Here is a 117524-nt window from a genome sequence, read left to right on the forward strand (position 1 = left end):
AGAGGAAAAAAGAAAAAAAATTGTATATGTACACTTGTTCTATTAAAAAAAAATCTTGAAATCGCGTTTCTTAACGATTGATCAAATCATTAATCACAATTTTGCATAGAAATCTAGGGACCGTATTCAATAACATCAAGTCTTTTCGATTTGTTCGACTCTAACCACATGGGTAGTGTCACAAAACCATTAAAAAAATGACACATGTGAATTTTTCATTGCATGGAGTAAACACGTGTCCACTTTTCAATGGTTTGGGATACTATCCATATGGATCGAGTCGAACAAACCAGTTTCTTCGATATGCAAACTGTGACGGGTCAATTCAGGCTAGCCCTTTAGTTTGCGACTCTCCGACCGTGATTCAAAAAGATCCATGTGCACTTCAGCAGAGATGGCGTATATGATCAGCAATCGGGTCTATCCATAGAGAAGAAAGCCTGGGTTCCAACGGCGTGAATTGCATTGATTGCATCCGATTCACGCAATTCACCTAACCCATTCATAATGTATTGCATGCAAAACTCCTTTCTTGACAGCTACCGGTTCGACTATGCAATTTTAGCAGAACTTGGTTGATAGTAATGTAATTAGTGACGGTTCGTATTCTATGATAAATAAATACAACAGTTACTTAAATGAAGATTGACGCATAAATGAGCAATTAATGGTACGTGTTAGCTTTCTCAAACATAACTCGATAGATGGCATTATATCGATATTGTACCAATAATGTAAAAAAATTTCGTTATAGTATGCTGAAATGTTTGATATGAAATTTTTATCACACCAAAATTTCGATATACCATTATTTTACTATATTGAAATTTTCGATATAATATCGATATAATACCATATATCGAGTTATATTTGAGAAAAATGACAGACACCGTTATATCAAAAATTTTATACAATATACACTATTAACGAAAATATTTGGTATATCTCTAACATTTGTAGGATTCACAAATTATAAATTATTAGTTGTAAGATCGTTGAATAGCAACAATTGTATCTACAACATAAACATTAATATTTGAGATGTACTTCAAATAGATCTTTTGCTAAAATGTAAAGTGTTTGGTTCTATTTTTCCGATGTGTATATCTCGGAAAATATTATTTGATTTATAAATAACAAGAAAACAATATCATAATAATTAATTTGTTATGGGGAAAAAAAAAACATCACCGGTATGTTATGGTCAAAAAGAGACTCTAGGACAACAATTTATTTACTTTTGTGTACTAGTAAGAGAAGGACAAAATCAGGGTCACTATGATGACACGTGTACAAAGGCGAATTTTATATTTTATGTCAGATAAAAGATTACCAGTGACTTGAATTATTTCTAAATTTTGATAAATCTATAAATTATTTTCGTTTGAAGGGGAAAAAACATGCCATCTTTATGCGTAAAAAACTATGAAATAAAATTTTATTTATATATAACTGATATATGTGTGTGTGTGTGTGTGTGTGTTTCACTGGAATATTGTTCTCCATAGTTAAGATAATAATTTTTCCATAATCTCCCAGAAATATTTGATTTATTTTTGTAGTATTCAATGAGTAATTGACCACTTTAAAAAATAGTAATATTGACTATAATTTTAGTATAAAACTGCCATGTGTTTGAATAATTGAATCCAAAGACACTGGGTGGAATTCAATGGTTCATGGTTGAATATTCATCAACATCGGAATATGTGATTTGTGAATGATTGAGACCCACGCCATTGGACACTTGGGTCTACACTCATGTATGAAAGTAACCTCTTGGACCATTATTAACAAATCTCCATTTTATTTTATTTTTTTATTTTGGAATTTGTAATTGTTTTCACACATATTACTCTATATTGCTTGATCTCATTGTCGTATTTTAAAAAAATCACCAAAAAATTATTTCCAAGAACCCATGTAGGAAAAATTATTACAAGTTGTAGCTTCTTGATCAAGAATTACTTTGCTCCAAGTTAGTAGTGTACAAGATTTGGTAAGAGGGGAGACCATTGTAGTTTACTGAAAACATAGTGAAATGAATCTTAAACGTGTATGGCTTTAAACATTTTGAGACATTAAACTAACATATTCATTAAAATCAATGGAAAAATCACTTTCCTACATGTACAACCCACAAAATGGAATCAAAAGCAATCCTACAACTCCAATAATCGACATAGAACATGTTATCTACATATTCGCGGAAACATCAAAACAAGGATACACATCAAGCAGAGTTGAGATTGAGAAGTCGGGAAAACTAGTCAAGATAAGACAAGGTGGCCGAGGTAAGACGGCGCGATCTAATGGACTTTACGCCAGAGAAGTGAAATAGAGGAAGGTGAGATTCGACGACTTCGTGCATTTTGAAGAGTCGAGATTTATAACTTCATGAACTTGTACGTAAAATTTCAAAAGAAATCCAACACAAATAGTCATCGACCCATTGTCCCTATCGCTATCCGCTGGATCCGCCCCTCCTATGCAATTTCTACCGCCCATCGGATGAAGTGAACGACTCAGCAAATCCCGCAGGCCTGGCAGGAATGCTCCCCTTGCTATCCTCAAGGTCCATATAACTAGAAAATTTCCCTTCTGCCTCTTGCCAATCTTTTACCATTTGGTTAAGTGGAAGGCTATAATCAATACCACAATATTCTACCGTATCATATTCTATTGGCTTCCATTTCTCGACCAGTGATGCCAAGACGTTGACAGAATGTCCCATATCAGGTCGTTGACCAGCCTCCCGTGCAGTGCAGTGTCCAGCAAGATCTGACACGATTAAGATGCTATCAAATATTTCATCTTTTAGGTCAAGTGTTTGATCAATGGCTGCCATTAACTTTTCTTTATTTGATTTGACTTGCCAGAACCATCCAACCAAGTATTGGGTTTCCTCAGGCCTTTCCTCGTCGATGGCCATCAATCCGGTTAATAGTTCCATTAACACAACACCAAAGCTGAATACATCAGCTTTTGTGGTGATTTTCCCTGTCACTGAATGAATAGGAAGAGTTAATGAATAAATTATCATGTTTGGAGTAAATGTTTAACAAATCAAACGTTGAGTTTAACAGAGAGCCCATAAAATCATTAACAATGCTTACCGGCATATTCAGGAGCCAGGTATCCAAAAGTTCCGGCTAGCCGCGTCACCACAGATTTTTCTCCATCAGGGGCAAGTTTGACCAGTCCAAAATCTGATACTTTAGCTCGGAAATTGTCACCAAGTAAGATATTCGAAGATTTGAGGTCGCGGTGTATGAAACTTTGGTGAGCGAAAGTATGAAGGTACTCCATTCCCCGAGCTACATCCAGGGCAATATTTAGCCTTCTCTTCCAAGAGAGAGGCTCTAATTGAAATTTCTTCCAGTGAAAAAGGTGCTTGCTGAGGGCGCCTTGATGCATGTACTCGTAAACAAGAATCCTTTCGTTTCCTTGGATTGAAAATCCCAAAAGAGATACTAAATGCCGGTGACGAACTTTGGAAAGAACAGCAATTTCAGATTGAAATTCGTCTAATGCCTTGCTGCTAATCACTGCACCTTCCATCCTTTTCACAGCTATTTTAGTCCCATCGTGCAGTTCTCCCTTATAAACTACACCAAAACCACCACGACCAAGTTCATTTTCGGGAGCGAAATTATTGGTCGCATTTCGCAGAACTTGAACTGATATGACGAGATTTCCGGCTTCAACCACATGGGACTCGCTACTATTTATGCTTGCCGAGCCACTTGTAGCTAAAGAAGACGTGCTTCTATTCGTGTTATCAGCAATGACAAATTTTACCGTGTTCTCTAAACCAGATAGGTCCCTTGGGTGAACCACAAAGGAGGAGCTTGGAGCAAGGTCCCTAGCTTTTTTGGTCTTACAAATATAAATTGACAATGGCACGACCAAGCAAACAAGAATCCCAAAACTTGCAACTGGTGCAACAATGGTGAATATCTTAGGATTCTTGGAACGGTTTCCTTCTGTATATGTTGAACTAGAAGAATTAGATATGGAACCAACTGTTGGTGAAAATGGGACAGGTGAGGGTCGTAAATTCGGAGAAACGGTGTTGTTACCTTGTGAAGGTGATTCAGAATTCGAGTTTAGTAGAGAGTTTCCACTTAGGAAAAGCTTTACATTGTCACTAAACTTAGGAACAGGAGGGGAGAGGTTGTTTTCACTCAAATTCAACAAAATTAAAGATTTCAAAGTAGTCCATTTTGTCGGGATTGGACCAGATAGATTGTTAGACTGCAGTAATAAACGGGTAAGCGAATCAAGCTCTGCAAGTGAAGGGGTTAAAGTACCACAAAGATTAAAGCTTGGCAAGTTTATGGTAGTCACATGTCTATTGACATCACAACTCACTCCGAACCAAGATGCACATGGATCATTACCAGACCACGATTCGACGAGCTTGGATGGGTAATTTACCCCATCAAGAAAATCTAAGAGCGCCGTAACTTCAGGTGCGCAGAGAGTTCCAGGATTTGGAAGACAAAATGGATTTGATGCATAAGTATAATTAACGGCATTGAACTTTGGTATAGGACCCATGAAATGATTATTGTTCAAATCTAGGCGGACTAATGTCATATTTGCTAATCCGTCGGGAATTAAACCGACCAGATCATTGCTATTGAGATTAAGATCTTGCAAAGATACTAAATCACCAATATTCTCAGGAATTTTACCTGAAAATTGGTTTCCATGGAGCCAGAGACTGGTGAGTGAAACCATGCTTGAAACAACATCAATTGGACCAGTCATACCATCTGTTTGCCCATTTAACCATAGAATTGTCAAAAGAGATCCCCGAAAACTCTCCGGGATGGTACCTGAAATTCGATTCAAAGACAGTTTCAAGACCTCTAAAGACGACATATTTCCCAAAAACTCAGGTAAAGGACCAGCCAAATTGCAGTTCATAAGAGTGAGATTCTTCAACTGAGCTGAATCTTGCAAGTCAGAAGGCAAAAACCAGCCAGTGGTGGCATTCAAAGGGATGTTATCCAATGCTAAAACCTCCAAATTCACAAGCCCTTTAAAGAAATCTGACGGGATTGTGTCAAAATTATTGTAATCCAAATAAGCATATCTCAATTCAGACAACCCACTGAAAGAGGGCAAACTCCCACTAAACTGGTTCTGTTGAAGGCCTAAATTCTGCAGCATAGACAACTGGTTGAAATTTTGAGGTAAAGGGCCTTTCAAACCCAACCCTCTGACCTGAATCTGCGTAACCCTGCCACCAGAACAAAATACATGACTCCAGCTCGGAGGACCACAAGGGTCGTCGCCATTGATAGGCCAGTTCAAAAGCTCTGCATTTTCCAAACCTTTTCTGTACTCATTCAAAACAACTAAATCATTAGGGTCGGTAATACCATAAACAAGCGAAAATACAAAGAGAAAAAGCACTGCAACGATCCTGATCTTGGCTTTAACCTCCATTACAGACACTTGAAGTAAAAGAGCTACAGTACAGGCATTGAGACTTCATGAAAAGGTTAATGGAAACATTATTCACAGTTGCTCAAGAACCTAATCCGAAATCTTGTGAGATGAAGAGTGGTGAAGAAAATGGGACATGGGAAACGAGTTTCAGATTTGAAAAATCCAAAAGCATTAGGAGGGATCATAGGAGTGAGAATGACGATGAACGCTTTGCAACGGGTGGCGTTGCCAATAATAATAGACAAAATGTATTTTAAACTAGGAATTTGGAAAGAGGGAAAATTAGTTCGTTAAGGCTTGGAGAGGAAGCGAATGCCGGAGTGGATCTTTGATTGGATTTGCTCAATTTCTACATGAAGAACTTAAAAAATGTAAATCAACGAAGAAAAAATATTAATGGATTTGTGTAATTGCAAATATTATTGGATCAAGTATTGGGGTACAATTTTTATTTCAAAAAACTATAAATTCATATTATTTGTTCTGAATCAGCTTTATATAGTAAAAAAATCTAGTATTAGCTTGGAATTATTATTGTTATTTTAAAAAAACAGGTTATATATGGGTATTTTCTAAAGATAAATTTACTTTAAATCCTCTAATCTCCGTCAGAAAATATGTGTTTGCATTCTCATATCTACAAACAAATGTTTATACACTCATTGGGCATATATGTCTTTTTTCAGAAAATTAGTACAAAATATTGAAAATATGATATTAATATATGATATTTGAGTACCAATTGTTTCATATTTGAAACAAAAGATAGGAATTTGAATATAAATTCGGAAAAACATTATTTATATAAATATTTGTTACACATACTTGAGCATTCAAATATCATATGTTAGTATGAGACATGAAACAGTTGAAACAAAAATATCATAAATTAGTATCTTATTTTCGATGTTTTGTAATGATTTTAATCCGTGGAGACATGGATGTGTCATTAATAACAATACATGTACTCAGAAATAATATATTAATATAATATATGAAATAGTTGGTGTTCAAATATCATATATCAGTACCATATTTTTAATATTTTGTATTGATTTTAATCTGAAAATACAAATGTGTCATTAATATCAATATTTTTTTACATCTTTGAGTACTAAAAAGTATCATATATTTGTATCAACTTTGAAATAATTGGTATTCAAATATCACATATCAATTTCACATTTTAATGTTTTGTAACGATTTTCATTCGGCAAAAAGACATGTGAACTCATGAAATACATAAATTATTTTTGTTTATAGATGATGAAGTGAAAACATTTATTTTCTCCGACAAAAACTAAATATAAACATAAGTTTGAATTTGGAGATTTAAAACAAATTAATCTATTTTCTATGTGCTATAAAAGGGTCATTTCGTCTTTTTATTATCATGGAACGTGATTGAGCGTGATAAACTTTATTATTAAAACAAAAACTTGTAAATTGCATTTATTATCAATGACTTTGCTGATCGAGGGCAATTGTTCAATCAATTTATGCCTTGTTTCCCTACGTACAGGGGTTATTTTATTTTCAAATAAATGTATGTTACCTAATTTTAGCAATTAGGGCTCATTCATTGAATGCGCATGTGGTGTGGATGTGTTTAGAATACAGGTAAATAAAATTAGGCCAGGTATTGCCACCAGCATGTTTATAAATAAATGGCCCATTTATGTCAAATAGTGATCGAATTGATTTAGCAAGTGGTAAAGAGTTTGATTCCTTCTACTAGTGCATTTTCGAAAATCTATCACACAGAGCTTGCCAAGCGTTGTCTATCTGGTTAACGTGATTTGCAGGCTATTATATTAACCCCGAGAATTGCACCATTATCACCAACTATAGTTTTTGGTAAAGTGGCAAACAAGCGTTTGATCTTACAATTGGTATCAGAATCAATGTTACATATTCGATTCTCATTTATTGCAATGAGTACAATTATTTGGAGGGAGATTGTTGGGTGTAATAATTATCAATGTTGGTAGAGCAATCGAAACCTAATGTTTGTAGTGCAATACATTTTAAAATATTTGACTTACAATGTCAGTACCACGTATAATTTTTTATAAAACGACAAAACGTTTAATTCTACAATTTTCATATGCAATAATAATTTTGGATCATTAAATGAAATATTAAGGTATTGTTCTTATGGTAGCATGGACTAATTCTAAATATTCAGAGGGGGTTACCAACCAATCATTATCCTCATGAGTACTTATAAAACAACGTGAATGAATCAGGACCAATTTTATAACGTTGTATGTGGAACGATGAAACATAATAACAAATACATTTTTTGTTGGGTAATTTTACTTGACAAAAATTTTTAAATCTCAAGTAATTAGTTTTTTTATTTATCGTGTTAGATTTTAAATTCATCCTAATATGAAATCATTTCAAATACTTTCGCAAATTAAAGCGCAAAATGAATTTGAATTCGTAACTTTTCCTTTAAAAATGTATTTAACTATAAAACGAGCATGCTTAAAATTATATCAAAATCAAAGCATACTATTTTATTAATTATCTAATAACTTGAATGAGATGAATGATACCAATAGTTAGTTTGATTTAAAATAAATGTTCATAATTTATTTCTACCCATAATTAGTTTCACTATCCATGTGACATAAAATTAGACAATCAATAGGGAGATGGAAGTGTTGGGCAACAATTCATGTAGTAGTGCGCCTCCGCATTAATTTTCAGGCAAAAACTTGTGTGAGACGGTCTCACGGGTCGTATTTTGTGAGACGGATCTCTTATTTGGATCATCCATGAAAAAATATTACATTTTATGCTAAGAGTATTACTTTTTATTGTGAATATCGGTAGGATTGACATGTCTCACAGATAAAGATAAGTGAAACCGTCTTACAAGAGACATCCTATAATTTTCATGTGATTTCCCATAATTGCCCATGTTTAAGACTTTGCTTCCCTACCTATATATTAATGATAAGTATCATTAAAATTACATAAAAAAATTATATATAAATAAAATTTTAAAAATTGGTGTTGACATACCAAAATGATTATTATATTTATATGCAATTTTGTATTAACCTGCTGAATTTGTCGTTTCTAAGTACCTTTATATCAATTAAATCCAATTTTTTTACTCACCAACACATGCTATTATAATTGCTTTTTTTTAAAAAAAAAAGTGAATACATTAGATCAATCATTCAGTCTGGTTCTTTATACTTTTTGAAGGGCCAATTCAAGATCTACCAGATCTAACTGTATTCGTGATTTTAATTTTTAATTTATTAAAAATTATGATAAAGTATTTTTCAAGGAATTAATGATACCGTAAGCTTTATTTTGGTTTGGAGTTGGCGGTGCAAAGGTGGCTTTTGGTTCGTGTAAGCAGCAGATCCTGTTGAAGTCAAATAATAAGAAAATGAGAGATTGTTATATCATGTGCTTATCATTGGACTAAATATTATAGTTTTTAGTTAAGGTGTAATTTTAATTTTTTTAATATTTGTGGCATTTCATAATGCACTTATTTGAATTATAATATGTCGGGCTGTTAGACTCGTGAGTTAGTAGAGATACGTGTATATCTGATAGTGTTATCTTATATTTTTAGAGACCGGTCATACATTTTCCCTGACATTTGGCCATGTCCATAGCAGAAACAATATTATCCATTAAGATATGACGTCATTTTTTTGCGGCATATCTTGCCAACCAGAACAAGCGACGTAATGTCAGCAACTTGACGCACTAAAACTTCCCAGGAGGTCATCTATTCAAATATTATTCTCACTGATGTTCAAATAAGTATATGTGAATATGCTTCTTGAGAGATTTGAACCAATGATCTCGCTCTGGTACCAATTATCATGATCAAACGCTTCACTAGGTAAAAAGCCATAGCTGTTAGTTAAGACGCGACTTTGTTTCTTTGTACTTGTGACAACATAGAATGAACATATTTGAATGCTAACAGGTATGACTGTTAGGCCCATGAATTCGGGAGATGCGTATCTATCTGCTGGTGTTGTCTCATATCCCTTAAAGATCATTTTATCATTTTCCTACCGTCGGCCATTTTCCAAGATGAAACAGTATTATCTGTTAATATATGATGTCATTATTTTACGACTCATAGTTTAACGCACTACAAGTAACGGATGGCCTTCTCAATGAAATTCAATTTTATTTGGGGACCATAATATTAGGCTTTCGATCAAAATTCTTTTGTCCAAGGTCTTTATTAATAGATCGTATCAAAATATGCTGCAAGAATCCGACGACGACAAGTATCATTATCTTCTCTCTCCTATCAAAAAATTTGAATATTTTTAGTTTATAAAAACTTGTGCGAGACGGTCTCAAAGGTCGTATTTTGTGAGACGGATCTCTTATTTGGGTCTTCCATGAAAAAGTATTATTTTTTATGCTAAGAGTATTACTTTTATAGTGAATATCGGTAGTGTTGACTCGTCTCACAGATAAAGACTCGTGAGACCGTCTCACAAGAGACCTACTCTTTTTAGTTTGATTATTTCGATTTTTAATAAATTTAGGTTTAATTAAAGTTTCAATTCGGTTAAAGAACATGTGCAACTTTTCCTCCAAATCGATGCAAGATATATTACTTCTTTGCATCAAATCCAACATAAATGACGTCTTTTTCTTTTGCTATTACATGAGATTTGACATTATAAACATACAACTCAAAAAAAAAAAAAAAAAAAAAAAAACTGCAAAAGCAACAGTTTTGTGACCATGTATTAGAAAATTATTAAAAAAGTAACGAGGCAATCAATTAATATTAGGTATCACTAATTCAGTCGCTGCTGACGTTGGATGAACATACTAAGTTGGACAAAATTGGCTACAAGGATCGTACCTTTAAGCTTTTTGTCTGGACCATGTAGGAAAAATTAACTCCAAATGGTCAAAAAAGTCGAGGGCCCTTTTGTTTGTTTGATAGAATTTCGTATTTTATATATATATATATATGTATATAATCGCCGCCACCATTGGAGTAGAATATATTTATTTAAGTTCTAAGGGCAAATTTCAAAAAAATACATCTGTACATCTTTGGTTTAAGATTCAGTACCTAGATGATTTTTTTTACAAATCAATACCTGACAACTCTACAAACTTAGTTTTAGCTCCCTACAAAGATAAATTTACATTTTGGCCATTTTATTATTTAAATATTTAAATAAATATATAATTTTATCCACCAAATTAATTGTGTGTTTTCCATCTACCAAAATATTAGTATCTATTATGGGGTTTCAGATACTTGATTTTATTATTTGAATACTCCAAATGTGTAAAAAAAAATTACTATATTTTCGAACAATAACAATAAATTCAGTCATTGTTTGTCTTTTCATGAAAGATGTATTTGGATGATATATTCATCTCATTTAACATTTTTTTGTAAAAAAAATTAAATTCTCAACTAAGCATGTACATTTTAAAATACTTAGTTTTACTTGAGAAATACATATTTTGAGTTTGCAAATACTTGCGTTTCGTAAATGAGATACTCACAATATGTATTAAAATATTGGATATTCGAATAGACAACATAAATTCACCAAGTATTGGTATTTCAATAGAAAATGCATTTGGATAACATATTCATTTCATTTAATATATTTTTTTGTAAAAAAAAAAAACAATTTCTCAAATAAGCATGAAAATTTTAAAGTACTTAATTTTACTTGAGAAGTGCCAAGTTTGAGTTGGCAAATACTTGATTTCGTAAATGAGATACTCACTGTATTAAAATATTATATATTTGAATAGGCAACGTAAGTTCTCCAAGTGTTGATATTTCTATGGAATATGCATTTGGATGAGAAGTACCTAATTTGAGTTTGTAAATATTTGATTTGATATAGGATATACTCATAGTATGTCATAGAATACTGGATATTCAAATATGCAACGTAAGTTCACCAAGTGTTGACTTTTCACGGAAGATGCATTTGGATGACATATTCATCTCATTTAATATTTTTGTAAAAAAAACAAATTCTAAAATAATCATGAACATTTTAAAGTACTTAGTTTTACTTGAGAAGTACCTAATTTGAGTTGGCAAATACTTAATTTCGTAAATGAGATACTCACAATATATAATAAAATACTGGATATTCGAATAGACAATGTAAATTTTCCAAGTGTTGGTATTTTCATGGAATATGCATTTGGATGAAAAGTACATAATTTGAGTTTACAAATACTCGATTTGGTACAAGAGATACTCATAATATGTAATAGATTACTGGATATTCGAATATCCAACGTAAGTTCACCAAGTGTTTGCTTTCCACGGAAGATTCGTTTGGATGACATATTTATCTTATTTAATATGTTTTTTTGTAAAAAACAAAATAAATTCTCAAATAAGCATGAAAATTTTAAAGTATTTAGTTTTACTTGAGAATTATATAATTTTATATTGAAAATACTTGATTTGGTACGTGAGATACTCATAATATGTAATAGAATACTGGATATTTGAATATGAAACGTAAGTTCACAAAGTGTTGGTCTTTCTATTAAATATGCATTTGGATGACATATTCATTTCATTTAATATTTTTTTGTAAAAAAAAATTTCTCAAATAAGCATGGATATTTAAAAGTACTTAATTTTACTTGAGAAGTACCTAATTCCATATTGCAAATACTTGATTTGGTACACGAGATACTCATAATATGTAAATAGACTACTTGATATTCGAATATGCAACGTAAATTCACCAAGTATTGGTCTTTCCATGAAAGATGCATTTGGATTACATATTCATATTATTTAATATTTTTTGGTAAAAAAAATTTAAAATAAGCATGAAAATTTTAAAGTACTTAGTTTTACTTGAGAAGTATCTAATTTGAGTTTGCAAATACTTGATTTCGTAAATGAGATACTCACAATATGCATTAAAAATACTGGATATTCGAATATGCAATATTCCCATGGAAAATTCATTAGGATACTTATTCATGTCATTAAAAAAATAAACATAGTTCATTATTCATCATGGATTAATTGGGAGATGCATTATGAACATAGTTTGTAAATGAGCTTGAAGTTTGCATTTTAAGCACATCTATCGATTTTTGGATTAATGATTTATAAAAGATTCATCAATATTGATTGACAATACTTTTGATATTCATTGAATGACTTATTTGACAATTATTCTTATTTGACATAATACTTATTAGTCTTTTTTTCTTTATACTTATGAGTGTTAATTTATAATATCATTAATATTCATTCACAATACTTATTGGTATTCATTAAATGACAAGGAAATACTTCATTTGATATCATCCTCATTAGTATTCATTCATAATATTTATTGGTAATCATTCATTATATGTATCAATATTCTTTCATTATACTTATTATCAAATTTGAGTTTTTAAATGATAAAATCAATTATCAGTTGAATCTAATTATGTAATATTTTTAACAATTTAGGTATCACATTTTTATTTCACGGATCTTATCATCAAAAGTCACTCAATATTGACTTCAAATTATATATTTTGACATCATCAAATAATCAAATTTGAGTATTTAAATGGTAAAATCAAGTATTTGTGGACTCGTATTAGGTATTATTTGTATTATTTTAGGTATCACATTTTTACTTCACGAATGTCATCATCAAAGACCACACAATATTAACTTCAAATTATATATTTTGACATCCCAAAATAGTTGGATATAAGTATTTAGAGAGTAAAATCAGGTATTCGCGAACTCGCATTAGATATTCTTTGTACCAACTTAGCTATCATATTTTAACTTCACCAATTTAGATACTCTTCGTATCAATGCATCTTCCATGGAAAGAACAACACTTGGTTAATTAACTTACGTTGCCTATTCGAATAGTCAGTATTTTAATACATATTGTGAGTATCTCATTCAAGATATCAATTATTTACAAACTCAAATTAGATATTTCTCAAGTAAAACTAAGTATTTTAAAATTTAAATACTTAGTTGGGAATTTGTTTTTTTTTTTTACAAAAAAAATATTAAATGAGATTAATATGTCATCTAAATGCATCTTCCAAGGAAAATAAACATTTGGTGAGCTTACGTTGCATATTCGAATATCCAGTATTCTATTACATATTATGAGTATCTCATGTACCAAATCAAATATTTGCAATATCAAATTAGGTACTTCTCAAATAAAATAAATACTTTAAAATTTACATGCTTAGTTGGAAATTTGTTTTTTCTTTTACAAAAAAAATATTAAATGAGATGAATATGTCATCCAAATGCTTATTCCATAGAAATATCAATACTTGATGAACTTACGTTGTCTATTCGAATATCCAGTATTTTAATATATATTGCGAGTATCTCATTTACGAAATCAAATATTTGCAAACTCAAATTAGGTACTTCTCAAGTAAAAATAAGTACTTTAAAATTTTCATATTTAGTTGAGAATTTGTTTTTTTTTTTAAAAAATATTAAATGAGATGAATATGTAATCCAAATGTATCTTCCATAAAAATACCAACACTTGGTGAACTTATGTTTCTTATTCGAATATCCAGTATTTTATTACATATTGTGAGTATCTCATTTACGAAATCAAATTAAGTAATACTCATTTATGGAGTAAAATTAAGTATTGATATATCGAATTAGATACTTTTTATACTAATTTAGGTATCATATTTTAACTTCACAAATGACACATCAAAAGTAATTCAATATTACTTGAAACTATATTTTTTTATATCCAAAAATAATCAAAATTGGGTCTTAAAAGAGTAATCAAGTATATGCGAAATCAAATTAGGTACTATTTGTATCAATTTAGGTATCACGTTTTTTATTCACAAATCTCATCATCAAATAACATTCAATATTATCTTCGAACTATATATTTTGACATACTCAATCGAATTTGAGTATTTAGAAGGTAAAATCAAGTATTTGTGGACTCGAATTATGTATTATTTGTATTAATTTAAGTATCACATTTTTACTTCATGAATTTCATCATCGATATCACTTAATATTAACTTCAAATTATATTTTGCCATCCTCAAATAATTGGATATGATTATTTACGAGGTAAAATAATTTATTTATAGATTCTAATTAGATACTCTTTGTACCAATTTAAGTATCACATTTTAAATTCACAAATGAAACAATCAAAAGTCACTTAATATTACTTGAAACTTAAGTATTTTCTTATACATTTGAAGTATTCAAATAGCCAAATCAAATATTTGGAACCCCAAAATAGGTATTTTATCGATCAAAATAAGTACTTTTTTCTAATTCAACAATGAGTGAGAAACTTGTGTTTTTTCAAAAATTAGATGACATGAATAAGTCATCTTAATGCATTTTCAATGAAAAGACCAACAATTATTGAATTTATTGTGATAGCTCGAAAATCCAGTATTTTCTTACACATTTGGAGTATTTATAGAGTCAAATCAAGCATTTGGAACTCCAAAATAGGTATTTTGTAGGTTAAAATAAATATTTCATCTTATTTCATGATGAATGATGACCTATGTTTTTTTTAAAAAATAAAATGACATTAATAAGTCATCCTAATGTATTTTTCATGAAAAGACCAACACTGAATGAATTTATGGTCAATGCTCGAAAATATTGTATTTTTTTTATATATTTGGAGTATTCAAAGAGCGAAATCAAGTATCTGAAATCCCATAATAGGTACTTTGTATGACAAAATAAGTATTTACTTTTATTGCATGATAATTGAGAAACAATATTTTTTTAAAATTGTATTTTAAATGGAGAAGACACATGTAATGTTTGTTAATAAAATAATATATATTTTTAAATAATAAAGGATAAAATTGTAAATTTTGCCTTATAAGGGTTAAAACTAAAAGTATATATTTTTCAGGTACTGATTCCTAATAAAATATGTCTATGTATTGAATCTCAATTGAAATGTTGACAGATGCATTTTTCTTAAATTTACCGAAGTTCTAGACCTAAGATAGTGTACGTACTACCACTGAAAATGGTCATGGGAACTTCTCTCTCATGTACATGTTTCTCATACTATATATTAAAATTAGACAAAACATAAACAAAAAACTGGTGTTTTTTTTTTACAATATTTTAAATACGAGATTCACTATTAGAATAGACATAAATTTGATTTAAATTTTTTAGATTTAATTTCTAAGTTTTTATATAAAAAAACAAGCTTATTACAAAAAAAAAAAACGATTGTATTAAACATCATATATCCAATAATATATATTTAATGTTAATTGTTCATCGAAGATCGTAATTTTCAACGAGGCCATCGCAACCAAGTTTTTGTTCGGATATTCCAAAGAATCCGACACCATTTGTTTGGTCCAAATCCTTATCGGGCTTCGATCGAAGTGACTTGTCTCAAACGCAGGCCACGAATGGTTACGATTATTATTTGTAATATAAAAGGGCTTGCAAGCACCAACTTCATTTTTATTTTGCTAATCTTTTTTGTCAAAAAGTCACTCGTGTTTGATTTATTTACGACTCGTTACCTCATTTCGACCAAAAAAAATATATGAAACTTTTAATAAGTTGAAATGATTTTACTGTGATAATCTCTCGAGGGATGTATATCAAATAAGATAATTTATCGAGTGAACGATATCACGGATCTTAATTCTTGAGACGGTCAACGGTCAACTTTGTCTATATTACAATAATAAGTAATAATTTTTACGAGTGACCCAAATAGAATATTAATCTCACAACATTGACTCATCCGTAAGACGGATCAATATTGCTTATATTTACAATAATAAGTAATATTTTTGACATAAAAAACAATATATTTTTTATGGATGACCCAGATAAGAATTGACTCGTGAAACTATCTCACAAATTTTTTTATTATATCAAATTTGTTATAATATGAAGTCATCACAAATCTTTCCTTCACTTAATTTCTCAAATCCAAAAACAACGAACGAAATTTCTACGTGGTTGATAGGATGAGGAGACAAGTTATTGTGGTGGGTTCACGCTTTTCATGTTCCACACACCAAGTAGCTATGGCGTGTTTTTTTTCCCCAAACTTCCCGAGGTGTCGATAGACTGGTATTTGTTCTCAATTTCAATTTTTTTTATAATAATATATTCACTCAAATATTTCTTATGACAATTTATTTTATTAAACTATTAAAGCGCTCTAACATATTAATTTTATAATAAAATATCGGAACCTAAATATATCGAAATATTCTGTAATCTATAAAAATTTGTAAGATGCTTACTTGTTTTGAAATTGACATCCCGTATCGGTTCCGTGATAAAACACTGGATGATTAAGACAAAAATTTGTGTGAGACAGTTTCACGGGTCGTATTTTGTGAGACAGATCTCTTATTTGGGTCATCCATGAAAAATATTAATTTTTATGCTAAGAGTATTACTTTTTATTGTGAATATCGGTAGAGTTGACCCATCTCATCAATAAAGATTCGTGAGACCGTCTCACAAGAGAATTTACTCAATGATTAATGAGTTTGGCATGCTTTCTTAAATAGAAAAATAGTCTTCAAACCTTAAAGTTATTACCTTGGATTAAAAATTTATCGGGACAAAAGAATTTAATAAGAACAAAAAATGTGTTAAAAAAAGATTGAGCTTTATGTAAACAATAATTTTAATATAAAAAATAATATTTTTTTAAATGAATGATTCAAATAAAATATTCATATAAAAAATTGACTCACGAGAAAACCTAAGGGGTTGGAAGTGCAAATGTATGCGATCACGTAGCATCGGAAGCAAGCTTTTGACAGGTGGTTTTGATTTTGATCACCAGAAAAGCAGATTCCTTGCTCTCCTCTCGAATATTCTGCCACGTTCACAAAATATCTATTTGACCTTTTATTAAAGACAAAAATTTAAATTAGAAATAAAATTAAAATGAGAGCGTCTTATGTGAGATCGTCTCACGGATCTTAATATGTGAGACGGGTCAACCCTATCTATATTCACAATAAAAAGTAATACTCTTAGCATAAAAAGTAATACCTTTTCATGGATGACTCAAATAAAAGAGCTGTCTCACAAATACGACCTGTGAGACCGTCTCACACAAGTTTTTGCCAATTAAAATTTTACAAAACGTAGATGTACACATATTTATTCTATTTTGTTTATTAAGTAAAAGTATATTCAAAAAGAAAATTCACTATCACCTTTCTTCGAAACTTCGCAAATACTGCTTATCTATACTATATCTATACTATATATTAAGGTTGGGCCTAACAGAGACAAAAATAGACACCAATTTTTTCTTCCAATTTTGTCCTGATGTGATACAAATATTACAATTTTGTTTTTGTTTTATTTCAACAAACACTTTATTTTTATTTTTTAAATTTAAGCACTTTAGTCCCTCGATAATTATAAAAAAGATTGTTCACAGACGCACCGCGTGTGCAGAGTAACTAGTATAAAGGATGAGCCTAATAAAGACAAAAATAGACACCAACTTTTTCTTCCAACTTTGCCCTTATGCGATACCAATATTACACTTTTGTTTTTTAATTTCAACAAACATTTTATTTTTATTTTTTTTAATTTTCAACCATTCAAGTAGCACTTTAGTCCCTCGATAATTTGTCAAATTTCACTTAAGTCTGTCGATAATTATAAAAAAAACTGTACACACACCGCGTGTGCAGAGTGATTAGTATATAATACTCTTTGGGCACATGATTGTGCAATTGTATAAATTATTTTTTTTAACAAAAACAAAAATGATTAAAAAATGTATGATAAAATGAAAAAAAGAAAAGAAAAATACCACCCCATCCGACCAAATGGTCAGTCTACCCTCCTTTTGTTTAATATATAATAGAGATATGTATGTTGATTACATATACTTTTCATGAGATCTATTATAATTACAAAAAATCTAACTAATTTTGAAAATTAAATGTATTTTATCTTATCAACCTTATATTCGCACCCGTTAACTTTAAAAAATTACATAGACATCCTCATAATTTTTTAAATTACAATAACCACTTTTGTTCGAGTATGTACATTTAAAAAATTAATTTAATAAAAATGTAAAAAAAAAAAAAGAAAAAGAAAAAGAAAAGTTACAATTTTTGTTCTGTATATTTATACTTTAAAATTTTGAATTTGATTTTATCTAAATGTGATTTTAATTTTATTTTTTTAATTTTTTTAACAATTTCAATCATATTTCTTTAAAATTATGATATAACATTACATGTGTGAGTTTCACGTTGATGTTACATTTAAAAAAATACTAATAAAATTGAAAAAATAAAGGATTAATCCTGAAGTCAATTAACGTAACAAAATTTGTAATTTTTCATGTAAAATAAAATAATTTAGAGAATGATTTTGTGAAGAAATCAGATAACGTAACAAAATGGTGATTTTTCATTTAAAATAAAATATTTTAGAGAATGATTTTATAAAAAAAAAAAGAAAAATAGCTGCCACGTTATCTCGCACGTCGCACTCCACGTCACCCTTAGAATCCAAATAACGAGGATGTCTGACGTGGCATCACATTTGTCTCTCCCTCTTTCTTCGAAATTAACAACCAAAATTCCCCTCTATTTTTTTTGCAAATTTTTAAATTTTAATAATATAATATATTCCATTGTTATTGAAGGAAACCAACGCAATATCTTAGCCGTTAAAATCCTAAAACAGAGCACCCTCACAAATTCACCCTTCGTAGGAAAACTCATTAGCACTGAAAGATCCAAAACAACGATGAATTTCAAGCCGCTGGAGCCGCGCTCAGCCTCATCGGCTGGAGCGTCATCCGGAACGAGAGGCTCGGTTGTGACGGCGGAGAAAGCTCTCTCCTTCATATCCAAGGGTTGGCGCGAGGTCCGCTCCTCAGCCGACGCCGACCTGCAGCTGATCAAGAACCGAGCCAATTCCTTCAAAAATATAGCCGACAGAGAATTCGAGAATTTTCTTAACTCGGCTTCGAAATCACAGTTTAGTGTTCCCACGATTACCGCGTCTGCTACCATGAGCCCCGCTCCGTATGGGGAAATGGACTTTGTGAAGAAGCTGCAGCCGAAGATTTCGGAAATAAGGCGGGCCTATTCGTCACCGGATTTCAAGTTTTATCCGCGGCCGCAGATTAAGCTTGATTTGCCTGCAATTAGGGACGCGATTGTTTCGGAGGTGGACGAGGAGGATGAGAGAGTTAGGTTCGGGAACTGGAGTAGGGTTAGGTTTAAGGACAGGGAAAGAGACGAGGGACAACATGGGGAATCATGGGAACCTATAAAGACCTTGCAGTCGAGGCTTAGAGAGTTGGAGCAAAAGAGTTCGAGTGAGATCATAGAGGGAATTAGGAACAGCGAGTTCGTGGAGAAATTAAAGTCAAGTTTGGTAAGTATTTTTTCGTTCTTTATTTATGTGTATTTTGTATGAGAATGTTTTTTTTATGGCTAGTTTGATCGAGTGATTGGATACTAAGGGTCAAGTAATGTAGAGTTTAGGCAGTCTTTTATTATGAAGCGGAGCTCTTGGTGCTTACTCTATAATCTTTCAAAAATGAATATAAGTAGAGGACTGAAATTGTTATTGGATGTGTAAATTGTTTCTCCGTGGACATGAGGATTCGGAGCCCCCTTTTCGTAAATAATCTTGCAATTACAACTGATGTGGTTTGAACCCAAAACTATACTGGGAGATCGATAGCTCTTCTACCGAGCTATATTCCGCGTCGTTTGCATCAAACCCGTTTTTCGTATTGCTTTAAACATTAAATATTAAAAATCTTGGAGCTTTGATTCTTAAAATAATATTTTGGTTTTCCTCCTACCATCTATATCTCTGTTAGATGGCTTTTATTCAGTTTGTTTCTTTTCTTACTCCGTGTGATAGTTAAACATGAATATTTCTTGTGTTCAGGCTTCGGCCACAATCTTATTTTCTGATTATCGTGGTCATTCCCTTCTGACAAGTTACTGCTTTTATATCATCTTCTAGTGCACCATTTTGTTGACTGCCTTTCTTGTTGTAACTTGAGTTGAACTGCTTCATTTGGTTTCATTTCGTTAGCTATTTTGACATTGGATTTCTTTGACCAAATTTTCTTTTTATTTTGCAGAAATCAATTTGCAAGGATGCAAATGAGTCAAAGGTTGGCACTTTCCTCAGAAATTATATGACATGAAATTCCTAGATATTTCTGTCATTCTGTATTTTGTAGATTTTTACTTCCAGTGTTTTTTATTGAAAGAGAAGAATAATGATGTTAACAAGGATAGATTAATAAAATCTGGAAATATCTGGAAGTATTTTTCGTTAAAAAATATAAGTGGTAATTTGACCACTTTCATTGAAATGCCATTAAATGTTATACTAGTAAATTCATCCATTATATACTCTCACATATTACGCCGCTTTACTTAATGGTTTCTCTTCTTTTTTCTTCTACCTGAATACCTGATCCAGGATGTTCCACCCCTGGACGTGCCAGAACTGCTAGCATGTTTAGTTAGGCAGTCTAGTCCCTTACTGGATCAACTCGGTATTAATAAAGGTATGTAGTTTTTTATGCGATAAGTTTTGTTCTATCTTATTGTTAGCTTGAAAGTTCGATTAATATCCCAAACATTTAGTTTTTAATTTTATCTAATTGATTAATTTTACTAGTCAAGTTTATTTTTGTTTCGTGTTTGCTGTTATAATATGTTTTTTGTTGATTTCTTCTGGGAGCCTAAAGTCTAGGAGCAAGCTTTTCTTGAATTCGGATGTATCTTTACTCGTATTCTCATTATCCCTGGAGATGATATGTCCTTACATGGTGTACAAATGAGGACAATTTTAATTAATTAGAACACGATTCTATTTACTCACTAACCTGGCTACAACCCTTCTTGCGTTTTGGCTCCCGAGTTGTGGTAACGTAATAAGCATTGAAATGTTTAAGCATCGGAATATTATAAAATTACCTATTGTATTGCAGCTACATCTTGATCAATATCTTGTGCAGGGAGCTGTCTTATTTAATTTTTTGCATTTTTTATGACTTGCATCTCATCCCTTATTGTCAAAGTTTTTTCCCAGGTTGTTTTATCTTTATAGAGTGACTTCCTTAGAAAAGTGTAGTTGTTCAAAAGCTGTTTTAGGAACCATTAAAATCTCTCTATTTTTATTCAATCAATCAAGGATGGTAAATTGTGTCGGGTTTTCTCAGGGTTTTCCAAGTTGGGTCTTTGCTTCAACAATGTTGCTGTGAATACCTTTATCTAGTTTCTAATTTCTAGACTCTTTATAGGATGCTTAATGCTGTTGTATTCGTGGCATTTTTATTTTGGTGGCAGGAATATCAGACAAGATAGTGGAAAACCTTTGCAGCAAACGCAAAAGTCAACTTGTTTTTCGTTCGATACCTTCTGGAGAGTCGTCTATTGTTGAAAGCGAGAACATCAGTGATGAGTTAGATCTAAGGATAGCTAGCGTTGTGCAAAGTACAGGGCATTGCTATGAAGGTGGCTTTTGGAGTGATGTAGGAAAAAATGATGTTTCTGATAAGAAGAGGCACGTGGCAATTGTCACCACTGCCAGTCTTCCTTGGATGACAGGAACAGCTGTAAATCCGCTCTTCCGAGCTGCATATTTAGCAAAATCAGAGGAGCAGAATGTTACACTCTTGGTTCCGTGGCTTTCTAGATCAGATCAAGAGCTTGTTTATCCCAATAATCTTACTTTTAGCTCCCCTGAGGAGCAGGAAAGTTATATATATCGTTGGCTTGAGGAAAGGGTTGGTTTTAAGGCTGACTTCAAGATATCATTTTACCCTGGAAAGGTAGTAGTTTCTGAAAGAAGTTATTTTTTCATGAGCTAGCATTCATTATGCAGAGCTAAAACAATTCATGTGGATGGATATGTTATAAAACTGTTTCTACATCAGCTAATTTAAAATACTAACTACAGTCAAACACCAGATTGTATGTCTATTGAGATTGAAGTATATTTATTCCTATGTTCAAAATTTTCCGATTAAATAACATGATTCAGTAAATTTTAATAATTTAGGACACATGCAAGTTTCAATAATCTCCGTGAACATGGTTGGGCTGTTTATACAATTCTCATATCTCATAAGCTCTTTGATTCGTGATTTACCTTTCTTGTTAATGTCCTTAGTTCTCAAAATCAAGGCGGAGTATTATACCAGCTGGAGATACATCTCAGTTTATATCGTCAAAAGAAGCTGACATTGCAATCCTTGAAGAACCAGAACATTTGAACTGGTATCATCATGGGAAACGGTGGACAGATAAATTCAACCATGTGGTTGGCATTGTTCACACAAATTATTTGGAATACATCAAAAGAGAGAGGAATGGTGCGCTCCAAGCATTTTTTGTCAAACACATAAACAATTGGGTTGTGAGAGCTTACTGTCACAAGGTACTGGCCTTAACTAAATTAGTTTTATCTGAGTTCTTGCTAATCCTTGTCTCACCACTATAATGTAGTCTAGTTTTTCAACAAATTAATTGGATACCTAAAAATGAGTTGTGCTTCTGGTTTATGGACCAATTTAAAGTTTGGTTCTGTTAATAATTATGGAGTTCATTGCTCTCTGTAGGTTCTCCGCCTTTCTGCTGCAACTCAGGATTTGCCTAAGTCTGTAATTTGCAATGTTCATGGTGTAAATCCCAAGTTCTTAAAGATTGGAGAGAAGGTAGCTGCTGAAAAGGAGTCTGGACAGCAGACCTTTTCAAAGGGAGCATATTTCTTAGGCAAGATGGTTTGGGCAAAAGGGTACAAGGAGCTTATAGATTTACTAGCAACACACAGAACAGATCTTGACAGCTTCAACTTGGATGTATATGGCAATGGAGAGGATGCTCATGAAGTCCAGAGCACTGCTAAAAAGTTTAATCTAAATGTCAACTTTATGAAAGGCATCGACCATGCAGATGATTCCCTTAATGGGTAAGTGTCCTTGAATAATCTTTTCTTTAGGTGTATGCACATCACTCGGATATAATTTCACTTGTGTTATTGGCAGTTCAAAATCATATTCAACTTTTGACGACATGTATTGATTTGTGTTCTCTCTTGTCACATGAAGGAATTATCTTCCAGTTTTCATTAGGAATTTTATGTTAGCCATTAAAAACTTTGAATCGTGATTCAGTTATGGGTTTCTGTAAGCTTATATAATCTATTTCTCGGCCAAAATCGGCTTTTTCAAATATCAAGATTGGTAAGTATACCATGCAGAACGCAGTACCCTGGGGGTTTGAAACATGAAGAATAGCTTCAAAATTGTCTAGGCTTAAATAAATGTGGTGGCGTGGCGTCGAATAATTGCTGATTAAGTACATTAGGACATGGTTACAATAATGCTGAGTATGGAACTAAATCACCTTTTGGAACCTTGTGATTTCTGTTTGAAGAAAAGCACAGACCAGGTTTCCCTGGTTCCTAAGCAAACTTATTTTAGTCAGCTTTCTCAACATTGCCAATTCGAATTCGTTCAGGCTATCACTTAGCTAGACATTTCATTAGTGAGACTTTTTTGAATCATTATTAACTCGTCTCATTAAGCTGTCAACTCGGTTTCTTGAGCAACAATAATATGCGAGCATTAATATTTTACCTAAAAAGACCGGTCCTAACTCTTCTGTGATTGTGTTATATTTTTAAATATTTGTTTCCATTTTACGAGTATTAGTTTTGCCTGCAGTTACAAGATCTTTATTAACCCAAGCATCAGTGACGTACTCTGCACCGCTACAGCTGAGGCTCTCGCCATGGGTAAATTTGTTGTTTGTGCCGACCACCCATCAAACGAGTTCTTCAGGTCATTCCCCAACTGTTTGACATACAAAACTCCGGAAGACTTTGTTGCGAAAGTGAAAGAAGCTATGGCCAACGAACCCCAGCCTCTCACCACCGAGCAAATCTACAACCTTTCATGGGAAGCCGCCACTCAGAGATTCATGGAATATTCAGAGCTCGACAATGTCTTGAACAACACACACAACACATATACCCAAGGAAATAACAATAGTGATATTAAAAAATCAACCTTATCGCCGAACGTGTCTGGAATGGTGGATGGATCATTGGCTTTTGCCCATCATTGTCTCACCGGAAACGAGTTTCTTAGGTTGTGTACGGGTGCGATCCCTGGTACGAGGGACTACAACAGGCAGCATTGCGAAGATCTTCATCTCTTGCCACCACAGGTAGAGAACCCGATTTATGGTTGGTAGATAGGAATTAACTTGATCGTGAACCACTTTACGTTTGATACATAAATGATGTTTTTAGGGTATTACATTAGCTTGGAGTTGATGTATTTCGGTTTTGTTTTATTCTTTTTTCCATTGTTTTGACTTCTGTAGTTATCAAAGGTAAGTTGCTGTGACAGACAGTGAAATGTAAATATAAGCTAAATTTGAAATACGTGAAGTGGCTGCCGGGTTTAATTTTTGATTAGTTAAATTCATAAATGTGTAATTTGTGGTTTCTTGTTTATTATCACACATTTCTGGGGCAAGGACTGCAGGAACAGGCTGTGGGAATTAACTATTTAACTCAACTTTTTCTGAAATACTGAAATCTCAACTATATAAAAATCGGAAATTATTAAAATGACCAGACTAGGTGAAATGATAGTAAAGAATGAAATTATTTTTCATACCTTGTGTTTGCTTTTGGTAAAATAGAACCAAATTGAAATATCCGATATTTTTAAAATTCTAATATTCATTTTTCGAAATAGCTGAATCCAATTTTCCAAATTAATCGGTCATATTAGACTGACTAAATTTAGTCAAATTAATAAAGTATTTATGTGATAATGTATAATGAGGAAATTAGATAGTATGATTCATGACAAAGATATTGTAACTCAGTTATACATCTCTACAATTTTTATTAATAAAAAAATTAATAATTTACTCGCATTTGTTTATTTCTTTGAAATATAAAAATTAGTCGGAAAATGAACATAGTCTTGTACATGCATCATCACATAAATTTTTCCCGGACATCCAAAAACTCGTATATTTACAATCTCCGTCCTAATAATTTCTTCGTTCACCACAAGACAACCATCGTGCATGGCATGCGATAGTGTATATATCGTTAACATGACTCATGAATGTCCCAAGATGTTTGTTTTTGGAAACCGGCTTTTTGGGAAAGTTCGTGGACAGATCCAGAGATTTCATCGACACGCTTAATGATGTCGATGAGCATGGAGGCAACCGCGAGTAGTTGCATCATTTCTTGGATATCTTGTTGAGGTTGCGAGATGTTTTTGAGGATGGATTCAAACTCATCGGCCGCGGATTTGGAATTTTGAACGTGGGTTTGGATAGCTGACGATGGAAATTTAAGGATTTTCATGGCGGAGGCTAAATCTTTCAGGACTTTGGCAGATTCTGAGCTCATAGTTGTGCATGGCTTTTGAAGTTTCTTGCAAATTTCTGATGCAGCCTGCATAAATTAATCAATACTCCATCGATCATCCTTTTTTAATGCTCTTTTACTATGTGTTAATCAAATCTTGAAAGACATTCTAAATATTAAATCATTAATTTTTGTGTGTGTGTGTCTATATATATACATATGATACCTTCAGTTTGGAGTTAACAGCGTATCCATCAAGAGCTTTGATATGACAGGCACACTCACTGGCAAAAGCTCCAATCTTCAAATATTGTTTCCATGGATGATTGAATCTAAAACCCCCATGCCCAGGCTCCCACCAAGCAAAATTTGCCTAAAACATATGAATTTCGCACGAAATAAATTATCTGTTATTGGACAAAAATATCGATGGAACTCTTATATGAAATAACTAAATATTCGTGTATGTATTTCCTTCAATAAAATGCTTAGAATTATATATTGTTACCAAAAAATTAATCGCACTCAACGACTCAAATGTTATATTTAGATCCCAAAAATTAATAGCTTTACCAAAGGATTTATAATGTGATTTGAATAACTAGAGATTTTCCACTTACCAGAGATTCCCTGTTAGTCTTGGAACCAAGTACGCTTTTATAGCCGTGGAGGAATGACTTGTCATTATTATCACCTGGAGAATAAAAATATTCGCCCCCAAAACCTGGAAAATTGATCAAGCAAGATTTGAGAGACCCGACCCGAGAACCCACAACAAAATTTCCCACACAAAAATGTGTCATACCATCCAAGTATGAAGCAAGCTTTTCAATATCTGTAGCAACCTGGTCATGCAAATCTTGACCCGCCCAAACGGGGCAAACGAATATGGATAATATCATGCAAGTTGCCCCGCCAATGAGAATTGTTGACAACCTTTGATGCGCCAATTGCAGGATTTCGACCACCCGGAAACCCGAGACCGCCACCAGGGCGAAGGTCAAGATAAATATAATTACTCCATAGTCGCATTTCCTCTTCACACTCGGGTAAAATCGCGTAAACGTAGCCGTTGTTGCTGCATTTGTGTTCGCAAAGGATTATAATCATTTATATATATATATATATATATATATATATATATACACACACACTATTATGAAATACAAATACAAACCCGAAAAAAAAATTACAGAGTAATTAATTTATAACATAAACATAATATATATTTAATTTCCAGAAAGCGAGATTATTAAAAAATATGGGGTTTTTTTTTTTTGGCAAAAAAGAAATATCGTAAAACGATAATGATTATTTATACATTGTACCTAGGACAAACACCGAAATTGCAAGCACGACAGGTTCTCCCCTCTTGCCACAGAGATTGGCTAAGTACTCGGCTCCAAGTCCTAATGCGCCAGCTACCATTGTTGCACAAGTTCTGTTCAAGCTTTTTGATAGTGTTCCACCTAACCAAAAACAAATGACAAAATAAATAATGGAAAATTTACATATTAATTACATATTTTTATTTTAGTATTCTAATAAGTCAAATTTTAGTGTGATTACAATAATTTTGTTTCTTTTACAATTTTAGTACATTTGACATCGTAATAATGATGTAGCACCGTTGATTATGGAAACTTAATTATACAACCATTTTTGCTATTTTTCCTTAAATGATATCATTAAGTACACCGTTATAATCAAATTATTCAAAGGCCTACACTTTTTATGTATATGAAATGAGAATGAAATCTAAACAATCGCGATAGGGTTTTGCATTCTGAATTTAAAAAATGTTAATAAAGTGACTTTCTAAGTATTGGGTATCTCCTAAATTAGTATGATATATATGAATCAAATCACAATTGTGAGTGGTAAATATTTGGATTACAAACACATATATATAGAGTTTTGGTATGTTACACAATAATTGTACTCACTTACGTGAACATCGTTGAGGTGACACTCACTTATTGTATGTAATGAAATATATCAAAATTATACATCTAATAGGTGAATGACATCTTATCGATGCTCACATAAGTATACAAGGTGAGTATCTAACATATCAAAACTTATATATATTTTTAACTTACCGACTGTGTATTCGAACACGACAACAACGGTTAGAATAGCCCACATCCCTGCCTCTCCAAATCCATCATATAGAGGCCTAAAGTAGTATAACAAGGATACTAATGTAAGAGCCAATCCAACTTTCATCGAGTGTACAATTCTTCTTGGATCATCTTCTCCGATTTTCTTTGTCGTTTTTGCAAACTCGACTAATCTCGACCTTAAAGTCGTGACCGCGCCTTTAAGATAGTCATGCGTGCATAATACAATTCCATGCTTAATATCTTGATTTGATGGGTTGATCGTCTCCATAGGCAGAAATTTTGGATAGAGCAACCAAGCCAAGGAAAGTTGTACGAGTGAATGGTGTGATGTCGTTAATGAACTAATGTGGAAGTATAATATTGATTTTGTGCGTGATATGGACATATTGGGAAATGTGCAACTTACGTCAAAAAGTGCAAAATTATAAAACAATAAATAATGTACGTAGGTTTATGTCTTAATTGTATGTTAGAACCAGAAAACCCTCATAATTAAGAGCTTAGTTGCACGAGCTCAAGTACTTGGGCCAATAATATCATTCAAACCGTTTGACAACACACGACAATATTTAATACTTTTATAAAATATTTTTTCAAATTCCTTCGTGATAAAGATTGATTCCATCATCCAACCAATTTTTTTTTTTTTGGCTAAAATCCAAAATTGAAGTCAATAATGAAGATAATTATGAAGCAAATTCATTTCATTTTATCCAAATTAAACCCTCCACCATCAATAATTTCACCGCCTTAGAGTTATCACACCCCTCTCTCTCGTCTCTCCGTCCCGCGGCCTCTTCTTCCTCGCCGCCGCATCCTTCGGTGACGATTGTGAATGAAATGGAAGGAGAGACCATAATATATTTTTTCCTACATTTTCTTTTTAAATATGATTTCATTCGTTTATTTCTCCAAATAATTTGTCCATAATTTTTGGGAGATTATGATTAATTTTAATTCTCTCAATATCAATTATCTTTATTGTGTGTGTATATCTATCTATTTTGGATTTTATGAAATTGTCAAAGTACAAATTTCGATAAGCTGACTTCTGAGTTTAAACGTACGGTTGGCTATTCAGCGACCACGTACGGAAGTGGGATTTATGGCGCTGCGAGTCTGAATGTCTGATGCCACCATATTTATGTAGTAAATCCAAAAGCAAAAGTATAGAGTTAAGATTTAGTAGTATTTAGTCAATAAGTCTTGCAGTTGGGATATCATACATTTATTACAACTTGATAAATTCTGCGTTTCTGTAAATTATTTATCTCAAAATAAATAATTTGAAAAATAATCAGAATGATCATATAAGTTTGCTATTTTACGTTTTGGTTCATGTAAATTATGTTATGTTTTGATTTTATTTTTGTTAGAATATAAATGTGATATCGAAAAATATCGATGTGTCTGACGTGATGTCATAAACTCCTTTAAAAATAGAGTAAAACCAAAACATAACATAATTTACAGGACCAACACCGAAAATTGAATACTTACAATACCAAAAAACAAAACGAGAAAACTGAAAGATATTAAACATTGGAAATTTTTGAGGTTATTTCTCGCATTATGTATTGCTCACTTAATTTATATTATAATAGACTATTATACCCTACTCATTTCAACACTATACCTCTAAATTCTAGTTTATAAATCTGAATGAATTACTATAAAACACCATGAATTTTAAAAACAACAAAATATATACTATTTAAATAATAATTCCAATTAATTATGAACAAATATTACAAAAAAACCATTTATAATATTCTTAATTTTGATATAATATCTATTTTTTTAAAAATATAAATTAAATACAAAACAAACCGTGAAAAAAATATATATACGCACACAGTGTATACAATATACACATTATGTGTATATTGTACACACACAGTAGGATCTTTTAGTCATTTTGGAATGTGAATATTATTTGGGCCGGGTAGTGTACCCAGCCCACAACCCATGTCCAGCTGCCCAGGTTAACAAAAGAAAAAAGCCCGACCCAAACCTTTGATTCCCCAACAGAAAACGAACACTGTCACCATAAATTCGAAGGAAACTAAGCGAGATCCAGATCGTGGTTGCCATTTCTTCCTATCCATTCATTACGTTGAGGGCGTGAGCCATACTTCGAACACTACAAGGTAAGGAGCGATTTGCATTGCTGGGTCTTTCTTTGGATTCACGTTGCTGAATGGTTGGTTAATCGAATTTCCTTGTTGAATTTTAAGTGATGATGCTAATATTGATGGAAAACCATGTGGATTAATAATGTGTGCTTTGCAAATAGGAGGCGGTTGCATCAGTGAATTAGTAATATTCTGGGCAAGTTATATAATTTTGTGTTAGCATAAAGCTAATTTCTTTATAGAGGTTGTGAGGTTTCGTTGTCGTGTCTGAAATTTTGGAGCTGCTTTTACATGTGGGAACAGATAAAACAGTTGAGATTGACACATTTATGACAATTTATGAAATAGTAGTGTTTTATTGATATGTATGGTGACTAATGTAAGTTTTTTTTTTTATCATTGACTCAAATGAACTATGAATTTACATTTTGATTTGTCGGAGTTAGATTCACACTGAAATATGATTTATTCATAATACGTATCTATGTTCCGGGAATCATTTTTCTTGGAAACTGAACTGTCATTGCTTTAGCCAAATACAAAATATGAGATTGCTTACCTTCGATGTTAGTGTATGAAATGTTGACTTTGAATTAGCATGTTAAGTGCTCGATAAAAAGATAATATGGAGAAATGAGTAAAAAATGCCTCAAGAAAGCGGAAGGTTATAATGTACATTGGTTTCATAGCGAATAACACTAATATATAATTTTATGAAAAGACAAAAATTAGTTATATTTCGGTGAAGCTTGAGTTACTAAAATGGATAATTAGATTAAATATTGAATGATTCATGATAACAAGTTGATAGGTAGTGTATTGTTTGATACTAGAGCTGGCATTCTTGCATCATGGTAGTCCAACCCCACCACCGTACATCAAAACATATGCATTTTACGATCGGGTGACATACAAAAACATCTAACGAAATTTGAATATATGGAATTGATTGATTTTTTCCATTGAAATAGATTGTTTGATCCAGTGTTTACTGATGTGTTGGAACTATGGATTTATTATGAGAATTGATTGTATACACACAAAATGCTGCATCATTTTATTTTGTTGTACGGTAATCCATATGGATCTTTATTTGTTTTTACCGATGCCATTAATTAATAGGAACTTATCTCCAAATATCACCAAATTTCTGGCTAAAGATTGATTATTTTTATGCTTACAATTTTCACTAAATCTGAGGACTGAATGCTACTTGTCTGAATTTGATCTTATTAATCTTCTTAATTTTAGTACTTATGGATGTTTCCCATGTGATTCATATCATTTTTTGCGTGCTTGTTATAATATAATGGCTTATATGAATTATGTAAATTTTAACTGCACTGGGCATATGTCTGGTGTATGCAGATAATTTGTTGCAATTTCTTTAAAGACAACCATGGAGACTTTTGTTGATGCTGCAAAAAAGGTAATTACGTTAGTCTTGCAACAAGATTTTCCTTGAAATATTGTTCTGAAGCATAGCTGTTTTTCCATCACAAGTTCACAACAGAATTATAGATGCAACCCCTTTTAGTTTTTCTCTTAAGATTTATATTGCTTGAATGATAATTTGTGAAGTTTTTGCTGAGAAAGGCCATTCTGACTCCTCCTCATTTTGCCTGATGTGAAAGTTCCGATAAAATTTTCCACTCTTTCTCTCAGTGTGCATGCTCAAGCACATACATGTTCATGTACACATTTATATGCACGCATATGTTTGTGCACTTGCATATTCACAAGTATATTGTTATAACATAATCTCATCTTCGTTTCACTTTAACGTTCATTATACATATTCAGATTGATGAATTATAAATAAAACTACAATGTTGTCTGCACGTGTCTGCAAAAACGTGATTTAGGTCTTTGTTCTATTTTTTCCCTGAACTTTTTCCCCTATTGAACAAAACAGAATAAGGGGAATTCAGTTCCATGTAAATGACCATTTCCAGTGCCAAATGGTTATGGGAGCCCGAAATCTTTGTAAATTGTATTGTTATGGCCCAGCTGCCCGAAATAACTTCGTGTTTGCTCTTAGTAGATGGAAATAAGATGTTTTTATGTAATCAAGAAACGTTCCCTTCCTTGGAGTGATTTTGCACCAATTTTCCTTCCTAAAGACCTCTTCTCTCTGTGGACAGAGTTCTAATGTATTAATATAATTGGTGCAGGATGCAAATGGAAGTGTACAAAACAAGAGTGTGACAGTTGTTTTTGTCCTGGGTGAGTTTTGGTTTTGATTATGTACTTATGTATGCCCACATTTTTTTTTGTGTATTCAAAATAACCAGTTGGAAAATCAACTCTTTTTTTTCTGCTTATCGAAACAAATTTGCATGGTGAAGATTGTAGTTCTCGAATAATCTGCATCTTCTCCTTTATAATTAAAGACCTACCCTTTTTCATTTTTGTTTCAAATCCTGATGTTATTCTGATACATTAATTTCTTTCTCTCTTCTAACTTGAGTAGGTGGCCCTGGAAGTGGGAAGGGCACTCAGTGTGCAAATATTGTCGAACATTTTGGATATACCCATCTTAGTGCGGGTGATCTTCTCCGAGCAGAGATAAAATCCGGTTCCAAAAATGGGTACGACCACATTGTAGCCATAACACCCAAGAATCAGCACTGGATTTCTTCAATATAAATAAATTCATTAAATTTTCTCCTCAAGTAATTAGGTTTTAAGTCAGCTTTACAACTTGAGCAAGGCCCTTTTTCCTAGTTTGTTATGACTTTCAAAAGTTATTTATATTTTCCACGATATTGTTGTTTTATATTGTGAACCACTAAGTTAATCTTATCAACTGTAAAAGGTTTATGGAATCGCTGACTTGCATGCCTAGTTGATTGGATGATAATATTGTTTTAGATAGTGATTGTTGCTTCATTTAAAAGATGTTGTTTTGTATCAAATGAAGTCTATTCACAAGTTAATGCTTCAACTTTTTAGATGCTCAGTCTGGATAAGCTATGATCCCTATTTTGCTTTAAAATAAAATAATTTTATGCAGTAGGATACCTTTTACTATTGCTTTCTGATTATTTGTCTCATGATATATAGAACTTTGATTGACAACATGATCAAGGAGGGAAAGATCGTACCTTCAGAGGTGACAATTAAGCTTCTTCAAAGAGCAATACAGGAAAATGGAAATCACAAGTTTCTTATTGATGGTTTCCCTCGGAATGAGGAGAATCGTGCGGCATTTGAGTCTGTTGTAAGTCTTCATTTTATACCTCCTCAAATCCCTTAAGGCAATCTACAAAATTTTATTTTATCATAGGGTCGTGTTTCAAAAGCTCGAGTAGGCTCTTTGCATTGAGGGCTCTGAAAAATAAAATTGATTATATAACTTTTATATCCTCACACTTCTGTTGGATTCTCTCCGGCTTTGTATGTCAGACAGGAATTGAGCCAGAATTTGTACTTTTCTTTGATTGCTCGGAAGAGGAAATGGAGAGGCGCCTGTTGAACAGGAACCAGGTTAGGCATAAATTTCATTGATTTTATAGTAAAATTGTTTACAATTCTCTTCAATTTTCATTGATTTTATAGCAACTGTTCTGTTCTTTTCTTGCTTGAAGGGTAGAGTAGACGATAACATTGAGACAATAAGGAAGAGGTTCAAGGTCTTCTTGGATTCTAGTCTCCCTGTCATTGAGTATTATAACGCAAAAGGAAAAGTTAGAAAGGTGATGTTCTCTTCCACCTTACCCTCTATCACATGTGCATATAGAATATAGCCTCCATGTATAAAGTATTTCATTTCAATAGAGAAAGTTAAGGAGGCAATATTCTTTTACACCCTGCTTTCTACTATAGGTGAGTATTAAGGAATGCAATTTGGGTGGGGGTTGGGGGGAGGGGTTTGATTGGAAGAGTGAAACTTGCGTTTTTATAGACCTACAATAATTTTTTTCGTCGATGAGAGGCTGCTGCACCTGTTCTCTCTCCTTTGAGTATGCTCTCTATTATCATCTAGGACGAAGATTTGGATGTTTTAACTTATGTTTCTTTTAATAAAGATTGACGCTGCAGAGCCAATTGAAGAAGTTTTCGAGTCAGTCAGATCAGTTTTCACTGTATCAGGCAACAAGGTAAAGCAGCATCATGCTTTCTGCAACTGCCTTTAATTTTCATGGAAAAGGAAATTTGTAAATTGGGCACAAAAGTGCTGTTGAATGAGGTTCATATAACCTAAAATGGTAATTTTATCTTTATTAAAGCAAATAAAAACGCTCTGTATGTCTGATATTGTATGTAGTTGAATGAATGTATATGATAATCTTCACCTTGTTTACCTAGTAGTATTTATAACATCTTCCAATAAATCTTGGCATCTTGCCATCAACAGTGTAAGACTGTCAAGTAATTTCAAGAAATACTGCCCCTTGCTGGTGGCAAATGCTTCATATTAAGATTTAAACAAATTGGAAATGAAACAGTAATCCGAGCATCTTTACAGTGGGAAATATGAATTTGGATGTTAAATCAAATGCTAACATTTGAATACAAAAGCGAACTGTTTTTATCTTCGAGTCAAATGCCAGCAACTAAACATAAAGTTGTTTTTTTTTCTTTTTTATCCTTTTATGAAGATGGTTTTAGATGTACCTGAGAATGTAATTGTAATTGTAATTGCATCAAGTAGTTAGGCAACACTGTATTTCGTCAGTCGATGGGTTTATCAGAATATTAGCCGTAACATGACTTGATGGGGTGAATAAAATATTTAGATGTAACATGACTTGCATCATTTACAAACATTTTATACTGCTAATAGATTGTTTTCTTATTGCCACAGGCTGCTGCATAAAGTTGTAATTTCACCCAAAATTTTGCAGCAGATTCTGGTCCAGGTACATTGCCAAAATTGCTTTGAGGTTCTTTCAATTTATTTCTTGGTTCAATTCTGCATATTCATTGACGAGTATGTAGTTCTTTGATTTTTGCTTTTACACTCACCCAGCGCTCACAGAGTACTGATATTCCTCTGCAGGTGATCTGATTTTGCATTACTTTCAGTACGTTGATGTCTCTTATCAGTTTTTGCAACTTGTTTATACAATGATGATGTGAACCAACGAGTTATAGTTTTGATGAGTTTTTACTTTTATTTATTACCATATTCGACTGAATAAATGTTTTTGGTATAAAAATTGGGGGTGCATCAAATTAAAGTATCTTTAGTGATTTACATTAGAGAGAATATTGATCGTTTTACTTTTTTCCTTGACTTAGGGTGATTTTAGTAACAAGATGTTAAAAATGATGACTATCAACACTAACACATCATCGACACAATTTATGACCCCAAAAGAAACTATACAGATGGTCTCTTTCATTAGCTTTGTCACATAAATATTTTTCCCTGGCTCTTATATATCCAAAAAATTAAATAACTTGCAATCCCTCTTTTAATAACGATTCTCGCTTATTCACCAACCATCATGTATATGTTTAACATGACTCGTTACCCCGATGCGTTTACTCCTGGAAACCTGCTCTCTTGGAAAGTTCGTGTACAGACTCAGAAATTCTTTCGACACATTTAATGATGTCGATGAGTATGGATGCAACGACGAGTGGCTGCATTATTTCTTGGAGATTTTGTTGAAGTGGCTGGATGTTTTTGAGGATGGATTTGAATTCATCGGCGGCGGATTTGGAATTCTTCACGTGGGTTTGGACAGCTGAGGATGGACATTTGAGGATTTTGATTGCGGAGGCCAAGTCTTGCAGGGCTTTGGTAGATTCTGAGCTCATAGTTGTGCATGACTTTTGGAGTTCCCTGAAAATTTCTGATGTAGCCTGCATAAATTAATCAATAAGCCATCAACCTTTTTTTAATGTTCAGTTATTACGATGAAATTGTTATATGTTAATCAAATCTTGAAATACATTCTAAAAATTAAATACATCGATCGTTTGGACATATCAATGTTCTAAAAGGTGTTGACATTTCTAACCAAATATTTTAGACAAAAGAGATTATTGAGAAAAAAAGTTATAGGAAAATAGTGAGTTGGTATTGGACAGCTTAATCGGGTTACTTTATACCCCATAAAAAATCTAATTTTCTACTTATTGATGAGCAAATTATTAAAAAAGATAGAAATTTAGGGGAAATGGGAAATCACCAAGTGCCACGATTTCGTTTCAACTCACGTATTTATCAAATGCGCAAATCTTATAATTTCATTATTAGATATGCTTTGTAAATTTTTAAGAAATGTTTCTTAGCTTAATTGTATTTTCACTATTTGGAAAAATAAGTTGTGCAAAGTCCACGGGTGAGGAAAAAGTACTGAATTTTCGGTATATCGAAGATTACGGTACGGTAACAATAGCGAATTTTTCGGTACGGTAACGGTATCCAATTTGAAAATTTCGATATATACGGAATACCGAAATACCCAAAAAAATATACAAAAATTTTAAAATATATAATATTTTAAAAAATAAATTTATAAAAATGTTAAAATGTAAGTTTTTTTTCGGTATATACTGATACCGTACCAAAATCTCAGTATACCATACAATTTTAGTATAATCGATATGCTAATTATATTTACCGAAATTTTCGGTACGGTATCGGTATGAATTTTCTTTTACCGTAATTTTCGGTACGGTACGGCATGGTTTACCGTCCCTAGACTGCAAACTATAATTTATTACACGTACACGAAAATTTCAAGTAGTGTTTAATAATTTTAATTGGATTTGCATTTCAATCTACTCGGTTGAAATTTTTTTTTTTAAAAAAATTACCCTATATATTAATTTGGGCATAATAGGGACAAATTAGTGTCATGGTGACTTTTTTCAATCCTCAAAATATTCATTTTTTGGCATGATAAACATAGACAAATTAGTGTTGAATTTTTTTAATCTCCAAAACACCCAATTTTTTGGCATGATAAAAAAATTTATGTGATAGCTTTTCTAAAAAAAACTTTTAAAAATAGAAAAATTTTAATTTGACAAATTTAATTCCTAATTTTTTAAATAATACTAGTCATACAAAAAATCGACTATACGGTGTGTAGAGAGACAATAATAATAATGATGAAGTGGAAATTTATTTGATTTTAATCTCTAATAATTTAGAAAAATATAGTTGAACCTACCCAAGCCAATTTGAGTTAGTGGTATCATACTCTCAAAAATGTGAAAAAAAAATTCACCATGACACTTTTTCTGTGTTTATCATGCCCAAAAAAGTATTTTGGGATTAAAAAAGAGTAAGTTTCTTGTGAGACGATCTCACAAATCTTTATCTGTGAGATGAGTCAACCCAACCGATATTCACAATAAAAAGCAATACTTTTTCATGGATGACCCAAATATACGACCCGTGAGACCGTCTCACACAAGTTTTTGCCTTAAAAAAATTCACCATGAGACTAATTTATTTCTGTTGAAAAATAGAGTTGTCTCAACGGTGTATTCAAGTTAGTGGAATATGTAAACGTTATATCAATAGTCAGGAGTTCGATTTCTTCTACCACCATTTTCTTGGGTGACCGTTTACCTCACTATCATGGTTTGCATGCTATTATATTAACTCGGAAGATTATCTGGTGTACATCGAAGCGACCATAGATTTCCAAGTCATCAAAAAAAAAAAAAAAAAGAAGAAGTGGACCTGAACAGAATTTAGCTTCAAACCAAGAATAAGAAGAAGTTAACATTCAGTCCAAGATCAGTTGAGAGGAGTCCGTAAAGTGGATTGGGCTCTGTCGTCTATGGTTTTCGATTAACGAGTCACTGTGCCCAAGCACTCATTTTCCGGCCTCTCCAGATTTTAATTCCACAATGGACATTAATTAAATTTTAAACGAGAACTTTCAAAATTTTTAGGGCAAATATATACTTATTAAATAAAATTAAACTAATTGGAACATTTTTATTAATATCGCGAGCATGCTCGATTCGAGTCCTGAAACTCAACCTTTTTAAAAACACAATAATTTAAAATTATCGACTAAATCACTATGATTTTTTTTAATTTAAAAAAAAAACAAATTGAGTAGTGCATTTATTTGATTATTTGAATTTAATCGTTTCTTTGTTAGCCAAAAGACTTTATTGGATCTTTAATTTGCCTATCCTTTCTGAAGCAAAAAATGTTCAAAAACCCTAAAAGCGTGAATTCCACAAAGGAGGATCAGCCGACTAATCATGATGATTAATATAATATAATAATAATCAATATAAAAGCAAGAAAATTGGGACTTTTAATTAATGCTTTACTTTTTCGGGGTTAATTTAAATGTGTGCTTTCACTTTTTGTAATGTTGGCATTCTATGAATCACACAATTTACACCGAATTTTGGTATTAAAATCCATAAGCTATGGTTTAAAAAACTAATAAATTAATTGACTCGAGCATTTTTACTAAGGTAAAGCCTGATCAGACTCAACAAAATTAAAAACATTTTGAAATTTTATCTTAAATTTTTGACAAAAAAAAAAAAAAGAAGAAGAAGAAGGCGGTCAAAATGATGCAATTTTCATGCATGCCATTTTTATTTTATTTTTTGAGAATCTGTGCCAAAAAAAATTTAATTTGTATCCTTTATTTAAACGAAAACATAAAGTTAGTGCTTGTGTCTGTTTTTTTTTTTTACGAGAGAATACAATGTAATCGAGTAGGCAACATGTAGGATAACAACTTTAAGGTCACCATCCATTTCTTTTAGGGATGGAATTGATAGTGCCCCTCTTCTTTAATTATTAGACGTCATACCATTTCCTCGTCCTTCTCTTAGAAAATGTAATATGATTTCTTAAAATATATATATATATATATATATATATATATATATATATATTAAATTATTCGCCCAAAAGGATCACTAAATATTTGCATTCGAGGAGTGTAAGATTATTAAAGTTCATGCAGGACCTCTCCTCTGATCTTTTTTAAGATAAAAATGAATAGTTCTTTTATGAGACAATCTCACGGATCTTTATTCGTGAGATCAGTCAACACTTTCTATATTTATATTTACAGTAAAAAATAATATTTTTGATATAAAAAGTAATATTTCTTCGTATAAGACTCAATTTTATGAGAGAGGGGAAAAAAGGCATTATGCGTTAAGTTAAGGTAGAATTGCATTTACGTAGGACCGAGTGATTATCGCTTTATCAAAAGCTATAGCTGATGGTAATGGTCGCACAACAGCTCAAGCACCACGGTTCGATCGCTCTACCAAGCAGAGACAATTATTGCACCAACAATCTCCTTCCCAATAATTGCACTCCTTGCAATCAATGGGAATCGAACACATGACCTTGGCTCTGATACCGATTGTAGGACCGAGTGCTTACCGTTTTACCAAAAGCTATAACTGGTGGTAATGGTGCAACTCAAATATTTTAAACCGCACAGCAGCTCAAATACCACGGTTCGATCGCTCTACCAAGCAGGGACAATTATTTGACCCAAAAATTTACTATCAAAAAATGATTGCTAATGAGTAGTACACACTTAAAATATCTAAACATATAGTTAATTAATTAAATTTGTAAAGTATTAAAGGTATTATGACATTTGGTATCAACGAGGTTTCCCACTTAGTGCAAAATTATAATATCAATTTTTGAGATACGTTTATTTTATTCGAGCTGAACCCAAAGAATTCTCCATTATCTACAGGAGAACGAAGCTCTTTTTACCTACTTGTCGTGCCAAACTTTGGCATTTCTAGGATGGAGAGAGGCCACGTTTCTACTTTTTAGATAGAGCACAAGATTTCAATACCTATCCCACACCACTTTGTTAATAAATCTTCGGGCTAGGTCGATGCTACATGTGAGGACACTGCCCCACATGATTTGAATGGACAAGATTCACACACATATGTGATTTAAAAAAATTAGTGAACCCCATGTATGTGTGGCTAAATTTGGACCCTTAATTCTATCATGGGGGTAGTGCCCCTACATGTAGGATGGAATGAACCTAAATCTTCTTACTTTTCTTTTGCTTGAACACAATAAAATCCCAAGTAAATATGAGCGTTTTTTTTTTCGATTTTATGTTAAAATTATGGATTTTTTCCCGCGTATAAATATTCAAGTATGATGAGGTAAAAAGTATCATTTTAGCCTTCAATAATATCAAAAGCATAAAAAACTTTACCGAAAAATATTGACTCGAGTATTGGAGTGTTTTTGTTAAGAAAATTTCCAATGTTCTTGCATCACTTATTTGTTTGTGGTTTTTAGGCCATCCCATCTCAGAAAATCCAATAGAGTGGAGAACACCCCCCCCCCCCCCGTCACCCGAAGATCATATCCATCCTTTATCCATATGCATTTCAATTTTATACCATTTAAAAACTTCAAATCAACATTCTCCTAATCAATTACGGTAAATTTCATAGCAACAATAGAAAGTAATATAATCTTTTAATTCGAGTATATTGAATTTGTCATATTCATGGACATTCTAGAATTCACCGCGATTGTCGATGTCTATGTTCAAATATTTAAAAATTAAGTCTCATGTGAGACGGTCTCGTGAATTTATATTCGTGTGATGAGTTATCTAGATCTATATTTACAAAGAAAAATAATATTTCTGTATAAATTTAATATTTTTTTGTGGATTGAGTCAAGTTGGAAATATGTCTCACAAAATTAGTATGTGTTATGAACTCATATGAGTTTTTGTGATATTTAAAATAACTTGTGTATGTATTTTATGAAATCCATACATTTATTCGACAAATTCAAGTGTATATTATATTGATGATCACCTTCGAAACACTACATTGATATGTCCACTTCAAAATTGCAAAATCACCGTTGATTTTATTTAGTTTATTAATTATTAATGTGATAACTTATCCAACAAAAACCAAAAATCTCAAAAAATCAAAAGATATTTTTCTAAGCAATATTTTAAATAACTATCTCGAATAATTTCTAAATTTTTTATTAATTTTTTTTATGTATAAAAAGAAGCCGAGAGCCCATGAGTACAAGAAACAATAAAAATACAAAAGAGAAAAAAAAATTTTCATAATCCAAATTTCACCTACTATAAAATGAGTAGATCTCTTGTGAGACAGTCTCACGAATCTTTATCTGTGAGACGGGTCAACTCTACCGATATTCATAATAAAAAGTAACACTCTTAGCATTAAAGTAATATTTTTTCGTAAATGAACTAAATAAGAGATCTGTCTGATAAAATATAATCTGTGAGACCGTCCTCTTACAAGTTTTTATCTTATAAAATATTATATAATCACGCAAGGAGTGCATGATATTAGTTAGTTTGTAATTAAAATTTCGTGAATTGTTTGGATATATCCCTATGCATAAACTCCTAATCACATCGTTGGAAAAACGTGAAACGTTTGAAAAATTAGGAGTCATTTGTGGGGTCCAAAGTTACATTTAACGCATCACATTTCACCGGTCAAAATTACCTGAAAGATGAGTGGAAAATAACTAATTAAAAATGTATAATTCATGCTCTTTTCACTCCCGACGTAGTTGTGAAATGATTTCATAATTTTTTATTTATGAAATGTATTTTTTTATTTAAATTTATATAAAAAATAATATTTTTAACATAAATAATCTAAATAAAATATTCGTTTCATAAAATTGATTCTTAAAACCATCTCATAAAATTTTATGCATGTAACACGCACGCGCGCGCACACATATATATATATATATATATATATATATATATAAGTAAACAAACACAATACAGACAAGACTTTAAATTATTATAATTTTTACATAGACCTACCTGTCTATAGACCTGTCTGTGACATAGACGGGATATTAGTGAGCTTTTGTCCTCTAGAAAACTCCTAGCGCAATTTAGTATATTTATTAAATACATTGTGTAATTTTATAAGCCTTCAAAGCATATAATAAATTTGACATTAAAAAAAGTAACTATAATTTTACATTATGAAAATCAGATTTTACAATTTCTTGTCAGTATGGATAAAGTTGAATTTTTAAAGCAATCACAAAGTCAAAATCAGATTAGAATTTTAGGAGAAGCAACATTACACCGATTTATTTCAATAGTCCGATAGAGTAACCTTTTTTTTCCTACCATAACTTAATTGAAGTATGCATGGTAGCAACTTAATTAAGATTCTAGTTTTTTTTATTGTATAGTTTTATAAATTTTCATCTTCATCTAATGTTTTACATATATATTATATATTATAACAAATATTTTCCACCAGATAAAAAATTGTTGGTTACATATTTGTTTAATATGATATTTAGTTCGAATTTTAGGGCAACCACATTGGGTATACCCTTTAACATCCACTCTCCAATGTGAGTGGGCGTTGTTATAACGCCCACTCACATGAGAGAAGGTTTGGGGCGTTCATCTGTATGAGATGAACGTCCCTGTGTCAGTTTATTTTTCTTAAAAAATTGCACACTTAGCGACGACTTTATAGAAACCGTCGTCGATTTGCTGACATGCGGGCCTCACGTGTTTTGAATTATTTATGAAAATTGGACATTTAGCGACGGCTTTGAAAAAACCGTCGCTATTTACTTCAAAACCGTCGCAAACCGTCGCTAAACGTTGTTATATATATATATTTAAATTATTATTAATATAAAATAATAATTTAAATTTCTTAAAAAATTTGAAATTAAATTTATTTAATGTAAAATAAGAATAAGATGAATTAGTGGACATCAGGACCTACAAATAATGAGTGTGAATATTAAAATGAATGTGGGAGAATATATGTGTTAATGTAATGTGTATGTGGCATGTGGACCCCACGTTTTTTGATGAGATGGTGGGTGCCCTTATATATAATTAGAGTCATATATCATTTTGTCATCCATATATATCGATTTATCATATAAAAAAATGGAGTAGGATTTTTGTGAGATGGTCTCAAGAATCTTTATCTGTGAGACGGGTCAACCATACCGATATTCACAATAAAAAAAAAATATTTTTTCATGAATGACCCAAATAAGATATTTGTCTCATAAAATACGACCTGTGAGATCGTCTCATATAAGTTTTTACCAAACAAATGATGTATTATTATATTAAAAATTGTGGTGATTAGCTGATAAGGCCATCTCCAACCCATAAATCTATTTTGGTGCAGAAAATAGTGCAATTTCTGTACCAAATATAACATTCATCTCCAACCCATATACTTCAAATCTTATACTAAAAAATATATTCCTAGTATATTCTCAAAATATTCTTTTTAATTTGATTTATTTAATTATTTTAAATATATTATTATTTAAAAATATCTAATTATTAAAATAATATGTTATTATTATATAAATAATATTTATAATTTTTAATATTAATATTTATATTTAAAAAAAAAAAAGAAATCTGCACCAAATTTGGCGCAGAGGAGAAATGGAGCTGCGGTATTTTCCGTTGGAGAGATGCCCTTGTACCAAAATCTTTGGTGCATGGGTTGGAGATACTCTAAGCAAAATAATTTTGGCTTTTTCAACAAAATAGCAACCTTTCCATATTTCTATTAATCTGAATTTTTTTTCAGCATGAAAATCAATCAATCATCTGGTCAACGACGTCGTTTCACCATTCGACACGTGTTTGCCGACAGCGACAGCCCAGCAAACAATAAATAAAAAAGCAGTTGCCAATGGTCACACGTCTATAATCCCATTGGCCATCCTCGTGACTTCCGTTTCCCCGTTTTCTTTGGGCATGGGCCCACAAATGGCCCAATGATTCATGATCGGTCCAAAAACGTGATTGGACGTGTAGGGCCCATTATTCAGGCAGGCGAATCTAATGTCTGTTTCCGGGCTGAAGGCGATGCAAAATTGACGCGTGTACAGTTCGTGAGACCCCACACAAAAGCTAAAGGGTCAATATTGATCTGAAATACTAAATAGGTGTCTGTTCTAAACGCGCCGCCGTGGGTGGTGGCCGCCGACCCCCTACTCCTGACCGGCCCTACTCCTGACCCGATAATGAGTGCTCCGTGGCTTTCGGCTTTTGCCTTGGAACTTTTGGATGCCATCCCGCCTCCGCAATTAGTCGGATTCGATTGGTTAAGTGGGATAAAAAAAATTTGTTATAATTTTTATTTCAATATGTACATCTACTTAGATTTATTTAGAGAAAATTGTTTTGTTTTTATATATTTAATTTTTTATAATTTTAATTTATCAAATTTTATTTGTAGTTTGTTATTTTTTAAATTTTCGTTGTTTTTCTAATTTGACGTTAATGTAGTATCAATACGAAGCTAATATGTGCAGTGTCTTATCAAAACTTTAATTTAAAAAAAACTAGAATAATCAAATATCAGAAAATACAAGAACAAGACTGAAATATGATAACAAAGAAAACCAAATTCGAAATCACAAATAACAAGACAAAAAATACAATTTTCACATTTATTTATTCAAATAAAGTTATAAACTTGTACATGGTGCTTTTAAGTAATTTCATTTTTATTATTAGTAGAAAAGAATCAATTAATGAGACTTACAATAGATTATGGTATATTATCAACCTCTAGTATTTGAAAGTCCCAACCCAGAGGGATTGGTGAAAATGTTCCGGTTAAATTGAGTGAATTGGGTGGACAATTAATCGAGTCAGATTATGTCCTTTTCTTGCGAATGTCGGTGACTAGACAAAAAGTGCTCCCAGACTGGTTGAAGAGCAAATAACGTAAGTGGGGTGTAAGATGAGTTTTTCTGTTTAACTACTCTGACGCTTAAGTCAGTCTAATATCCGTACAAAGGAAAGTAATGTATAGAGAGTATATTGTGGATGCTTGTAAAAATATTTAGTATCCATAATTATCGAGAAAACCTGAGTATTTATTAAAGAAAATGTAATGATGACCTTGTTTTCAGTGCTCGATTACTTTTCATGATTGTCAGCTACACAGGCCCTGCCCATTAACATTGTTACAATCGAAAAACTTATTGTTTATAGTCTTGTCACATCATCCCTATGTGCGTTGATTGATATAATAATGATTTTGAGGTTGATGATCCCTGTTTGTGGGCTCAAAGTCGATGCCTGTCTCGAGATGCTCGGACCGTGGTCGTGATATGAAGGCACATACAAGGTCAATGATCCATTATCTAAGCCTTCTTAAATAGCCCATATTAGGTTGAGAGCCTAGCCTTATATGAAGTATGTGCTAGTCTAATCAACTTCTGTAGTATTTCATGCCCAGAGATGATTTATATAAAAGTGCTTTTTGTACTCGGTGGGTCTCCTCCCTGTAGCCCTAGTCTCTCGATTTCTTACTCTACTCAACTCCGAGGATGACCACGGCTCTTTACGGGGCATCATCAATTGATATAAATAAATGGAATAAAACATAAATAGAATCAATCTTACAATAAAATGAAATGATATCTCTTTCATTCCAATAATTAGTGCCAAATAAATGTAATAAAAGTATTATTTTTAACAATCAAATATTTTTTAACTAAAAATTCAAAATATTAACTTACTTAATAAATATTATTATTATTATTATTATTATTATTATTATTATTGTTATTGTTATTGTTATTGTTAAAATAATAAAAATAGTAAATATTGATGTTTTATTAATTATTTTAAAATTAACATTATCATATAACTATATTATTATTTTATTTGATAAAATAATTAGCATTCAATAAAATATAATAATAATTATCATCAAATAAATATTAATTTTATGTTTTTTTATTTTTATTATATATTTATATTATTATCATGATTATTGACTTATTATTTCATTTATTTTAATTATTAATATTAACAGCGTTGTTAAATTATCATATTTTTTTATTACTAATATAGATATGTATTATTTTATTATTGCTTATAATTATTATTATATAATATTTTGTTTATTAAAATAATTATTATTAAAAAAGTCAAATTATATAATATAATACCGTACAATTATTTAATCCTATTAACATTTATACATTGTTTTACCAAGTTCTTGAAACAAAGGCATGATTCTTATTTAATTGAGATGAGACAGTGGCACAAATTTTGTTCTAATTAAGATGTGAAAGTGCCACTTGTACATGTGGCACTTGCATACATACGCACTGGAATAATTTACCCATCGCGACATGTCTCATGCTTAGCAGGAGATAGCTTGAAAAATTTCATGTTTATTATAATAAATTTTTAATCAATTAAATATGTTTAGATGAATAATACGTAAATTTTATTTATAAATAAATAACTTTTGGATTTAGTTGTGTGTTATTGGGCTTTTCACTTCATGTGAAAGAAAATCGAACAATAAAAAGAATAGAATGATGTATTTGTACCATGTAAGAAAATAAAATTGGTATGAATGAACTTATATTGAGTTATACTTTATGAAAATAAAATATTGACTAGTCAGGAGGCGCTCTATAATGCTCGTCTGTGCAAGGGATGCAAATCAAATTGCCCGATTTGCACTAGAAAGGTCTGACCTATGTGCAAGTCAATTTGGATGTGTCGAATGTCGGACCTTTCAAAGAAAAAAATTCCCCACTTTATGCTATTTATTTTATTTTTTACAATTCGTATGAGACCTATCATCTGGCTGTCTGTTGGTGCTTCAGATGACATCATCTGACTATCTGTTGGTGCTTCAGTTTGCCAACTTTTTGGCCTTTCGAATGTCGGACCTTTCAAAGAAAAAAATTCCCCACTTTATGCTATTTATTTTATTTTTTACAATTCGTATGAGACCTATTATTTGCTGTCACTCCTTCTCATTTTCTTCTCCTACCCTATAAATTTTAGGTACTTCTTCAGTTCGTCGATGTAATAACCTCCGTGATAAGTTAATGAAGGTTTGGTCGTTGTATCATGAGAAACAGTTGTCCGCGTTGATCATTCGAGTGCCACCGGAGATGACAAATTTGTTTTCAGAAAAAATGTATATGTTACATGCATCGGTTTAATATGCAGTTTTATTCCATTTTATCTACTCATGATTGATATATTATTTTTCTGTGATATTTTATCGTCCTGCATAATATTCCAAATTTTCTTGTTTGTTTACATATTGCTGACAAACATGTCATTAATGTGTGTGTCTATCTATATATATATATATATATATATATATATAATTGTTTAGAAATTATCATCTTCTTTAATTTAAGGGGACATGTCCATTTCGATTTGTCACCTTTATGGCTTTATTTGTCAGCACAAGATTAATGTTTCATAATGTCATTATCGATTTATCGCTAATAACTAAACACTAGTGTTACTTGACTGGTGTCCAATCAAAACAGTTTTTCTATGATTTATTTGAAATGTTTCTTTTCATATGATATGTGACCAAATCTTAGCATTTGGAGGCGGAAGTTTCATCAATACTATTATCAATATCTTCTTTCTGCACTTCTTAATTGTTATGCCCTAACGGTTTCCGGAGGCGGAAGCTGCCATTCTTGATGCCTTGCTTCTGGGTTTCTATCCATGTAATGGAATAGAGCACCATATCTTTCTCGAGAGCACTTAAACAAATGGAATTCATTCCTCGTATGATGCAAAACGAACATGACCATGCGAGAGTGTATTCCTTTGGCCAAATGGTAGAAAATGTGAGGGTTAACAATATTTTCTTTTGGTCAATTGTTGAATAGAATGAAACTCTAGCATTGGTTCTGGCGCATTAAAATTTACAGTTTTTGTTATAATTCAAACAAAATAAAAATTCAAACACAAAATTATAATTTCAAAAACTATTCCAACCTTATTATATTTAGCGTAGCAGCCCAAGGAGCTTAGGCGGTCGTCTAGATGACTTTTTTTTCCTAAATATCTAATTCTTCTTGTTTATCTCTATATTTATCTAATTATTCTTTTTATATCATATTTAAACTCAAAATCAATAAAAAATTTATCCTCTTTATTGGACACAAATTGATTGAAAAATATTTTGAGCAATATATTTTTTTAAAAAAAATAAAATTCTAAAAAATTATATATATTTTGAGCCGCCTAGACAATCGATTTTTTTAATAGCACTCGGAGGCATCAGCATTCTATAAATCGAGGCGATGAGCAACCTCCCAAAGTCTGAGAGGTGTGAATTAATAAGCTTAATTAATACGGGTTTATTACAAATTAGGTGGTGAAGTAGTTCTGCCCCACCAAGGACTTTCAGCAATATTATCAATTCAACGTACCCAATTAATTATCTATTAGTTTAATTAAATTAGGTTTTCAAAATATTCAAGATTTGACGCATGCCAGCTTGAAATTTGTGTCCAATTTACAGCTATATATATATATATATATATATATATAAGTTGGTGACACTAAAATTAATCCGTATCCGTGTAAATTGTAATTGTGAAAGAAAACAATAACGATAGTATTATTATATACAAAAATCATATAATTCTAAAATTATTTATTTGAGAGCACAAAGGTAAAAACTTATGTGAGACGATGTCACGAGTCGTATTTTGTGAGACAGATATCTTATTTGGGTCATCCATGAAAAGTATTACTTTTATGCTAAGAATACTATTTTTTATTATGAATATCGGTAGGGTTGACCCGTCTTACAGATAAAAATTCATCGTCTCACAAGAGACCTACTCCAGCATAAATTGATCATTTTTACTTACAAAGCCAAAGAACATGAATATAAAGAACGAGATCAAGAGGGAGGATCTAGATTCGGGAAGATCATGAAATTAGACGAAGAGCGCGATTTTATTATATTTTTGGAGGATGAAATTTTATTTTCTAATATTTTTTTTAAAAAAAATTTCTTGAGAATAACAAGTTTAGTTTACGAAGAATATCCCATGGGCTTGGCACATGACATTTAATTTATATCTTGGACATATTTATTATTTATATGCATAAAAACATGGAGATAAACATTGAATTATCTTTCTTTTTTATGCATTACGAGGTGTTACGGTAGTTGGTCCCGCCTTCCTTGCCATTTAAATTGCTTTATCTTCATACTATTCCATCCACCACAAATTATACCAAGATATAATACAAAAAATTTATAAAAATAAATTAAATTTCAAAAAAGAAGACAAAAAAGGATTCAATAATGAAGACGGGGACCCTTCCCCTACCTCCCCCAAACCCATTTAATTCAATACTTTTAAATAATATATATAATATAAAATTCAATTTTAATTTATCAAAAAAGTAATTAACCATAGGTCATGAACTAACATCACTTCTTTTTCATCCTATTCTATATTTATTTCACTTTTCAAATAAATTGAAAATATTGTAGGTGAAAAAAATTTAATAATTTACACACCAAACCATGACGTATCTATAATTTCAAGCAATCAGTTGAAAAAATATTTTAGGATTATGTCAAAATGTAAAAATATAACGTGCATACTGCATATGTTAATTAATTTTCGGCGTGTACTGAGTAAATAATCGAACTAACGTTGTAGTTTGCAAATCACGTTAGACATGCTGAATTGCATTGGATAGACTATGTGTGATAGATGGTTCATTGAAGAAATTGTTGGTGTAGCAGTGTTTCAACTAATTGATATATGAATAATGAAAATGTTTGAAAAGTGAATCTCTTAGCCTAATTATATTTAGGCTTTGTGTAAAATATTTGTTAAGTTTGTAGGAAGGGGACGTTACCTCGTTCTTCAGTTAATTTGTTTGGTTCTATGTATGTATACGTGTATCTATCCCTTCTGACACACTTTGATGATGGCATATTTTCATTTTCATACGTCGAACAAAACATACATCCCCTCTCTTTTTCACTCAGCAGACTTTAGTTTCCTTTCTTTGTATCTGATGATCATTTGAAAACGATCGGGTCAAATCACGGAACTTCCCTTTGTTCGATCCATTCGCAGGTATAATTCATTCATCAAGAACATGTAGGAAAACAGATCAATTCTCACATTATATATATATATATATATACTCCTTGAAGAACCCGTTATGTATTTTTTTTTCAGAAAAACTTGCGTGAGACGATCTCACGGATCGTATTTTGTGAGGCGGTTATCTTATTTGAGTCATCCATGAAAAAATATTACTTTTTATGCTAAGAGTAAAATTTTTTATTGTGAATATCGATAGGATTGACCCGTCTCACAGATAAAAATTCGTGAAACCGTCTCACAATATTACTACTCTTTTTTATTTAAATTTTTATTTCAAAAACAGAGTGATATTGATATATGTGTGGACATATATATATGAATGGTATCTTTTTCCCAGCTTTTTAAGCCTATCAACCTTCTCTCTCTCTCTCTCTTTCTCCCCTTCTTTCTTACTTTATGATGTACAGTACTGGAACTGAGAGAGTTTTGGAGACGATGAAGTAAAAGGCAGACGCGTAATTCAATTGAAGGGATCGGACTTCTGATCATCTATCATGTATGCATAGCTGATAGCTGGTAACTAGCTGATTTGCTTTATAGATCTCTAGCTAGCTAACTTCATGTGGTCTTTTTCTATAAAGTTACCCGCAGATATACGCTAGCTGTGCGAAAATGGGTTTTGTGAGCTGAATTTTTATGATTACTCTTTGCAGATGGTGATGACAGCACGTGTATAATCTGATTTTCATCATACCAGGCCAGACCAGGTACTAAATACTATATGCATATATATTTATATATACTCAATTGTCAAAACCTTTCTTCTTCTGCAAACCCACCAAGATTTGGTGATGTATATGTATTCAACGATCATTGATTACTATGGTACTTCTTCAAAAGGTATTTCCAGGAAGTTAGTGCGTGCAGAACAAGAATTAAGAGTCTTTTATGAAGAATTCTTGAGTTTTGTGTTTCCAGGGTTTCCGGGTGATGATAATTTATTAGTTAGTGGTTTTTTCCCGGAATTTTTCATCTGAAAAACGAATGATTATTAACATTTTCGAAATTTGAATTTGATTTACAGGGTTCTATGAGAGTTTGAGTGGGCGCTGCGACTTCCAAGATAGATATGGCTACGTACTTTCATGGTAACTCAGAAATCCAAGGAAGTGGCGATGGATTACAGACCCTGATTCTCATGAACCCTACTTACGTTGGATTCCCCGAGAATCAACCGCCACAGCCACCCGCCAGCAACAACTTCGTGTTTCTTGACTCCAACAACAATATCAACCTCTCCCACGCGCCGCCGCCTTCCCAAATTCAACATTTTGTCGGCATACCTCTCCAAGGGGCAAGCGCCACTGAAGCTGCCTCGTCGCAAGATCCCTACGGCCAGCATGACGTGTCGGCCCTCCACGGTTTTCTATCACGTAATCTTTACAACCAGCAAATAGGCATCGCGTCCGCGCGTCAGGTCACACGCTCTCATCAGGGGCTTTCTTTGAGCCTTTCGTCGCAGCAGCCGGCCAGCCACAGCTCTTTCAGGCTTGAAAGGGAGGTGCCCACTCAACCGCTTATGGCTGTGGCTCAGTCGCGTGAGGACAACGTTAGAGTTTCGGGTGGATCACCTTCATCGAATTCCGGAGTTTCCAACGGCGTTAACGGAGTACAAACTGTGATGTTTAATTCTAAATATTTGAAGGCAGCACAGGAGCTTCTTGATGAAGTTGTTAAGGTACAGAAGGGAACAAAGATTGTAGCTGAATTAGCAGAGGGATCCCAGAGAATCGGAGAGCCCTCAGGCGCCGCTGGCTCTGGCGGCGGAGGAAGAGAAGAAAGTAAAAAAGGTGGGGCTGAACTCACTGCAGCAGAGAGACAAGAAATTCAGATGAAGAAAGCAAAGCTTGTTAACATGCTCGATGAGGTAAGCAGCTTAAATGACACATTTGATGATGTATTGCTGCTGTAACAATCACCATACAGAAAATTACTGTGATTTATCACTGGAAACTTTTCAAAATCAAGGTAAAAAGTTTTTTTTTTTTTTTGAATTTCGGTTTCATAAAGATTGGAAAACGGGAAAAAAACGAATAAACACCAGGTGGCAAGTAGTATTTATGATTTAAAACGAACAAGAATAAAAATTAATGGGTTTTCCAATCGATTTATTTTCCTTGTTTCTTGAAAATCTATTTATTAATTTCTTGATTCGAAGGTGGAGCAAAGATACAGGCAATACCACCACCAGATGCAGATAGTAATCTCTTGGTTTGAACAAGCAGCAGGAGTTGGTTCTGCTAAAACTTATACTGCCCTGGCTTTGCAAACAATTTCGAAGCAATTCCGGTGCCTTAAAGACGCGATCTTGGGCCAAATCAGAGCAGCAACGAAAAGCTTAGGCGAAGAAGAAAGCTTCGGAGGAAAAACCGAAGGCTGGAAACTTAAATACGTCGATAATCAGATCCCACAGCAACGAGCCTTACAGCAATTGGGAATGATCCAGCACAATGCTTGGAGACCCCAGCGAGGTTTACCCGAACGATCTGTTTCTGTTCTTCGTGCCTGGCTCTTCGAGCACTTCCTCCACCCGTGAGTTGCTTGGCGATTGCGAAATCATGGTGTAAGATTTTTTGGTTGGATTTCAGATTAATTTTCGATGCTTACGAGTCTTGTTTTATTTTTATCCAAAATGAGCAGATATCCGAAGGATTCAGATAAGCTAATGCTTGCTAAACAGACGGGGCTAACCAGGAGCCAGGTAGTTGAGCTAGACATCTTGAATTCTCGATCAATTAACGTTCTGCTTGATTTTGGGTAAAAAAAATTAGTTGGTTTGCTTTGAATCAGGTGTCGAATTGGTTCATCAATGCTCGGGTTCGATTATGGAAGCCAATGGTAGAAGAAATGTACCTGGAAGAGACTAAAGAACAGGAAAAAACGGGATCAGAGAAAAAGTCTCAAGACGAAGATTCAATCTCAAAGAACACAGCTACACAAGCCAAGAATCCAATGTTTGAAAATCAGAACAGCAGCAGAAACGAATCTGCATCTGTATCAACTTCCACCGTTTTCACGTCCCCTAGCGGAGTAAAGAACAACTCAGATTTCCACCTCATGGGATCATCTGAAATGGTAAACTTTACTCAAAAAAGTCCCAAAAAATCGAGAATTCCATCAACGAATATGGACTCAAAGCCCACAATTCCTGCCAACGAGCATATGTCGTTGAAATTTGGTATCGAGAGGCAGAGTAGAGATGAGTTCACATTAATCAGTGCACCCACGAATTTTATCGGAGGGTTTGGCTCTTATCCGATGGGGGAACTCGGAAGGTTCGGAAACGAGCAATTTCAGGCACCCTATTCCGGCAACGGTGTATCTCTAACACTTGGTCTTCCACACCAAAACTTTATGCCGAATCAAGGCATTCAACTCGAAAGAGGCGGAGGCGACTCAAACGATTTTGGTGGCATGATAGTGTAGAGGATACATTACATATTTAGTATAAGTATATATAATTTACATATTAAATACATACATTTTTTAATAGAACCATTTCAGTTCTTGGGGACAGCTTAGGATTTTAGAGGATATATTATCGAGGTTTGTATATTACTTTTGTTGCTGCTGATATATAGATGATTGTGATAATCAATGTGTATAATAATAAAATAGTGATTTTGGGTGGTGTATGCAAGAATAAATCTTGATCATCGATCTTTCCGGAATTTATATATTTTGTATTTGAAATTCCCGTTGTTTTCAATAGAAATACAAGTGAAATGTCATATTATTTTCATGTATACAACTGAATTAAGTCTTTTAAATATCAATCAGAACATCATGTATTGATGCTGATTAAACTCAACTTGAATGACACAGAACTCTACATGGTTTGGTTTATATTTTACAAGATATTCACGCGAACATCTTAATCATGTCCATACAAATACCTTGTACAAATACATCGAGAGTAATAATATAACGTAAGATAAACACATCATTAATCTATTATTAGATCATTAATCTATTATACCAATAAATATTGCCAGTCTAAGACTTGACATCCCACTTACGAATTTCCCCATTATATATTATCATGTCTAGGTGAACAAAAATCTAGGAACAATAATTTATATTAAATAGAAATATAAGCATCATATCAAGAGTCATGTTATCCTCCACAGATGTAAAACATCGGGTGTAAAACTTCAGCTCGAACCCGATTAGTGCTCTCCATGAAGTCAATCTTGTCGAGCCTATAGCGCTCAGAATTTCTATTTAATATGATTTTGTTGTAGTCTCGTGTCGACTAAATTAACTTATTAAAAGTTTTATATGTGGACTTAAACAATTCTCTTTCTTTGAAATAAAGTTAAACCATGTCTATGATTTTAACACGGTATCATAGTCAGGATCCACCGTTATATGTAGGACTTGACTTGTGGATCACTGACTAATATCTTATAAACTCCATGTCCCAGTTGTTAATTCTTGGAAGTGAGAGGGATGTATTAGATTTCTCACATCCTCTAGTTTAAGTTCTTAAAAATTGTACACATGAACTTGGACAGTCATCCTCTTTGAGCTGGCTTTTAGGATGAAATTATGCTCAAATCTCACATCGACTTAATAAAAATTTTAAGAGTTGTATATATAGACTTCGGTAATCCTCCAGCTTGAGTTAATTTTTGAAGTTGAATTAGATTCAAGTCCGTGATCAAATTTTGACTACTAGATTTGTTTTTAAGTCAATATGTAATAACATGCCATCTGAACTCGATTGTGTTGCATCCCTATCCAACCTACGCAAGCTATGATGGTTGATGTTATGGACCTAGCAATTAAAAAAATAACGAAAAAGAGAAAACATTAGTAAAGCCGATCATCAATTGCATGTTATGGATCACTTCCGATGGCTAATTAAGACCCTTATCCTTGAATTTGTTATGGTTTTATACGTTCATGATGATGCAAGTGACAAGGACATTGTCCTATATTTTTTCTTGAAACAATTATTGCACTAATATACCACCAGCCATTAGTTCACATTTTCTGCTTCATGTATACTGTCAATTTTATATATTTTGAGAGTTGAATCTGATTCGGTCCAGTCTTCTACAGCTATTTATTGGCCTTAAATTGTTTCTTACATTATCTTTTACGACTATACTGTCTATACAAAGACCAATATATATTGTTGAAGCTTTGCATTGACTTGATTTGGTTGATAAATAAATCATAAATCAGAGATTAAAAAAACGATGGAAAATTAGAGCAACTGCGAAACTGGTGTCAATCTTACGTTAACATTCACAAGTAAAAAAATTAAATAAATATTACACAACTGAATAAAACGGACATGAAAAAGTATTCCTACAGCACAAAATTCTCAGTAACAGATATTGCTGGTATGCAACTCAAAATAATTACACGGAATGGCATGCCTATATAAGTTTTAACTAGTAATTCATATTTTCAGACTAAGCTTGATGCACGAATCTTGTGATGTACGTCGTCATTCCACATTCTAACCATAAGTTGGGACATGAAAATCTAACCGAAAAACGATTAAATAAAAGTGAAGAAATCATACTTGACTGGTACTTTGATGGCTTCCATCTAACAAAGCTAGTCTTCTCTTTGAAACTTTCGACCGGTAACACCACACTTCAAATGCCTCAGTCAAGTCTGGATACCGTATTTCCTTACTGTCTAACCATTCTCTCAAAATTTCAGCTTGGTCACCAGAGGGCAACGTTAAGATTATAGACACCAATGATGACTCCAAAGATTGCCAAAGCTCGCAGTCAAATTTCACCAACAAATTATTGTCTTCGTCAGAAGAAAAAGAATCGGTCAAAGGCTTCATCATCCTTATGTATGGAAGCCAGATTATAACCATTTGAAGGCGTTTTAGGGGAGGCAAAACTACGGTTCCATACGCTATTGCTTCCAACACTTTAGTAGTCACCTCAAGGGCTTTCACCTTTATTCCATTTAATTCATCTATGGGACATGATTGCTCTGAAATTTTCACTATATTTGCCGATGTATCCACCCATATGTGAATAAATTCTCTGGAAATTTCCAATTTTGCAGCTATTTGAGAAGCCCATAACAAATCGGTTAAATATGACAGGAATAATTCCATTTGTCTTGGTTCGGGAACTAATTCTTGCAAATCACATACCAAAGACTTGACAAGATCAACAAATCTTGATAAAAGTCTGTGGACACATTGGCTGGCTTCAAATTTAATCACGTCATCAGCTGTTAATAAAGGTGCATCATCGTCCTCAGTTAGCATGTATTCAAGCTGCTCCTGAGCTGAAGTTTTCAGATCATTCATCAAAGATGGGGGTGATGATGTGGCAAATCGAATGGCTGACAGAAAAATCTTCACCACAGCCAAAGGATTGACTGGCTGGAGACGAGCAAGTATTGGTTCAGCTTGTGATCCCATGCCTGGTATGATTTTTAGAATCTCTTCTTCCTCAGATTCCTCCCACGGAACAGCTTCCAAATAGCTCACACAGGTTGAAACAATTTGTGGGCAACCAAGCTCGACAGCCACGCGAAGCGTGCCAAGTGCATTTTTTACGCCACACAAGTCCGTTACCAACATATCTGAAGTGATATAGAAGAGTCGGAGAACAGTAATGTGATAATCGAAGTCACATTCTTCACAATTAACCTCAACACAATTACGTGAGTCAAGAATCTGGCATGTTGGCCAATCATCAGACAGCCGATCAGCAAAATACTTGCTTTTGCTAACGAGAATTTCTGAATGAGAGTAAATCCAATCATCACGTCCATCTTGTGTTCTTATCCTTACGACAACATCACTTGTGGATCTGTCACCAATCTTGATTGGAGTTTTCGATTCATTATCCAAAGATGATAAAAAAAATACCACGGAAATAGTGTCAATGATTTCCCAATGAATGCATGTTAAGGACAGGCATAAAACATAAAACAAGTCCACATATCTACTAATAAAAATGATAAAAAGCCTGTTGCTTTACCAACTAAATAGACTATTGTTAATCAAAGCAGCTCATTATTTTCAGTCATGTAAACCATATTGTTCATGGTGAAAAAAAAGGACAAAGAAAACTCACTGCTAGTTCCATCAACCACTTGTATAGTGATAGCTACTATAACTTTTTAGTATTGTATCACCTGATGAAAAAAGAGAGAATCAGCACAGAAAAATATCACCCATTGGTGCATAGGTATAAACAATGTACATTGCATAGTGTAGCTTAAGTGCAGGAATGGATCCTAAATGTTCTAAAACCAACATGTTCATATAAAAATAAGAAGTAATAATTCACTTTCGGTTCAACAAACAGGAAATTTCACCAAACGAATGACTCGTAGTCCAGAATTGTTGGCACCAACCAAAAGCATGCCAAATGAAAAGAAAAACAGATATCGGTCGATTTTTCAAGGATTGATTGACAATGGCCGGCTCAGATTCAGAGATACATATTCTTTCTTTCCACTTTCTCAGTCCATTGACTTTATTTCTAACCGAGGCATGTTGAGTTGATGTCACATGATAGACATATAATCTTTATAAGGTATGTGAGGTATTTCAAAATTTTCAAATGCACGGTGTGCTACATACATAATATAGGACTATGCTACATTGCACAACCCGATACTTCTCAAAATCCTGAACTAGCATGCACAAAAGAAAGAGAAGTGAAAATACTGTAAGAATGGTCGAAAAAGTCCATGGTTTGGGAAAAATATCAAATTTTTAGCAGCATACCACACCCAAAATCATGAGTCCAAGCTTAGTAAGAAAGATAAACGAGTCCCTTAAAAGTGCACCAGCTTGCTCGTGAGAAGTCAAGTGAATAAATACGTAGAATGAAGCAAAATACATTTAAACTTAAAAAGTTAAGTGGATAAATAATAAGAATGAAACAAAGTGCACTAAAACTTAACCAATTGATCCGAATGGCACAGGTGAAACTGAAACCCATATTCCGAACACGCTCCTGCATTTTCTGAAAAATCTATTTCCAAATCAGAGACGCCTAAAGAGTTGAAAAGTTCATACGTATGCGAACAGGAAATCATAAATTAAGGCACTGAAAATTCAACAGCCCGAGAAAGAAAAAAAAAAGCAAAAAACAGCTGAACCAAGATAAACAAGTAATTATAATGCCGAAATCGGAAAAAATAATTCCAAGTTTCAGCATTTATTTCAGAACGGAAAGCATGTAAGCAACTGATTCAACAACTATACCTCAACAAGAGATTATATATGATAGCCTAAAGTAGAAAACAATGATAGAGATTAAATTGGGGAGGCAAACCTCCAATTTTAATTTTCTCCGCAGAATTCCTTCTGATTACCATTCTTAGGTCACAAAGCTTCAGATTTCTCATGGTTGCCACAGTGCCCCGATTAAGTTTTTGGCCCAATAAAATTGCCCTATATTAAAGTTTTTGGGCCCAAAACAATAATGGCCTTATATATTCATTCATTCGATATTTTTTTTTTGATGATTTTCTTTTTATTTTGTTCGTAGATTGTTAGATTTGAGATGCTGAATTTCAAAATTCATTTATTTCAAATTATTTTTTGTTTTTTTGGATAAATAAAATTGAAGTGAATTTCAAATTTACTAATATATCAAATTATGCAATTTCAGTTGTATTGTTGTTGACTTTTAAATACATTTTAAAAAAATATCATTTGAAAATCACATGTCGCATCATTCTCAATTCCCAAATCAAACTAGCTTTCATCCAAATTAAATTCAGGGATTCAAACACAACCTTAAATTTATCTCAATATCCAAGCCTATTACTTATAAAATATAAAGGACCTGTAGAATCCAATGATTTGGAAGTAAGAACTTTTCTAGAACCGTACTTTCTTAATGTTGCCGTTTTCGACAGTGTAAGGGCGGGTGGCTTTAGGAAATTGGATGGCGGGACTCGATATATCTAGGAGAGAGGAGTCGATTATTTTAATTTTTTTACATACATTAAACTTAAATAAATAATGGTTTTGTAGTCACATAATTGAAAAGCCATAATTAAATATTTAAAAAATGCCCTAATTAAATATTTTAATTTCAATGAAATATTGGCATGCTCCAAGTCCATCGAGAAAACTATAAATAACAACCTCAGACTCAAGATTGTAGTTAAATGATTGTAATGTCCAACTGCAAACTCACTCGACTAATTTTATCAGAGAATTCCGAACATATGACTCAAAAGAAAAAAAAGGATAAAAAATGATTCCTTAAATTGAATGTATAATGGAGGGAAAAAATTACCTAGATTAAAAGAGTGTTTTGGAGAATTTCTAAAAAAATTTTATTGGTTTTTTGCTGGCGGAAAGCCTGTTTTTTATTTGTGAATATCAATTCTGCTTCAACTTATATAATTTTTAATCAAAAGCAGTAAACAAATTTGAGATACTTTTTTCTACTCCTGTTTTTTGTCAATAGTTTAAAATTATTTGATATTTATATCTTTAAAAAAAATTTCAAATTCAACGGTTACTCTCAATTTTTATAAATATTTTTGGATATTGTTTAAAATGTTAAATTTTATGTATTAATTTTTAAGATTTTCAAATGAAATTCACAATATTCCAATCATATTTTTTTACAAACATTAATATTTAAAAAATATATAACGACTTCTTATATAGTTTTCATTTTCATAATTTATTTTATATATTTTGGACATTTATACAAATTTTTTTTACATTTTTTTAATTTATATAATCTTATATAAATTTTCATATATTCATGTTACACAAAAATAAATTTTAATACAAAATATTCAAAATGTAATAATAATTATATAAATACATGATCGATGATATGAGTACAAAAATTTAGATAATTAAAAATAAATAAATGTTATATACATTAAATATATTATTATCATTTTATTAAAAATTAAATTTATAAATAATTTTTTTGTATTAGTTTCAAATTTTTATTTTCAAATACTTTCGTACTTTTGCTTCTTAATCACTTCAAAATAATCTCTAAAAAAATCACTTTAGAATAAACGAATCTTCCAAACACTCCGAAATACTTCCCGTGACTTTGTCTTGTAAATTAAGTGTACGTACAAAGCTCGAAGTTCCATACCTACAACACCATTGTCATTGTGATTATCCTATGCTAGTAATCAGAAGTGAAAGGACGACAGAAAAATCAATTCACCTGTACCGCACATTTTGACTATGTAATAACTCGACTACAGCCGCAACTACGCCCTTTCCCTCGACTACAATGTCAAAGCCAGGCTCCTCGATCTTCCTTCTTAGAAGTTTGTCGAGCTCCCCACGCAGTTTCTGCAATTTCAAAACCATGTAAACAACTCATCAGCTTTTTCGTCCCACTAATTTATTTTCAAAAGCGATTCTACAAGTTTGGTTTCAGTTGCATTGAATGCGGAACAAACACAAAGTGAGGATAGTTTGCAAAAAAAAAAATGTACCCGTATCAAGTCTAATACAGTCTCCGATGCAGAAAACTGAAGATATCCGCCAAGCATTTCAATGCCATCTCCGCTATTGCTCGGAATGAGGTTCCCACCGAACATCAGCAGAGCATAATCAGATATGTTAGTGCAGTCTCTAATATATATACTGCTGGTTTTAACCCTTTCGCTGTAAACCATGTATGGAAGAGGGAAAAGGTGAACGCCAGCATTGACCGAACCTGGATGAATGTCAACTTTCCCAACTTCTTTTGTGTACAATGCTGTTCGCTTTCCTCTTCGTTTGCACTGCACCACATTTGGGTAGAGTCCAGCACATAGCATCGCACATACCATCTCCATGTCGTCACCGTATTGGTTATATGCCTGCAGAACCAGATAAGAGTCAAGAATTCACACAAACAAATGCGTGGAAAATATAAATTTCCAATGGAATATTTCAAGAACGTTTTTGTTTATATTATCCACAATTTGGTTCGATTGAGTGAATTTCTAAATGCGAACGACAAATTTTAAAGTTAATATACTTCGGCACCACGGGATTTATCGACAAAACCAATGCCAGAGAGTAAATCCAGAAACTGATTTCTCATATCCTCCACCATTTGCATGGTTATTGGTGATATAAAATTATCCCAACAAAATGATTTTTCCATCCTGTTGCTTTTAGCATCTTTCCATCCTTCAAATGCCTTCAGAAGTGCAATGTGATCACTGTTAAAAGACAAGAACATTTCCACGCAAGTGGAGGATTATTATCAATAACGTGAATGCATTTCTTCAAAGTAGGTACCAAGAACAACGTTTTTGGCATGCCATCAGATGAACATAGACAGTGAAAGTCTATTGGCCTAACCTACAAGAATCACCAGCAAAGGATCTCTTTGCATCAGTGGCTTCCTCTTTCCTATTTATTGGAAAGACAAATGGGCTGCGATCCGAAAGAGCAGCAGCTATTGTTAATGCAGGATCGAGGCACTGAAAGATGGATCCCATAAGAAGCATTTTTCCAATATTTGGGTCCAGAGGCAAAGTGCTGAGAAGCCGTCCTGTTAAGTGATAATTGTATTTACTAACTTCGTAGAATAAATTTTAATCCACATTCTTAAGGTCAAAATATGAACTGAACCATCGCTCACCGAGTGGTGTAAGCTCTTCTCTATCATTTAGGGCCCCAATTGTTTTGAGAAGTTCAATGGCATTTTCCACGGAGAGAGCATCAGGTGGCTGAAGTGCCTTGGACAAAAAAGTACTAATTGCTCCAAGCTGCAATCTCTTGATATGTAGGCATAACTCTTGCAGAGGTGTTCGAAGCATTTCAGGCAGTTGATACTGGAGCATAGCATCGTGGATTATTTTAGGATATAACCTATAGCAAACTCCAGGTTTCACACGACCCGCACGGCCACGTCTCTTCAATTACCCAGAATAAGACATAATACCAAATAAATAATCAGATAACCAACCACAATTCTTGTAATAAAGACTAGTCACCTGGCCACATAAAAATGCACAAGCATATTAAATAGGCCTTGTATAGATTAATTTACCTGGTGCGCTGACGCCTTAGATATCCATGAAGGAAAAAGACAAGCCAACTTATTAAGAGCATCGTAGCTAGTCTCTTTTGCCTTTCCACAGTCAACAACGTACACAACATCATCTATGGTTATACTACTCTCAGCAATGTTGGTAGATAAAATTATCTTTCTGCAAAATATAAGCAAAGGAATCTGAATCAAAATATTGCATTTTAAAGATGGATGTGACTTAAAGTGAAAAGAAAATGCTGATCACAGATGCATGGATGTGACTTAAAGTAAAAAGAAAATGCAGATTACAGATGCATGGGTGAGCTAAAAAAATATAGACATGGATTCAACTATTCGGAAGAATCAACGTAGCTAAAGCTGCAAGGTCATACTAAAGTACAGACATGGTTTCGACTATTCGGAAATGTTATTTTCTGGGATGAACTAATACTATATAGACCATTACGAAGACCAACAATCAATTAAAAAAAAGGAGGCATATTTACCAAGTAATCAATTGTAATAAGGCGTATTAATGATGACAAGAAAAATAGGAGGATGGAAAAATTGAAACATTGGCAGATAATAATTTCATATCAATTTCTCGACCCATTTAGATATGTTTCCACCAGAAATTTAAAAAGAAAAACAAGAAGATGGAGCACTGCATATAGATGAAAACGAGACTTGTCATTTAGCTGAAAAGAAATCAGACAACTTATTTTGTTAACCATGCAGTAGGAAATGAAGAGTTGAATTTGCCATTTACAGATCTTTCTGAATAACAAATAGAAAATAAGAACATATGGAATATACAGAATGCACATTTTCTCACCTAACATTAGGCGGGGGGTTATCAAAAATTTCACGCTGATTGACAGTAGGCATTGAACCATGAAGAGGAAGTACCAAAAACTTATTTCGATCTCCAAGAAAGTTGCTTGCTTTGACTTTATCAAGGAGATTTGAAATTTCGTCCCAACCACTAAGGAAAACAAGAATTGCTCCATTACCTTCATTGCAACAAATGTGTTCAATAGTCGCTTTAACCTAAAAATTTAGACAAAATAAGTTTTCTGAGAGCCTGTTTGACATGAAATGTAATTTAAAAAACATTTACCAAACAATGTTTTTCAGGAAACTACCAAGCGCCCAGCAAATTCAGAAAAAAAACTTCCAAATTGATGCATTATGAACCAAACATCAATAATCCAAAAGAATAGAGAGAATGACAACAATGGGATTACAACAAAAACTAGGTCACACATCACAAAATAGACAATAATATGACAATAAATTCAGAGTCGATCCAACAAAAGCATTATGAGTGGTACATGGTCAAATGAATTATTTTATGGAGGCCAAATTTGAAAGTGAAATTCGAAAGTGAATGCAAATGCATAAATGGGCCAAATAAATATGAAAAAGACACACAAGCTACAGCATTGAAAATTTTTAATCAGGCCAAGAGATTGATTTCACAGAAGACAAATATCTGGGTACCTCGCATTCTATGGGGTGAGTTATATAAGGGCAATGATGCATTATTGAAAAAGAAGGGAGTATTGTTACCTATGTCAAAACCAAAACGTTGAGATATTTTAGGAGATTCTGTCCATAATTTCGAAAAATATTTGTCTTGAACAAGGGATATGTGTTGCTAAACAAGAATTATGTCAAAACCAGTATTATATGAAAAACGGAACGTGGTGATACTTTAAAGAGGTTTCATAATTTTTGAAATACTTTTTTCTTGGATTCTGAAATATTGCCTGGAACAGTGATCAGAACAATTCTCCTGCATTATTTATTAACTGAAACAAAGTGCAAAATCATAAAAAAGAATAATCTTAAAAATACAAACAGCCTGAATTGAATCTATTCTAGTGCTGCCTTTATTTGTAACCATCAAACTGAAAGGACACATACGAGATCTAAATCCAGCTGAGAACCAGACCAAGCTGCAAGAGATTGCCTGGTGCTTGCTTTGTATCGTTCGTAGTAGGAATTGATGTCCACATCCTGAAGAGAGACAATGGGATGAGTACGAGCCATGAGGTAGGATTTAAAAACTTCACGTTGCATTGCAACGTGACGCAATCATGGAAGGCTATACAGTCACATGCAATGTTACAGGGAATGTACACATTTTCAGCATTGGACACATAAATCCAAGTTCCATAATAGGAAAGTGTAAAAAGTACTCGGATAGACCAATCAAAACCACATTTTTACTGAATCCAAGGATATGTCAAATAAAATCAATAATGGAACAATAATTAATACGCAGCATATCAAGTTATACACAAAAAACTACTCTTCTCATTATTCCTCGAATGCCATCCTTTACTCTTGTAGCTTTAGCTTCCAGAGATGAAGGATGAAGATTCATTCTATTAATTGCATGTAAGAAAAGATCACCAAATGGTTGAAAGTGATTTCTCAAGGCTTGACCAAGAATAATAATAATCAAACAAGACCATATGAGAGTAGTCACACAACAAACACATCAGGAAAATAATTAAACAAGACTAAGCATGATAAAGCAAACCTCAAATAATTCTGTCAAAGGATCCTTTTTAGAGCCTTGTGATTGCCGATTTCTTCTTGAATTTCCTGGAAAATTGTCGAGCTCTGTTTTAAGACAGTAGCATGTTTTCTCCAACACATCTTCTAAATAAAATTCTTTCACGGGAAAGGTCAATCCCTTCAAAAGAAACATTCATGGAAACTGTATAAGAGACAAAACATCCTCAAGAAAACATCGAAGATGAATGCCAAGAGGAATTAGATTTGTGCCATACAGGGATATGGATAGCGGGTGCATTTCCAAAATATCGGGAAAATAAGTCAGCATTGATAGTGGCACTCATCAAGATAACACGAAGGTCAGAACGACGAGGTAGAACATCACGCAATATTATTAACAAAAAATCCTCGTTCATGCCTCTTTCATGAATTTCGTCCACCAGCAAATGAGTAATTCCTGTTAAATTAGGGTCCTCGACCTGTTGTCCAGAAGGAAGACGAAATCATAGTCCTTATTTTCTCGAGAAAAATAAAATAACTGGTTTAGCTTGCCCGAAACATTTTCTAATCTTGACTAGAAAAAACACGAAAAATGAAAATTAGTCATTTTGCAAGGCATCAGAATTCAACTAACTGAGATGCCAAAATATGAAATTGCATTTATTGTTAAAACGGAACCCAATGTTTGAATGATTCTTTCCGACATTTTCGTAAACAAACTAGAAGCATCAACAAGAAACACCAATGAAGATCACAATACCAGCTGCCGAAGTAATACTCCAGTGGTGCAAAATAGCAATCTTGTTTCATCAGAACGCTTTGATTCAAGACGAATTTGATAACCTACAATTTCACCAAGCTTTTCTCCCCTTTCAGATGATACTCGAGCTGCAACTGATATCGCAGATATTCTACGAGGTTGAGTGCATATTATGCGACAATTACCACCGCGTAGAGATGATATTTCCTCTTCCAGGATAAACTGAGGAAGCTGGGTGGTTTTCCCACAACCAGTCTCTCCTGAAACTACCAGCACCTATGTACAAAATGAAACAAATGAAATTGGCTGTTTGTTGCATTATTTTTAAAATTTGAACCACCAGAGTCTACTAATAAAATTGCCATTATAAACAACAAAAAAAGGCATTTGTTAATGCTGTTGATGAGGTAGGTCCAGATCAGAAACCGTCCATCAACATCTAAAAACCCAAATTTAAGAGTATTATAATCACCATAACAAAAAAAATAAAAATAGTCTGCTTGAGTAATCCACAAAAGAAATTTCTCTAGAAGAAGAAGAGGAGGTGGGAAGCAAGAAAATTTCACTCTGGCACGCTTGCTCCTGACTACATGTTGGACCCTTTGCCCACTTAGAAGTAGATTCAAAAACCACTCCAAGAAAGTCCTTCAATAAGTTCAATCCTAAAGATTGAAGATAGAAGCTTGCTCGGCATTCTTATCGGAAGTTCTTTATTAACTTGACTCTTGGAATTTAAACTCAGGCAAAAATACTAAGAATACATATTAATCTGTTATCTACAAGGTAGCTCTTGGCATTGTAACCCCTTACGCCAAATAATAGAGGATTGAGATTTCGAAATTAATTTTCAATCACAGCCCAAATCATTCTACATCCATAGATTTGACATTTCTGACCCCTAAAAATGAGCTATTCATCAATCCCTCTTCAACAAGTTTTGACTTTCAAGTTGCACCAACATTTGATATATTCAGTTCTACTACTACTATTTGCATTGCTCAATCCCTCTTAACCAATTTTTGACTTTCAAGTTTCACCAACATTAGATATATTGAGTCCTACCACTATTTGAAAAATTTCACAAAAAAAAACTTCATTTCCCATCTATCCAGCTACTATTTGCATAATTCACCCAGAAAAACTCTCCCCTCTCCCGCCTAGTCCAAGCAATTTTTAAATAATATTAAAACAAGTAAGTCGTAAAGGTATTATCTTCACACTAATTGACCCTAGAAATTACAATCACAGAATATCTACAAATGCTGCAATCTCATGCAGCTAAGTGCAAAAAACCTCTTCAACCAGCAATCATTTTCGAAAACACCACCACCATCATAATACACTCCTTGCCGTCATCTAACTGTATGGTTTCACTTATATATAATTACTCACCCCCTTCCCGAGAAATACTATGCTAAGAAGATATGAAGGATAATGGCAAAAAAAATTGTACCTGTTCTGCCGCAACAGCTTTCAAGAATTCTGATTTCATTTTGAATGTCGGTAGCTTTTCTCTAAATGACAACATTGCCTTCACACTATCACTTTCCTGAAAGTCAATCAATCAGCATTCAGGATTCACAAATTATATTAAGAAGGCAAACTTATAAAATTCGATCCATCATGTGCATACCCTCATCTTTTCCTGTTTCTGTTTTAGTTCTATATTGAGTTCATTAAAGCCAGTCTCAATCTCCAACATTGGTGCTTGTTTCCCAATTTCAACTGTTTTGGATAGTTTATTGACAGTATCAGCACATGTAGAAGAATTAAATCCCGTAGATGTAGTCCCCTTGGAAGTATTCAATAAATTTCCAACCCTTGTCCTCAGTCTCCATGGACATACTGATCTGAAATGATAGATTCCATAAGTAACACAATGAAACTACAAGCTGAAATTGTTTCCTCCAATGGCAACACACACCTCTTTCTTGTTGGAGCCATGCCGTTCATCAAGATCTGCACGATAATTTGGCAATGGTACTTTGCTCGCAACAAGTGCCTTCCCTTTACCATACACACAACTTCCTTTCCACAAAATAAGACCATAGTGTTACGCAGAGTTAAATAACACTATTTTCTAACAAATCAAAACGAAAAAAATCCTCAAAGAACGAAAGCACATGAATGAGGGAAAAATTATAACACTGTTGATGATTTTCTAGTAACAGAACATTTGCATGAACTTATCATGATGTAGACAGAATTTTGGCCACAAAAAGGTTCATAAAAAACAAATTATATTTGTCACCTCTTTGAAACAGCGTGTTATAACCTGATGTTACTATGAAGATCATATAACCAATTTAAAAATAATAGTATCTTTAGAATATCTACTCTAAATTTAAATATGTTTACACATGCACGCATAAATTTCCACGGATATCAAAGGAGTTCAATTCTAATTTTCTCCGACTCAAGTAGATTGGATAATCAAAATTTTGAAAAGGGATCTTTCTGAAGCACATAACAACGAAAGTAGATGGATAAAGATTTTAATTTTCATCGAAACAATTATGAAACCACTTTTCTTTCACCAAACAACTTACAAGTAAAGACCCAACTGATAAGCCATATCACCCAGGATTTGCTGATCATCTCTACTGAAATTCCTCCTAATTACCATCTCCTGCTCTCCTCCAATCTTCATCTGTTCCAACTTTCCCCACCATTCATTCTGGTCCATCACCTCCATCTAGAGGCACGTAAAGACAAGCAGCATCTCAACTTCCGCCAAATGAGAATAGAATAAATTCCAACTACATACTAGATATTCTAATAGAATCGGTAAAGGAAATTCATTTTGTGGTCTCAGAGATAAAGATTACCAAGTCCTGATGGAAGATTACTTCTTTTCTTTAAAAAGGAGTGATGAAATTGCCACTCAAACGTCAAAACTAAAATCTTGATGCATCAAAATACAATCAGCTGTTATTTACTACTAGTTAGTCCCATAAACCAGATTCTTCGGATTAAAATTATTCAAACATTCTCGAAGCCACATATTCACTACTCCACGTGAGTAAAAAACTGAAAACGATACCTCCACCGCTTTCTGACGGAGACGCTCAGCTCGCCAGGCAGGGTCCCACCATCGCTGCTCCCCACCGCCTCCGCGACCCACACCTCTGCCGCCTCCTCCGCCACCTCTCCCTCCAGAACGGCCTCCACTGCCACGACGGCCTCCTTGGAAGTTTGGACGGTGAGACATGGCAGTTAAAGTTGAGATCCGAGTAAAATTTCCTTCCAAGAAGTTCCGGCAACCAATCACTTTCGCCGAGACCGCAAATGAGAGAGGGTTCCGTAACTGAAGAAGGCAGAAAACACCGCAACCGCCGAGGGAGTTGGGAAGAAGACGGGGCGACATTAATTAGCTGCAGTGGCCCACTACGCGCAACAAATTTATTTAGCTCACTAAATAGTTGGGCTTTAAGCCCATATTTTGTTGACCCATTAATATTGGTCCTATGCACAGGCCACAGCCGACGAACGCATGCCCGGTTTTGGGTCAATCGATTTTTGGGTCTTAGGTGTTTTGACTCATTAATAATGAAGTGGGGACGTAGAGGGAGAGACTTTATTAGCTGCATGGCAAACTACACGTAACATATTTGTTGAGCCCGCTCAATAGTTGGTCTTTAAGCCCTTTGTTTGTTGCCCCGTTAATGTTGGGCCTACACACAGCTGACGAACTCAGAGCCCAGTTTCTGGTGTCGAACGATTTTTGGGCCTTAATTGTTTGACCCGCCAATAATGGAGTTGGGAAGAAGACGGGGCAACATTAATTAGCTGCAATGACCACCACTACCCGCAATATATTTATTGAGGCCGCTCAATATTAAGCCCACAGTTTGTCGACCACTTCATGTTGGGCCTATAAATAGCAAATGAACGCAGTGCCGGTTATGGGTCTCGAATGATCGTTGAGCCCTTAGGGTTTTGACCCGTAACAAATTTATATGCCCGCTCAAACGTTGGGCTTTAAGCCCATAGTTTGTTAACCCATTAATATTGGGCCTATGTAAAGCCAACAAGTGCAGTGCACCGTTTTGGATTCGAACATTGTTGAGCCTTAGGTGTTTTGACCCGTCAATAATGGGCTTGTGAGAAGCCCACAGAAGGCAGTCTTCTTCGTTTCTTCATTCTCACGATTTGCCTTCAGCAACCAAAATTTGAAGACATCAGTTTTCCCTTGTTGGTTCCATTTAAAAGACACCGGGCCACCTGTAACTCGGTTTGGATCCTGCTATTCTTTCGTTTAAACGAGCAAAATTTAAAAGACACCGGGTCACCTGTAACTCGGTTTGGATCCTGCTATACTGTCTTTCTTTCGAATGAGCAAAATTTGAGAGATTATATTTAAACGAGACCTGCTATTCTTGTTGTGGCGGAGAGGTTTCTGTCGAGTTTTTTTCATTAATTCGCTATAAAGCGTACTACCCGTCAATAGAGCTTGTGCTGGTGCAACCATCGTAAAACGTTTCATCACAATCTTGTGTTTAGATTTTGATGAGAAATATAAAACGGGGAAAGAAGGAACGAACAATTGAAGGCGTCCTATCGCTATGATCTTTGTCAAGTTTTTCTTCTGTCTCTTGTGTGTGTTCTTGCACGATAGGAGAAGCCTGCAGCTGCTGTATCTCAATGCCCCAACCGATAGTCAGAGATAATGGAACATTATGTTTGAATGGTTGGATTTGGTCTTTCGAACCCGAAATATGCTCGTTATTCATTTGCATTGCATGCGGTTACATTTTTCTAACAAATTAACAAGAAAAATTTATGTATAAGCGATGGATAAATAGCCACTCTTTTAGCTCTTCAAAGTCTCTCTTTGCCCTTCCCTTATTACCAACAAATGCAAAATTATTGGGTTCGTGAGTCTCACCCAATTACTATCTTCTTGAATTATCCATAAGAAAATAGGAAGAAAGGTATACTTTTCAAATCAATAAACCATATGCAAACAAACATATTAATCGCTGGCGAACATGTGATTGAGGTCATGGATCACTTCCATGGTCGAAGCGAAAGAACCACGATCAAGATAATAATCAACAAGAGCAAAATCCCGAAACAAGCCCATTTCCTTGTATTCTTTTGATGCTTCCTGGCTACCTCAAGCTGCTTAGCTGCCCCCCTGACATAGGAATTAGCCCTGTTCACCTGACTCTCAATATCATCCAACTGCTCCCCCTGGCTCTGCACCAAAACCGCCATATCCAAGAATACTTGGTGCAGTTCCCTCAAATTCCTCTCTATTTCCTTCACCGCATCATGCCTCTCTTGAATCTCCATTATAGTATCCAACATCTGCCCTCTTCCCTGTTGCTGTATCGCTTTCTGCAGGAAATTCTCGCTCTCCCCCGTCTCTATCAATCTATCCAAGACTTTCTCATCCGGGTTTTCCCCTGTCACAGTATAGTATCTCCGCTGCACCGTCTCTCTATACTCGGAACCCATTCTCTGTCTCAGTTCATTGAACTTATTCATGGTTCCCTGGAGCTTTATCCTCAGGCCATTGACGACAGAAGTTTGAGTTCTGTCCGACGAGCTTCCAGGGCCACATCCAGGTACGCTGCGGTTGGCGGCGTTGGAGCGGTCTAATTCTTCCAGGCCGAGTTTAATGAGTTTCGCAGTTTTTAGAGAAGCAGAAACATCGGAATCCATCCGTGATCGGAGGCTCTTTATGGCTCCAGCGTTGTGCATGGTCTTGCTTTGCTCGTGCGAGACCTGGAGCTGGCCGTAAAGGGTCTCCAGGTCCTGAAGCTGGTTTTTGATTACCTGCACGTCCTGGAAAAATCTGTCCAGATTCTCGCCACCTGTTTCGATGGAGCTGCTCATCTCTATGGTGTGAGAATTCGGCGGCGGGGAATGGTTCTCTCCCCGAGAGAATGATCTTGATAGTAGATCGTTCATGTTTTCTCTTTAATAATTTCTCTCAGTTTATGATCTGAGGCCGTATATGCGAGAATTACATTTGGTATATAAATGGATTTGAACTTGAATTATTAATAGCATAATATGTTGAAAAATATGGTAAACTTCGGCAGGTTGAATGGGTTAGAAAAGAGACTTGTCAAATGAACGCGCCTGCCAGTCAGTTTCTTAGAAATACAGCAGGTCAGACCTGAAGAACATGCATGGAATGTTCCATCTGGCATGTCCATGTTATCCATTACATACTTCATGCCTAACTAATTTTTTTACGAAAAAGGGTCTAAACATGGAGACAAATATAAGAGATACACTAGTCTTACACATTGTTTTCAATTTAGCTAGTTTGTGTTTTTTGCGAGTAAGAAATTTGTAGTTATTATAATTGGCCTTTGTTATTGTTCTAGGATATTATTAAGGAAAACTGCAAATTTTATCTTTTGTTTTTTGCGATTCTAGAATTTTACCTTGTCTTATTTCAGTTTTAGTCAAGTAGCTTCTATTTTTTTTGTCAATTTTAGTCATTTTTCATCGGAAATATTGTTGTGTTGGTATGAAATTGCACACATCAGAGTTATTCGGAACCATTTGAATGTTGTATATGTGTCCATATGAAAGATGACTAAAATTACAAAAAAACTAAATAAATAAATATAGTGGATCATGACTTAAATATAACTATATAGATGATCAAAATAGATGAAAGACTACAAAATTAATATTATAATTTTCTCTACCATTAACATCCGATATCATATGATTTTAAGTATTTATTTTGGATCCATGCTCCAATAATATATTTAGATAAGAGGACGTGCAAAATCAAAGCATTAAAAAAGTGAAAACTATAAAAATATTATCAACTAACCTCACATTTGCTCTAGGCGCTAAAAAATACATGGTTTTCCATAATCGCTATTTTGTTTTAGCATATAAACTAGTATCTCACTTGTGTGGTTTAAAATTAGTAAACATGAGTGTTTAAATAATTATTTAAAATTATTGACATAATGAATATATTCTTGGAGCATAATATATTTAAGTTTTTCAAATAAATTTGTCTTTAATGAAATAATATATATTTTTACACTTATTTTTAATGTAAATTATTAGTTTAATTACATATATAAATATATTAATATATTTTTGTTTAATAATATTTCAAAATCAATACATTTAAATAAGCATATAAGAAATAGTGAAAAATATTATTATTTTTTAAAATAATTAAATTAATGATATATAAATTGAAACATTATTAAACATAATATTAAATCACATTTTTTTTTATCATTAATTGTTTTTGTGAAAATTACTATATATATCAACAATTCTATTTTTATATATACATATATATATGTGATGGTAGGGGTAGATTTGTAAAAATTAATATAATAGTAGTTCGTCGATTTGATTTATTTTTATGATTTAGATTATCACCGTGTTATGTTGTCACATCAAAACTTGTGGGCAAAAACTTATGTGAGATGATGTCACGAGTCGTATTTTGTGAGACAGATATCATATTTGGGTCATCTATGAAAAAATATTACTTTTTATGCTAAGATTATTAATTTTTATTGTGAATATCGATAGGGTTAACCCGTCTCATAGATAAAGATTCGTGAGAACGTCTCACAAAAGACCTACTCAAACTTGTGTATATTTTCAACTATTAATTTGTTATCATGAACAAAATTTTGGTATACTAAATATTTCGGTTCAACACAATACGATAACAATATTGAAAAATTTTCGATACGATAATGATACAAATTTGAAAAATACTGAAATATTAAAACAATACAAAATAAAAAAATATATAATATTTTTAATAATAAAGTTCTAAATTTTAAAAATATAAGTTTTTTTTATATATATAAAACAATATATAACGATATCGTACCGATTTCACGGTATGATACAAAATTTTGATATAATCGGTATTTTAATAGGTATCAAAATTTTCACTGTATCGAAAATTTTAATACGGTATCAATATATATATTTTTAATATATAATTTTTTATTAGATATATAATATATAATTTTTGATAGGATATAATAGATGATGCATCCCTATACACGACTAATTACTTGGTCAAAAATATCCAACTCCCCCTGTATGTTTTGTGACCAATCAAATCAAATAGAGTATAGTCTTTGAGATAAAATTTTCAATCGTTAATGTGGTCCAAATGACTCGATGCTAGAGTGTGCGAAGACATTTTCCTTTCCATGAAGTGTTACAAAAATAAAATCTTTTTATGATTTTGATTTTTTGTATTATAAAATTTTATATTTAGTGAGTTATTTTTATATTTTGAAATTTAGGTTTTTTTACCTAACATAATACTAATCTTCTCCGACATGATTTTAATGTGATGCCGATATAATTTTTACATATACAATACTACATCAATATTCTAAATAAAAAATATTAAAAAAATTGAAAGATATCATATTAGTTAGATGCTTGAAATTGTGAAAAACATTTATAACCAACAAAAAACTTCAAAAATCATCTCCACTGAGGGGGGGGGGGGGGGGGGGGGGGGGGGGGGGTGATGTTTTTATGATTTCTTTTGCCACGCTAAGAGTACATTAAATAACCTAATTGAATAGCCAGTTGAAAATATAGCGTAATTGAATAGATTATTGAATCAATAAATGATATCTATGCTCGTATTTTTAAGTCCAATGGTGTGTAATTTGAACTAGGTGTTCAGCTGTCATATTTTTGTTGATTTTAGTTCATTTATTGTGATATTAATCTTTGATAGATTCTACATTTTTTTTTGTTATGTTTTTTGAAATTGTTTACCTTTTCATATGAATTGTTTCCATATTTTGAAAGTATACCATTTATAAATATGTTTTTGTTAAATGATCTCACAAATCAATTTATGAGACCGATCAACTCGAACCACATTTAAAGTGAAAAATAACACATTTAACATAAAAAAATAATATTTTTTCATGAGTTGATTTGAGTCGAGTCGAGTCGGGTCAGACATCCGTCTTACAAAAATGACATTTGATACGATTTTATAGGATTTTTTATGCTTATTTATTGAGTTTATGTAGTAACTATTCGGAGAAACGATATTTTGAAAGTAGATACAAGATAGAAAATAAATTAGATTAATAATAAAGTCATAGTTCTAATTAGAGATGTTGAGAGTCTGGAATATTGCTTAAAAGTTAAAAGCCATTAGTGCTAATATTGGAATATAAAAATGAGAACAAGTGTACCGCCTTTCTGGGTCTAAATAAGGGAAGGCGAAAACACTAAGCAGGCCCGTTAAGCTTCAAGTACATCCAGAAACACAGAATGGACTCATATTTTATTGGGCCTTGATAGTAGTCCATAAAAACATGTAATTAATCCATAGCAAATAATCCTCAATTTGAGAAGACATGTATGTATGTATGTATGTATGTATGTATGTACGAGGGGGAAAAACAACTTAATGTACAAATACTAGATTGTAAGCACACAATCAACAGTACTACAAATGTTTAAGTTTCAAAGATTTCAAAACCAAACGCCAACTTTCCAAACCATGCATGATACAAACTCCTGATCCGTCCTGATTTAACCAGGTTCTATTATTGTAGGAATAGAAATGTTACACACACAAAATCACATCACGATCTTACATATATTAACATTGTCTGAATCCACCCGTATCAATGACTGACGTGTCTTGATTCGAGAGAGAGCCGAAACCCGATAGACTGGCAGAAGATATATATGTTTTATTTTATATTTTAGATGATTTTGTAGCTCCTTACAGGAGAAAGAAGATTTAGCCAAGAATGAGTTGCCTTTTAGATTTGAAATCCGATACCGATACCGATTCCGATCCCAGTATCAGCCACATTTGGAATTGGCTGAAAAGAAGTGCTGCGGAGATGATTGACATGAAAGGGAAGAAAAGTGCTAGCGTTCCCCTTTGAGAAAAAGTGACTGGTTGCTTCGGAGGTTGGACTAGTGGACCGGTTTCCATCGGACTGCAGCACGATGGAGATCAGGGATTCAGCAGGCTGTGCGAACCATTCCTCTTTTTCATCAGCGCTTTTGGTGCTGATGCTTGAGTTCTTGGTGTTGAGGAAGCGGCCACCCCTGCCTCTTGGACGGCGCATGGCGTGAAGATGGCGGGATAAGTGCATAAATGGCTGAAATTCGTCGAGAATTTTTTTTTAAAGAATAATATCCGATATCTCAAGATTTGAAATATGTAAAACAAGAAGTGAAAAAAATAAAATCAGTACACCAATAATTTTATATGTATTTCAACAATTCATGTAGTAATAGTACCTTGCGGGATTTGGCGAGTTTAATCTTCATCTCTGCCTTTGCCCGTGACCTTCTACGCCGCAAGATTCCATTGTATTGCTTCGCATTCACAAAAATCGGCCCTCCATCAGCAGACATGCTCAACGGTAACATGATCCGCCCCTGAAAACGTACTAAAATTCAGGTAAATGAAATGCTTTAAGAGTAGAAAATGTATAATTATTAACTTGCTATGAACATTTTTTTTATTAACAAAAATAAACATTATCTCCATATTCCTGAATCTGGCTTTGGTAGAGTAATAATTCGAGGAAACAATGGACGAACCGCGATTAATTGAGTTCCGCGAGGTGAGTATACTCCAATGCATTGCTCAGTAGAAGGATGTTTTGAAAATACCTGTTCAACAATTCGTTTTGATCAAGAAACAGATCACACCAGATTCTAGCACCACTGTTTCATCTTATTGATTAAAAAAAAAAAAAAAACTAAGTTAATTGTGTGTACCAGAGATTGGCCGAATCCATGCTCCAAATCCCCTTGATTTTCAGTTTGAGTTCGATTTTTCTCACCGTTTTCAGCGGCTTTGCAGTAACCAAAATCATACCCTGCTCAACATGTCAAAGAACTGAGGCTTTCAAAAGCAACGATATTATATATGTTCAAATCAAAAGAACCTTCCTTCTGGTAACTTATACCGTGCAACTTTATTTGGAATCAAGCTTCGTTTTCGAATCGAATAAACTAAGCTAGTTGCCATGATATCTCAAATCTTTTGTGTTTTCGCACCATCTACTATATCAACTGAATATGTAGTTCATGTTTCGTCACAACGATCCAATAAATATGGTAAAAAAAAAATCCGTAGAAGTAATTTGACAATCCCACTAATTTGATTAAATGTAGTCCATGCATCGATCCTCTAGAAGAATAATATTTATTATATCTAACTATTTACCTGAGAAAATAGTGAACCGAGTTGCATTTCCCTTTGCAATTTGATTTTCAGGTTGCATCGATATTTTATTAGCCGTGGCGAAATTATTGAGGTCAAGAGTACTAGATGAAATTATCTTCGATTGGACGAAAGATTCGCAATATGGCGGGTCGGATCCGAGTCCAGGCCATCGAGGAACAGTTGATAATACCACACCGCCATTGATGGGATTTGGGACATGAATCCCATCATGTTCCTTGAGGAATTCTGTGTGCATGGTCATGTTTAGCTTCTGTTCCTGCACTGATCACCATTCTTGCTTCAGGTAAAAACCCTAAGAAAGTACTTTCAATCTTTATGCATATTCTAAATAATTTCCTCAGAAAAATATTTTGTAATTTTCTTAGAAAAGTATATTAATTGTTGATATAATCACGATGAATTAGTACTTCCCCGATAGGAAAATCAATATTTAATTAATTGGAAATTTTACAATCGGAATATGAACTTTCCAAAGTTAAACAAACGTAGTTATCCTTTTTTTCCCTAGAAAAAAACACACAGAGACAAAGAAATGAAGATTATATTAGACAGTAAATGAAGATAGAAACAAAGTTGCATAATGTCACATTAATTAATTAAGTTCAAAAAGAAAATGTGAAATTTAGAATTAAGGTCACTGCAAAATATAAATAATATATCCATGTAATACATCTTTCCAAGTCTAACAACTTGCTTAATTCTCCAGAAATTCACATTTCTTGCCTAAAACTTAATTTCCATAATATATTTCTAATTCTGTGACAAAATTATATCTACCAATCCATCAAACATGCCACCAAAAGCCAGAAATCTCCAATCTGGATAATATCACTCAAAAAATCAATACCAAGAATCAGAAACAGAAGAACTTCACTGTTTCCAAAAAAAATTTAAAACCAGGATTTCAGCAGAAAATCAAAACAGATTTATGTATGCCATGATCAAGAAAGAGCCCAAAAAACAAATTATTAAAAATACAGAAAATTTACGTTTTCTGAAATATGATTTCCTTTTTAGATATTATTAAGAACTCGGACGAAAAGGAAACTTATAAAGATTACACAGACACGCAAGTACCTTAGCTAAACTGGAAGGAAAACAGCCTTCTTCGGAGTGAAAAACAAAGCACGAATCTGTCGGTAAAATTTCAAACAAAAGCCATTGGAGAGAAGCGAAGAGAGAGAGAAACTAGAGAAAGGGTAAGTCTGCATAATGGTGAAAGCCACATAGGAAGGGCCAATCATATAATTTTCCTCTCATGCATTTTTGCTTTCTTTTTTTTTTATTTAAACGTATGCGTGTAATATTTATATTATATCTCTTTTTCCCAGAGCCTTTTATTTTTTAAATTAATTACTTTAATTTTAATTAGTGTTTGTTGGTTTCTCACTCATTCTCAATTATATGCTCCATTAAAGAAGAAAAAGGAGAAGACGACAAGAGGAAGGGGATTATGATGAATAAATAATTGTTGATTTTATTTTGAACCACTATAATTATGAAAAAACTGTATACTTTAAAATTTTGATTTATTATTTCTTCTATTTTATATTTTTGTTTAGTGTTTATACACTTTGTTAGTCAAATCAAAGCTTGAATTAACAAATTTGAACAACATATATTTTGAACTTAAATATATGGTAAATGGAGTTCAATTATTTGAATTTTGAGACAATTATAACTTAAATGGATTTTACGAGTTTGAAATTAATATATATGACTTATATTTTCCAACCCGGCCCATATATATTTTGGAACGAGTTCGAAAGTTTTGTGCTCTTACAATTAATCATTTACCTATGATCCCTAAAGAAAAGGTTAAATTATTGTTCACTAAAATATACATATATATATATATTTAGACATAAACAATGAAGGACAAATATATCACATTCTTCCATAGGCAACTATGTGACTTATTAATTCATATATATTACGATAATATTTATATATACACACAATGGATTATTAGTAAATGGATATTGGAAACAATTGAAGACGAAATTATCGGTTTTTTATTTTGTGAACCGTGAATTTGAATTTTAAACTTTATCAAGAAATGTTAAAGAACTAGATCCAAACCTTGCTCGATTACTAGAAGTCGTGAAATTATAATGAAAAATGATTTAAGATGTATAAAAAAAATTTACAAAAATTACTTTAAAAGACTCTTGAACAGTTTTTGTTTTTATTTGTGTACTAGTTGGTAGCCAATAATCAACTAGTTGGAGTTGAGTTGTATCAATCAATCATATAACTGTCTAAAACTGTTTCCTCAACAAGTGGAGTACATGCGGAGCAATATGAAACGGCAACTTTTAGTTCAAAATGGATCCAACATTATATGGCCCCATGTATTTTATATTGTGTGTTTATGCTAATACATGCATATTTCTCAAAAGCTGATATTGCATTATGATTATGACCTCTTACTAATTTGTTGTCGTTCCAAATTCACTATATTTCGATGCGCGCTGAGTAAACTTTCGGATTGACGCATTAGCCTGCCTTAAAATGATGATAATCAGGTAAACAACATTATATAAGTTTTGTGCGGTGAGATCACCAAAAAAATATTGGTTGAGAAAATTAAACTCATGACCACTGATTAAACACTCATCTATTCCACCACTCGAATGATCCCCAGGGGCAGACATTTCTTAATATTAACTTTATTTAAGATTGTTTTAATTTTGATGTAACCATATTAATTATAATATTAAGTTAAATGGCCTATGTCAACCATTGATTAATTAAGAAAGTTTAATATATATTTTTCCCAATTGCTTAATTAACATCGTTCGTTAGTTAATTCCTGCTAAGTTCTCTTTATGCCAAATGGTCTCCTGTGCCAGAAATTAAATATTTTGGATTCAAATACATTGTTTCTGATGTAATAGTTTCTTGTGTTATATATATATTCAGCAAATTTTTGTCGCCCTTCTTGTGTCGGGTTTAAGGATACTCGGACAAATTGAGGTGTGCGTCATTAAACTAGGAGGGACAACAATTTTAGTCGAAGTCCTAATTTGTTAAGATATTCGCCGAATAAAAAATATTGGGCAGCTAATATTCCATTGGATAGGATACAATATATACACCATCATGATGTGCACTTTTCTTGTTTACAAACAATCTTATTTCGGTCGATAAGTTACACATATTCTTTCTTGATTTATCCCATTGTGACAATGACCACGACATACATACATACATATATATATATACACGAATTTGTTACCCTGCACACCTGGTGTGCAGGGTATCATGAGCACCGCCTACGTGGCGGTGCATGATTGGTCAGCCTTTTAAAAAAAACAAAAACAAAAAATTTTGTGTGGTTGTGGGCGTGCCACGTAGGCAGGCGTCCACAAGTGTGCAGGATATCATTGCTCTATATATATATATATATATATATATATATATATATACACACACACTTTCTTTATATATAAAATTTTGTATGATATCAAAATTTAAGTCTTATCATTCATCATTTCATATCAACTTCTCGTAAACTCGAAATTGCGTCCCTAATCGATTATTATGTTTCTACGCATACGTAGAGGGCGACATTATAGTAGTTGTAATTTAATAACAAAATAAAATTCAAACTTATCATTTCGAACATCCTTTTTTTTTTTGTATAAATGTTAAATTTAGTAATATTACCTGAATGTATATATTACATTTTGAAGAAAGTAATGGTCAGTGAATTGGGAGTAGGGGAGGGCCAAAATATTTCCACTTCTGAAAAAGCAGATAAGATAGTGGCGTAAAAGTTTCTATTTTTTATTTTCCAAATTTAAAAGTTTCGAACTCTTTTTTACCCACTTTCTATATTGCTAATATTAAGTTTTATTCCGACGTTATGACGGATGTATATTCATGATTGACCGATGATTTCGGTTGAGAATAAATCTAGCAAGCGGACTAGGTCAAGTAATAGTTTGGAGATGAGTCCAGTTATCGTACTCACAGAGATCGATGTTTAATTACTAGAATATGAATTATTTTTCCTAATTCAGGCTAATAAAATTCAAATGATGGGAGATTAATTAATTAAAACTAAATAACACGATTTAAATAAATTAACTAAAGCAAAACTAATCCAAACTATTAATTTAGACGAAAATTCAAATTATTTAAAAACGACTAAAGCGCACAACGGTACCGAGACAATTTATAATCTACGTGTCAAATTCATATTCATTAAATTAATTATTTAATTCACGACGGAATTCCCAAAATTATTTATTAAACGATTCCTCGAATTAATAAACCTAATTAAATCTAACAGTCCAATTATTCCTAACTGAATTTAATTAGATTTAACCGCATTAGATCGCTGTGAAATTCCAGTTTTTCAACCTAAAGTCGCACACTGAAATCGAATACTATTTCTAGTCAATTTAATCATGTGTTGATTGATGTGTGAAGCAAATATTAATCTATCGCCTTCCGGTTTTAGATTAACCAACAAATATTCTATTTAATTGGCTAGATTAAAAGAACACGTGATAAACGACATCAATCAATGAATAAAATAAATAATCTAATTGAATCAAACTCAAAACATCAAAAAAATAATATGTCTCGGCCCTATCATGGCCTTAGTCTATAAAAATCTACTCCATAAACTTAAAATAAAATTGCAATTCACTGTTTAAATTCAATGCAAAAAACATGATTAAGAAGGAATGGAAAGAGATTCTTTGTAATTTGTAGCGTGTGAGGAATTCCTCGCTGGTTTTGCCTTCCTTCTTCCTCCCCTTTTTTCTTCTTCCGCGCTGTTCTCCTATTCCGTCTCCTTCTGTGCTTCTGTTATGGCAGCCCTCTGTACGCTTTTTTTATCCCTCTTAATGGGCCTCCCCTTCCTTTCCTTTTTAAGCCCATGTCCAGTAAACAAAGTGTAAATAAGATATTTATAAAGATTTACATAGATTTTTCCAAGATTTCAATATCATCAAGGAATAGAATATAAGAGTATTTAATTTCCTTTTTTCTGATATTTTGTTCCCTTTGAAATCTAGTAAATTTATATTCTCTATCAATTTAAACACTTTTCACTTTTTATTCAAATCTACAATTATTAATTAAATTAAGCACATAATTAGGATAAAAAGTCTAGATAAGGGCAAATATTATCAAATCAAATCCCTAAAATCTTTGTAAGATTTGGCCTTATCAATCCCCCCACACTTAAGCCTTTGTTCGTTCTCGAGCAAATCAAAAGAATAAAAATATTATGAAGGAATATTCAATGATTCACCACACAAAATGATACAGTCAACACTTTTCAACATACCAAATTTCGTCGCACTCAATCAAAAGATCACACTTTGAAAATCGTAAAATTCACTTTCGTTGCAACTTTAAAACTCAAGCATTCACTAGAAAATATCAAGATAATGAGACGTGTGTAGTGTGGAGGTCAAAACTCATATTCCTCAAAGGTGTTTTAGTTCAAGGAGTGCTCATATTTTCTGATTTTTTTTTTCATATAAAGAAACTCTCCATAAGCTTATCTTTCATATCTTCCTCCACTAAATGTTGGAAGAATATGACCCGGTCAATAGGTATTTTTAAGCTTATAACGTTAGGCCACGGCTCACGGCTACAATAAAGGTATGGAGATTCAAAATGAGAGAAAATAAACAATTTAATCATACAGCGCACTTCTTCATCTTTTATCTTCCTTATACTTTCATTCATATTCCCCCATATTTTTTTCGATCTTCAACAACATTCCCTTTTAGGTTTTTTCAATCACCACATCATACAACGTTCAATCCTCCTTTTTTTTATAATTATATATATCTTTTCATCAACTCCTTTCTCATTCTTCATGATGATTTTTTTTCAAACTCCTCCAATTTTTCTTATCAATCAGCACATGAGAGTTATTGAAAATTTTAAAGCGCTAAAGAGTTTATTTCTCTCAAAATCAAGGTAGATGAATAGTGTATGAGCTAAAATTGGGTAGTTGATGTGGGATTTTGAAGGAATACGAATGATGGCTAATTGTATGTCTTTGACACACTCCATTCGATTTATTAGGCTCAAAAGGGAATACTACGGATATGAATGATGCATTGGGTAGGCTCGAAAGGCTCAAACGGTCCAAAGATCGCCTAAATCATCCCTAAGTCATTCTCCTCCGTATTTTCGTCTCGAAAGATAATCAGACAAGTTCTAGATTGTTTCTTTTCTTTCTATTTTTTTTTTCATGAGCTCGCCTCTTGCTAATTCACAATTAATTCATATAAGTATGACTCAAAGTGCATAGATGATGTCTCAAAACATGATACAAAACTAGTTTGTGCTCAAATCCTTCGGCTACAACTACAGCTCATCTCCATCAATTCTAGGTGTGATTCAATATCTCAAATGATAAAAAATCTAGGAAGTCAATTAGTGTGTCATGTAATCACAAGTGCAGTTTCTCAAAGAATAACCAGAAAAAATTTCATGCTCGAGGATTAAACATTGAAGCACCTGCTAAGTATGGTGACGTGAAACAAACACAAATCCAATCCCCCCCCCCCCCCACTTTAGATTTACACTGCCCTCAGTGTCATGCCATTCAAAAAGAATATAAAAGTTGGATGCAGAATAGCAAGAGAACACTTCCCTGACAGTGTTGCTTTAAATTCCATGGACTGTTACATGAGGATGGTAGAATTTCTCAGTGCTGGAAATCTTTTATTTCAACAGTTTAGCTTTTTCAGAATCTAAATCATATTCCTTTATTCCAATATTCCCTACACACACCAAAATCACAGAGAATTAACCTAATAGAGTGAAAAAGTAAAAAAATAAAAAAAATAAAATGAAACGAAATAAAATAAATCACTGGGTTGCCTCCCAGCAAGCGCTAAATTTCTTGTCTATAGCTAGACAACTCCCTTTATAGATTAGGTTGGATCGTGCAAAGGAGTACTCGGCTCCTCTTGCTCCACAATTCCTTCATGAAAAATTTTCAGTCGATGTCCATTCACCTTAAAGGGATTTCCAGAATCTCCACGGATTTCTACAACACCAAAGGAAAAAACTTCAGTAACAGTAAAAGGCCCGGACCATTTGGAGCGAAGTTTACCTGGCATGAGTTTCAAACGAGAGTTATAAAGAAGAACTTTTTGTCCAGACTCAAATTCCCTGTGCACAATCCTTGCATCATGCCACTTCTTTGTCTTTTCCTTGTAGATTTTCGCATTCTCATATGCATCAAGACGAAATTCCTCCAGCTCATTGAGTTGTAGAAGACGATGATAACCTGTAGCTTGCACATCAAAGTTCAAAAATTTGGTAGCCCATAATACCCTATGCTCTAGTTCAACAGGGAGGTGACAAGCTTTTCCATAAACCAAACGAAAATGGGAAGTTCCTATAGGGGTTTTGAATGCTGTTCTATATGCCCACAACGCATCATCCAATTTATTAGCCCATTCCTTCCTCGAAGATCCAACGGTCTTCTCAAGAATTTTCTTAATCTCCCTATTTGACACTTCTACTTGACCACTAGTTTGAGGATGATAAGGTGTTGCCACCTTGTGCGTGACCCCATATTTAGCCAAAAGTGATTCAAAATTGCGATTACAAAAATGTGTTCCCCCATCGCTAATAATGGCTCTAGGTGTGCCAAATCTTGCAAAAATATTTTTCTTTAAAAATTGGATCACAACCTTAGAGTCATTGGTTCTACAAGCACTTATTTCCACCCGCTTGGATACGTAATCCACAGCCACCAAAATATATTTATTTCCTAAGGAATCTGGAAATGGCCCCATGAAATCAATTTCCCACACATCAAACAATTCACAGACTAAAATATTATTCAATCGCATTTCGTGTCTCCTTGAAATATTACCAACACGTTGGCATTCATTGCAATTCAAAACATAAGTGTGTGCATCCTTGAACAGTGTAGGCCAGTAGAATCCAGCTTGAAGGATTTTTGTGGCCGTTTTACTTGCCCCAAAATGTCCTCCAGTTGGACCACTATGACAATGAGAAAGTATAGAACTTACCTCTTCCGCTGGAATACACCTACGAATAATGCCATCTGCACAAATTCTAAACAAAAGAGGATCTTCCCAAAATAATATTTTAAATCTGAAAAGAACTTCTTTTTCTGTTGATATGTAAGATGAGAAGGAATAAATTTGCATGACAAATAATTGACAAAATCAGCATACCATGGTAAATTAGAGATGCCATAAAGTTTCTCGTCATGGAATTCATCTCTAATTACATACTTACCTTCCTTGGGCTTCTCCAATCTTGATAGATGATCAGCAACTTGGTTTTCAGTCCCCTTGCAATCCACGATCTCTATGTCAAATTCTTGCAGTAGAAGGATCCATCTTATCAATCTTGGCTTGGCATCCTTCTTGTTTAAGAGATACTTCAAAGCTGAATGATCCGTGTGGACTATCACTTTACTCCCTACAATGTATGGCCGAAACTTGTCCAAAGAAAAAACAACAGCCAGCAACTCTTTTTCTGTGGTGGAGTAGTTCAATTGAGCTTCTGAAAGTGTCATGCTTGCATAGTAAATTACATGCAAGAATTTGTCTCTCTTTTTCCCCAAAACAGCCCCTAAAGCAATATCACTTGCGTCACATATGAGTTCAAAAGGTAGATTCCAATCTGGTGCGACAATGATTGGCGTGGTGGTCAACTTTTGTTTTAATACCTGAAAAGCTTGTAAACAATTCTCAGAAAAAACAAAAGGAACATCTTTCATTAGCAAATTAGTTAAAGGCTTAGTAATACTCGAGAAATCCTTGATAAATCGCCTATAAAAACCTGCATGCCCAATAAAGCTACGAATTCCTTTGACATTAGTGGGAGGAGGAAGCATTTCTATGATCTCTACCTTAGCTCTATCCACTTCAATACATTTTTCAGAAATTTTGTGACCAAGGACAATTCCTTCCTTTACCATGAAATAACATTTCTCCCAGTTAAGTACAAGATTCGTTTCTTCACATCTCTTTAGCACTTTTGACAAATTAATCAAACAAGAGTCGAAGTAAGAACCAAAAACGGAAAAGTCATCCATGAAGACCTCAATATGCTTTTCAACCATATCATGAAAAATTGACATTATACAACGTTGAAAAGTAGCGGGAGCATTACACAAACCAAATGGCATTCTTTTATAAGCAAATGTACCATAGGGAAAAGTAAAAGTGGTCTTATCTTGATCTTCGGGGTTTATGGGGATTTGCATATATCCAGAATAACCATCTAAAAAACAATAGAAAGCATGACCTGCCAAACGCTCTAACATTTGATCAACAAAAGGTAAGGGGAAGTGATCTTTTCTTGTGGCATCATTCAATTTGCGATAATCAATACAAACACGCCACCCAGTCACAGTTCTAGTGGGGATTAATTCGTTATTTTCATTTTCAACAACAGTGATTCCCCCTTTCTTAGGAACAACATGCACAGGACTTACCCACTTGCTATCGGATATAGGAAAGATCATACCTGCATCAAGGAGTTTGATTACCTCCTTTTTGACGACCTCTTGCATAGCTGGATTCAATCTCCTTTGAGGTTGAGTGGTGGGAGAGTGCTCCTTCTCCATTAAAATTTTGTGCATGCACATGGATGGATTTATTCCCTTGATGTCAGCTATACTCCATCCAATGGCATATATGTGATCCTTCAGCACTCTCAAGAGCTTATCTTCCTCATCACCTGTCAAGGAAGAAGAAACAATTACTGGCAGTTTATGTTCTTCCTTCAAAAATAAATATTTTAAATGAGGAGGAAGTGGTTTGAGTTCGAGGAATGGGGGTTCTTCTATGGAAGGTTTAAGTGATTTTGGAATATGTCCAAGCTCCCCAATCTTCGAATTCACCGATCTTGGCAAAGGCTTTGATCCCTCCAAGTAGTTCATACATTCCTCCACTTCTTCTCTGCTGGATTCCGTGGACTTTGGGCTAACCAAAAGCTTTTCCAGTGGGTCTTCAATCAAAGTATCATGCACACTACACTCAACAATATCATCAATAGCATCTATTCTATAACAATCAGAAGATCCAGGATATTTCATACTACGAAAGACATTAAAAGTTACCTTCTCATCATTCAACCTCAAAACTAACTCACCTTTTTGCACATCTATGAGAGCTCTTCCAGTAGCTAAGAAAGGACGACCTAAAATTAGGGGGATCTCACGATCCTCCTCCATGTCTAGCACAACAAAGTCAACTGGAAATATAAATTTATCAACCTTAACCAAACCATCCTCTATTACCCCTCTAGGATATTTAATAGATCTATCAGCAAGTTGGAGGGAAATAGTGGTTGGTTTAACTTCTCCAATCCCCAACTTCTCAAAGCGGGAATAAGGCATAAGATTTATGCTAGCACCAAGATCACACAATGTTTTGTTTAAATTAGAATTACCTATAGTACAAGGAATGGAGAAACTACCTGGATCCTTAAGCTTTGGAGGTAATTTATTTTGCAAAATAGCTGAACATTCCTCAGAAAGCTTAACAGTTTCAAAATCAACAAGTTTCCTCTTTTTAGTCAAAATATCTTTCAAGAATTTAGCATAAGAAGGCATTTGAGCCAAAGCCTCTACAAAAGGAATATTTATGTGCAATTTCTTAAAAACTTTAAGAAATTTTGAAAATTGTTGATCCAATTGTAGTTGCCTTGCTCTTTGAGGGAAAGGAAGTGTATTAATATCAATATTATCATTAAAATCAAACTCCTTACCTTTCTTACCTGTCTTCCATGTATTCTGAGTGTTCTGTTCCTTAGCATCTTCCATTTTTGGTTTCATTCCTCCATCATTCTTTGCCTCCATATCTGTAGAATTCTGCCTCTTTGGTTCCTCTTCCTCGGCCTTGATCACTGTACTCACTGCATTCACTCCTTTCGGATTTTTCTCAGTATCACTTGGTAGTGTTCCAAGGGGTCGATTTGCTAATTGATTGGCTATTTGACCCATTTGAGCATCCAACCTTCGTAAGATAGCATCATGATTCTGCAGTCTCGTCTCCATTCCCACAATATGTTTCATCATAAAATCCTCATAAATTGGTTGTTGATCTTCTTGCTTGAATCCTGGAGGTGCTGCAGGTACCAATAATCCTTGTTGTCTCACTTGTTGAGGAATGGGCAGTGGAGGAATATGTGTTGGATTAAGGGAATTCTCCGTATTCTTCCAAGACAAATTAGGGTGATGCTTCCATCCTGGATTGTATGTGGAACTGTATGGATTGGATTGCTGTGTCCATTGATTCCCCACAAAACTCACTGCTTCTTCATCAAAAATGGGTTGTTCCTCGATGACTATTCCTTGGACCTGATTTGCTTGATTTGATTTCAGCTGAGAGAATTGATGGGCCAACCCATCAATCTTAGCAGTAAGTGCATTCAACACATCCATTTCAAGAACTCCAGCCTTCTTTTCTCGTTTAATATCTGTCCAACCCGCACTATTTTCAGCCATATTTGAAATTATTTCAAGTGCAACTCGTGGAGTCTTCCTGTATAAGCTATCATTGGCTGCCGCATCTAGCATGGAACGCACAGAAGGATCTACTCCGTTATAGAAAATCTGAACTTGTTCAGATGAAGAGAAACCATGTTGAGGACACCTCCTCAACATCTTTCTAAATCTTCCCCAAGCTGTATGTAATGTCTCCCCATCCTTTTGGCGAAAAGATGATATATCCATACGCAGTTGTGCTAGCTTGGTGGGTGGAAAATATTGATTCATGAACATTTCCACCAAACCATTCCATGTAGTAATAGAACCAGCTGGTAGATCTCTAAGCCATTCTGCTGCTTCACCATGCAAAGAGAAGGGGAATAGTCTCAATCTTATGGCATCCGTGCTCACACCATTGAACTTGATTGTGTCACAGATAGATAGAAATCCCTCCAGATGTGCATTAGGATCCTCGGTCTGCGATCCTCTAAATCTCACTTGATATTGTATCATTTGAATGATGGATGGCTTCAACTCAAAATTATTTGCTTCCACAGTAGGGCGAGTGATGCTAGAACCATAACCTCCAGTGGTTTGTCTAGTGAGATCATAGACAGTGCGATCATCTTCCTCGTTGTCCATTACTTCCATCCCTGCTGTTTCAACTTTCTCCTCTTGTTTTAATTGTTCTTCCACGTCAAAGTCTGAGGATTTCTCCCTTTGTGCTCTACGTCTCCGTCGAAAAGTATTCTCAATCTCTGGATCAAATGGCTCCAATTCTGTCCTTCCTTTAGCACGGCTCATGCACAGTAAGATAATCCCTGAAAATAAATAACAAACTTCAAACGTACTAATATGCGTAGAATCGACAAAATAAAATAAAAACCTAATCTCAAGAAAATAATAAATCCTAATATTAAACAATTCAATCCCCGGCAACGGCGCCAAAAACTTGACCGACGATTTCGGTTGGGAATAAATCTAGCAATCGGACTAGGTCAAGTAATAGTATTTGGAGATGAGTCCAGGTATCGTACCCACAGAGATCGATGTTTAATTACTAGAATATGAATTATTTTTCCTAATTCAGGCTAATAAAATTCAAATGATGGGAGATAAATTAATTAAAACTAAATAACACGATTTAAATAAATTAACTAAAGCAAAACAAATCCAAACTATTAATTTAGACGAAAATTCAAATTATTTAAAAACGACTAAAGCGCACAACGGTACCGAGACAATTTATAATCTACGTGTCAAATTCATATTCATTAAATTAATTATTTAATTCACGACGGAATTCCCAAAATTATTTATTAAACGATTCCTCGAATTAATAAACCTAATTAAATCTAACAGTCCAATTATTCCTAACTGAATTTAATTAGATTTAACCGCATTAGATCGCTGTGAAATTCCAGTTTTTCAACCTAAAGTCGCACACTGAAATCGAATACTATTTCTAGTCAATTTAACCATGTGTTGATTGATGTGTGAAGCAAATATTAATCTATCGCCTTCCGGTTTTAGATTAACCAACAAATATTCTATTTAATTGGCCAGATTAAAAGAACACGTGATAAACGACATCAATCAATGAATAAAATAAATAATCTAATTGAATCAAACTCAAAACATCAAAAAAATAATATGTCTCGGTCCTATCATGGTCTTAGTCTATAAAAATCTACTCCATAAACTTAAAATAAAATTGCAATTCACTGTTTAAATTCAATGCAGAAAACATGATTAAGAAGGAATGGAAAGAGATTCTTTGTAATTTGTAGCGTGTGAGGAATTCCTCGCTGGTTTTGCCTTCCTTCTTCCTCCCCTTTTTTCTTCTTCCGCGCTGTTCTCCTATTCTGTCTCCTTCTGTGCTTCTGTTATGGCAGCCCTCTGTACGATTTTTTTATCCCTCTTAATGGGCCTCTCCTTCCTTTCCTTTTTAAGCCCATGTCCAGTAAAGAAAGTGTAAATAAGATATTTATAAAGATTTACATGGATTTTTCCAAGATTTCAATATCATCAAGGAATAGAATATAAGAGTATTTAATTTCCTTTTTTCTGATATTTTGTTCCCTTTGAAATCTAGTAAATTTATATTCTCTATCAATTTAAACACTTTTCACTTTTTATTCAAATCTACAATTATTAATTAAATTAAGCACATAATTAGGATAAAAAGTCTAGATAAGTGCAAATATTATCAAATCAAATCCCTAAAATCTATGTAAGATTTGGCCTTATAATTGATATTAGTCGATCTAAATCATATTTGAAGTGAAAAATAATAATTTTGACATAAGAAAATAATATTTTTTTATAAAACGAATCGGAGATTTGTCTCGTAAAGAATTTGATTTGTTATTTCGTAACATTTTTGAAGCTTTGAAACTTCCTTTCTCGTAATTTATAATTTTCTTCGATGATAATGCAAAAAATTCATAGTTATTGAAACACAAATATTGTCCCCAGCTAATTGAATGTGAGTCGATCTTTTGGACGTGAATGGGTAGTGCGTGACATAATTTTATTTTTCTTAAATTCAAGAATTATATATATATACACACACATACTTTCGAACACTTTCGACTTTATTGTTAATTACAAAATAGAGGTTTATCCCAGTTGCTTTATTTTCTATAAAAAAAAAGGAGATATCATTTGATTCCGTGGATTACAAAGTATTAGCCACTAAGTTTCAATAAGTGGGACATTAATTTTTCTGACTTTTCAAACCAACATCTCATAAAATAAAAAATTATTATATTATCTAGATTGAGAAATAGTTTTTGTGTCATAAAAATTATATTTTTTTATATGTCGGATAGTTTCAAAAAATTGATCTATGAGACTATCTCATAAAAGTTGCTGTGAATATTTTTATATAACAATGATAATATTATACAAATGATAATAATGTTGTTGTCAATATATAAAAGTGAGGTGGTTAATGAAAAATCACTTTTTAAACATTGTAAATACTACTATTTTAATGGTGATCAGATTTAAGATTGTGTAAAGCCAACTAAGTAAAACGACTGAGTAAATGAATGTAGATGACGTAATGAAAACATAGATTTGATTTGAAAATATAATACATTTTTCGAAAATACCAAAAATATATGCAAAAAGAACCGCAAAATAATATTATCAAAACAAATTACAATACCCTCTGAACTTGTGCTTAATTTATTAACCAGTACATTTTTCATGAGACGGTTTCACAAATCTTTAATTGTGAGACGAATCAACATTGTTCATATTTACACAAAAACTCTTGTGAGATTGTCTATCGGAACAATTTCGTGGGTCGAATCTCTTATTTGGGTCATCCATGAAAAAATATTACTTTTTATGCCAAGAGTGTTACTTTTTATTGTGAATATCGGTAGGTTTGACCAATCTCACAGATCAAGATTCGTGAGACCGAAACCTACTCTCATATTTACAATAAAAAGTAATATTTTTTGCATAAAAAGTAATATTTTTTTGCATAAAAAGTAATAATTTTTCACGAGTGTCTCAAATAAAATATTCATCTCACAAAATTAATCCGTAAGGCCGTCTCATGTAAAATTTGATGTTAATTAATGTTTTTATGGACAATGAAAAAAGCACATATTAGCTAGAAAAACATCTCAAAAGATACATGATATATGACGAAAACACAAGTCATTCCGACAAGGATTTAAAGTACGTAGCGTCGAGCCTCCTCCCCATCTCCATGGCTTAGCTCAGCTAAGTAACGGAAGTAAGGATCATTTCTCGATTTATGCTTGTCATCGTACAAGAATATTGTCAAAATTTTCGGGGACATCCTAGGTTAGAAATATGCCTTGAGTTTAGCCCAACAGCGCACAGCTCGGATCGAGCATCTCGTGTCCCAAAGCAGGCAGGATTTTACATTTAGAAAGCTTTAAGGGCTTGGGTTTCAGATTTCGAGTTGGGCCTCTGAATATGCTTTGTTTTAACATAACTAAACCACAAAGATTTTATTTGTATTATTATATGTACAAAGTTTTTATTTATTTTTAAATCATTAAATCTTTATTTGACGAATAATTAGTATATAAAAATAAATATGTTTAAATTTATATTAATCATTTAATGAATGCATTGGTTTTTTATTTATTTAAAGATCAAGTTATGTTCATGTCAAAAATAAAATAAAAAATACTTGCAAACACTAGATTAAGGCGAAATAATTTCAATCTTACGCTTGGATGAATGATTTGATTCGGAGAGATATTTGAAATGACATCTATTTTAAGTCAGATTCAAATCCATCATAATCATTATTGCATTTATATAAATTAAAGGTGAGTTGGACTTACAACTCACTCAATATAAATTCATTCAAGCAATTAAATATATTTTAAATCCATAGATTTGAAATTCATAATATCAAATCTCTTCGTCCAAGCATTATCATGTACATAGCTAAGAGAAGCTCAAAACCAAATCGAAATCGACATACTTGTAACAATATTAAAAATGGAGAATATGGATTAATCCATAGATGTAAGTGTGCATTTGTATCTGGTTAGTTTCATAATTTTTGGCTGCAACTTTTGTGTTATATGGGTTGAAAATGTAACTAAAAAAACCATTGATGGACTTTTTAGACTAGAGGATTTGCTAATTTGGATCCCAATTCTTAATCCAAATTCATGGAGGTTACATTTGGATCGGAGAATTTGTATTTGAGAGAGTATTCGAATGAATTATTTATTTGAAATGATATTATATTATGATGTATTTAAAATTCACCCTAATAACTCAAAAAATAACTACTTAGGATTTGAAATCAATTATCAAATAAATTTATCCAAACAAACTAATTGATTTTTTTATTATGAATTTGAAATCATTAGCTCAATATACATCAATCCAAATGCAATTTATATTTAGATTGTGTTTAGATAAATGAATTTGGAGTTGAGAGGATACTTGAAATGATGGTTTAAAATTAAGGTTGTACAAAGCGCAACACAATGTTCTGCAATGCAGAGGATCAAAATCCAAAATAAATACTCCCATCCAAATACAGCTAATTTTGGAGGGATTTTAAGAGAAAAAAAAATTCTATGTACAAACTTTATTTATCTTTACTTTACAGAGTTTTGATATCATGAACGTCTATTATTATGTACATTTATGTAAACATCGGATGAGATAACATTCATCTATTAAGACATAGTTTGGTACACATGATAGGATAAACATGTGATATATAATATAAGGATAAGTTGAGGATAAATAAGATGTATGATATTATATTTAATGTTTGGTATGATTTTAATAAGAATGATTAAATTTATATATTAAATTGTAATGACAAAATTAACCTTATCATAATAAATTTAATAATTTCAAAGTTGTTGCTTGAGTTCATATTTTTTTATATGTTCATGTGTCGATAGTGCTTGCATGATTTATTTATTTTTATCTAATTTTATATATTGTATAATATGATAATTGAGCATTTGATTTTGTGAGTCAAGTAAAATATCAATTTTTAAGGTTAATCGAGTAATACTAATAATTTTATTGAGATTTACAAAAATTATTTATATAATTATCTCGAATTCATTTATATAATTGTCATATTATATAATATATAAAATAATTAAAAATATTTATCTGATTTTAATTTCTACCTACTAGATTTATAAAAATCATTTATAAATTGAGGGTAATTAAGTCATTTGTAGTGTATTTTATCATTAAATTAAAATTACCACACATAATAGAAGGGACATTTTATCCTTCTAAAAAATTATTTATCAAGAATATCATGGATTTTTAAAAAGATGCCAAACATGGGATAAGGATATCATGTGCTTTTTAAAAAGGTACCAAACATGAGATTAAGAGGATTATTTATCAATCCCTCCCTTATCCCATGTACCAAACTATGTCTAAGTCTATATGTCATACGAGTGTGGATATATATATATATATATATATATATATATAATAACTTTAAGGATAATAACAAAACCACTAACAAGAAAAGGTCAATATTGAACCAAAAGAGAACTTGGGCACAAGTTTTTGTCACAATCGGAGAAAAATACAAAATCTTCTCATTTATTTGTTAACCTTTATGAGTGGACCGACGAGAATTGCGTCTCATGCAAATATTTTAGAAATTAAGAATTACATTGGACCCATTTACAAATTATAATCAACACAAAAATTATAACTTCTCGTATATAAAGCATTTTTTCCATTAATTTAATGTTTCTTCATATGTATCATATATTATTAATATTAACAATCGACCCATTAATAGAAACTCTTGTAATTATAATAATCTGATTGTATTATTAATATAATGTTAATCCTTTGTTTTATTTATTAATAGGTTGGTCATCGGTGATCATTTGTCAAAAATTTACGTTTCATATACAGATATAGTTTGAAAAGGCTTAAATTTTCAAATTAAGAACAATGCATGAAATTTCAGGTAATTTCTTGTTTTTAATAATATGCTAAAAACTTTCGATATAAATTCACTTTTGGTTACTAAAATCAATAAATAAATTACTTTGTAATATATACATTTCAAATTTAATTGATCACTATTATTTGTGATTTTTTTTAATTATTTATTATAACGGTTACATACTTGAATTGACCTAAAACATCGGAAATTACTCGGATTTAGCCCGAGACTTTGGACCAAATAAAAAGACTGACAACGGACGCCAATAATTGCGTTACTCAAATAACGAGCTAATAGAGAATTTGAAGCCATCGGCGTTTCACATCTTTCTCTCTTAGCCGCCGCCCGCCGCCATGGACAACCTCGCATCCGACCCCTCACACTCTGAAGAGCATCCTCGCCTCCGGCGGAGGAACTCAATATCCACCTCAGGTTTATTGGTACCAACCAAGCTCACCTTCCTCGACCACCACAGCTCTTCTTCCACCGTCACCACGATCTCCACCACCACCACCTCATCTTCCTCCTCCTCATTCCCGTCCGATGATCTGGAGCTGCTTCCGATCAAACGGAACCCTCACAGCTACACTTCGCTGAAGGACCTTTTGCCCTCAGTCGCGGTCAACTCCCCCAAGCCAAGTGCGGTCTACTTATCTCCGCCAGGATCCGACATCTGCATCCGGAACCGTCTCGTGAAGCAGGCGGCGTGGGCCTACCTCCAGCCCACGTACACCTCGCCTGGACCAGCCGGCGGTAGCTTCTTCCACCGCTCCTGGCCTCGCGTAGCCGCCGTATTTCACTTCATCTGCCGTAACGTTAGGATGGCCTTCGATCGGACCCTACGGGCTCTTCGGCTCCGTAGCTCCAGATAACATCAACGGATATGCGGCGATTGATCCTGATTCGTATCCAAAAACCACAGATATGTACAATTTTTCTATTTCTTCACAATTTTTGTCTTATGTAATCGCAAATTGAAATGTTTGTATGTAATCCATAAGTTCCAAACAAGAAAATGAAATAGAACATACATATATTTATATGCTGAAAATGAACATATAATGAATGTACATTTAGTTTTTTTTTTTCTGTTTCTTGGCACAATTGACATCATATATTTTTCTAATTCCCAACCCTGCAGCCCGTTAACTGTAATTCAAAACTGATTTTTCTACAAACCCACAAATAATCAAGACATATGAATCAAGAATAAATGACATCCTCCGGTCGAATGAAATGTTTATGATTCCTGAGTTTGGAAGGAGTGTATGGTTCCGGCACCCGCCGCTTGTCGGGGCTGTTCCTCTTGAATAATCTGGACAGCTTGCTCGGCGGCGGAGGAGCCGCCACTGAGCGCTGATCATACATGACAATCTGGTAGAGATGTAATGGTTAAAGCATGGTTAGAATTCGAAAAGCACATTGAATTGATGGCGACATTTATGGGCCTGTGAGGAATTTTGATTTGTCAAAGAAGTGAGAGCCTAATTTTGTGGATTCAATGCACATGATTTGTCACCATCGGAGATGTGATTTTATGTTCTAGCATATTCATCCTACTATAATCTTTCCATCGATTTTTATGTCATTATTTATGAAAAATGTTACATGTACAATCAAGATTACACAGACGAATACACATTGTGTGTAACTTTTCATTGTCCCTATAACATAACTCATTATTCATAAGCAAATACTTTACTTTGTAAATAATTATTTGATATATACTAAGTTATCAAGTCATGTCGACCGAGAGACTTGTATTCTGATGTCGTATGCTAAGTACATTTTAGAATAAGAATGTAAACGCCATCGCGCGGCCATTCGGAGGATCGCTCGCTAACTATATATGAAATTTGCATATTTGCATTCATCATCGAAATCTTATTCGACAAGATTTTAATTATAAGTGTGTTGGGGTATATACCTCAATGGGTGGTGTGATATTCGTAGATTGGGAGGCGGCGGATTGGAAAAATTGAAGAATCTTAGTGGAACCCAATTCAGTGCAATTGTCCCAAAAATAGATTGCTAAATTCCAGGCCCTCTCCCTAAATTCCAGTAAGCTTCTCTCAATATCTAACTCGTGCTTCCTTACATAAGGCCGCAACATACTTTCGTAGATAAATCCACTTCCCTGTATACGTACAAACCAATAATAAACCCAATCCTAAATAATTAAACAAATCCAACAAATAAATAAAAGACTACGTGGGTGTATTCAATTCAGAGTTTTGATGATTTTTAATGATTTTTTAAAATGATAGACTTTTATAGATTTGATAGATTTTTATTGACTTTTACAAAATCTCACAGATTTATGTAGACTTTTTTGCAAGATTTTTATAGACATTTGTAGGCTTTTTTTTTTTATAGAATTTTATAAATTTTGTACTTAATTATAACATATTATTTTTTTATTGATTTCTTTGAACCAATAATTAATTGACATATATAACATATTCAGTTTGAAATTATTTTCAATATTTATATTAATAAATAAATTTACTTATTTAAAAGTTAAATCATTTAATCTTTGCATGTGTATATATGTGGGTTTGTATGTATGTTTATAAATTTTTTAAAATACATCAATTGATTAACATGTAGCCTTGTTTTTAAATTGATAATATACATGTGAAAATAATATTATTTAGTATTGTGTGAATATAATTTTGTATAAAAATATCATAACTTACATATTAATTGAAAATATTAAAATGAATTTAAAAAATCATGGTTTTTACGAGACTATTCAATTATTAAGAATTAAGCAACATTTTTTTGGATCATCTTTTATTATTATTGAATATTACATTAATTTGTATAAATCATAAATTAAAAATCACAAAATCAATTCTAGAATTCAAAATTGCATGTGCTATTAAAATAAAAAATTATTAAATGAACAATCAGCCAAAAATGAAAAATTTGAAAATGAAAGATGAAAATATATATAGAGATACACTTCGAAAATTTGAGAGAGTGATAGAAATAGATGAGAGAAGAGAAGATAGGAAGAGAGGTGATGTGAAGCGACAAAGAGAAAAATAAATAGCTTGTGTATGAGTTATAAGTTTTAAAAATCCATCCAAATCTTTGGGTTGAACCAAATACAATTTTTTACAATTTATAGTTGTACCTTAGGCTTTAATGTTTATATGTTAATGAATTCCATGGAGTTACTAAAAGTCTATAGAAAATTTGAATACCAATAGATTTTTATAGAGTTTTTAAAAGTCAATTTTGAATACCACTTTACATTTTAAGACTCTGTGAAAGTCTATTTTGAATACCACTAGACTTTTATAGAGCATGTAAAAGTCTTAATTTAATACAACTAGACTTTTAAAATCTACAAAAGTAATTAAAAGTCAATAAATCTCCAATATTGAATACAACCCCGTACAAATCAATTAATGTGTTGAGTAGGGTGTTTTTACCTTTGTTTTTGGATACCATAAAAAGATGAAGAGTGCCAATTTCAGCTCACCGTATATCGGGATCCTATGGAAGGATGCGCGATAAATTGTAAGGAACAACAAAATTAGAGGAAGGGCGTCGGATACGTGCTATCTTGAATTCGAAATTGAAGGGAGAGGGAAAATTGTACTACAATTAATATATAGAATGCATACCAAGAAACCAAAACATCGCCAACTTTCTCGAGTATTGTCAAAATTGCGACAATTATCCTGCAAAGAATACATGGTAAACAAAAATATATAATAATAAAGATGTGGAAGATCAAGAATGATGCCATATAAATCATAGTGCTAATAAAAATGTGTACAATGTTTGAAAGAAAATAAGATATTGAATTATTAGGTGTCAATGGGCGTGCATCGTGCATAATAATTTACAATAATAAGTTCTATGTGAGGTCTTTTATTCTGAAAATTTACAATAATTAGTATATATACTTTTTATTTTATATTTCACATAATTAGGCATGGAAAAATAAATAAATAAATAAATAGTTGTGTTCCATTTTTTGTACACATAAATTGAGATTATAAAAAAGGAAGTAGGTGTCGTGTAAATTAATTTTCAAAGTGCCGCTTAGCAGTCCCAAGTACCACCAAATAAGTTAGTTCAACCAAAAACAACAAAAAAGGTATATAATAATTAATCACTATAGTACTTTATTATATAGAACCATTTTACTTTAGAGAAGCTCTTTTGTGAAATTAGGTATTTTGTGAGACGATCTCACGAATCTTTATCTGTAAGACGGGTCAACCCTACCGATATTCACAATAAAAAGTAATAATCTTAACATAAAAAATAATAATTTTTCATGGATGACTCAAATAAAAGATTAGTTTCACAAAATACGACACGTGAGACCGTCTCACACAAATTTTTGCCTTTAATTTAAAATATACTTAGATTAATTGGCTTTTCAACGTGTCTAAACATTATTAGCTCTTAACATGTGCCATTAATCATGGTCAAAATGGTAATTAACTGCAAATTGTGTGTAACGATTGGGGATGAATTCATTCAATTAACCAAGTAAAATTAACATAATAGAGCGATTTTCATTATTTTCATTATTATTATTATACTTTCAATAAAAGAAAAATATTTGTCCTCTTTTTTTTTGGATGGGAAATGCGTGCTTACTTACCAATATTGACACCAAAACCGGAGTTCTTGAATCTCAACTCTATTTTTCTCCATGGATTTGAAGCACTGTAATGCGGGATAAGCGTATCCAAGAATCAATCTAACAACCAAATCAAATCCAATAAAAAGAAGTGAATTCCAAGAAAAATTGCCTATTAAAGAAAAAGGGATAAAATAAAGCAAAAGTAAGGCTTGAAACACCAACAGATCGTATAGTCGACTGCCAAAAAGATCAAAAGGATTTACAGAGATTACATACATTAAACCGGCGGTGACGAATTCCCCGATCATCTTCAACACTACTCCAAAACAAAATCATAATCCCACAACAAATTAAAAAGAAAGATCGATATAAAAATGTTGAAACACAAATCCCAAACAAATTACTTACATATATATGTGTATTTTCAGCTGTTGTGTGCAGGCGGTGGACCAAAATATATAAATGGAGCACAAAAATGCTTCGAGTCAATGAACGTGAAAAAATATACTAATCATTGAAGTAAATTGAGAGAAGATAACTATATAATAATTAAACGACAATTCAAGTGACCAAGAAAAATATAATTGGAAATTATGTTACCTCTGCAGATTAGAGGAAGAATCCTTGTTTGTGAAGTGAGAAAAGAAAATCCCAGAAATGAAGCGGCGAGAATTAGAAAGATTGAAATAAAAATGGTGAAGATGGAGAGAGAAAGGGGAAGGAAATCAAGTGAAGGGAGTGGTTTCTTGGCACAGACGCCTCCCGCTTTATTTTACACGTAACTCACGTAATGATCCCTTTTTCTTCCATTTTAAGGTGGTTTGTAGTTGGTTGCCGATGAGGGTGATTTCGTCTTTTTGTCTCTGCCGGATATTAGGGTGTTGAAGTAGTCTAATTTGTCCTCAAACCACCGATTTATTTGGTTTTTTCAAATAAAACATCAACTTATAATTTTATTCAACATGTTATCATGTGAAAAGTGAGATTTTTGGCTTGCCGTATTTTTGTAATTTTTTTGTGATATATTTTGATTTAAGAAAATTAAAAATTTGGCTGCAAGATTTTTGAAAGATTTGTTATAATTATTTGTCAGAAATATTAAGAAAAATATTGGAAGATATTATATTTGGAAATATACGATGAAAATATTGAAATTTATTATTTTTTGAATATATGAAAATATATGATATTTGGAAAGATTTGTTTTATATTGAAAAATATCTAATATATAAATTTTTATTCATTTTGAAGATTATCGAGAGTGACCACTTATGGTCGAAGAGGTCGAATGCGCATGAGCTGAGAGTAATATACGCTGTTACGATTTTCGTTGAAACAACTTCTGCGACAAAGTTTTATTTTCAAGCCATATATTCATTATGTGTTTGTGAGCTGCATTGAGTGATAGTATATAACAGATTTGGAGCATCTTGATTCATTCTTGGGGAGAGGAAGATGAGTTCTCGGGAGAGTTTGTGCGTCAAAGGATTTCGAGAAAACGGATTTAAAAGCTTCTTTGATTTATTCTTCGGGCGAATAAGGTGAGTTCTCGAGATAGAATAGTTCGTATATCAAAGAGAATTCGGAAAGGCAGATTCAAAAGATGAGTGATGCTATCAAAATAGAGTCGACTGAAAGTGTCCATAATAAATGTATAACAATAAAAGAGAGAGTCATTTATATGGTTTAAGTACTTCTATGATTGTAACATTCTTGAGGTTTAATGGATATGTTTGATGGTTGGGCATTGCTCCGTAGGTATAGATCCGTTGGATCGAACTATATTAAAATTGTTTTTCCTTTATTTTGCTTTCACTTTTTTTATTATTATTATTAATTCGACTAATTATGAAAATTGGGCAAAATAAGATGAAAACTAGATCAACGAGTGGTATCAGAGCGTGTTCATTATTTTTTGTGATGTTGATCTTGGTGTTTTGATTATGCTTTTAAAAGGCAAAGATATAATGCATGATGGAGAAAACAAAAGGTCGCTACAAGTACACATGATGCAATGATGGTAAATTTGTGAAGACAAATCTGCTAAGAACATCACATGGTTGATATTCAGGGGAGCATTAGTGGATTATGATCTGACTTTTTATGTTCATAGTTTATACCTTTAATTTTGTTGCAACAGACTTGGCTGACAACACTTCTCAGTTTATACCTTCAAAAGATTCTTTATCCATTCCAAAGATCAGTTCTCGAGAGAGAACAGTTCGTATATCGAGAGGAATTCGAGAAGGTGGATTCAAAAAACTAGTGATGATCATCAAGTGAATATACTGAACATGTTCATCATAAAGACTTCATAAGAAAATATGTGTCTTTTATATGGTTTAAAGTCCTTGTATGATTGTAAGTTGTAACATTCTTGAAGTTTAGTGGATTTGCTTGATGGCTAGGCCTGGCTCCGTAGATGTAGGTCAGTTGGATCGAACCATGTTAAAATTGCTCGTATATTTTATTCTGCTTTCTTTTTATTTTTTAATTAATTGAGATAATTATGATAATTAGGCAAAATAAAAGGAAAATCGGATTAACATTATGGTTTACAGATTGAGTCAAAAAAACAATGGGCATGACTCTACATAATCTACAAGAGTCGCTCAAGACAAAACCATGCGAAGCTAGGAGATACGCTACATGTTTGGCATGACGTCGAAAGTTTGGATCTTCCATTTAGCTTTGCGTGCTTGCAAACAGTAACGACGAACAAAAGAAATGGTGACTGCATTAGTGTTGCAAAAAGGGAAAGATTGAGAATTGCGTTAAACACATTTATGGCGTCTATCTCAATGATAATCTTCATTCAACAATGCTGAATAGCCACCACAAAAATTTCAGGAAAAACCATCAATTCCGCCGCAGAAGGTGAGAAATTCCCCTAAAAAATATTGGCCCACGATAAAAACATCATTCCATGATTATCATGGGCAATAACTCCCACGCCTATACCATGAAACTCCTCCGAAATAGCTGCATCTACATTAAACTTTACAACTTCATAGCGTGGTCTTAATTGCCAAACTAGCGACTGTGGCTATCTACCATCAAAAGTATATTTTTTAAAAAAGAAATTATTACTATCGAGTCATAGACTCTATGAGACCATCACAACTATGGCCACACCATTACTTATCTTCAAAAGAGCTAATGCACCACGAAGCTTCTGCCCTTGGACCAAGATAACAAGGGCCAAATTGATGTGGCGGACCAAATCTATCACGTCTCGAGACCGGGGTTAGTAAACACGGGCATTATTCAACAGTCACATAATTGTTAAACAACAAATCTAGTAGTACATGAATTGTCACACCCTTACTCTATACTTAGCATAATTACCATAATCAAAATAAGGTTTGAATGATATAACTATGGTATGAAGCAAATCAAACAAGAGGCATCACTTTGACGGTTTATAAAAATTTTGGCATGATGTCCCTACATTCTTGTAAAAGCCAAAAACTCAACTCAAGCAACAACATCAAGCAACAACATCAACACGTATATACAATCGTATTCTTACATACAAACATATTCTGTAGCATTATCCCCCTAGACATAAACTTTGTAAAACTTGTTTCAAACCCATACATTAAATTCATTATAATACATATGCGGAAGATATACAATAAGAAGTCCCGGTTCTTGTCGAGGTGAGGCACGTCACTAGCATCCGTTGGCGAACCGGCATCCTACATCTCTCCTGTACCTGATCCTGTAATACATGAGCTACGTGAGTTTATAAAACTCAATAAGTTGGCACTTGTACGTATCAATATGCGTCGAAGGAACATACATATCAAGTCCTGACAGCAATAAATCTTTAAACCATGTCATACCATAGCATATATTCATGTTCATTTTTGTACTTGAGCCTCATTAGTTGACCTGTACTACTGTGCTTGCTTTATTATATAGCTACTACTGTGTTGGACGTCAGGGAGCAACCTTTGGCAACCCCACGTCCCATGAACATATATTGGCCAATAGCTTTGGTGGACTTAAAACCACCCATGATGTCAACAAGCTCTATATCATGTAAAATCAGTCCTTTTCCTTTCATGTTCATGTTCGTGTTCATAACATAGCACCCATCATCAATATTCATGAGTTTCTTACATATTTAATACATAACAATGGAATATGGTGTTATGTTTTCATCAATAAGATACTAACAATGTGCATATAGCAATAATCAATGGGAAGTATTTGAAATCATAATATTACTCATGTATTACTTCAAGAACATGCCAACTTACAGTCCAAGCGTACGAATACTTGTTTGAGACGATGTTTATCAGTCCTATGCTGTCAATAAACCAATAGTTCAGTTACTATTTCTATACAAGGTGAAAGTTACCCTTATACATGTAGAACAACTAAAGGAGAAGAAAACTTACACCCTTAGGAAGTTCTTGTGATGGAGAACTTAATTCTAACTTCAAAATGATGAAAGGAATGAAGAATGAAGCTTTTGGGAGGAAGTTTTCTAGGTTTGCTTCGTGTTCTTGCTGAGGAAGAAGGTAAAAATGGTAAAATTGCTTAGAAAAGTCGATCCTTATCTTTTTATAGACTGCTGGGCGCATATGCGCGACTTTCTGGGCGCATATGCGCGGCCTCTTCTGCCCCCTTGGCGCACATGCGCGAGTTCTGGCGCATATGCGCGCCACATTCTGCCACAAAACTCATTTTTAACTTCCGAATTAGCAAAAGTGGTCAACATGAAAGTTGTAGCCCTATGTGTTTTCTTGCATCTCCAATTAACCTCATGTTATTTGAAGGTCTGAGTAAAAAGTTATGCTCATTCTCCCAACATGTGTCAGTGCAAGAACAACGACACACACGACACACTTCGGACCACTTTTGGCTCGTCTTCCCTAATGATTTGAACAAAACCCAAAACGTGAAAGTTGTATCATTATATCTTAGCTTTATAATGGTTATGGCCTCACTCAATTTGGATCAATATTCAAATCATTATGCTAAAACCCGTAACAACTACCACAATTTCATCTCATTTCCCACCACTTCTATTACACTATTTCTACGTACACATCTTACTATCACGATTTAGACATATTATCAATCTCAAAACACCATGAACAATATAAAAATCATGTTCAATCTCAATATTGATACCTCAATCATCACATAAAATCTACTGAGCTAATTAACTACGTAATAAATGACATAAACGCATGATTATCATTTGTACGAGTAACCGGACATTACAATTCTCCCCTCCTTCAAAGAATTTCGTCCTCGAAATTTGACGTACCATATAGTTCAGGATATCTCTGTTGAAACTCGTCTTCTCGCTCCTATGTTGCTTCTTCAATTGCATGATTGCGCCATAACAATTTTACTAAGGGTATTTCCTTGCCTCGTAACACTTTTGATTTCCTATCGAGAATTTGGATCGGCCGTTCTTCATACGAGAGATTCGATGCAAGCTCCAATGGTTCGTAATGAAGAACGTGAAAAGGATTGGCCAAATACTGTCGTAGCAAGGAAACATGAAAAACATTATGAACGTTTGACAAGTTCGGTGGTAAAGCAACTCGGTAGGCTCTATCTCCTATTCTTTCCAAGATTTCAAATGTACCGATAAATCTTGGATTCAATTTTCCCTTCTTACCAAAACGAAAAATGCCCTTCAATGGTGATATTTTTACAAATACATGGTCACCGACTTGGAATTCCAATCGACGACGTCGCACATCAGCATAGCTTTTCTGTCGACTCTGGGCAGTGTGCATTCTTTCTCTGATCTTAGTTACCAATTCAGCTGTCTGTTGTACCAACTCAGGGCCTAATAATTTTCTTTCTCCGACTTCATCCCAATGTACCGGAGAGCGACATTTCCTACCATATAATGCAGTATATGGTGCCATTCCAATGCTTGACTGATAACTATTGTTATATGTGAATTCAGCCAACGACAGTTTACTGTCCCAACTACCTGGAAAGTCAATAGTACAAGCCCTCAACATATCTTCTAAGAGCTGATTCACTCGTTCTGATTTTCCATCAGTTTGAGGATGGAACGCCGTACTAAATGACAATCGAGTTCCCATAGCATGATGTAAACTTTTCCAAAATGCAGACGTAAATTTGGGATCTCTATCAGATACAATGGACACTGGGATGCCATGAAGTCTCACTATCTCTTTGATGTATTCTTCAGCATATTGATTCATCGTGTATGTGGTCTTCACCGGAAAAAAGTGAGCTGATTTCGTAAGTCGATCCACAATAACCCATATAGCATTGAATCCCTCTTTGTGTTCTTGGCAAACCAAGGATGAAATCCATTGTGATATGTTCCCATTTCCACTCAGGAATGGGTAGTGGTTTCAAGAGTCCTGCTGGTCTTTGATGTTCAGTCTTGACCTGTTGACAAGTTAGACATTGTGCAACAAATTGAGCAATGTCCTTTTTCATACCTGGCCACCAAAATAATGGTTTCAAATCTTTATACATTTTTGTGCCTCCTGGATGGATCGAATAGGGAGTAGCATGAGCATCAATAAGAATGTCATTTCTGATCGTTCCTTGCTTTGGCACACACAATCTCCCTCGATATGTCCATATTCCTTCCCCATTCAATTCAAAGTTCAAATTTCCTTTTTCTTCCTCTCGATGTCTCAGTTGTTGTAATTCAGTATCTGTATTTTGTTCGGCCTTGATTCTGTCTGCAAGCGTTGGTCGAACCATAAGAGATGATAACTGAATTGCAGCTCCCTTTGGAATAACATCAAGCTTCAAGTTCTGCAAATCCCATAGGATTTGTTCTTGTACTTGCATTGCAGCAATAAAACTGGACTTTCGACTTAATGCATCCGCAACAACATTGGCTTTACCTGGATGATAGTTAATAACACAATCGTAATCCTTCACCAATTCCAACCAACGTCGTTGTCTCATATTCAGTTCCTTTTGCGTGAATAAATATTTCAGACTCTTGTGGTCCGTGTAAATTTCACACTGTTCACCATACAGATAATGGCGCCATATTTTCAATGCAAATACCACTGCTGCCAGTTCTAAATCATGTGTGGGATAATTCTTTTCATATTCCTTCAACTGTCTTGAGGCATAAGCAATCACCTTCCCGTGTTGCATTAAAACTGCTCCTAAACCTTGTTTCGAAGCATCACTGTATACCACAAAATGTCCTGGTCCTTCTGGTATAGCAAGGACTGGTGCTGATGTCAATTTTGTCTTTAACTCTTGGAAACTGTGATCACATGCTTCGTTCCATACAAACTTCACATTCTTTCGGGTTAACGCAGTCAAAGGCAATGCTATCTTAGAAAATCCCGCTATAAACCGACGGTAATAACCAGCTAGCCCAAGAAAACTACGTACCTCGGTAACAGTGGTAGGTCGTAGCCAGTTATTAACAGCTTCAATCTTGCTTGGATCCACTGATATGCCTTCTTTTGAAATGATATGACCCAAGAATGCTACTTGTTCAAGCCAAAATTCACATTTCTTCCATTTGGCATATAAATGTTTATCCTTCAAAGTCTGCAAAACTAATTGCAAATGTTCTCTATGCTCCTCCACAGTTCGTGAGTAGATGAGAATATCATCTATAAACACAATCACGAACTTGTCTAAAAATAGCTTGAAAATTCTGTTCATGAAATACATAAAAGCTGCTGGAGCATTTGTTAGTCCAAATGGCATTACAAGAAATTCATAATGCCCATACTTGGTTCGGAAGGAAGTCTTTGAGATATCATCTGATTTCACTTTTAGTTGATGATAGCCTGATCGTAAATCAATCTTCGAAAAAATGGCAGCTCCTTGTAATTGATCAAACAAATCATCAATTCTGGGGAGTGGATACTTATTTTTGATTGTCACCTTGTTCAACTCCCTATAATCAATACACAAACGAAGGGTACCGTCTTTCTTTTTCACAAACAAAACAGGTGCACCCCACGGTGAAAAGCTCGGTCTAATAAACCCTTTATCAAGAAACTCCTGTAACTGTTCTTTCAATTCTTTTATTTCTGTAGGAGCTAATCGATAAGGAGCTTTTGAGATCGGATGAGTCTCTGCCACAACATCAATTACAAATTCGATCTCTCTATCTGGGGGTAAGCCTGTTACATCATCAAGAAATACCTCTGGAAATTCACAAACAACATCTGTATCTTTTAACTCACAAACAGGTGGATCAATAGTTAACACAAATGCTAAATATCCTTGACACCCCTTCTGTAGTAATTTACAAGCCTTCATACAAGAGATTATCCGAAGAGGTAAGGATATACCTGCACTTGCTACTGTGAATGGTTCAGCTCCTACTAGTGCAAACTTGATCATCTTTATGCCACAATCAATAGTAACTTTGTACTTCGAGAGCCAATCCATTCCCAATATCACATCAAAATCAGTCATTCTTAGAACTATCAAGTCAGCATACATCTGATGGCCTTGGACATATATTGGACACTCTCGCACAATCTGATCTGTCTATAATTCTTGCCCGGAAGGTAAGGCTATAGCGAGTTGTGTCTCTGTTGTACTTGCTGTAATGCCCAGTCTCCTTACAAACGATTCCGAAATAAAGGAATGCGTGGCTCCTGAATCTAGTAAAACAATAGCAGTAATACCAGAAATCAAGAACATACCGGTGATCATCGATGTATCCGCATCCACTTCTTCTTTGGTCATGGAGAAAAGGCGTCCCTGTACTTTCTCAGAACTTCTTGGACAATTCTTGGCGAGATGCCCTGGCTTCTTGCAACGATAACAAACTATTAGAACCTTGCATACATTCCCCGCCATGAAGTTTGCCACATTTAGGACAAGGTGGTATGTCCTGTTCTTTACGTGGAGGGGGACCATTGCCACGTGATTCCTCTGGTCTAGTACCTCTGTTATCGGTCTTTTTGCCTTGTCCTGTTCCTCGACTCTTCTGAAAGTACTGCTGCCTTCGTTGTTGCCTGTATCTGTCAATGTCTTGCTCATCATGTTCAGCCATAAGTGCTCTTTCCACTATCTCCCCATACGTAGCAACTTTCGACATTCGTACATCTCTTTTAATTTCAGAGCGAAGTCTCCGCATGAAATGTTCGCCCTTACTGGTGTCATCTTGTGCAATACATGGTACATATTGGACTCCGGCCTCAAATTGTTGTATGTATTCCGTCATTGACATGGTCCCTTGCTTCAAATTCAGGAAGTCACTGGCTTTCTTGGCTCGTACATCTTTACTGAAATACTTGTTGTAAAACACAGTTTTGAAAGTTCCCCATGTCAATGGTCCAACCGGTAATGCAACTCTAGCACTCTCCCACCATATCCTTGCATGCTTTGTTAACAAAAAGATGGCACAAGTGACTTTATCAGCATCTTCCATATGAAGATAGGAGAAGATGGACTCCAATGACTTAATCCACTCTTCTGCTACTGCTGGATCAGTGCTTCCCATGAATTCAGGAGGATTCAGACGTCGAAAACGATCATACACATCGGTTTGAACAGGCCCATGTCGGTGTACTATGGCTTGTGCTTGTGCCTGCTCATGTGTAGTCCGTTGCATCTCCAGTAATTGTTGTATCTGCTCCCCATGAACTTTCGCTTGTTGTTGGAGCAGCTGAGCAAAATCATCTATAGGTCGTGGTGCATTGCCCTCACCTTCGACGTCTGGGAGGAAAGTTTTCTAGGTTTGCTTCGTGTTCTTGCTGAGGAAGAAGGTAAGAATGGTAAAATTTCTTAGAAAAGTCGATCCTTATCTTTTTATAGACTGCTGGGCGCATATGCGCGACTTTCTGGGCGCCTATGCGCGGCCTCTTCTGCCCCCTTGGCGCACATGCGCGAGTTATGGCGCATATGCGCGCCACATTCTGCCACAAACCTCATTTTTAACTTCCGAATCAGCAAAAGTGCTCAACATGAAAGTTGTAGCCCTATGTGTTTTCTTGCATCTCCAATTAGCTTCATGTCATTTGAAGGTCTGAGTAAAAAGTTATGCTCATTCTCCCAACATGTGCAGTGCAGGAACAACGACACACACGACACACTTCGGGCCACTTTTGGCTCGTCTTCCTTAATGATTTGAACAAAACCCAAAACGTGAAAGTTGTAGCATTATATCTTAGCTTTATAATGGTTATGGCCTCACTCAATTTGGATCAATATTCAAATCATTATGCTAAAACCCGTAACAACTACCACAATTTCATCTCATTTCCCACCACTTCTATTACACTATTTCTACGTACACATCTTACTATCATGATTTAGACATATTATCAATCTCAAAACACCATGAACAATATAAAAATCATGTTTAATCTCAATATTGATACCTCAATCATCACATGAAATCTACTGAGTTAATTAACTACGTAATAAACGACATAAACGCATTATTATCATTTGTACGAGTAACCGGGCATTACAACAATATAAACCAAAATCAGTTTATTCTATAAATACCATAAAATGGAATCGTCTTTACAATAGTAATTCTGAATACAATAAAAATATGCGAAATAGTTTACAAATTGAATTAAAAACTCAAAAGAACATTAACTTAATTAAACTTCTTCATGTGCCTACTATCAGCCCCAAAACTGGTGTCTGATTCTTCTTCCGCTATTTTTTCTTCTGACTTATCTAGGAAAGATAGAGTAAGGGGTAAGTATGTAATGCCTGAAAACCATTTAGTAAAGTGAGATTATTAAATAATTAACGATTTTTAAAGAATGAAATATAACATATTTTGTTCATATGAAGCCCAAATGATTTGAAATTTAGATATAACGTAGAAAACTCAAAGATATAGAAGTTTCATGTTTTGATTTTTGGAAAGTTTGATTGTTTGACTTGTCTAATGAGATATATCGGTACTAAAATGTTAATTATTATATGTTAATATAATATATAATATAATATAAAAAAAAAAGAAAAAAAACAAGGGATAAACTTGAAAATCTTCATCGAGAATGATTCATTCTTTTGACAGTAAGTTACAGAGAGGTGAGAGAAAAAGTAGAAATAGGGTTTTGATATTTTTTTTCGATCTTGCGATTTATCGGTTTATCTAATCGACGAACCGACTTCAATTATGAGATTGTTCACACGAGGTTTTTGATTTGATGTATAAAATTTATAGTTTTGGTGATACTTGAAATTCGTCGATTTCTGAAATAAATCTGATAAATTGTTAAATCATACAGAAATTGAAGATTGTTAAATAGTGTATGATTTTAGCGAAGAAGAAAATATTATAGTGGTGTTATTTTTGAATTATTCTCAATTTATTATAATTAGGGATTTTAATCGTTTGATTGAGATTAGAGAGTTATTTGTCAGTTGTTATTAATTCTGATTATATATTTGGAGTCTACGTACGAAGTATATGCTAAATATTGATATAAAGTTTTGGTGGTCTAACGGATGTTGTAAAATAACCTATTATTTGAAGACAACTTATTAGAGTGTATTTGGTGTTAGTGTTGATAACTAAATACACCAAAATATTAATTATTGAACAATGAAGATGTATAATCGAGTTTTATATTTTGTTGAATTAATTGTTGTTGGGATATTTTATGTTATATATTGAGACTTTTATGATTGTGTTGATATGATGACAATGATCTGATAATTATTGTTCAATTATTTAGATACATCACAAGACTCGGGATCAAATAAATAGATAGATTTTATATATACTCGATTATCAGTATGTGTTGACGTAGAAGCATATGTTGTTATTTTTTAGTATTGATAAATACTATTGTGTTGAACGATGATAAATAACTGGAATTGGATGATTTGATATTATATTGTTGTTGTTGATTATTGTTGATGTTGTTGACTATCATTGTTGGGGAACGTCTCGTTGATGTTGGTCGATCGACGATATTGTTGTCGCCGAAGTAGGGGTGCGACGTATCGTTGATAGTTGTTCGTTCGACGATATTGATGTCACCGGAGTTGGGGTGCGACGTATCGTTGATGTTGTTGTTGCAGTAGTATGAGAGTGATGTTGTTGATGGTTTGATTGTCTTGAAACAGCAAATGTGGTATTTCTGTTATGATTTTAGTTATATTTTATGTTGTTAATATAACTATTATGTATTACGATGATTGTTGTTGTATATGCTCACCTTTTGGGGACTGTTTTTACTGGACAGGTTACAGGACTATGCCGTGAGATATGATAGAGGTGAAAGACTAGGTGTGTCTAGTCAAACAGTCGTGTAGTTGATAGTAGATAGAGACATTATAGTTTATTGTCTTATTTGAGTTATGTGTGTATTTATTTTACTTTTTCTGCTACACTAATGTAAATAGTGTGATGATTGCACTATTTTGTCGTATATGCATTATATTATTACGTCGTTGAAAAGAACATTTTTATGCATATGACGTCACATGTTGTATGATTACGTGACGAGGTTTGGGGCGCTACACTTGGTCGTCACTCAGTAAGCGAGGGCCGTTCGAGCACACATACATAACAAATAAACATGAATTTCAAAAACAACATATTATATCATGCATAACATGATTTTCATAACATGTCATCATCATAACTATAACATAACTTTGCTCAAGACACTGAAATTCCTCTACTTTCCATGTTTTATTGATATTAGTCCCTAATTTTTACTAGTCTAAGGGGACGAGGCCGTGTAACGATTACAATCCCACTGTGTAAGGACCATAAACATATCTCATATTGGGATTCTCACCCATATCCAGTTGAATTCTCACGGTGTCAAAAAATAAAACGTACGATAATCGTATCAAAAAGTAGGTAGAACAAGCATCGCACACGAACGTAATTTTCGAAAATGAAATAATTCGTAATCGAAATTATACTTGTAAAACAAGCTCACTTACCTTAGATTTGGAAGAAAACATGAAGATTCAAAAATCAGAGAAAAATAATGCAACCGACACTTCGAAAACGCAGCACATCACCTAGAAAATCAGCCGTCTTGTAAAATCCTTTGCGCTTATTGAACCGTTGGATCAGACTTATATTTTCACACTACATTCATAAGTAATTCAATTAAATTATGAACAGGGAGATCGGGTTTGTTGATGTTTTTACCTGTTTATGGACGAAAAACCCTAGGTATACTGTTCCCGCCTAGATCTTAGCAATTTTTTTTGCGAAGGTAATACAGACAAACTAACTGTTGGATTTGAGGGAATTTTGGATTTATAATTCAAAATATATGAAATCATATCCTGAATGGTGAAGATTGAATTCTGAGCACCCGAGAGAGAGAGAAATAATTTTCCAAACTTAGACATAACTTTGATGACTGCATCAGAACTTTGGAGAGAAATTTCTAAATCTTAAATCTAGGATAGATTATCATCTATTATATATCATTATCTCTTTATCATATATCTTTATCTTGTTTTTTATATATCCCAAATAGAAAGTCACGCGTCACTAATGTCACTGTGAAAATGCGATCGAATCACCAGCATCAATTTCATGGCACCAAGAAACATGAGATGATAATATGAAAAAAAAAATCAGCATATTGGCTGACATGAGACTGCAGCAACCACATTCCCCATCAGACAGAAAACATATAGACTAAAGGGTTAAGACCCAAGGGTAGTGATGACTTGGATTTCATCTACTCCCTAGCTATTTTGGAATTGAAATATGGACATGGATTCTAAAAGTTGCTGAAATATATGATCAAGTGGCAACATCTGAATCATTTTATGAAAAAGTAAATAAAGTATAATAATTAGTTGAAAGAGGCATACATGAAAAGAATGCGAACGTGAAAATGATTTTTTCATAATCGAGCCTAAATATGAGGCTATGCGTTATCTCTTACTGTAAAAATTAAGATATGCAAAAATTTTCCTTTGAGTTGAAATCCAAAGAGAAAAGGGCCAAAGCTAGTCCTTGCAAACTAAACAACAATCATATTACTCTGAATACTAGGTATATACACTGAAAACAATTTTCAGGAATTGAGGTGCCATGAGAGTCTAAACAACATGCAAACAATTCGAAATATATTTGAAATAAATATGTGATATGTACCACGCCTGTTCCACAAGAACAATTGATCGTTGTAGTTTGAATACTTTTCCTAAGATCATCAACCCGAAGAAAGAAATAAATTTCATTATGAACAAAGAAACTTAGTTGTTCTAACTTTCTAAATACATCTAGAAACCCGAGACAAATAACATTTCTTCTATAGAAACAATGTTCATAAATGCTCAGACCATGCCTAGCAGAATAAAACTGTTTGTCTTCCCTACAAGATTGTCAAAATAATTTAGTGATGAGTGAACAACGTTCAAGTCTTCCAAAACTGATTACATTAGCAAGTGTATCTAAAAATTATGTGTGAGGTCCAATAACTTAAATTACGTTTGATTATCAAACAAAATAATTTATTTATATTTGCAGCGAAAAAATGGTTTAAAATACTTTAGAATGGAATTCAGAGCCTAGAAAAATTTCGGCATGATCTCCATGTAAATAGGACATACAAAAATTTAAAATACCAAAAAAAAAAAGAAAATGAATCAAGGACGACGTTGCGGTCTTCATAAATAAACACATGCAAGTATCGGCCAGACACAAGACATAAATATAACAGAAAACAGTTCAAATAAGCCGTGAATGATCCCAAACAACATAAATTAAACTAAACAAACAACGATCAATTCAGATAAAAATACAAATACACAGAGCATCTCTCCGGATAATAAAACATTACATAAAATAGAAAAAAACTCAAAATATAACTAGCCGAGAGACTCCGACGAACCAAGTCTAGACAATCCAGCATCAACCATGAACTCTACCAGTGGAACCTCCGCCTGGTGCTGCAAAACCACTCGGGAGATCTACCATGGGACACAAAAGCAACCACAGCCGCCCCCTCCCCCAAGCTTCTTTGATATTCTAAAATACATGTTTTTAATACACTTCCTGAATTTATTTGGCATAAATAATTATTTTAATTAATCAACTCAATAATTATTCTAATTATGCCAAATTACTAGATAATATATTTTAGGGCCTTACAGTCTGCCCAAATAAGATAATCTAATTCCTTTAATACTTACTACGCATGTTTGGTATAAGTACCTTTGGAATGATTCCAACAATTTTCTTCTTCGGTTCAAAAAATGCAGCACCAAAAAATTGATGCGTGGCATCAATCACAACGTACTGAAAATAACAAAGAACTTCTTATTAACTTTAACTAATCAACAACAACATCAATTCTCACACCTCAGTATTGTTGAAAATGCATTCAAGCTTAGCAGCATGACACTCAAAACACATGAGATTAAATGTGAAAATAAATCTGCATATTGGCACCTGAAGGATTTCATAGAGACAACCTTTCGTACTATCGATATGGTCGAGAAGACGTCCATGGGTCGTAATGAGGAGATTGACCCCCTCCTCGATGGGTTTTGTCGGATTCGAATCACCGATGGACAAAGAAATGAATTAGTCGGACATGAGAAGTTTCTGGGCTACGTAGTGTGTATGTGGAATAGAATTTCATATTAGAACCAAGTTAGGATAAATAATAAGTAAATATTTTGTACCTGACCAACCATGGCTGAAGTTGAGCAAATAATGAGGACGACAATGCCGTCCTGAGATTTGGTGCGATTCTTATAGAACAATTCCACTGCAGGGATGAGTAGACCCACAGTTTTTTCCCAGCCATACCAATCACGTTCTTGAACGTTATGGTCGTTCAAGAGATGTTGGACGAGATGTCCATAGTCCTTTTCCAAAAATCAAAACAAATATTTGAAATACGAGTGAATAAGATGTTAGATAACTCAGAAATTTGATAACAAATTGTTTGATTAAATCACTAACATTTCATACCTGAGAAATGTAACGAAGGCACATATGGTTCCCAGTCATTTGCCTCTTATATTTTGCAAGTTGACTAAATCTGTCTCCAGCAAATTTCCGTCCATCCATCTCTTCAATCTCTCCCAGTGATTTATCAGCAGCTTGTTTCCACTACCCATCCATCTCTTCAATCTCTCTCAGTGATTTTTCAGCAGCTCGTTTCTGCCGCCCATCTATCTCTTCGATCTCTCCCAGTGTTTTTCAGATCTGGGAATATAAATAAGAAGAAGAAAAGGAGGACCATTCAGTTATAAGTTAGAATTGACAAATAATTTCCTCTCACGAAGAAAGAATCTTCTACAAGTGTGCCTGTGCAGTATGGTGGGAGTGGGAATTGGGGGCGGGAGCGCCTTGCATTTTTTTTGTTTTGATTTAAAAATTTGAGATCATTATGTGTCTAATTACATTTTAAAAAACTAATTATCTTTTGTCATGCCTCGAGATTGGGGTTAGTCGACACCAACGTTGTACAACAATCACACAATTATCAAACAACAAGCTTCATAGTACAAGTATAAACAAAAACCAGTTTATTTCATAAATACCAAAAAATGGATTTATCTTTATAATAGTAACTCTGAAAACAATAAAAATCTGCGGAAACGTTTACAACTTGAATTAAAATGCAGCAGCACATCGATCGAAAAATCAGTCGTTTTGCAAAATTCTTTCCGCCTTATTGAACCATTGGATCAGGCTTAAACTTTTACAGTACGTTCAAAAGTACATCAAATAAATTGTGAATGGTAGAGATCTGGTTTGGAAGGGTTTAACCTGTTTATGGACGAAAAATCGTAAGTATAATGTTCTCGCCTAAAATCTGAGCTATTTTTTTAAAGGATATACACGAAAAACTAACTGTTCCAAAAGAACAATTGATCGTTGTAGTTTGAATTATACTTTTCTTAAGATCATCAACATGAAAAAAGAAATAAATTTCATTGTGAACAAATAAATTTAGTTGTTCTAACTTTATAAATACATGTAGAAATTTAAGACAAAAATCATTTTTCCTATAGAAACAATGTTCATACCAGCTCAGACCATGCCGAATATAATAAAACTGTTTGTTCTTCCCTACAAGATTGTCAAAATTTTTTTTGTGTATGAGTGAACAACGTTTATGTCTTCAGAAACTGATTACATTAGTAAGTGTATCTAAAAAGTATGTGTGAGGCCAATAACTTAATTTACGTTTAATTATCAAACAAAAATGATTTATTTATATCTGCAGCGGAAAAATGGTTTAAAATGCTTTAGAATGGAACTCAGAGCCTAGAAAAATTTCGGCATGATCTCCATGTAAATAGGACATACAAAAAATTTAAAATACTAAAAAATAGAAAATGAATCAAGGACGACGTTGCGGTCTTCATAAATAAACACATGGAAGTGTCGGCCAAACACAAGACATAAATATAACAGAAAACAGTTCAAATAAGCCGGGAAGGATCCCAAACAATATAAATTAAACCAAACAAACAACGATCAATTCAGATAACAATACAAATACACAAGGCATCTCTCCGGATAATAAAACATTACATAAAACTAACAAAAATTCAAAATATAACTAGCCGAGAGACTTCGACGAACCAAATCTAGACAATCCAGGCTCAACCACGAGCTCTACCAGTGGAACCTCCGCCTGGTGCTGCAAAACCACTCGGGAGATCTACCATGGGGCACAAAAGCAACCACAGCAGCCCGGTCTTCATAAATAAACACATGCAAGTGTCGGCCAGACACAAGACATAAATGTAACAGTAAACATTTCAAATAAGCCGGGAAGAATCCCAAACAACATAAATTAAACCAAACAAACAACGATCAATTCAGATAACAATACAAATACACATGGCATCTCTCCGAATAATAAAACATTACATAAAACTGACAAAAACTCAAAATATAACTAGCCGAGAGACTCCGACGAACCAAATTTAGACAATCCAGCCTCAACCACGAGCTCTAGCAGTGGAACCTCCGCCTGGTGCTGTAAAACCACTCGAGAGATCTGCCATGGGGCACAAAAGCAACCACAGCCCCCCCTCCCCAAACTTCTTTGATATTCTAAAATACATGTTTTTAATAATCTTCCTGAATTTATTTGGCAAAATTAATTATTTTAATTAATCAACTCAATAATTATTCTAATTATGCCAAATTACTAGATAATATGTTTTAGGGCCTTACAGTCTGCGCAAATAAGATAATCTAATTCCTTTAATACTTACTACGCATGTTTGGTATAAGTACATTTGGAATGATTCCAACAATTTTCTTCTCTGGTTCAAAAAATGCAGAACCCAAAAATTGATGCGTGACATCAATCACAACGTACTGAAAATAACAAAGAACTTCTTATTAAATTTAACTAATCAACAACAACATCAATTCTCACACCTCAGTATTTTTGAAAATGCAATCAAACTTAGCAGCATGACACCAAAAACCCATGAGATTAAATGTGAAAATAAATCTGCATATTGGCACCTG

The 117524-nt window shown here is 33.3% G+C and overlaps 10 protein-coding genes and 1 long non-coding RNA gene across 23 annotated transcripts; 4 read left to right on the forward strand and 7 right to left on the reverse strand.

Moving 5' to 3' along the window:
• Nucleotides 1–2104: 2104 nt before the first annotated feature.
• Nucleotides 2105–5807, reverse strand: LOC142529377 (receptor protein kinase TMK1-like). The gene is made up of 2 exons (XM_075634905.1): nucleotides 3117–5807; nucleotides 2105–3006 (listed from the first exon to the last, which is right to left on the reverse strand). Exons 1-2 carry the CDS (start codon nucleotides 5458–5460, stop codon nucleotides 2498–2500), a joined length of 2853 nt encoding a protein of 950 aa, XP_075491020.1. The 5' UTR covers nucleotides 5461–5807; the 3' UTR covers nucleotides 2105–2497.
• A 13364-nt stretch (nucleotides 5808–19171) lies between these two features.
• LOC142528906 (digalactosyldiacylglycerol synthase 1, chloroplastic-like) lies at nucleotides 19172–24985 on the forward strand. The gene is made up of 7 exons (XM_075634177.1): nucleotides 19172–19903; nucleotides 20628–20660; nucleotides 20975–21062; nucleotides 21847–22331; nucleotides 22673–22939; nucleotides 23121–23470; nucleotides 24228–24985. The coding sequence occupies exons 1-7, from the start codon at nucleotides 19268–19270 to the stop codon at nucleotides 24757–24759; spliced, it is 2391 nt and encodes a 796-aa protein (XP_075490292.1). The 5' UTR covers nucleotides 19172–19267; the 3' UTR covers nucleotides 24760–24985.
• A 651-nt stretch (nucleotides 24986–25636) lies between these two features.
• LOC142528509 (aluminum-activated malate transporter 8) lies at nucleotides 25637–28297 on the reverse strand. Its single transcript, XM_075633559.1, has 6 exons — nucleotides 28006–28297; nucleotides 27232–27372; nucleotides 26709–26981; nucleotides 26524–26627; nucleotides 26130–26276; nucleotides 25637–25990 (listed from the first exon to the last, which is right to left on the reverse strand). The coding sequence occupies exons 1-6, from the start codon at nucleotides 28295–28297 to the stop codon at nucleotides 25637–25639; spliced, it is 1311 nt and encodes a 436-aa protein (XP_075489674.1).
• A 1756-nt stretch (nucleotides 28298–30053) lies between these two features.
• LOC142530042 (UMP-CMP kinase 3-like) lies at nucleotides 30054–35379 on the forward strand. 2 transcript variants are annotated; one of them, XM_075635793.1, is made up of 10 exons: nucleotides 30054–30179; nucleotides 31533–31593; nucleotides 32339–32390; nucleotides 32638–32755; nucleotides 33231–33387; nucleotides 33573–33653; nucleotides 33755–33862; nucleotides 34196–34267; nucleotides 34975–35029; nucleotides 35170–35379. In XM_075635793.1, the coding sequence occupies exons 2-9, from the start codon at nucleotides 31564–31566 to the stop codon at nucleotides 34984–34986; spliced, it is 630 nt and encodes a 209-aa protein (XP_075491908.1). In that variant the 5' UTR covers nucleotides 30054–30179; nucleotides 31533–31563; the 3' UTR covers nucleotides 34987–35029; nucleotides 35170–35379. The 2 variants fall into 2 exon arrangements, with proteins under 2 accessions (XP_075491908.1, XP_075491909.1); XM_075635794.1 differs by having other exon boundaries at nucleotides 30058–30178; nucleotides 31523–31593.
• Nucleotides 35380–50509: 15130 nt separating this feature from the next.
• Nucleotides 50510–53735, forward strand: LOC142528850 (BEL1-like homeodomain protein 1). Of its 2 annotated transcripts, none has more exons than XM_075634086.1 (6): nucleotides 50510–50595; nucleotides 50733–50786; nucleotides 51104–51946; nucleotides 52238–52611; nucleotides 52720–52780; nucleotides 52870–53735. In XM_075634086.1, exons 3-6 carry the CDS (start codon nucleotides 51149–51151, stop codon nucleotides 53503–53505), a joined length of 1869 nt encoding a protein of 622 aa, XP_075490201.1. In that variant the 5' UTR covers nucleotides 50510–50595; nucleotides 50733–50786; nucleotides 51104–51148; the 3' UTR covers nucleotides 53506–53735. The 2 variants fall into 2 exon arrangements, with proteins under 2 accessions (XP_075490201.1, XP_075490202.1); XM_075634087.1 differs by lacking the exon at nucleotides 50510–50595 and adding an exon at nucleotides 50920–51006 and having other exon boundaries at nucleotides 50740–50786.
• A 1639-nt stretch (nucleotides 53736–55374) lies between these two features.
• LOC142529565 (BTB/POZ domain-containing protein At3g05675) lies at nucleotides 55375–58434 on the reverse strand. 5 transcript variants are annotated; one of them, XM_075635132.1, is made up of 3 exons: nucleotides 58362–58434; nucleotides 57150–57210; nucleotides 55375–56893 (listed from the first exon to the last, which is right to left on the reverse strand). In XM_075635132.1, exons 2-3 carry the CDS (start codon nucleotides 57159–57161, stop codon nucleotides 55613–55615), a joined length of 1293 nt encoding a protein of 430 aa, XP_075491247.1. In that variant the 5' UTR covers nucleotides 57162–57210; nucleotides 58362–58434; the 3' UTR covers nucleotides 55375–55612. The 5 variants fall into 5 exon arrangements, with proteins under 5 accessions (XP_075491247.1, XP_075491245.1, XP_075491243.1 ...); XM_075635130.1 differs by having other exon boundaries at nucleotides 55375–56921; nucleotides 57151–57210; nucleotides 58362–58432; XM_075635128.1 differs by having other exon boundaries at nucleotides 55375–56919; nucleotides 57149–57210; nucleotides 58292–58369.
• On the reverse strand, nucleotides 56767–68726 carry LOC142529564 (DExH-box ATP-dependent RNA helicase DExH1). The gene is given in 20 exon segments (XM_075635126.1): nucleotides 56767–56919; nucleotides 57149–57210; nucleotides 57988–58049; nucleotides 60243–60373; nucleotides 60520–60888; nucleotides 61050–61236; nucleotides 61379–61571; nucleotides 61662–61935; nucleotides 62073–62232; nucleotides 62890–63104; nucleotides 63984–64076; nucleotides 64606–64761; nucleotides 64859–65062; nucleotides 65344–65619; nucleotides 66797–66892; nucleotides 66977–67165; nucleotides 67167–67193; nucleotides 67268–67367; nucleotides 67893–68038; nucleotides 68387–68726. Coding segments are annotated over 19 exon segments (3252 nt in total). The 5' UTR covers nucleotides 68711–68726; the 3' UTR covers nucleotides 56767–56919; nucleotides 57149–57160.
• Nucleotides 57223–57646, forward strand: LOC142529566 (uncharacterized). The gene is made up of 2 exons (XR_012815927.1): nucleotides 57223–57420; nucleotides 57455–57646. It is a non-coding gene; the product is annotated as an uncharacterized LOC142529566 (long non-coding RNA).
• Nucleotides 68727–70163: 1437 nt separating the features above from the next.
• LOC142529908 (syntaxin-121-like) lies at nucleotides 70164–71378 on the reverse strand. Its single transcript, XM_075635610.1, has one exon. It carries the CDS (start codon nucleotides 71260–71262, stop codon nucleotides 70354–70356), a length of 909 nt encoding a protein of 302 aa, XP_075491725.1. The 5' UTR covers nucleotides 71263–71378; the 3' UTR covers nucleotides 70164–70353.
• A 3495-nt stretch (nucleotides 71379–74873) lies between these two features.
• On the reverse strand, nucleotides 74874–77782 carry LOC142529120 (uncharacterized). Of its 3 annotated transcripts, none has more exons than XM_075634516.1 (6): nucleotides 77639–77782; nucleotides 76541–76817; nucleotides 76090–76190; nucleotides 75910–75981; nucleotides 75604–75744; nucleotides 74874–75461 (listed from the first exon to the last, which is right to left on the reverse strand). In XM_075634516.1, exons 2-6 carry the CDS (start codon nucleotides 76800–76802, stop codon nucleotides 75114–75116), a joined length of 924 nt encoding a protein of 307 aa, XP_075490631.1. In that variant the 5' UTR covers nucleotides 76803–76817; nucleotides 77639–77782; the 3' UTR covers nucleotides 74874–75113. The 3 variants fall into 3 exon arrangements, with proteins under 3 accessions (XP_075490631.1, XP_075490630.1, XP_075490632.1); XM_075634515.1 differs by having other exon boundaries at nucleotides 76541–76822; nucleotides 77639–77781; XM_075634517.1 differs by having other exon boundaries at nucleotides 76541–76853; nucleotides 77639–77774.
• Nucleotides 77783–95501: 17719 nt separating this feature from the next.
• On the reverse strand, nucleotides 95502–100005 carry LOC142529860 (putative HVA22-like protein g). 5 transcript variants are annotated; one of them, XM_075635534.1, is made up of 8 exons: nucleotides 99701–100004; nucleotides 99509–99528; nucleotides 99377–99416; nucleotides 99119–99217; nucleotides 98124–98180; nucleotides 97929–97992; nucleotides 96413–96622; nucleotides 95502–95859 (listed from the first exon to the last, which is right to left on the reverse strand). In XM_075635534.1, the coding sequence occupies exons 3-8, from the start codon at nucleotides 99406–99408 to the stop codon at nucleotides 95689–95691; spliced, it is 633 nt and encodes a 210-aa protein (XP_075491649.1). In that variant the 5' UTR covers nucleotides 99409–99416; nucleotides 99509–99528; nucleotides 99701–100004; the 3' UTR covers nucleotides 95502–95688. The 5 variants fall into 5 exon arrangements, with proteins under 5 accessions (XP_075491649.1, XP_075491647.1, XP_075491648.1 ...); XM_075635532.1 differs by having other exon boundaries at nucleotides 99509–99578; XM_075635533.1 differs by having other exon boundaries at nucleotides 99377–99419; nucleotides 99509–99578.
• Between the last annotated feature and the right edge of the window lie 17519 nt (nucleotides 100006–117524).

The sequence above is a fragment of the Primulina tabacum genome, chromosome 16 (genome assembly GCF_025594145.1).
Source record: "Primulina tabacum isolate GXHZ01 chromosome 16, ASM2559414v2, whole genome shotgun sequence".
NCBI classification, from domain to species: domain Eukaryota; kingdom Viridiplantae; phylum Streptophyta; class Magnoliopsida; order Lamiales; family Gesneriaceae; genus Primulina; species Primulina tabacum.

Bases quoted from the DNA above. Each gene is read 5' to 3' on its own strand.
- LOC142529377 (XM_075634905.1), bottom strand. From the start codon at position 5,460: ATGGAGGTTAAAGCCAAGATCAGGATCGTTGCAGTGCTTTTTCTCTTT. The intron at 3,007-3,116 runs GTAAGCATTGTT...CTATTCATTCAG, and splicing joins CCTGGCTCCTGAATATGCCG to TGACAGGGAAAATCACCACA.
- LOC142528906 (XM_075634177.1), top strand. From the start codon at position 19,268: ATGAATTTCAAGCCGCTGGAGCCGCGCTCAGCCTCATCGGCTGGAGCG. The intron at 21,063-21,846 runs GTATGTAGTTTT...TTTTGGTGGCAG, and splicing joins TCAACTCGGTATTAATAAAG to GAATATCAGACAAGATAGTG. The intron at 23,471-24,227 runs GTAAGTGTCCTT...TTTTGCCTGCAG, and splicing joins GCAGATGATTCCCTTAATGG to TTACAAGATCTTTATTAACC.
- LOC142528509 (XM_075633559.1), bottom strand. From the start codon at position 28,297: ATGGAGACGATCAACCCATCAAATCAAGATATTAAGCATGGAATTGTA. The intron at 26,982-27,231 runs GTACAATGTATA...ACACAAATGCAG, and splicing joins AATTTCGGTGTTTGTCCTAG to CAACAACGGCTACGTTTACG. The intron at 25,991-26,129 runs GTATCATATGTA...TAATTTATGCAG, and splicing joins CTGTTAACTCCAAACTGAAG to GCTGCATCAGAAATTTGCAA.
- LOC142530042 (XM_075635793.1), top strand. From the start codon at position 31,564: ATGGAGACTTTTGTTGATGCTGCAAAAAAG. The intron at 31,594-32,338 runs GTAATTACGTTA...TAATTGGTGCAG, and splicing joins TTGTTGATGCTGCAAAAAAG to GATGCAAATGGAAGTGTACA. The intron at 33,654-33,754 runs GTTAGGCATAAA...TCTTGCTTGAAG, and splicing joins GCCTGTTGAACAGGAACCAG to GGTAGAGTAGACGATAACAT.
- LOC142528850 (XM_075634086.1), top strand. From the start codon at position 51,149: ATGGCTACGTACTTTCATGGTAACTCAGAAATCCAAGGAAGTGGCGAT. The intron at 51,947-52,237 runs GTAAGCAGCTTA...CTTGATTCGAAG, and splicing joins TTGTTAACATGCTCGATGAG to GTGGAGCAAAGATACAGGCA. The intron at 52,781-52,869 runs GTAGTTGAGCTA...GCTTTGAATCAG, and splicing joins CGGGGCTAACCAGGAGCCAG to GTGTCGAATTGGTTCATCAA.
- LOC142529908 (XM_075635610.1), bottom strand. From the start codon at position 71,262: ATGAACGATCTACTATCAAGATCATTCTCTCGGGGAGAGAACCATTCC.
- LOC142529120 (XM_075634516.1), bottom strand. From the start codon at position 76,802: ATGACCATGCACACAGAATTCCTCAAGGAACATGATGGGATTCATGTC. The intron at 75,982-76,089 runs GTACACACAATT...ATTGTTGAACAG, and splicing joins ATGGATTCGGCCAATCTCTG to GTATTTTCAAAACATCCTTC. The intron at 75,745-75,909 runs GTTCGTCCATTG...GTACGTTTTCAG, and splicing joins GCGGAACTCAATTAATCGCG to GGGCGGATCATGTTACCGTT.
- LOC142529860 (XM_075635536.1), bottom strand. From the start codon at position 99,408: ATGATCGGGGAATTCGTCACCGCCGGTTTAAT. The intron at 97,993-98,123 runs GTATGCATTCTA...ATCCTTCCATAG, and splicing joins GGCGATGTTTTGGTTTCTTG to GATCCCGATATACGGTGAGC. The intron at 95,860-96,412 runs GTATATACCCCA...CATCTCTACCAG, and splicing joins ATATCACACCACCCATTGAG to ATTGTCATGTATGATCAGCG.